Source organism: Stegodyphus dumicola, chromosome 2 (assembly GCF_044657685.1).
Source record: "Stegodyphus dumicola isolate Sdum_Otavi_A_Nest chromosome 2, ASM4465768v1".
NCBI classification, from domain to species: domain Eukaryota; kingdom Metazoa; phylum Arthropoda; class Arachnida; order Araneae; family Eresidae; genus Stegodyphus; species Stegodyphus dumicola.
In genome coordinates this window covers 177,832,733-177,976,911 of record NC_140769.1, presented here as the reverse complement: position 1 = coordinate 177,976,911, position 144,179 = coordinate 177,832,733, and the positions used below count along the sequence as shown (strand labels likewise).

Genomic DNA, 144,179 nt, shown 5'->3' with positions numbered 1-144,179 from the left:
AAAGAGCCCAAGTGTGACTCTTCTGTGTGAACTGTTTTGCTTTCGTTCGTGATTTTTAAAATCCTTAAAGGTTGTGCAATGAGCTTGAATGCATCGTGTATACAAAGAGATTTCGGAAACTTTTTAAGCCAAATAAGAAATGTTGTCGCATCAGAACTTTTCAAGCGGACGTTAAATGGTAACAAAACGTCGCTCCTTCCCTGGTTTTCAATATGAGGCTAGTTTGGGGACTAAATATAATTCAAAAGGCTGTTAAATAGAAATTCCTATCAGTTTACTATTTCAGCGTGTATTTCCTTTAAGTTTTCAAATATTCATCCAAAATTCATTAAAAATATAACCAATTCGTCAAATTTAGCCAGTGATGTTTCTTTTTTCCAAAATAAAATATCTTACACTCGTGCTCAAAGAACGCTAAAAGAAAAGGTACGAATGTAAAAAGGTGAATTAAAACACATAATTTACATATGAGATAGAGGTTTCATCCCCGAAAGCAAATAGGCAACCAAAATTAGCTTAAAACGTAATCCAGCACACACCACAACACCTTATAAAGGGGCATGCCGGACCTATGCGTCAGTTCGCAAGCAGCAATAGTTCGTGTAATCTGAGGTAGCCAAAGCGGAAAGCATGAGCCGAAAACACCATTCGGACTATTAAATAATTTGGAGGACTGTCAGGATGTTGCAAGCTGGTGCAGGGCAATCAGCTGTAGCGAGATAGCTGAATGTGCATTGCAGTGTCATCAGTAGGCTGTGAAATCGTCATAAAAGAGATCAAAACTCCTGCAGAAGTCGTTCGTCTGGACGCGATAGCTTGAGTCGCATCTCTCTGCTACTGCAGAACGACCCACATTCCGCCAACTGTGTCGCGTTGACTACATGAAGATGGACTGTAAACCTGATGACCTGTGGTTTGTGTTCCTTTGTCCACACTGCACCTCAGAGCGAGGTTGAATTGGGCCCGTGAACAACGCAATTGGACACCAAACCATTGAAGTCATGTAGAACCTCGATTCGATATCAGAATGATTCCCGAATAGCAATGATATGGCGAGAACCAGGGCTCTGAGGGCGCCAAACATCGTCGAAAGAGACCAATACAGAGAAGGGTGCTTATTTGTATGGGCTGGGATAACAACTAACTGCTACACCTATCCTCTAAGTAAATCCTGTTGGTTCCGTCACAGGCGTCCGATATCGCGCGAAATTCTGCACCCTCTCATACGTCTTTTTATCACTGCAATGGGTATCGACGCGATATTTGTGGACAGTAACGTTCGCCTGCATAGAGTTCGTGTGGTGGGGACTTATCTGGAGAGTGAAACACCCGCCTGCTAGATCATCAGACCTAAATTCCATATAGCATATGTGAGACATCTTGGGACGACGTATAGCAGGTCGCAATGTGGAGGAAGGCACCCTCTGCGAGCTGCGATATACATTACTACAGGAATGGGCGCTACTGCAACGAAAAGCAAACAATGACACTATTACCAACTTCCCTCGCCGTTGTCAAGCATACATTTCAGCTGGAGGGTATCGTACCCGTTATTATGGGGATGTTTTCATTGCACATTCTTTCGACCCGTTTGGTCTTTCGCAATATTATGGTCGTAATGCATGCATTTTTGTATGGTTTTACATTATTGTTTGCTATAGGGTTTAGCAATGCCACACCGACATTTTGGATCAGTCCCACGCATATCCAATAAATATTTTTTGTTTTATTTCGTGTTTTGCCTTTGTTTCTTATTTTTTTAACAAAAGCGCACATTCCGGTTTGATTTCGTTGGATGGTTGAAATTGAAGCTGCAATTCGATTTTAAATGTAAAAGTTTAAATTTGATTCCAGTGATAGTAGAAGACTTTATTTTTTGAAAATTATATGTTAATAGATGACAGTATACGAAGGCACCAGTTTTTACCATTGATTAACATGTGCTGTGGGTTAGCACATACCATAGGTGTTAACCTATGGTATGTGTTCGACTGCACATACCATAGCACTGTACATACCATAGCAGTCGACTGCACATACGACTATGGTATGTGTTCGATGCGTTCGACTGCAATTTTCTGTGAGTAAAAGGATTTTCCAAGGTGTAATACTTCTCCATCATTAATGCTAGATTATATTTGTAAGATAAAATTTACAGCCATTGTATTTTTAACAGTACAGTGCTTTATGGGTACTGTTGTACACTGACTACCAATAAGTATTTGGACACCTATGCAAATGACGATATCTGCGGTCCTAAGGTACGTCACGAACTCCGCCGGTATATATCGTGTAGGAAACAGCATCGGCTTTAGTCGCATGCAAGATACCTCCCAGTTCGGAGCTCTCTGATTTCGAGCAAGGTATAATTATCGGGTATCACAAATGTGGCCGATCCTTAAGGGACATATCTAGCGATCTGAAGTACCCAAAATCGACAGTGGCCTATGTGATTAAGAAGTGGAAGGTGGGCGGTGATTATCGGAATGTGCCCCGAGTCGGCAGACCAACTGGGAGATAGAGACCGACGAGTGCTGTCCACAGAAATTCGGAAGAACCGCACCCAACCGATGGCCCTCATCCGCGAGGAGTTTCAACAGGCATCCGAGAGTATTGTTTCAATGAATACCATCCGTAAGAAAGCACATCTGCTTGGTTTTCATGGTCGTGCTGCTGCTCATAAGCTTTTGATCACAAAGTCCAACCGCGCTGTTCAGTTAATGTGGTGCAAAGCACATCGAAATTGGACCGTAGATCAGTGGAAACGGGTTTTTTGGAGTGACGAATCAAGGTTCACCCTTTACCATTCGGATGGCAGGGTCTGGGTCTGGCGTCTACCTGGAGAACGTCTTCTGCCAGAATGCATTGTGCCAACAGTCAAGTTCGGCAGAGGTGGAATTATGGTCTGGGGGTGTTTCTCCTGGTATGGGCTGGGACCCTTGGTCCCCATTCATGGTAAGCTCAACTCCGATGCCTACTGCACTATATTGGACGACAATTTGCTTCCTACGTTTTGGCAGTTTTACGGGTTGGACCCCTATTACTTTCAGGACGACAATGCCAGTTGTCATGTTTCGACGTTAACCAAGGCTTGGTATGGTGCCAATGGAGTTCATCGAATGGACTGGCCTGCCCAGAGTCCAGACCTGAACCCTATCGAGAACCTCTGGGACGAGTTGCATCGCCGAATTCAGGGGTGCACTACCCGTGCAAAATCGGTGAAGGAAATTCTATGTCTTCTCCAAGCCGAGTGGAAGAAAATACCACTAGCTGTCATACAAAGACTTGTGGAAAGTACGCCCCGGAGTGTCCACGCTGTAATTACCTCTCGTGGAGGCTTTACCAACTATTGATTTTGAATAAAGTTAGTTTTTCTTTTCTATCACAGGTGTCCAAATACTTATTGGTAGTAAGTGTATTTTTGTATTGCACATGTTCGTATTTTCGTATTTTTAACAGTATAAATTACTTTGATGGTTGTTGAATATAGATATACATGTCAGATTTTCTCGAAACGCATCGACAGTTTGTTAAAAATTACCTTCCATATACCGTTCAAATTTACACAATTTTAGAAGCGGAGAGCTACTTTTTTATTCCTTTCCTTTAGATTTATTTCAGAACAGGTAAATTCAAAGGAACTGAAATTAAGAATGAAAATTGTTTGAAATTTTATAAGTATCTTGCGTTAATTGGCATAATAATTTTGCGGCGAGTATAATTCATATAACGGAGCCCATTGAACTTCTATTTAGTGCATCAACTCAGTGATATTTTATTTCAGTCGCGTAACTCACTTAGTTCAAGCTTAGTTCCTCCGTCGTGATCGGTACTATGGCAAGCGTTGCTGAAGGCTGTCTCATTGGACCCAAGGTTCGAATCCAGTGTATGTCCCTTGGATGTTTTAAATCTATACTATCTTTGCAGCATGGAAGCATTTAAAATACACAGTGAAACGAAAGCCCTTTCGAATGGATGGTGGTAAATGAAGACTGGTGGAAGACTCTTAGGTAGGGGGGGGAGCTGATAGATTCTCCAAAACTGGGACGCAACAGAACAGGAAGTCGTACTTTCACCTATAAGGTGCCAAGGCCCAGACCAAAGACAGACGAAATCTTGCGCTCCTTGCCAGGTTAAAATCCGTGGACTTGGTCTATTGTTACTGTTTGTTAGTGAAGTTTGCTTTCACAAGAATTGTGTTAATGTTCGCAGTTATACACCAGCATTAAGTGAATCCACATAAAGTGTTTCAAAGAGCATTAGTAATTACTTTTAGATAATGAAACATATTATTTTCTAATCATAAGAAAAATGAACTGAAAGCACGTTTAGCGCCTTATAGATAAGGATGCACTAAGAATTAAAAATTATTTTAAAAGCATTTCTTCACAGTAAAATGTTTGAAAAAGACTCCTTCAAGAGGATTTTGGATTTACAGTTGCTTAACGGGTAAACGTAAGCGCTTGTTTCCCTTCAGGTTTCATCTATTGTAGAAATCATAAGCATGCATAAATCCTTTGAAAATGTCATGTCGTGTTCAGAAATGGATTCGTTAATTTTGGATAGCAGCCTTATGAGTAGTATCGAATAATCATTTATTTCACTGTGCAAGCTCACAATCCTCGGGCAGTTGTTCGGTGTGGGAACTGTAGTAACTCAGCCTAAGTTGCAATTTCGCGCCTGTCACACTGTACCCGGAATGGATTTAAACCTCTTAAAGTTCGCTTTCGGAGAGCGGCTACCTCTTGAAACTCGCCCTCACAGGGTTCGGAAGGGCTCTTATCTTCACAGAGCACGTGACTAATACCTTTACCACCCACCCCACGTGACCTGTCATCATCGTCACTCTCAACCCCCTACCCCATTTCCCATTTGGCGATGTGACGATCCATATTTCCCACCATTGCAACCCGTGAATAATCTGTCGCCCCCAGCGGCAGTTTGAGAAACTTCAGGGGGATGGAGGATGAATTACCCAACACATCTAAGCAGATGAACGGCAAGGGGGGAAAGGAGAGAGAGAAAAACGAAGGTAAAAAAAGGCGGCCAATTGTGCAATATTATGTCTGCGTAAAAAAAAAAAGTGGAAAAAATGCTGAAAAAGGGAATTTGTTCCTTTATCATATTTCTGAATTCTTTTGTTCCAGAACGTGAAGACGATTAGGGATTCGTAGTATACGGCAAATCTCGAGGAGAACCCCTTTTATTACATTTGAAGAGGGGATTTGTCTAAGTGCATTACTGTATGGAGTGCTGAAGAGAAAGGTCCTTGGAATGTGAAGTGCTTGAAAAAATAAATCGTAAAAGCGGAATACTGTGTAGTAGAATTTCATTTCTTTTATTAAACACAGCTCCAAATTGCCATTTAACTGTCATATGCATTAATAAAATAGCTTCTCTTCGCCTAGTGTTCGATTTCGAAGAGAGCAGTTTGAGTACATAAACATTTGCATAGTTTTAGCTATATGTCAGATTCAATTTAAAAAGTCTTTGGTGGAAATATTCCTCTTAAGGCACATCACGCTCATCTCTGCTGTATATTTAATTCGTAATCAACGTATTTATATCATGCAATTTGCAAACCGCAATAAAATGAATCCAGTTTGAGCCACCTTTCCACAATAAAATGATTTTCAAAATTTCTTATTTTCTGACTTAAATTTTTACAGACTAAATTTCCATCACTTCTACTCAACTATTTTAAATCACGATGTATTGGTAACCAAAATATGCATGACCTATATACATATGTAAAAGAGGTAATATATTCGGTCGAAAAATTCGATAGTGAGTTTTCAGCGAGTAAGCGCGAATTAGAGTCCCCACAACACGCTTTAAATATTTTTACAGTAAGTAGTGTCTCTCTGAGTGTATGTATGTGACGATTGTTTCGTCCACGAAACCGACCACCAGCGGCAGAGCGGTAAAGTCGCTGAACACTGGTCCGAGGTTCGAATCCCGCGAACGGGCTGGCTGCATGGGCGTTTTCGTGGTTTTCCCCATGTGCAACGTGTATACGAGCCAGTTTCCCTTAGAAAGTCCTCCACGAAGGCATGCCTCCCCTTAGGCAGATAGCTCTCGAGGCTTTGCCATAATCACACACACACACCGTCCACGAAACTTCTTATGGGAAACTTCCAAAAATTTCTGCTTTACGTATTAAGCTTTTTACATTTTTGTAAAGAGCTGATTAGATTTTGGATAAAACTGGACAGTATCGGGAATAGTTCGTTACAGGAAACCCGTAACAGTCTTAAAAAGACCTCCGGAAGTAATACTTTAATTGAGGTCTATAACAGTTTTTAATGAAAACTATATTAAAATAAAACCCGAAACTTTTTCATTTTAGTATTTAAGACTTATATCATTGAGAATAGCATATTAAATTTCGTCTAAAACTGGTAAATCAGAAGTGATACTTTTCTTGAAGATCTGAACAGTCGTAAAAAAAATATATTAGAATACAAACTTCAAATTTGATATTTAGAATAAGTATGTGGTTGATAATAACATATTGCATTAATAAGCATTAAAGGTATTATTGGAATTATGCTAAATGGAACGAGAATAAGGTCGTTATGAAAACGAGATCTCGTTATCAAGCAATTAAATATATTAGCCTCAATCCTCAATTCTGTGCTCGTTTAACTTTTGTGTCGAGACTTTTCGAATAAGAGATGCTGGCACCAAATGTTATCGGCATGTACTATTTTTAGAGAAATTTTATAGCAAATGTAAATACTATAGATAACATTAAAAAATGTATGGCAACACTAAACGCACTATCGAAAATTCTAAAAATATGCTGCTTTTAAAATTTTATGATTATTAACTCTTTTTTAAATTCAAAACACTATATGATGTACTAGTATATATAACTATAGGATATATTATAAATCAGTATGATGTTTTAAATGAAAACATGATAATCGATGTGTACGTCAATACGTGTAGTTGCGTTGTCCATTGTATGTGAGAATAGAATTTTAAAAAATGAGTAGTGTTTATATGTTATTACTCGTAATTAACTTTGGCCTATAATGTTCCTAAACGATTTGAATTTTATTCACATAAATCAAAAGGAAATATTAATTTACTCGTTGGTTTTCTGCCATTTCCATGTCTTTATATGGTAAAATATCTGGGCCTTACGTTCGACCACAAGATGACCTGGATACCACACATCCAGGACATCAAAATTAGAACGGTGACAATAGCGAAGCAAATGCGATTATTTCATGGCCACAAATGGGGCCTCAATCCTCATATTCAGAAGGTCCTCTTCACCACAGTGGTGGAAAAGATAGTCACTTATGCAGCAGCAGTATGGGCTCACCCAATGCAAAGCAGGAAAATTAAACACCTTTCTACCATTCAAAGACCTTTTGCATTGGGTATCACTAGAGCCTACAGCACGACGTCTTCAGACGCAATCGACGTGCTGGCTGGCCTTCTTCCCCTACACATCCGTGTCGAAGAGGAGGCAGCAAGACAAATCGTCCTGCAGCTTAAAAGACCTGTCACCTTTGAGGAAGAATATTTTAATCCAGAGGACTATGAAGCTAAATGCTGCCCTCTGAAAATCCATCCAGCAGCCAAAGGCACCGGAATAAGCATAATTACCAATCCAACTACGGCCCACCGTCCAGCACAGATTACTATCTTCACTGACGGGTCGAAGATAGACGAAATCGTGGGAAGTGCCTATGTGGTCATGCTGCAAGATACAGTCATAGATCAATGGAAGTCAACTAAGGCAATTTAATAGCGTTTTTCAGGGAGAAGCAGTGGCAATTGCGCAAGCAATCCGCTACCTGCAATCCCACCACTCCCGCAACGCTACAATAAAGACAGACAGTCTTTCTTCGCTACACGCAATAGGAAACCCTGACCACCCCTCCGATATTATTCAGGGAATACAGGAAGATCTGCGAAAAAATTCCCAACTCCATACAAGACTTGAATGGATCAAAGCGCATGCCGGCCACCACGGCAATGAGTTGGCTGACCATCTAGCCAAAGAAGCTGCCACAGGAGCAACATCTCAACAAATCAACATCCCATGGCCAGTGTCTTACCTGAAAAGAACATTGCGCTTAAAGGCAATCGGGAAATGGCAGCAGACATGGGATAACAGCGATACCGGCCGACGGACTTATTACCATGTCAGCTACGTGGACACTACCAAAAATTTTGCAAACATGCAATTGGTAAGATACATTACGGGTCACGGACCATTTCCCGAGTACTTTAACAAACGCGGGATAAGTAACACTAGCCAGTGCGCCTGTGGACAGACTGGCTCTTCGGAGCATTATCTAACCTCCTGTCCCCTTACAGAAGGGCTACACATCAACCTTCCGTCGACCAATCGACAAGCTTTCTGTAAGTTTTTGATAAAAGAGAGGCACTTGGTTAGAAAAATAGGGCTTTTAATGGATAAACTGGCCGATCTTAACACAGACCTGTGCCATACTTAGCCATATAGACGAATAGTAATTCAGTGTCTAGCACCAACTACCAACACCACAAAATAACTGTGAATTATCGTAAGGAGTGTCCAACACTCCTAGTAATATAGCAAGAATAAACTATTTAATCAATTTGCATTATGCCAACCAAACGAATTATGTCTATTATCTGTACCGCAATATATAAATAAGGACCATCTGTACCTGTTTATAAATGTATCTTAAGTACCATCACCATGTAGTTATGTATGTATATGTATAATGCATGTAATTATGTATGTATATGTAATGTAATGTATGTATATGTATAATGCACTCAATGCTTCTATACTCAATGTAATTATGCTCCTTGTACTTGTATATATATGTTCTAGTATAAATGTTACTGTATTGATCATTTACTGTATTAATCATTGCAGCATTATTGTATTAATATTATTTAGCATCATCAAATTAATAGCACCATTTGAACCTTATTACGTACTTTCAAGTCTACGAGACTAAGGTACTATGTGCATTAAGATTGTGAGCCCAATGATTACTATGTGCCTAATAATATGTATATATATCCTCGTATATATGATAATGTAACCATGCATCCGAATATAACATCACGCAACATGACACTTTACCGCATAGTGTTAATCTAAAGTCTTAATTCTGAAAACCCCATTGCATTAACTAACTTCTATAGCATTATTATTATATATATATTTGTTTATATATTATGTATCGTCTGTATATGTACCATGTATATAATGCTTATAAATCCACTGATTACTGCGTGCCTAATAATTGTGTATACGTGTTTTAGTATGTATATAACTGCATCCATGGCTCCGCGCATATCATCCTGTAGTATGGCACTGTACCACATAGCGTTAAACTAGGATCTTACACTAAAACTAACAGCACCAATGAATTGTTCCAGCATTGTACTAATTGTATGTATTATGTACGTATATGCATAGTGCATCTAATAATTATGTATCCTATGTTAAGTACGCACCTAAAAATATTTGTATATTTATATATATATAGTATTAACAAGTAGAAATATTACTGTATTCATGCGTCAGCATTTAACACTGTGTAACATGAAGCCGTTTCGCATAGTGTTAAACTAGCATTTTACTATAAAATTAACTGCATTTATTACTTTCCATAGCACTGTATTATGAACCATCTGTTTATATATGTATATGTATACCATGTACCTAATGTCTGAGAATCTAGTGATTATTATGTGCCTGAAAGTTGTGTATATGTATATTAGTATATATATTAGTTTATCCATCCAATCGCCTACAGCATCATGTAACATGTAAAAATAACAGCACCAATTACTTGCCCTAGCATTGTATTAAGAAACTAATATATGAATATGTATATGTATTATGCGCCTATTGTATATGTACCCAATGACAATTATGCACCCTATAATTGCGTATAAATGCATTATTTTTAAAATACTATAAAATTAATTGCATCAATTATCCTCAACGGCATTCTACAATGTACCATCTGCTCATGTATATAAATGTGCCATGTACCTATTGATTATGAAATCGAATGATATAAGCATTGTAAATAGGTATAGCATTGTAAATAGGTATAGCATTGTAAATAGGAAAACAGTATAGCATTGTAAATAGGAAGCTGTACCCATGCACCCGCATACATTTCTACGTAACGTGACACAGTAAGGCAAAATATCAACGTAGTGTCCTATTATGAAATTAAATAAGCACCTATTACTAGTTATAACATTATTTTATGGATCTAGAGTTTCAGTATATGAAGTAAGTACGAAATGTTTATGTCACCAATGACTATTGTGTACCAAAATATAAGCGTATATACGCTTTTGTCTATATGTAATTGTGTATGTCCTTGTTTATATGTAATTGTACCCATGTATCTACTAGTGTTATCACATATCTTGACACTGTATAGTTAATATACATCTATTACGCACTGAATAATCATGTACCTAATGTGTCTGTATATATGTATATGAATTTATGTTCTGTATATATGATAATGTAACTATGCATCTGCACATTTTATCCTGTAACATGGCACCGTATCGCAAAGAACTAACTAGAGTCCCACTCTAAAATTAATTGCACCAAAGACACTGTACTACACAGTACCAATCTAGGGTCTAACTTTTAATTCACTGTACTAATTACTTATTCCAGCATAACATTGCGCACCTAATATTTCAGTATGTACATGTCTTCTGTAATCTAATGATAATGCTTCAAAGGGTCATAGTGTACTCAACATATGAGTACACACGTTATGTATATATGCTACCGTATCCATGCTTTTGCATACACGTTGTAACATGGCAATGTATTATCCAGTGTCTAACATTAATTAGCTTTAACGCCACTGTATGAAGTACCAAATTTGTATGTATGTTTATATATTAGTATATTAGCACAATGAACACGTATGGTTATCTAGATAAAGGTGGACGTGGCGCTATACCGATTAACCGTATTGGTAGAGGGGTGGTTCCCACATCCTCCGTCGCATGTCGCATGTCTTTATATGGAATTTGTTGGGAAAGCCCGAAAACTCTACACAGCCAGCCTAGTCAATCTCATTAGACCAAATTCAGAACGAAATATCAATTTTCCTTAATTTCATTTAATCAAATAATATTAGCCTTCTTAAACCATTCAATATATGCATTTGTGATAGATTAGTGATTTGCGGTAAATAATAATAATCATGTAATTTTAATGCATCTATATTTCTGAAAACCATAATCAGTTTCAGATTACGAAATTATTAATGAAGCCAGATCATTAGTTTATAATATTAAATATTAATAATGTCATCTTCAGTTTCAAAGAACGGCGAGGGAAATAATATACATAAAATGTAAGTGCTACTTTAAAGTTGAATATTATTATATGGCTTTATTTAGGTTACATTATTAGGTAGCCATGGTTACGCTGCTTCGTTTCACCTCAAGGTCTTGAAGTCAAATTTTGACCGTCTTCTATAAAGCCAATTTCCAAATTTGCGTTCTTGCGTATTTGAGATGACAACGTAATTCTTCAATTACTATCTATGCAATATTTCCCAAATTCGTTATAATATTTTTTATTTCATGTTCAAGTGACTTTGCTTTTTGATTTTTCACGTAGACCTTTGCTTAACGACCAAACTAATCAACACAGTAATTATCACTCTGCCTCATCGGATAGAGCAGAAAATAACCTTTCAGATAAAGCTTGTTCAAAATGTCCAATGTACGGTTGTTTCTTGTGTGTCTGGCATGCTAATATTTTAGCAATTTTTTCAGTCTTTTAATAGGTTGTTGTCAATCTAGACTGCTAAAATTTTTGGGAGCCTCTTAAGAATGAAGGATTTTTAAATTTAAATGCCAAATCATTATATTGTTAATCGCTATTATGCATTTATGTAATGATTTTGTTTCACTACTGCGTTTTGGTTAAGCACACATGTTTTTCTTTTATCATTAAAATAGTTATAAATAAAAAGCATAGAGCTCTTCTAATTCAGAAATAGTCCTCCACGCTCATTCGGCTACAATCTGATACCCCAAGATACCCATATTGCTTGCCGGTTTCCCCATGTAAATCTTTCCGCAATAAAGAGAGTCTGAAAAGGCATTAAGAAAAGAGAGGTCGATGGGGGAGTGCTCGTGAATAGATAAAAGCGGACGATTATGGGGTGAGGGGGGGTTCCGAAATTGGAAATGAAGGCGGCAAAAGGAAATCTCTGGTGCAATTGATTTGGTGCAAAATCGATGACATCTCCTGTATTTGTGCAAGGGATTTGAATGCGCACCGTTTTCAGTAATTTCGCTCTTTTTTACCTCTCTTTCTCCTCATTGGGAGACGAATCCCAGCAGAACGATCAAACGGGAATCACTCCAGGAAGATGGTAAATAAAGAACAAATTAAAAAGTAGACTGCCGGAGTCTGTCACCACTCACTTGACAAATCACACGGAGGAATTCTTAAAAAAGAAAAGATCGGATCAGCTTGAGAGAAAGAGAGAGAGATGACTCCCGTTTTGTGTACAGTTCTAGAACTTACTCCTGAACAGCTATGTTTAGAATTTAGATGCGTTTCGGCATTTTTAGCTTCATCAAAGTAGTATAGGACCGAATTATGCAGGTGAAAGAATATTCTGTTCCATTCCGCTGAATATGTATGTTTAGTCTAGAAATTTTGATACATCTTTAATTGAATTTTATTTGATTTTAATGTACTAAGGAATCAAATAAAATTCAATCTCATTAAACCAAATTCTCAACACTTTGTTCTCAACACTTCCTCTGACGTTCTATATTCTGTTTAATCTAAGTCGCTGGATTCATCTACGCTTAAAGAACATCAAAGCGATGAAATTCAATGAAGATGCGATTCATACATTAAATTCACCCAGCAGTGTCAATAAAGTGACTTTGGTGTGATCATTATACCACTTAACACGAGACGTATTGCTCAAATGCTGCTGCGGAGATTGGATGAGTGGACACAATATAGTGAACTGCATTGGTAAATTAAAGGTAAACAAGTTACTCTGCTCATTAAAGCACTACTACAGAGTACTCCAAAGAAGTAAATATCTGAGGCTGATTTTAAAGATTATTAAATAGTACCTCATGGCCTTCCTTTGCTTTTTAAAATATTACATTTTGTTGGCCTATAACAAAAGTACGTTCTGTATTCAGAGAGGAAAATTATTTATTTGAAATAATTTTATAAAGGTGAGGGTATAATAGTGTTACGAATTATGTACTTAGGCAATTTTAGTAGAATTATAAGTAAAATTGTTGTATTTCTTTTGTAATATGAAAACTGTGGAGAAGCTATGCCGTAAAAGTAAGAATACAAGGGCAAGTGCATTTAACATTGAATAAATTATTGGCGAGATATCGTTAAGCTGACAACGGTTTTGGCGAATTATTTTCTCACCAAATTTGTCGACCATTTGGAGACGTTTTGGTCCTGATCCCTGTATCGCCTTAATATGTATTGAAATTGAATAAATGTAATGGACCACTATGTTAGCTGTAACCGTAATTTAACCCTTGTATTGCTTTCCGTTAATTTCGAGAAGCAGAAAGTACTAGAATTACCTCGGCGGCCGGTTGAAAACTATTTAAGAGAGATCATCTGCTCTCAGTTGTTTAGCTTGTCAGGACTTCTGTTTCTTCTAATAGCCTTTGGAAACATCACTGGAGTTCTGAGTAGGAACAAGGAGTTTACTTAAAACTATGTTCGTGTGAGGGGGGGTAGAAAATACGACAAAAATGGAAAGGGTTAAATTACCCTTTATTTCTCACAGCGTACAGTCGATCTCGCCCTTCGAGGTACAAAGGCCAGCACTTATGGTCTGAAACTTAAAAAATAAGCAGAAACTAACTTTACTAAATAAGAACTAAACTCAGATACTTTACAAAGACTAATAACGCAAAGACTGGCCTTTTAAACTCTATGTATGTAGTGAGCAAAATGCAGGAAACTACAGTACGTCTTCAAGTAACAAAGAGAACTAAGTTATGCCCTTAAAGGCAGACAGGAACTGACTGAAAAGTGCACGCGTGTGATAAGGCAGCAAAACGTCTCTCTCTAGCTCTGTCTTTTGGCTAAAAGCCATGTCTTAAATACTTAACAGTTTGCAATCTCAATTTGCATAACCAAACCTGTTCGCGTTTATTCTGGCCGGAAATTGAAAATAAGAGAGGACAAAAAAGTTTTAAAACAAAATAAACGTTATTAAAACTTAAAATTCTTACAAGTTATCTGCTGTTCTTATTGTTGCGGGTTCAGAGTGAGATCGGATTAGCTTTCTCTTTAGATGCGCTTTGCATTGCTTTGTGTTTAATGTTCTTAGTAGTTTGAAGTGCAACTACTGATTGTACTGGGTGATACTGTGAACACTTGTGCAAATATTTCTATGGAAAGTTCCAGAGTTCTGAAGCATTTCTTTTGATAAAAATAAATTTTATCAACCTATTATCGGACTTGTATATTTAATCTATTACGGACCAGTACGCATGCAATAATATTTTCATCTGTGTATGTGTTAAAGATGTAAGTCAATAATGCAAAATTTTTTACATGTATCTGGGTAATAAGAATTCAAACAATAAAAAAATATAAGTTTCTGTTGCGTAACCATGAAAGGAGATGAATCGAAGCTGTTACAGAAACCCAAAGACTTATATAAATCACAAAGCATGCAGAAAATAAAAAATTACTGAGCGAACTGTTATTCATATCGTTCCTACAATCTAGGATAAATGCACGTAAGTATAACTTTTCACCTATACCAGTGCTAATCTTATCACATCTTTGCTATCATAAAATGTTTTTTAATATAATATTATAAAGAACTTTTTAAATAGTTTTTAAACAAAAATATTAAAATTTAAAATTCTAGCTTTCACTTCTTTTTAAAATTTAAAGTTCTAGCTTTCTATAATTTTAAAAGTACTAATCTTAATTTCGTGAAGATATTTCCAATCGATTTTCATTTTATCATTTCTGTTAAGAAAAGTCTATCAGACCTGTTCATTTGAGAAAACTGGCGGTGCATACATTCTTTCTTAATTAAAAATAGAATAAACGAAGCTTTCCTATTGAAATTTATTAAATTTTATTAAAACTCTGGGTTAATAAGTTGCTTTCATTATACTTTTGATTGTATTGAGTTATTTAACTAAGCAATTAGCATCAAGGCTACCTGCTCGATTTCTTCTCAGTTTTTTGGCTGATAACCTAAAGTAAAAGGAAATTCAAGAATGTTGTACTTGCTTTCTTAGAAATATTATGCAACTAAAGATGATTCCCACTAATTAAACTGTCTTGAAAAGATAAAAGTCGAATTTACTTTTAATCGTAGATTCCAATTACAGACACAAAATGGCAAATACAATAAACCTTATTATATTGCAACTTTATTTTTATATTAAAATAATATACTAAACCAAGCAGACTGAAAATTTGATTCCTTTTTACACCCAATATATGATTTTACTTTTTTTCTATTTAATACAATGCAAGTTCTGCGTAGATTTCCGAGCAAACTCGTACTTACCGGGGGGCAAGCGGCTAAGAACGCTGAATGCTGGTAATTCGACACGCATTTCAATCCTGGGGACCGAGTTGGTTGCATGGGATTTTTAGTGATTTCCTCATGTGTAACAAAAATATTAGCCAATTTCCCTTTTAATGTGCTTAATGAAAACATATATACCCTTAGGCACCTAGCTCTTGGTGCTTTGGAAATACACTCATGTCCATAAATTAAGGATAATTCGGAGTCACGCGGAAATCGAACTCTAAAATAAATATATCACCTGTAAAATCACTACACACATCTTCAAGAATCATATGCAAATTTCAGGAAGTAACCAGATGACACCGATGGTACGTCACAATGACCAGAGTGTAAGAGAGTGAATATATAAGGAATACAGGCAAAGAAGTAAAATTGTTCGCAGGCGCTTTATAAGCATTTCAGTGCAATAACCGAATACTTATGACACAAAGGACGCATTTGGATGATTTTTTACGTGGTAGAATTATCGGCCGTCTGGAATGTAGGCGAACCCAACTGGAAGTATCAGACGAACTTGGAATTGCCCAGAGTGTCATCTCCAGGCTTTGGCAACTATTCCAAGATGATTGATAATGTGAGTAGACGTTACAGCACTGGTCGCCCCAGAGTTGCAACGCCGAATGAGGACCGGTATTTGGCAGTTAGCGCCACAAGAAACAGGCAGAGCACAGCCTTAGACCTGTCTCGTCAGCTCTCTTCAGCCACTGGTACGACAATTTCAAGGCAGACCGTGTACAGACGCTTAGGGCAGATTGTTCTATATGCTCGTAGACCTGTCAGATGCGTTCCACTTATTGCAACTCACTGTCGCCTGCGGTTAGTCTGGAGTAGAGAGCATGCATTGTGGACACCGCAACAGTGGGCTTGTGTGATGTTTTCCGACGAGTCCAGGTTTAGCTTGCAGTCTGATTCTCGCTGGACTTTCATATGGAGAGCTCCAGGTACCAGTTACCACCAAGAAAACATCATTGAACGATACCGTTACGGTGTGCAGGAGTGCTCGTTTGGGGTGGAATTATTCTGTGTTCCAGAACTGACCTGCATGTTCAAATTGGAACCATAACAAGCCAAATCTATAGAGACGTCATTCTGGAACAACATGTATACGTTTGTTTCGGGGCACCATGGACGCACAATTTATGTTTATGGATGACAACGCCCGTCCTCACCGTGCAAACATTGTAAGCGAATGCTTTCAATCGGAAGATATCACCCGTATGGACTGGTCAGCATTCTCACCGGACTTGAATCCAGTAGAGCATGTGTGGGACATGCTTGGCCGAAGAGTTGCAGCCTGTCAATCTCCACCTACATGTCTACCGGAACTTCGGAGAGCATTGCTTTTTGAGTGGTGTAATATCCCCCAAGATCAGATCGATAATTTGATTCTCAGCATGCCTAGGCGATGCGTATTGCATCGTCTGGGAGACATACAATGTATTAACAATTATACCAACCATGTAATATTGGTTTTTTGTAAATAGTTTTTTTTTTTTTTTTTTTTTTTTTGTAATTTGCTCCAGGGAGAAAAAATCACTAATTTTTTTAATAATATCAAACATATAGCATCTTTTTTTGCTCTTTACCTTTTGTTTAATAAATAAGCTTTACAAATAAGTCAAATTTGTTTTGCTTCTAACTCTTCCTTTGCCTGATTTTGCATTATCCTTAATTTATGGACATGAGTGTATGTTGCTCGATATTCGATGCATGTTTATCTGTTTTGAAAATTTTTCAGTACAAATCAGTGGAGTGTTTCACCATAATCAGTTTTGAGTTTGAAAAGGCTCTCTTATGAACTGGCTGGCCCTTTGTATCTCGCCGCGAACCAGAATCGTTCACTTTACACAGAAAGCAACAAAAAAGGATTATATTAAGTAACTAGAGATTTTGGTACTGAGACAGAAAACTCATTCGCAGTTTTTCTAATTTTAGAAATTCTATAATTTTATAATATTAAAGTCTGTCTACATATAATGCAACTGGTGATTTCTTCCAAGCTGGCTCCTTCAATTTTCTAAGAGGAGGGATAGTAAGATGACTTGAGATCACACTTTTATACAACTTTCCTGTAGTGTTGTTACGTCCAGTAAAGCTGATTTAACTAATTTTATGATCGATTATGATGACGAAAGACATGATACCAGTTGCTTATTAGGGGCAATGTGTATTCAGAAACTTTCCACACTCGGAAAAAGAGAAGGCACAAAACTTTTTTTTCATGGGAAATCCAGCACAAAAATTATTCTAAGCAGCTTATATTTTGTGAGTAATAATATTTTAAGTAACTAGTGAGTGAGGGGAGGTAAATGAAATCGAATTTATTGCCTTGTAAATTCTAAAAGATGGACCAGTGTTTGACTGCCGTCAGACACAGCAAATCATTTTTAGAAGGGAAAACTTTTTGTTATTTGCTTTTAAAGGATCGTGTCTCGTGTTTAATCGCCTTGAATATCGATAGAATTTTATTCAAAATCTACTCCAAACTAAGGTTTCTTTTTTACCTAATTTTGAAAGAACTGCTGTTCAGATACCTGAATTACTAATTTAATCGTACTGTAACCATTGATTGCGTATTATGTGCGCATGTGAACAAATTATATGAACTGTTATCTATGTATTATGTGTTCAAAATCGCAAAATATCCAATGATCTGTAAGCAGGGGCGTAGATAGAGGCTAGCAAAGGGAAACATTTGTGCCCACAGCATGTAAGGGGCGCAGATCAACTGATGATATAGCCAGCAGGGGCAGAGCTTGCGACGTTGGTTGCGCCAGAAAACAATGGCACCTCGGCACCAGAATGGCACCGGGGGCCTCAGGAAGGCACTTGTTAATTTGGATAGCTAGTGCGAAGGGCATTAGCTGATTTACTCCCCGGGTTAATAATAGGTGATCCCTGCTCTTATACCTAACCTAGCCTACCAGTATTTCTACGCAATCATTTAATTATCTTTTATTTAAAAAAATTTCTTGCCTGCCTGTGTATGTGGGTAAAAATATTAGTTTCATAAGATATATGCCAATGGCATATAATTAATCAAGACGTTTCTAGCATTACTTTATAAGGTATTTCTCCCACATTTTTAGTGTGCCTTCGTGGTGTAGTGGTTCTGCACGCTGGTCCGGTATTCCAGAGGTCCGTGGTTCGATTTACAGCGAAGGCGGTTGCTAATTTTTCATCTCTCCGGCTTTTCCAATTAATCATAATGTCCCTACAGTGGCGTCCGAACTAAAAGGGTGGTGGATGATGATTTCTCCCCACCCAGATTCGGCGATTGGGTCCCCTAAAACCCCAGTCGCCCTTTAAAAGGGTAGTATATAAGGTATTTCTCCCATCTTCTTAGTATGCCTTCGTAATGTAGTGGTTCTGTCCGCTGGGCCGGTAATTCAGAGGTCAGTGGTTCGATTCCCGGCGCAGGCGATTTTAATTTTTCATCTCTCCGGCTTTTCCAATTAATTCTAATGTCTCTACAACTTATTATATATCTTAAGTAGAGAATTTCTATCTAATATTTGTATATCATCGTTTGTGCTGGTAGTTTAGGTTTCTCCATTTATGAAATCAAAGCGCTTCTGTAATGTCTTTTGGAAATAAAGAAGCTAATAATGTTAGTTATTAGTTAGTTTAGAAGTAATAATGTTAATTTATGTTGAAAATATTTTCGCCATATTTTGAGTCTCTTAAAACCTGCCATATCGTACTCAATAACTGTCAAACCTGAACCATCTATAAAAGAAATATGATATGATAAATCCATATAAAGAAATTCATATAGATGAAGTTGAAGGTTTCTCCCTTCGAATTTGAAAAAGCTCGAGAACAACGGAAAGACTGGTGGTGGGAAAGAACGAGGTGCGTAAGCAGATTAATCAGAGATTTGGTTTTTTGAGGGGTGAAGCTTTTAGTATACAAAAAAAGTATAAAGATCTTTTATTAATATCTAATCTTAGTTTAAATTTGTCAAGCAGCTGAAATCTGCATTTTTCCCTCTTCCGTGGTGTAGGTGCCTTCTTTATAAGAAAAGACTATCTGGGACTTTTCCTAAAGGGTAAATTATATAAAGTTCGCAAAGCGAAACTGTAAATACCTAAAAGCCTATACATGTACACTTATTTAGAAATAAAAAAGAAATATTTGTGTGATTTCTCCTTCTGGACAGAAATACAGGGAAAAAATTGTTTCACAGAGTTCGAAATCTTTTTTATACCTATTTCGTTTACGTATTCGTATGTGTGTAAAAAATGTTATGTGCGTTAAGGTAAGTAAGCAAGTATTTCTGGTTACCCCCCCAAAAAAATTCATATCCCCTTTCTTAATTTTCTTAAAACCTGTCCATTTGTTTGGTTTAGATCAAGAAATGTTGAAGATACCTTTTTTTTTTTTTTTTTTTTTTCTTCTTCAAATTTTTCATACATAGAGGTGTTTACAAAAAAGCTGCCCATCTCCGGAGATAATATGGCAAAAGGTACATCATCTTTCTGATACGATGAGCATATAAAAGGTAAATAAAAAAGCAAAGTAAAGTTCTAACACTACTTTATTTGTTGTTGTTCTGTTGTGGCTGATTTCACTTGTCTGACAGTAACGTCAGAGGAAGCCCATGAAATTCATCGTAGCAAGGAGTGCAAGATCGCGCCTGTCGTTAGCAAGAACCATGAGCACCATACGAGTGACAGTAACGACTTCGCTCAGGTCTGCCCCCACATTTGATGGAAAGTACCCCGGTGGGAAAAAGACCGAAAGTCCCCTCTTCCACTATCCTAACCTCTGGAGAGGACTTTCGGCTCGCCAAATATTTAAAGTGTTCCCATGCCGCACTGACTCTGTACATTTACAAACATCCATGCCGGGTTTCGAACCCGGGTCCTTCGGTACCTCCTAAACACTAAACCATTATCTGAGTGGTACTACATTATTTGGCGACACCAGCTCGCCAGACAGACGGACAGTTAGCAGACAGAAAACAAGAAACAATGGTCTTTGCGATTGAAGAGCAATATTCCACACTTTCATTTTTCAAAATTCAGTATCCATTATTCTTATTTTTAAAATTTTGTTAGATATCTCTGTTTAACAATCAAATTAAGCACTACAGAATTTTGAACTTTACACCATCAGATATATAAAAAATAATACTTCAGACAAAAAGTGTTTTAAGTTTTCTAAAAGTAAATAATGTTTAAAATAAATAAATAAATAAAACAGTAATAAATATAGTAATTTTCTAAATTATATTTCTCTCTTACTCGACCCTTAAAAAAAAAACACTGCCTTTTTCTTTCCCTTAGCAGTCGATGGCTAACAATCTCGGATTTCTAAATCAAAACATTTAATTTTCTTCCCTTTTAGAAGCCCTATAATTTTAAGTAATGATGAGATCAGACTTTTGAACTTAAAAAAATTCAAATGAATTGAATGTAAGTTTACGCCATCGAATAGATCGGAAGATATTGGCGAAAAATGTCAACATACTCGGATGCTGCTATAATAAGAAGGAACAATTTCCTGTGCTCGGTGATTGGCGTTTACTTCCTTTATTACTTTTCCACATTCTACAACCTAAAACGTGTAATATGCGTGTATCTTATGTATGTACTTGTAAATAATATCTCATTTAAACAAAATAATAATATTTTAAATGACATTCATTTTAATTTTTAGAAAAGTGGTGACGGGGAGTAACCTTGCAAGTTTTGCGCTGCCATAACACCACTCAACTTAGACTCGGGTTCATCTCCTTGTGTGATCATTATAGTTAATGCCACTCAAAAATTAAACATATTTAATAATTTAACCTGAATTGAAAGGTCCTTTAGCTGTCGCTTTCATATCTGCATATTTCTGAACTAATCTGAACCCATTATGACCAGTTTCAAGTATTAAGTTAATACATATAGTAGATTTCCTCTCCGGGTCCCAGTGAGAGAAAATCGGGTTTGCATTATCTGAATAAAACTATCATTCAAATTATAAATATAATATTAATGGAAAGTGTATTTAGGGATAAAATCTCTGAATCAACGATGCTACAGAATTCTCCAAATGAAAGTTTGATCATGTTGATAAAAACATTTCAGTAGCATTCTTTTATGACATAACTGTTATGAAGACAGTTCAATACATAATTGGAATCTATATTAATTTTTATCGCGATAAAGAAATAATTAATTAAATTTAACGCTATAACATTCGAGTAACATACATTGCATTTTCATCGCTTTAACTTCTAAATAACACAGCATCGTTTTAATTTCCAAATAGGCTTGAATTACCAATTATTGCCGATAGATGGCATCACTAGCATTTAAAACTAGTCAATTTCAACTGGAATGCCAATTTGTGGCCACCATCGGAGAGTACATTTGTTTTATTCCCCCGATATAACCTACAACCAAAAAAATGCTTTTGTTTCACGGTGAGATGATAAGACATCTGCAGTAGCAAAAATCTCAAAATTATGTGACGAAAATCCTTGGAAATTAAATTGAGATTAGAAGCATTTAAACGAAAGCGATTCTTTTAATCTAAGTAAAAAGTAGATGTTTTAACAAACTTAGCCCCATCCACGATCCTGACCAATGAAATTAACTACTTTGATTGATAGAAACGACAATCTTTAAAAAAAAACAAGTTAGTAATAGGCAAGAATTGTGATTAAAATTTGCTACTGCTGGAAGAAGCTATTATCATATACTCAGAATTATTTATGTTCTTTAGCTAGGCTTAAGAAACTAATTCCTAGAATAACTATTAAATTATATATCATCCTTATGGAGAGCCTTCAAAGTCCATTCATAAACTGGATCTCTTCCAACAAGCACTGAATGCCTATATATATCCCACTTTGACATATCTGAACGATAATAATTAGTATTCCAATATGTAAATTTCAAAATACAAGTGTTAGCATTAAGGGGATATACGCAAATGCCTAAAGTGCCAATTTTCAAGTGGCGCCATCTAAGTTTTTCTCGTAAGTGACAATTAAAAAAAAAGTTTTAATTATTAATATGCGTAATATATACGGAGCATCGAGTGATCGCCTAGGGCACTAAAAATGCTAGAGCCGGACATATCTGAAAGATATTAATTAGTATTCCAATATGTAAATTTCAAAATACAAATGTTAGCACTAAGCAGCCGCCTAAAGTGTCGATTTTCGAGAGGAGCCATCTAAGTTTTTCTCGCAAGTGAGAATTAAATAAAAGTTTAAATTTGAATTATTAATATGCGTAATATATACACAGCGTCGTATGATCGCCTAGGGCACTGGAAAGGTAGAGCCAGACATGCTAACACGCCAAAAGCAATAAAAGCAAAATAACGGATTCGTAGATTCGTTAGTCAGAGATATCGAGTATTATTTGCTTTTCTGGAGTAAAAGTTGTCTTTGTTAAATACCTCATGTGATGGCTTTATTGTTAAATCTAAACTAAATAAATGAATGAAATAACGATTTACATCAACGTCACTCAATCTTTTGAATGAAAATTAATAATTACGGATAATTTGTAGATAATAATATTTACTTTTGAAATGTGTAAAGTGAACTATACAATAAAGGGTTAAAACATTGAATTTTTTATTAGTAATTTCATATTTATTCTTATTAAATCGCGCAGAGCTGTTGAGAAATTTTAAATTACCTACTTTATTTTTAATCTGTTAAGGGAAGTATTGAAATATAACGCATGATTATTTATAAGTATTTTTAGGAAAGGAAAGTATACTTCACGGCTGGGTGCTCTGCGCGTTGAGTTGATAAACGTACAGGAAAATTATGACCATTTTTTTATAATAAGTATTCCTATTGGTTTTCATATAAAATGAAAAATATTTTCAGTCATTCTTTATATACTGCATGTTACGCTTCACCACACATGTATATATCTCTCTCTTCTCCTCGCCCCATGTAACGCTTCGCTGCACTATCATTCAAATCCCAACAACAGCTACCAACTATTGTATGAGGTATTCCAAGCACAAACTGGTATACGAATTATTACATATATTTTTAAAGCTGGAGAATAGTTCTGCATCAAAAGTTTAAAAATCAGAGAAGAGAAACCGAAAAGCAAACATCGATATGTAATTTAATTTAGATTCCGACATTTTTAGAATTGTCAGCATCAGTTTTTACTTCAGTCTCACACAATTTTCAATTCCAGTATCTTCTGAACTATGTTTTTGTACATCGATTTCGATTTAAATTCTTGATTTTTATTGATTATTTATATTATTTTATTCTCTTGCAATCAACATCTAAACTTCTATTCCTCAGACATCATTACTACGATTAATCGTCGATGTTAAAAATTCTGTTATTATTTATTTGTTATTTATTTTATTTCGTCAATTTAATTGCTGTATTTCCGTTAAAGAATGCAGAATAATTTTGTGCCTTGAATAAAAGGCTTCCGTATGAAGTTCAATCGAAATTCAAATTTTTTCTAAAAGTAATATCAGTCTAGATTTAATTTTTGCAAGAGATATACACTGCTCAAAAAAAAAAAAAAAAAAAAAAATTGGGACAGTTCTATAACTCCCGTTCTACTGGGCCGATTGACAAAATTCAAATTGCGTTCTTCATTTCTTGAAAGCGCGACTTAGGATATATATTAGATTTATATATAACACTATTCTAACATAGGTATTTTGACACAAAATTGGACTTTTTCCGAAATAACATACAAATTTTTTAAATATTTCGATTCTACAACTCAAATTACGCCTAAATATGAAATTTTGTAAAATTTGGAGCGAAATTTACGGAGAAATTCACAAATTTATGTCGGCAATTTTTTTCAGTTTACGCCAAGAATAGTTCACTTGGCGAACTTCTTAATATATGGCAACCTAGTTTCCTTTCCCGTGAGAGGAAAAAAAGTCACTATCGTTCCTTTTTTTCCAAATAATATTCTTTATATTATATTTACTTCCTTGTACGAAGTAAAAAGGAAGTACTGTAATCGCGAAAAGTTTCAGGCAGCATATTTCAACGAAAATATCCATTTTGACCGCTTTCGAATGCAATTTAACGATGTTTTTGCGTGATATATGTACGTAAGGACAGAATAAAATACTCTTTTCCTTCAAAAAAATTATAAAACTGCTTTAAAATTAATTCTGAAGAGAATTTTTCGTGGCATCTCTACGAACGTATGTACGTACGTACGTATCTCGCATAACTCAAAAACGAGTAGCCTCAGAACGTTGAAATTTTGTATATAGGACTGCTATAACATGTAGATGTGAACCTCGTATTTTGGTTGCAATCGGCCGCACCAAACGTATATAAATATATTTATATATATATCCACACTGTTACCCGGCTCAGTGATCTCAGTTTCTTTACTCTTATATGTTTGTAAATTGTACATTTTTTGCTTTAAAAATGATTGAATTATGTCGTTTTTATCTTCCGGTTAAGGATTTTATGCCTTTAGTAAATCTGTGTGCAATATTTTTAGAATTATCAGCAATTTTAAAATTGTTTAATTGCCGCTAAGCCTGTTTTTAATGGCGGCCATTGATGTTTACATTTGAAACAGGAGACTAGCGGATTTGTTGCCAATCTAGAGAAACTTAGCTTCGCAACAACAAAGATAACGCATTCATTTATTATTGCCAATAAAATCATGCTTAATTCTTTCTGGAATTTTTTCGAGGAAATAAGAGTTTGAGATTTACTTCGCAATTTTTAATATAGATATTTTGAGTTTTTAATCTATTTTTGCCTTCTCGCGAAGTGAGAACTGAATTAATTAAATGAGAAAAACTCAATCGTCTGTGAAAAACTGTTTCTTTTTTGTTTTGTTTGCTTAATTTCTTTTATACATCCTTCTAGCTTTATCATAGTATTTGAATAGAGCATGTGGCAACGATTAGATAATTCTATTCTTTAAATGATATAAATTTTGTGCATTATGAGTTATAATATGAACGAAATATATACGTTAACTGTTATATAATTATTGGATTATATAACAGTTAACTTAGTTTCCGTTATATAATTATTATATAAGTTAACTGTTATATAATTATTGCTACTGTTAAGTGAATCTAGCGCCAGAGTGTCGCTATGGTAAACAAATACTAGAGTGAATTTTAAAGAATGCATTTATTCTATTGTGGTTTATGCGCTGTCGGCGAAGTAGATTTAATTCAATCCAATAAGTTTAAATGAAATGCAAGAAAAAATGCGTATAATTTAATATTCCAATACAAGGAAGTCTTGTGGTGTACACATTAGATTTTTTTAATTATAACTTATTATTTTAAGTAATTTTTCTTTTTCGAATTTCATTTTAATTGTTTAAGTTGCATGTTTTTTTCGAATAACTGTTTTGAAACTTTTTATTTACCTATTCGAACTGCGTAAATAAAGGTGCAGCGTTTATTTATTTATTTATTTATTTATTTCAAATAGTTTTTTTTATATATTTTTTTCAGTTGTTATATTAGGTAATTTTTAAATTTTTATACTTTTAATTTAATTGTTTGTGTTGCATTATCTCTTCATATAGTTGTTTTAAAATTTTCTATTTATTCCTTCTAAATGAGCATTTTAAATATATTTATTAATATAAATTTTCCAGAATTTGATTTTATTTATTTGAATTGCGTTTCTTTCGGAAGAATACTTTGTAACCCAGACTACGATGCGTTTGAAAACTGGATATATTAAAAGAAAAAATACAGTAAAGCACAGTTAACACGCCTTTCAATGTTCCATTCAGAAAAGATATATATAAATAAGAGAGTTGTATAACCGACATTTTAACTTAGGATGACTTCCATACACTGCTTTAAACAGTTTTATCATTGTGCCCATTGCTTTACACAATTTTATCCTACATTTGGTTTCTTAAAATGTTATTCATATTTTAGTCAAATATTTTATTTTTGAAATCCCAAGAATCAAATATCATAAGATTAAAAGGTTTTAAATTAAAAAAAAAAAATACAAATACTAAATTTTACGCAAAAATTTATTTTTTCCTCTCTTTTTCTTCAGGCATTCTCCTTTATTCTTGCTCTTTTTCTTTAGGCATTCTGCAAGTATATTAAAAAGCATCCAACTTTTCGAAATACCTTGATATTTCTGACAATCATTTTAAATAAAGTTATCGCCTTCCATTTCATAAAGGCCCACAAACGGCCGAGCGGTAAAGTCGCTGAACACTGGTAGTTCACTCCGGGGTTCGAATCCCGGTAAACGGGCTGGTTGTATGCGCGTTTTCGTGGATTTTCTCATGTGTACGGTGTATGCCAGCTGGTTTCCCTTAGAAAGTTCTTCACGAAGTATTTGGTCTTTATCAGTCTTTAGAGGCTAAACATTTTGAAGGTATGAGATGAAAGGAAAGACTGGTTTCATCAAGAGGTTTTGGTTTATTTAATTATGACAAAGCACACTAGGGCTATCTGCCTAAAGGGAGGGATGCCTTCGTGGAGGATCTTCTAAGGGAAACTGGCTAGCATACATGTTACACATGGGGAAAACCACGAAAACGGCCATGCAGCCAGCCCGTTCGCGGGATTGGAACCTCGGACCGAACTACCAGTGTTCAGTCACTTTACCGCTCGGCCGCTGTTTCATCAGGAGGGAAAAAAAAAAAAAAAAAAAAAAAAAAAAAAAAAACATCTTTATGTGACATCCACATACATCACTGGATAAACTCCTGAATCTTCAAATAATTCGACTGAGAAAATCATGGGATTCTCCATTTATGATACGATATGATGTTCTATAACGTAATTTAAATTTATACAACCATATAGTCTACAACCAGTCGCTCTTCACTTTAATCTGTAATGATATCGTTTTTGTCTTTTCTGTTAACACAAGCTCAATTGATGGTATTTGGTGGTAGTGGTGTACACGTCCAAGTGTTTTCTCTTTGAACACCTAAATTCTTTGAAGTATCCTGAAGGTATATTCAAAAGCGTTCAACTTTTTGAAACATATTGGTATGTCTGACAGCCAAATTTCCCTGCAAATTTTTGCTTACTTTTCTAATTTTCATCTTTCCTTCTACAGTTATTTTCAGTGCTCACACAAGAAAATTAAGATTTTTCGATTGCTAGACTTCCATAAATTTTGCATTCTTGTCAATTTTTTAAAATATCGAGTACATTATAAGGTATTTCTCCGAGTTCCCTAGCGTGCCTTCGTGGTGTAAATTTTGCATTCTTGTCAATTTTTTAAAATATCGAGTACATTATAAGGTATTTCTCCCAGTTCCCTAGCGTGCCTTCGTGGTGTAATGGTAGCACTCTGGGCCGGTATTCCAGAGGTCCGTGGTTCGATTCCCGGCGAAGGTGGTTGCATATTTTTCATCTTGTGTGCTTCCAATTAACCTAATGACTCTACAACATGAATTGCGTTTCAGCTGAAGACAGCTTTTCATTTTCTAGTCATTTTAACTATAAATAAAGTTTTAAGCGAAGTCCAAAGGATAAATATTTTAATCAAAAGACTTTTGCTAAATGACAAAGAAATAAAACAGTCCAGCAGGGTTTATTCTGTACCACCGAGTAACCCGATTCTTATATCGGCTGAAACAATCTAAATCATATTAAAGATCATGTTTTTTTATACAATCTACTACGCGAGAGAAAATTTAGTTTCTTAAAACATTCTTTCTAAGAGGATTAATATAAAAGATTATATTTATATATTTTTTTTTAAAGCTGGGACTTGAAGTTCGAATTTGAAATGGTCATAAAAGGAAAACTACCGGACCAAATGTTATCAAACTTGGGAATCGTGTAAAGGAGGTTATGGGAATTTATTTTCCGCGGGAAAAAAAAAGAGTTCAAAAACTCACCACCAGGGGGAAAATGGCGCTGTATACAATATTGTTAAATGAAATAAGACATGAAGTCATCTGTTTAAAATGTGTTTAATAGTTTCTGAAACGTGTTACAAAGCATGTTCAATGTAGCGTCCAGCATTTTCCGAAAGCAAATTAAATCCTGTTACTGCATTCTCAACAGCAGCTCTTAGCATATCAGGAGGAATGTTACAGACATGTCAGTGTATCACATTTTTCATTTCTGCCAAACTGCTTAGATTATCACCATAAACAGTGCTTTTGATATAACCCCATAGCCAAAAGTAACAGAGGTTGAGGTGTGGTGGGAAGTGGGGAAGTGTTGGCCTATAAGAAGTTCATTCATGAAATGTTTCCTAAGTAACTGTGCGAAACACGTGAGGTGGGGCCCAGCCCTGCATAAAAATCGTAGTATCTAAAATGCCACGTTACTGCAGTTCATGTCTCACGAAACATTTTAACATTGACTCTAAGTGAGCTGCAATCACCAGTGGTCCAGCTGTCGACTGCTCTTAAGAGAAAAATGGTTCAGTTATAAAACTAGCTGTCATTCAACACTAAACGGTGTGTAATGACTGCTAAGCAATCGAATGCAGTAGGATAATGCAATGGAACTAGATAGATAACAAGAGGGATTTCTTTGGCCCAAATCGATTGAAAGCATTTTGAATCAGTATCTTCATGTTTTAGGGCCGAATTCAGGCTTCAAAAATTACAAATTAGCGATCTGTAAGAAAACGATTTCCAGATTGTACGCACTTGTGCGAGTGATTTGCGATCTCACATTTTCTAATCGCTAATGGCTTTAAATGGTAATTTGCCTACTTCAAAGTTTCTTAAGGGTATACAACAGATTAAACCCGTGTAACAAAAGGTTAAGTTAGATTTCGACCCATATTTCGTTTAACAATTTTGCATACAGCGCCATTTCCCCCCTAGTGGTGAGGTTTCGAACTTCTTTTTTTTTTTTTTTTTTTTCGGAAAATAAATTCCCATGACCTCTTTTACACGATTACCAAATTTGATAACATTTGATACAGTAGTTTTTCTTTTATGACCGTTTCAATATGGAACTTTAATTATAACCACTTTGCATATTATTAAATTTTAATTTGAAGCTATGCGTTATATGTATACCATGCGTAAATTTTTCGCTTTTATGGAAAAGAAAAGAATCGAAGCAAACGTACTTAGGATAATGGACCAAAACTGAATAAATTTCTCCTCCCTCCGAAAATAAAATATTGAAATTTCGACCTTGAATTTATTGGGTTATCGAAATATTTAATTTGACTTATCTTCTAAGTCCTAGTTCCGACAACAATTCCGTCAAAAATTCCGAATTACTTAAGCTGAAGTAAAAGATTTAGTATATATTCACTGTATGGTTATAAAGTAATCAGAGTGTAATAAAATAGATTATAGAATTTACGCTGATGCAACTTTTTGTCTGACTGCACAACATGTAATGAAAGAGAAGGCTTGTAGAGATCTGTTTTTGACATGCCTCTAAAAGTAGATGTCATACTCCTTTTGTCTCTTCAATGTCAAAAACATTTCCTTTGAGAGGCAACTTTAGTTTTTGAGAAAGAAAAAAAATCACAAGAAGACAAATTTGAAGAATATGCAGGACTATTGAGTACACATACTTATTTTCGGAACACAAGCGGTTCTCCGACTGGTTATTGAATAATGAAAACATGCATTGTCATGCAATACAAAACATTTGGAATACGTTTCCTGACTGAAAACGTAAGATTAAAAGTCATCTGCTTAATTCACAGCCATTTACAAGTCAACTGCTCGGGCAATCAATTGCAGAATCGTTTTGATCCTGAGCTTGTAAGACAAACCTAATATCACTGGATTTAAACACTTCCTTCATCTTCCGAGAACGTTCTTTCTTTAGCTCATATTCCAAGAATATTAAGTGAATACAATTATTGCAAAAGAAATTGAATATTCATTTGCACTACGGCTTGATAGTTTACTAACGAGTTAAAAAACTTAAATTCTGCTTTTTGTGTCTAAGAATACAACAATATTTTAAATATTTACAAATAAAGTATTTAATTGGAGATTTAATTGGAGCCTCACCAGTTGCCTAGCATTTGAAGATTGTTAAATTCTAATTGTTTGTTGCGAAGTCTAACACAGGCTGCATGGTTGGTTTTCGTAGTTTTCTAAGTTCTCTTTAGAAAGGTTCTCTATGAAAGCATCTTAATCAAAAAACTCCAATGTTCTTTCTATGTTTTCAAATAACCAACTAACCTAGTTTAAGCGCGATTTCCAAGTGAAGTTACTAGCAAAACCCGAATACTCATTAAAAATCACGTAGCTTGCCAATCGGGAATAACATGAAAGATGCGGCGCCAATAATTGAATTGCTGTTACGGTACGCTGTTTCTAAACTTAGATGGTCATTAAATAGCCCACCAGCGGCCGAGCGGTAAAGACACTGAACACTGGTAGTTCGGTCCGAGGTTCGAATCCCGCGAACCCTACGGTCGATTTCTGCGGCCGCATGGGCGTTTTCGTGGTTGTTCCCATGTGTAACGTGTATAAGAGCAAGTTTCCCTTAGAAAGTCCTCCACGAAGGCATCCCTCCCTTTAGGCAGATAGCCCTCGTGTGCTTTACCATAATTAAATAATCCAATCCTTAATTAAATATCATTGATTTGTAACTTCTGCTAGAGCTGACGGTAAGAATTGAAGTGCAAATAAATAATATCGTGTGCAATCTTGATTAATATAAAATTAGAAATATTTGCATCCAGACAGAAAGTCTTTTGAAATATTTGCAATTACTTTATAAGAAGGATTTATTAATAACCGTAATAATTACTTATTATATTACTGATGAATTCAGTTCTTGACAATTACATTCTAAGTTTGAATTTTAAGGATGTAATGAAAATACGCTACGCATAAAACTACATTTTGGGATAAAAATGAGTTGATTTCTTATGTTTAAAAACTTCTTAAATTCATTTAATAAACATCGTACCCTCGTTGTTAAGTAAATCTAGAATGTTACGTTGTCTTTTATATAATTATTCTTACTTGTCCACAGAACCTGTTGACTTATCCAGACATTAAATAGCTGCAGATCATTTCTACATAACCATTGAACTTCCATTAATTCGGTCTCTAGAGGGTTGTATGTTTATATCATAATTTGACTTTTATAAAAATGATTATTCTAAATCTTATGTTTCTATAAAAATATACTGTGCTTTAAAAATATGGATGATAGTATCAGCCGGTCTTTCAGCCACTTCAAAAGCAACAGTTTGTTTAGAAATAAATTGTGCAGTTAATGTCATAAAATACAAATAAACATCAAACGAAAATTGTCAGTTTTAGACAATTCGATTTAAACGAAGTCAACTAGCAGACGATAAAACGCCAAAGGTAAAAATTTACTCTTATTTTTTTTTTTTTTTTTTTTTTTTTTTTTTTTTAAGGAAGATAGAGAGAAATTTTAAAAAATAGTTAAAAATTTGAATAATAACATCTATAATTAAAAAAATAGCTTTTCATTGCTTGGTCTTTCTGTCTGCTCTGCCTCTTCGTTCAGCTGATATGCTAATTTTCTTCGTTATTTACTTCGTCCTTAATTTTTGCACACCAGTGTACTTCGAGTTTCTAATCATGATAATTTAGTAAATTTAAAACATTATTAGTCACATTTTCAAGTGTTTTTCTCATTTTTAATCAGGTATTAAATATTGTAAATTTCTATGGATCATAATGAATAGTTAATAAGCTTAATATCACAGACTTTATAAAGAGACGAATACAGTTTATATAGTGTCTTTTTTCATTTTGTTTATAATAGTTTAAACGATGGCCTTTTTATATGGTTTACATATATGCAATTGATTAAAAATTAAGTGCTTATCAAAGAAATTATCAAGAGTAGGCATTTTTTTCCAAAACACGCATATTTTCAAATATTTAAAACGTGAATGCATGTCTCAAGTTTAAAAACATGATTTTAAAGATTAGAATATTTTTCAGTTTTTCGATTTACTTGATATTTTATACGGGGGGAAAAAGCTGTTTATTTCACATGCTTATAAATTCAAGCATTAGAACACACATCATTATAGCAAATTATACTAATTCGGTTATATAAAAATTTATTTAGTTTTAAACAGTAACTATGAAAAATTTCATACCTTAGGGCAGTTATTTCGCCTTAGATAATCCTATGTTTCATTTATTTTTGCTTTTTGTATTTTATAAAGTAATTTAACTATGACTTATAAGATATTTTCTCCCTTCATTTCATATGTGCCTTCGCGGTTAACTGAAAGCATGCTCGACGCGTATTCGGCAGGATGTATAAAATATTTCCTCCCTCCTTTCGGCGTGCCTTCATGGTGTAACTGGAATCACGGTCGACGAGTATTCGGAAGGTCCAAAGTTTGAATCACGCGACGGCACTACACGTTTCCAGCATCAAAAAAATCAAACGACTCTACAAACTTAATTCGTAATAAATGAAATAGAAAGTACGAGTAGATTTGGGCTAAATCAAAACAAGGTACTTACATCTGGATGCCATAAAATTTATTTTTAAAACGCTTTCCTTTTCCCGCAAGAACTTGCGTTTAGACGTACGTTACGTTACGTTTGCGTTTACGCTATTTTCCTTTTTCTTTCAATATTAATGTAGAATAAGTAATTTACATGCTTCAGCTTGAAGAAGTCAAACAACAAAAATCAGCGTAATATTTGTAAATTTTGCAGGACTAGTTTCGATAGTTTAACTACACAACCATCTACCTCAGCTGCCTAAGTGCAAATGAACGCGATAAAATATGGTGATAAGATAAGATAAAAATGTCTGGAAAGAAGTTAAGCTACTGGTGTCATCTATTGATGAAACAAGAAATCTAAAACATAATTTGCTTAAAAGCTGAAGGTTAAGGTGGATTGAAACTAGGATCATTAACTAGGACAGAAAAAAATTTTAGAATGTGAAACGCCTCCAGGAAATCTGATTCACCAATGGAAGATATTTTTTGAATAATTTTAGCTGCAGAGAAACAGAAAATGTGATTTTCTGACCAACAGTGCTGGGTAACAGATGATTTCTGTGTTTCCTTTTTCCTAACATATGCCTCATGTTCTTTAACGCGAAATTTTAAGGCCCTCTTAGTTTGACCAATGTAAATTAAACCACATTGTCAAGGAATCCCGTAAATACCCCAGGATTACATATACGTGCAAATCTGTAAAATGTACATACAATTTTATAACGTGCAATGCTTCAGTTTATTAGAAGTCTTGTAAATGCATCGTTAGCATACTTCATTAACTATTGCACAGTATTTGTTTGAAGAAGTTTATACTAAATATTAATTGACTATTTATTCATATATTTGTATAATCAGTATCTAAACATAAAGATAATTCTCATTAATTTCTCACCTGTATTAAAAGGTAATTTTCACTTTACAGAATTTGTAGGGGAGAAAATGTAACGAAATTGTAAAATCACATAGCACCATTGCACCTGGCAGCTACTATTTAATTACGCTTATCATTTTTCATTATTTATTAACTATAGTAGTGCAATTTGAAAACGCATCTTTAATCAGTTAAAATTCCATTCATAATGTTACTGCCGCTTTGTTTTAGACTCTTTTTTATTTTAATTTTAATTTTTTTGGGGGGGGGACATCGCTTAGTTGTTGCCAGGTCCCCCAAGGATAAAGCTTTCTGCGCAATATGTGATCTGTACAATCTATGTAGATAATAAAATAAATTTTAATAGCATGTAACAAAACAAAAAATACATTTGAAAGTGTAAATCTGAAAATGTGAATTTACATCTAAAATACTAATAATATTTCCATACACTAAATTACTTGTTTGGGAACTTAAGAGCAGAAATATTTATTTCCACTCAAACTCATACAGGTACAATATGCAGTGTCACAGTTTTTCTATTAAACCCTGACAGTACATGCTGTATGCACTGTATATATGATACATCATGCAAGATATGGGCAAATTTTATTCCTTTAGGCTTTTGTAAATATTTGTAAATATTTGAGGCCGTTTTCATAGTTGTTATAATGTTGTTGCATTATTTAAATTTTTTTTTATTTGTTACATTTTACTTTAAAGTGTACTTTTTGTAACTTATATTTTTGCCAAGTATTCTGTACATGAATGCTTTTTCTTATATACATACATAATATAGAGGGAGTTTATATATTTTTAGAGTAGTTTTGATAAAGAATTTTTAAAAAAAGATAATGTTTAGAAACAAAAATTTCTGGCAACAGCTTATATGAAATGAGAAATATAGTAGGCTATTTTTAAATTTATTCTTCTTACAAAATATTGCATGCAAACAAATTCTGGATTGAATGATATGTTTCTGCGCTTATATTCCTATTCCATAATTCAAAAGCGTTGTGAAATGCATCGTATTAAAATTTCTAAGTACAAAACAAGCAGGAAAGGGGAAAACCGTTAGTTATTACTCTTTTACATGTAAAGAAGACTCCAAATCAGTACCCGAAAAAGGTACGTACAGTTTCTAATGTTCTTTCTAATGTACAGTTTCTAATGCAGCAACAGTAAATAAAATGATAAACCAAGTTTTATAACTTTAAAAACCTAAGACTGTTCACCAGCTTTTGCCGAGGCAAGTGGCTCAACGCAGCATTATTTGTAGAACCCTGCATGAAAACTATTTAGCAGGAGATAAATGGAAATAAATTACTATCCGTAACGAAGCATAGCTTTATCTAAATGGCTGCAACAATAGAAGATCTATTTATAATCGCAAACGAAGAAAACAAATTTACAAACCTGGTTCCACCAATGCAAAGAAGGTTTCGCTTAAAGTTTTTTATTACTGTCACAGAATTCTCTTACAAATGGGAAATTAAAAATAGGAAAAATGAAAATATGTAAATCCTACTCAGCGTATTATCAAGAGAAAGTTTTATGTCCTATTTTTGCAGAAGTAAATACATTTCTTTATGATAATAACTTCAAAAAAATTAAACATCATCAAAGCAAAGCAACAAGTCATACTTCGGAATGTACCACTACACTCCTCGAAAAAATTAAGACTGATACAGGTATTGCATAGATACCTTTTCAATGTATTTCTGCGAAGCCCTCTCACGTTTCACCTAAGGACTATTGAGGCTCTGGTCTCTTGAAAAGAGTTTTTTATGAGCACAAGTCCACCATAATCGACGGATTCTGCAAAGTAGTGGAGGAGGAATGGAAATCCCCTGGAAATTTTATCAAAAGCCCTTTTATCGTGGAAATCACGAGACATATTTATGCTCCAGAATAAAGGCTATCAGATCAAACTTTCAAAAAGATACACTTTATATTTTAAGCATTAATTAAACGCTCCCGAAAACATTCTGAAAATGTGTAAGCACCCTTGGTGCGTACTTGGAAGTGATTTTACATTTCTAGATCTATCTGAAAAGTTGGCAAAAATTTGACCCAAGTATGTAAATTTCTAAATACGAATTTACTATTTAAGTAAACAGTGATATTATTGAATTTTTATTTATAATCAAATTAGATGTATTTCAATTCACGCATGCTGAAGCAACAGATGAAAGGCATTGAGCAAGAAAATCCATTTTACTTTAGAAATCAAATTAATGTAGGCTTCTTTTTTTTTACCCTATCTTCGCTCGATTTTAGCTTTCATGGCGATTCATCAAGCAGGGTACCAAGACAACGAGGCGTGGCTAAGTATGCTGAGTCGACCCTGTCTGGAAACGCTAATGAGTCGAATCAATCCTGACTTTATGTCCAGTAACGCCCCTACTGAGGTCAACACTGGCTTAGTCTCTAAAGCTGGATAGATGAGTCTTTTCAATTAAAGTTACATGTCAGAGGAATTTAAAAAAACAGTATGAAAAATATGAAAACAAGACATCTATCCCTCCTCTCTGTATGACGTCCTGCCTGTTCGACAATCTGGGATTTTGTTCTGTCCCTTTTCTCTGATCTAATTAGTGAACTTCCCTTACATAGGCCTCCTATTTAGATTCATCATCAATCCTAAGGGAGAAACTGGAAAGAGGAGGAGGGAATAACATGTCAAATTCTCAGTTTAAATTCTGTTTTCATTTTCAAGAGACAACATTTAGATGTTTTTCAAAAGTGCTACATTTCTCGCACTTTAATTCTAATTGCCCTACAGAAATTTACAGATGTATTCAAATTTGATCTTCAGGAAGGAAATTTATTCGATTCAGGGTTATGATCTCATTATGATTTACACGAAAAAAACTTCCAGACTTAATATTTGTGATATACCTAATAATTTAAAATTTAACTAGAAATTCAAGATGCACAACCTCAAACCATGCATTTAAAACGTATTTAAGAACATTCTGAATTACACGGTTTTGTCGGATTTACGGAAAAGTGAAAATTATCTTTTCTCTTAAGCATGACAAGTTTGGTCATACATATCAATAAAATCGTGGGCGTAAATTAAAAAATAATGGCGTATATTAAATCAAAATAGTCAAGCTGACATTTAATTGACTTAACTGATCAGAAATTTGACTATTACTCTTGTATATTTCATTTCTATACTTCTACTGTTTCTTAATTTTTTAAGTATCCTAATATTATTTATATAAGAATGCCTCATGATTTATTTTTAGTCTAATATGATACTATGATAACTAAAAAAATTATTTCTAAGATATTTAACTAAAATTTAGTAAATTTTTGCCTATGTAGCTTATTTTTTGTTTTTTATTCATACAATTCAAAAAGAAAAAAAAAATCCCTACCTCTAAACACTGGAAAGTTATTCCTTTTGATCAGCGTAGTAGTGGAAGTACAGTGGTGGCCAAAATTTTGGAAAATTTATGTTTTTGAACTTTGTATGCTTATAGAAAATGTTACGTTTCACAAAATGCAAACTTGTATATATCATTTTAAAGAGAATTTATTACTGAATTCAATACAAAACACAAAATTCAATTATTTGCAATACAAGAAAAGTTATATGTACTTTAATATAAATAAAAAACACAGTTATGAAGTGGTTTGTAATGTCTAGCTTTCCTGGCCAATCACTGTTCTTGTTTTGAGAACCAATCAAATGTTAGTAACTGTCAGTAGAAGCTGACATCATGTTTATACTTGAAACAATTCATTATTTTGCTTTGTCCTGTAGAAGGAGGACCTGTTTCTTATATACTGCAATTGCAAGTAGGAAATTTTGTAAAAATTTTTAATATTCAGTCAAGAAGCAATGACATCAAATAAAAGAGTAGATTGGACACCTAGAAAGAGATGTCATATTATTCTGTTACGAGAAAGTGGTCTTTCCTATGCTGATATTGCAAGCCAGGTGGGTGGTTCAGTGACTACATCTGGAGTCCGAAAGTTTTGTTTACGATATCAGGAGATAAATTCAATAAAAAACAAAGAAGGAAAAGGCCGAAAAAGGTGACCACATCTATTGATGACAGAAGAATAAAAAGACTATGTCTCCAAGATAGAAAAATGTCATCAGCGACCATCAGAAGTGATCTGAATGATGCTGGTGTTTCTGTCAGTTCAAGAACAATCAGAAGAAAATTAACAGATGTTGGACTGAGAGGTAGAATTCCACAAAAAAAGCCTTATCTTAATTTTCAGCAACGGAAAAAAAAAGACTATAGTGGGCAAAGGAACACATTAATTGGACAGATGATCAGTGGTCACAGTTATATGGAGTGATGAAACTAAGATATCGTTATTCGGTAGTGATGGGCGAAAATATGTAAGACGTGGAATAGAAGAAGAGCTACAACTTGACTGCATTCAAGCAACTGTGAAGAACCCAGTTAGTGTTATGATTTGGTTATGCATGTCAGCAGATGGTATTGGTCGCCTTCATGTCATCGATGGGACACTGAATGCCAGAAAATACATTGACACTATTCTAGAACCAAAACTTCTACCTTCCATCAGAGATCTCTTTCCCAACAATGCTTCGTTTATTTTTCAACAGGATTCTGCTCCTTGCCGCACGGCCAAGATATCGATAAAGTGGTTTCGTACAAAGAGCATTAAATTGTTGTCATGGCCAGGAAACAGTCCTGATCTCAATCCTATCGAAAATTTGTGGCACCGTTTGAAAACTCTTGTCCGAATGAGGCGCCCGTCAAATAAAAGGGAACTAATTGAGGCTATAATTGTTTCCTGGCATCATGTAATAACGAAAGAAGAGCTTAAAACTCTTGTCAGCTCAATGAAACGTCGATGTGAAGCTGTAATCAAAAATAAAGGGTACCCTACTAAGTACTGATAACTCACTGCAATCATCACTATCTAATGTATATCGATAACTTGTAGGGTTTATATTTATTTTAACTAACATTTATTTTAAGTTTAAACTATCTTTCCTGTCAAGCCTTACTTTCCCCTGGAACTGCCAATGCCAGAGTATGTAAATTTTAGCAGAATGCGCAAGGATTCAAATTATCAGCGGAAGTTGAGTTAAATAGAACGGAAACGAGTGCGAAAGTGTGCTTTCTTGCTTCACGAGTGTGGAGGTGGCTAGTTAGAAATTGAAGAACTGTGTGCTTGCCTCGGCAAATTGTTAATCTTTCAACGTAATATTCAGAGTTTGCTGAATTATCAGTGGTATTTTAGAACGCGGTGAGGTTAGTCACGTTTAGAGAGCCTCGTAGTTAGTCACTTGTTATTATCTCTTTTCAGTTTCTTATTTTTATTTTACCGCCGGGTCGGCGTAGTTTGTGAGCGTCAAGAGCACGCATTTGTAATTTCTAAAGTTGAATAAAAAGGGATTTAAACCCTTCTCAAGACTTTGGTCTATTTCCAGTTCTCAGCAGTCACCACTTTGTTGCGTGCAGGTTGGAAGCGCGCAACTTTACATTGGCGCCCGAACACTTCTCGAACTGAAATGGCCGAAAATCGGATGGAAGCCGCGGGACAACACCAAGAAATGGCAAGCCAATTGGAAGGATTTGGATACCTGGTCCAGACTTTGAGAGCGTAAATCAAGCCAAACGTCAATTTCGACGGAAAAAATTCGGTGGCGATATTTCTAGAAGGCCTAGAAAATTACTTTCAGCTCTACCCTGTGCCTGAAAGACAAAAAGTTGCCATCGCCACATCCGCACTAAGAGGACAGGCCGCGCTATGGTGGAAGAATATAGGCAAATTTTTATTAGGAGAATTTGGAAGCCAGACATATACATTTGAAAATTTCAAAAAATCGTTAGTAAAGGCCTTCCCCATAGTGAAAGATCGAGCAAGGCTAGAAGCTGAACTATATAGTTTCTATCAACGGGATATAGAAGAGTTGACGGACTTTATTCTACGAAAAATTAAGCTGACGAATATGCTGTATGGGAAGAAACCCGACGCGGAGATTTCTGAAATAATCTTACCAAGATTGTTACCTGCTGTTCAAGACTACTTCGAAATTAGAAACCCAAGCACATTGCAGGAGCTCTTAGAATTGGCGGTCAAGTTTCAAAATCGCAGAATAGCGGAAAAAGCTAGAGGGGCATCGTATTCTCAAAGTACCCGAAGGAAATCTTCAAATGAGCAAACCAGAAATGCAAACCGCTCTTATGGGGGAAAGAGCTATCAAGCTAACTCATCGAACCTCGGAGGTCAAGGCCCAAAAAGGAAATTTGAAAACAAACGTCCGCGTACCCAGAAGGCAGAAGTTGAAAGGAAAGCTTCAAACGAGTAGAGGGGCCTGTGAAAGCGAGGGTCCAGACCCCGAAACTTTTGAAAAATCCCTTAAAAAGATATTTAAATACGGTCATCGTAAAGAACTCCCATCTACCAATTATACAAGTCCTGGTTGGCGATGTACCAATAGAAGCCCTCATCGATACAGGAGCAGAAGGTAATTTTATGAGTGATACATTTTTCAAGAAGAATTTTAATAGGTTACGATTATTTAAAAATAAAAACACAGAAATTATAGCGGCGCAAGGAAAAACCTGTCAATGCATCGGGAAATTATCATTAAACATACAGGTAAAAGAGGAAAGCCTCAAAGTATTAATTTTTGTAGTAAAAAATTTGCAAAATCCACTTATTTTAGGTATGGAGTTTTTAACGGCCGCGAGGGCCAAACTGAATTTTCAGGACAGTTCTATTGTGCTGGAGATGGACCGGAGATTGGTGGAACCAGTGGAACAACCGCAAGTTGACCTTAGCCATTTGAATTCATGTTTGAATGACCATGAAAGTCAAGCCATCCAGCAAGTGGTGAGTACTTTTTCAAACTTGTTTTCAGAACGGCCTGGTAGCTGTCAAATAGTTACGCATCAGATACAGTTAACTGCCGACAAACCCTGTAGGACTAAACCTTATCGCTATGATAAACAGAAAGACCTAATCATCGAAGAACATATTCAGGAAACGTTAAAGAACAAAATAATAACGCCCATAAATGAGTGAGTACGCGAGTCCAGTCGTACTATGCAGGAAAAAGAACGAGTTTCCTCCTTCGGATAAAAGGGCTTGGAGGTTTGCTATCGATAACAAAAAACTGAATAGTATTACTAAATTCCCAGTTTACCCTTTGCCAGTTATATAGAAAATTATTAGAAAGATTAAATCTACTAGATACGTGACTACTTTGGACTTAACGTCTGGCTACTATCAAATAGCTATGAGACCCGAAGACATACATAAAACCGTGTTTATAACAAAATCGGGCACTTATGCATTTATCCGCATGCCCTTTGGGTTGTGTGGGGCCCCATCAACATTCCAGAGAGCTATGGGCATTGTTCTAAAGCCTGTCCTAGGAAAATCGACTTTAATCTATCTAGATGATATAATTATAACGAGTAGTACGTTGGAACAACATATTAAATATCTAGAAGTTTTTAAATTATTAAAAGAGGCCGGTCTTACAATTAACGCCTCAAAATGCAAGTTCGCAACTAAAGAACTTAAATATCTGGGTTATAAAATTTCGCAAAAGGGTATAGAAACTCAAGATTCAAAAATAAAAGCAATCAAGAATTTCCCACCTCCCAACACCGCCAAGAAACTTTCTTCTTTCCTTGGGTTATGTTCTTACTATCGGTCATTCATAAAAGATTTCGCTAATATTGTTGAACACTTGTTAGTAATTAAAAGAAAGAAAAGTACACGTGGACAGCGGAACCAAATACCGCATTTGAAAGATTAAAAGAAGCGCTCATCAATGCCCCTGTTTTGAAATTCCCCGAGGGGAACGAAAACCTGGAAATTGCAGAAGATGCGTCGGACTATGCTGTGGGTGCGGTTCTTATGCAAAATAGCCATCCTTTGGCATTTTTTAGTAAAACGTTGAATCATACACAAAGGAATTATACAGCTACAGAGAGAGAAACATTAGCCGTATTAATGGCTGTACACAAATTTCGAGTTTATTTCGGCAAAGCACCAGTAACAGTCTTTTCCGATCATGCGGCTGTTGGTAGACTTTACTCGGGGAAAAACCTAACGCCCAGGTTAATAAGATGGGCTTTAAAACACCAAGAATATAATCTAATTATCAAATATAAACCGGGTAGGGAAAACAATGTAGCTGACGCACTTTCTCGTATAAAACTGGACGATGAAGGCAACGAACTTAAATGCGCTGTGTTGACTTCAAAAATTTTAGATTCTAGAGAAACAATTATCGCTGAACTGAAAGCTGATCCTGAATTTGGAAGTATCTATGCATATTTGAAAGACCCCGAAAGCTTTGAGCACACAGATATCGATGCAATAAGAAATAGAGCAGAAAACTATGAAATAATAGATAATTTATTATTTTATACGAAAACAACAAACGAAAATTTCGAATATAAACCCGTCATCCCAGCCTCGCTTCATTTAAGCATTTTGAAGGAATTACACGACGCGAAAACAGCGGGTCATTTAGGGGTCAGAAAGACTTTAAAAAGGGTACGCGAGGCGGTATATTTCCCACAATTATACAAAATAGTAACTGCGTATGTCAGGTCCTGCAATTAATGTCAGTTAATAAATGATATTAATTACAGCTCGGCCGGGTACTTAAATAGCATTCGCGCTACATTTCCGAATGAAATTCCAGGCATAGATCTTCTTGGTCCTTTCCCCCAGATTGAGTTAAATAAAAATCGTTTTCTTTTAGTAAGTGTAGATCATTTTTCAAAATGGACAGAAATTGTTCCACTTAAACGCGCGTCAGCGAAAACAGTCGCAGATGCATTCTTACACAGATACATTTTAAAATACGGTGCACCGATAAAAGTCATTAACGATAACGGTAAACAATTCATTAGTCAAATATTTGAAAACATATGCACTGGACTTGACCATATCAAAATGGTTCCGTATAGACCACAGGCAAACATAGCAGAAAGAGTTAATAAAAACATTGTAAAAATAATTCGAAGTTACATTAGCACACATCACAAGCGCTGGGATGGCTACATAAATGAGTTAGCTTATGCTTTAAGAACGGCAAGTCACGATACTACGGGAAAAACCCCAGCAGAATTATTTTTAGGACGAAAGTTAATTACGCCATTAGATAAATTATTCTTTGTGCAACAAAGAGAGCAAAAATTTAAACAAAAGACGTGCAAACACTTATTGACCAGGCGGTTAAAAGCTCGGATACGGCAAGAAATAGGCAAAAAGTATATTATGATAGAAAACGCCGTGAAGCAGATTTTAAAGTTGGAGATAAAGTGTTGAAGCGGAAATTTTCTTTATCAAGTGCCCCAGACAATTTTACTGCAAAGTTAGCTCCAAAATTTGAAGGCCCCTATGTAATTCAGGAAATCAAAGGAGTCGTATTGTACCTTAAGAACGAGAGAGGGGAAATCTGTAAAGCGAGTCTCGACCAGGTGAAAAAATATTATAATCAAAATCATTTTGAAATCCTTAAAAGTTTCTTGCAGGACTCAAGCGTAAAAGAAGTAGAAGGTCCAGAAGTAACTTCACCCGTTTCACCACCCAAGAAGCAGAGAACTGAAGAGAAACCTAGCACTTCTACAAGTCATGCGACGGTACCGAAAAGAAGAAACGAAAACTTTCAGACACCAGCATTTAAGAAAAACAAGAAAGCAAAGCCGCCGCGTAAAGAAACCTTCGTAAAGAGGAAAACACCACTTACAACGTATCGCAGTAGAAATTATACATCGAGGAGAACGCTTCTAGGGCCAGAGAGTCAGGTGCAAACAAGGCCGCCTTTCCCGAAAATAAAAAGACAGCGGGAGGAACGAAAAGACAACCACCAACAGAAGAAATTCAAGCATGATTCAAGACCGGAGGACGCCAAGACCAGCCGTCCAGGGGGAAAAACGGAAAACACAGCAACCCGACGACTACCACTCCAAGAGGCCAGCATGCAGAGGGCGAAAAAGAAAAGGCAACGTGGACGACACTCGGAGGACATTAAGGAGAAGACTGACGTCCATGAAACGTATAACGTGGGAGCAGTTCTGCCAGAAGAAGATGGCGGAGTTCCAATCATCGAAAACTCAAAGATAAGTTAAAATCTTCTATATTTTTTTTTCTTTTGTTCCGAAATGTTATGTGTAAATACGAAGTTCTATGTTTTGACGGAAGTCAATGTGTCTCGGTTGAGAATTAGTTTTGTTTTACTTTATTTAGCTAAGGCAAAAGTATTATTTTCTTTAAGTATAAAATCTAAGAACAAGCAGTTTCTGTTGGTCGAAAGACTAATTCTGTTATGTTAAAGCCAAAAGTTGGCCGCAGATAAAAATAACTTCGTATTCTTGTATTAACAAGAACTTTAGTTTCAGTGCCGCCAGCTTGGCGAAGAATGAGTAAAGTAAAAATTTATTTTTCTCTTATTCATTTTATGGTAAATTGTAAAAATCATAAGTATTAGAATTTTGTAAATATACGTAAATACTTGAAAGTTATGTAAAAGTAGAATTTAGTCTAGAAGCATAAAATTTTAGATGCTAAAAGTAAATGCTCAAAAGCAATGAATTCAAATTTAAGTATTAAACTGTAGATAAAATCATGCTTTAAAGCGAAAGCCTGCATGTCTAAAGATGAATGAGGGGGAAGTTAGAATGAATGTGTTTTGTAGGGTTCTCCACCTACACTTGAATTTTTAAGAATGTTAAAGTAGCTCATTGAGTTGTAGAATGTCGAGTAAGGTGTGTCTATTTGGTCGTTGAATTCTAACAAATCATGGTGGTTAGGGGAAGTGTTGCAATACTAAAACACGAATATTCCCGTTTGACACCAAACATGGTGGAGAGCCAGGGTAAAGTTAAATTCATGTTTGAAGACTTGAATGAATGTGAATTAAGCAGTAACTAAGGAAAATAAATCGTTCAAAAACAAAAACTTATTCAGTGTCAAGAAAGTGTAAATTATAATGTATTTAGAAAGATACTGATACTTATTCCTTCCAGATGCTGGAAGGAAGAGAACAGATTGATTGCTGAAGTCCAGGGAAAGTTGCTGTAAGAAGAGAGAATTAAATAAGTATACACAGAAATTTATTGTACCTTTTGTGAGATAACAGATTTTTTTTTTTATGTAAACGAGGCTCTTAAAATTTAGTTCAGAATTGTAGAAACTTTTCAACAGGTCGTTTGTAGGACCTGCTTCCAAGTTTTCCAAATTCTGGCAGCGGCAAATGTAGGGTTTATATTTATTTTAACTAACATTTATTTTAAGTTTAAACTATCTTTCCTGTCAAGCCTTACTTTCCCCTGGAACTGCCAATGCCAGAGTATGTAAATTTTAGTAGAACGCGCAAGGATTCAAATTATCAGCGGAAGTTGAGTTAAATAGAAAGGAAACGAGTTCGAAAGTGTGCTTTCTTGCTTCACGAGTGTGGAGGTGGCTAGTTAGAAATTGAAGAACTGTGTGCTTGCCTCGGCAAATTGTTAATCTTTCAACGTAATATTCAGAGTTTGCTGAATTATCAGTGGTATTTTAGAACGCGGTGAGGTTAGTCACGTTTAGAGAGCCTCGTAGTTAGTCACTTGTTATTATCTCTTTTCAGTTTCTTATTTTTATTTTACCGCCGGGTCGGCGTAGTTTGTGAGCGTCAAGACCACGCATTTGTAATTTCTAAAGTTGAATAAAAAGGGATTTAAACCCTTCTCAAGACTGGTCTATTTCCAGTTCTCAGCAGTCACCACTTTGTTGCGTGCAGGTTGATAGCGCGCAACTTTACAAACTATTATCGTTTAACTTTTTTTGTATTGCAAATAATTGAATTTTGTGTTTTGTATTGAATTCAGTAATAAATTCTCCTTAAAATGATATATACAAGTTTGCATTTTGTAAAACGTAACGTTTTCTATAAGCATACAAAGTTCAAAAACATAAAAATTTTCAAAAGTGTCCCCAATTTTGGCCACCATTGTATATGAAGTATATGCATTACATCATCTCTTTATTGATATGGTTATTTTTGAAGGTTTTTCTGGTTTATCAGATGGCGTAAATTTACATATTTCAGTTTCTGTTAGGTCTCGAAATTCAGTCTCATTATTTCTTAAAATCATGCAGCTACTAACAGTAAAGGCTTAAATCTTTTGAGTTAAAATCCAGTAATATTAACAACGATAACAGTAGACTAGAAGAGAAATACGCTAATGTGACAATCAAAATCGTAAAAACAACTTTGTATTTAGCGTAAGTATATTGAAACACTCAATCGATTTCGAGGGCAGGTCCCTCCTGATCAGGAGAAAGAAATACCTAGAAAGAAAGAAGAAAAATAAAGGGGAAGGAGTCTCAGAAACACGTGGTCCTTATCAGCACTGCACGTGGTTATAACCGGATTTTTAATCAGAGTTACACTGGCCGCCTACGTTTACTGAGCCAGGCTATCTGATCAAACATGTAACGCAAAGGACAAGAAAAATTAGCTAAGTTAACAATAGGGAGCGAGGGGCAACTGCATCTTCACGCTCAAAATCTGAACTTCGAATAATGGAAAGCTCCAACTCCAACTTGTTTTATTTGCCGCGATTAACCTGCGAAATCGCAGGTTGTGTTCCGGCTATCGAACTTTGGTGCTTCTAGGAGCGCTGCAGGTAAGGAAATGCCGAACGTAGTTCTCGTGGAGACAGGATAGCAGATGCAGGGGATGTGACCAATGTCACATGATGAGCGATAAGACATCTGGTTGGCGATGAGGTATCCAGGCATCGTAGCGCTGTAAATCTGAAGTTTTACAATAGTTATACATAAAATAGTATTAAATCAGTTCATAAAAGGTGTGTGTTGCAGTCATAAATGCAGAAAATAAAATACGATTCCAAAAAGTAAAATAGTATATACAGGAAAAATATAAGTAATATCTTGCGGGCGTGGCTGTGTGTGTCACATGATCATCCGGCTAAGATTTCTAAACATCATTATTTACAAGTCAAATAAGTTTTTCAGAGTACTACATACTTAAAAACACAAATTATGTTGGAAAATCCTGGTAGTAGAAAAGCGGCATATGGACGGAGGTGCCTGTCCTCGTGTAAAATTTCATAGTGAAATAGGTTGAAAATGTCCATATGTTGGCACTCCTTAGCGGCGTCATAAAATGCCGTGTTAGTTCTTAAATATTCCACTATTGTATCCATTTTTAAATCTTCATGGAGACGTTTGTTCTTCACATACGGGTGTGCATTTGTGATAATTCTTAAAAATTGGTTTTGCACAACTTGTAATTTTTGGATTTCACCCTTCGTAGCAGTAGTCCATGCTGGCGAAGCGTACGTCATGATGGGTCGGATTGTGGCTAGATAAATAAGTCGTTTCTTGTCCAACGAAAGTTTTGAATATTTCCCTATCATAGGATATAAACATTTCATGACTTTAATCGCTTTATCCCTGATTTGTTGGATGTGATGCTGTCATGTGAGCTTGTCGTTGATGGTGATGCCCAGATATTTGGCTTGTTTCACGATAGGCACAGCCTCGTTAAAAAGATAAACACTTTGCCTGATCGGAACATTTTTCTTCCTTTTCCTTATGAGTAGGAGCTGCGATTTTTGAGCGTTAATTCGTATCTTCCAATATCCACACCATTGTTCTATGGAGGGAATAGTGTCTTGGAGTTTCCGAATAGCATGATTGATGTTAGCAGACTTCACTGCCAGGGCAGTGTCGTCTGCATAACAGGCTAGCATAGAATTATGATTTAAATACAATCTCGGAAAGTCTGAAACGTAGAATAGATAGAGTATAGGGCCAGTCACAGAACCCTGTGGAACACCGCTAGTCATGATTTTAGTGCTGGATAATTCATTTTTTACCGAGACTCTGAATGTCCGATCCCTGATAAAAGAATGGATTAGCAGAATGAGTTCTCTGTCCAGTTGAAGGTCAATTAATTTAGCAATTAAGCCCTCATGCCAGACGCGGTCGAATGCTTTCGCCACGTCTAGCATGAGTATAGCAACATTAAGTTTGCAGTGCAGAGCTGCACCAGCGATTTCGGTTATTCGGACAAGTTGCTTCGTTGTTGAGAGGTGAGTACGGAACCCAAATTGTTCCGGCGGAAGATGCTGAAAATATGGTTTCAGTCTATTCAGGATAATTCTCTCAAAAATTTTGCCTAAGCCCGGCAGTAGACTAATAGGACGATATCCGTCTGGTCGGGTGTGATCTTTAGCCGGTTTAGGTAGTAAAATAATTTTAGCAATTTTCCAAGGTGTTGGAAAGTAAGAAAGAGCAAGACAAGCATTAAAAATACTTGTCAGGCTGCAGATGATGTTAGGCGGCAAATTTTTAATTGCTGTATTGCTGATTTCATCAATTCCTGGAGATTTCTTTTTGTCTCAGGTGTTTGATAATATTAGTGGTTTCAGTACGAGTGGCATATTTAATCGGAAGTCTGACTGAAGGGGCGTTGAGCCAATCCCTCACTCGTAGGAGGGTCTTTAATTCGAAATCAGCGTCATTTGGCCAATCATTCGGCGAGAACTGTTCTTGGAGGTGTGCTGCGAAGATTTCTGCCTTTTCCTGGAGATGGCAATATTACCTCTGTCATAGAAGGGTCGATTACTTGTGAAGGAAGTTTTAAAATTTTTGATTAAAGACCAGAATGTACCTTCTCTAGAATCCAGATTAAACATTTTATCATCCCATAGTTCTTCTTTGAAGGTTTTAATGGCCTTCTGAATTTGCTTATTTTTACGATTTATTTCACGTTTAAGTGCCGGGTCCCAAGTTAAATGATAACATTTCCTGAGTCTATTTCGCTCTCTCATAAGCTGTCGTATATTAAGGGGCAGTCTGAAAGCCTTATCACGATTAGTAATTTCAGTACTGGCTTCCTTAATTGCACCTTGAATGCTTTCACTTAAGGCATTAATTACGGTGTTTATGCCTTGTTTGGTATTGAGATTTTGCAGTCGAGGAGGTGAATTTTTCATGATATTGCTGAAGAGATTCCAATTCGTAATTCGCTTAGTAGAGAACTCAGAAGTTTTTGTCACTCCTAATGTTGCGATTACGGGGAGGTGGTCAGAGGACAATTCATGAAATACTTCCATTGCAACGGGGATAGTCGTTGTAGTGACTGCAATGTCTAGTATATCAGAAAATTCAATTCTATTATGAAGCCGCGTGTATTCTGGTGGGGCATGTAGCGCCACCGGATGCTGTAAAATATATTCATGGAGAATTTTACCATTTAGGTTTGTTCGACGACAGTTCCAGTCTATATGCTTAGCATTAAAGTCCCCGGCAGCAAGGGTAGGTATGTCATCCGGTAGAATGCTATTTAGAAAATTATCACATAGTCTATTCGTTGGAGGGTTATACACAGCACAAAAATTGATGTTATTAAACACAGGAAGAGTGACACACACAGTAGTTTGCTCACAATTAAAATTTCTTGAATCAGATATAAGACAAGATGCATAATTACGTTTCACATATATTGCCACACCACCACCTCTGTGTGAAAGTCTATCACAGCGGTATGATAATGGAAAGCAACCACTGAACGAATTTTTATACCGTCTGGTAGTACCAAACGCGAGGAGGTAACGCCATCTATCGGCAAAAATTGTAACTGAATTAAGATAGTAGAATTTTAAAGGCATTAGGAAGGACTGGATTGGACTTAAAATCATTAACTAAACATGCTAAATCTTTGTGAATATGAAAAGCCTCAAGAAAATCTAATTCACCTATGGAAGAAGCATTTTAGATAATTTTTGCAGACCCAAAGTTAAAATTATGGTTAAATGTCCAACTATGATACGCTATTGAAGACTCGTTAATTTCGCCTTTTCTGACATAAGATTCATGTTCCTTGATACGAAACTTTAACGCTCTTTTTGTTTGGCCAATATATCTTAAACCACACTGACACGATATACTATAAATTCCCCAAGAATTCAAGACAGAAACGCAATCTTTTAGGATCGAAGGGAGAATTTTATTAATAGGGCAGAAACCGACTTTAAAATTGAAATTCTGGAGAATCCGTGCAATTTTATAGCTAACAGAAGGATAAAATGGAAGCACGATAAGGTCATTAATATTATTTCTAACAGTGGAATGTCTTCTTTGATGGGAATCTGAAAATTGTTTAACGGCTTTATCAATAATCACTTGAGAAAATCCACGGTCAATCGCAACTGCTCTCAAATAATTAATTTCATTGGTAAGCAAAGACTCAGAGGAACAAACTTTAAGCGCGCGGAATACATAATAGTAAAAAGAAGCCATTTTTTGCTTAACAGGGTGGCATGACTTGGCATGGGGTGGTAAACAAACTGCAAAGGGTTTACGGTACACAGTAGTGCTAAGATCAGTTTCATTGCGGATTATAAGAATATCAAGGAAGGGGAGGGAATTGTTGGATTCAATTTCAAGAGTGAATTGGATGGCTGGATCAATTGAATTCATAGTAGATAGAATCTCGGAGAAATCCTCTTTATTTAAAGAGGATTATTATTTTTATTTTTATTTATTTTTATTCATATGTTTCCGCTATGCGGGAGTGGACATCGAAAGAGATATTTCTAAGAGCCAGCAAATTTCCTCGAAACCCATGTAGTTAGGTTACCGTTTTCACTTACTACAAAGACTTGAACGCGAAACAGTAATCGATTATCGCTTAGATTGGGATCGCGTGATCCTTCAGAAGCAGAACTTTAGTGTGAATGGTTGATCTCTACACGGGACAGAGCATTTTCGGCAATGTTTCAAAATATCCCGCGTAGCCGGGACATCGTTTCCATAGCTAAACGGGACTTGCCTTCCGGCGGAGCTTTTTCTTCTAGGAATTCTCCCGTTTAAATCAATGCTACTAGAATCCGTTTTTTAGAAAACACCCGTCTAGTAGGGACCGTCGATAGATGTGATAACCCCTTAACGGGACAAGTGACACAACCAACCCATCTCAAAAACCAATTTTCCCCCATAGAGCAGCGAGTTGAAAAACCTGAACTGCACGCATAGCGGAGCTAGTCGACACGTGGAACTCACTCCGTTAACTCATATAATACCCAGTCTGAACGGCCCTTTATTTGCCTTAAGGCATGTTCACACTGGGATTTATCTCGGCTAACGGAAACATCTGGCATAGCCGATAAAAAAAACCAGTTCTTCGAAAAATCTGAGCTTCACGTATAGCTAGTCAACGCATGGCACTGATTCTTTTAGCTCAGATAAACCCCAGTGGGAATGGCCATTTAGAGGCTAAAGAATTTCGAATTATTCGTACAGTTCCCATCATCGGTTTGATACATACAAAGGTGGCCATTTAACGCAGTGTAGGAGAGCAGTCAGTAGTATCATACGTATTTACAAAGTAAGGATTGCAAGAAATATCATATATATTTTACAAAGTAAGGATTGCAAGAAATATCATATATATTTTACAAAGTAAGGTTAATGTAAGAAAAATGTGAAATGATTAAAATTCCAGGTACTTTTAAAGTAAAAAATGTACAAGAAAAAATAACTCGAGCATACACTTCTAATAGCAACAGCAGCTATCACACGGCTGGGCTTGGATTTGAACAGATGCTGTCAGATTTCTGTGGATTAAAGATGATACGAACATGGAACCAGAAGTGCTGAGATTGACGCGGGTTAGTTTTGGATTACGGTCAAGTTCATTCTTCCTAAATGCAACATTGAACACCACGCAAGTAAGTATGGAAGAGACTACACAATTGCGTTCCAAATCCTAAGTAACAAATTATATGTTGATGATCTTATCCATAGTTTGCAAGATAAAGAAACTGCCTTTGAAGTACATCAGCAGGTGAAGTTCGTTTTAGGAGAAGCTGGATTTAACATGAGGAAATGGCGAACAAATATACCTCTTTTTCAAGATAGATTCAATAAGAAAATTTCTTCTGATACTTCAGCCTGTAAGGTACTCGGTTATTGCTGGAATTCTTAGAAAAATTGTACAAGCACTAACAACGGAAACCTGATGAATACGAATAATGTATATGAACTCAAATCATGGAAAAGAGGTGTAATAAGAACTGTTGGAAAGGTGTTTGATCCAATTTGACTTATTTCTCCGCTCACAATTAGGGTGAAAATGATACTTCAAGAAATATGGAAGAGAAGACTGTAATGGGATGAACCCTTACCACGAGATTTGGCGAAAACATATCAAGATTGAAGAACTTCATTACTTGAACGAAGTGACGTCACCACGGCATTTATTTTAACTAAAAGAAAATGACGAATTTACTAATTGGTAACTTCATTGTTCTGTAGTTGCAAGTAAAACAACCAATGGAGCTGTAATTTATTTACGTTACAGCGGTTTAGTTGGAAACTCTAGTTAGGTTTTAATAGCTTCAAAATCAAGAATTGCGCCAGTACATGAAATTATCTAGGCTGGAACATCTTGCAGCGCTTTCAGGAGCTAGATTGTTTCAGTACATTCGAAACAACTTGGAATTTCCAAAGGATACTAAATTTTATTTCTGGTCCGATTCAATGATTTTTCTTCACTGGATCAAGAGAAATTCCTGTCATGATTTTGAAATGATTTGAAAATTGAAAGTGTTTGTAAAAAACAGAGTTGAAGAAATAAGGACTATTTCTAATTCAGATTGGTGGAATCACGTTTCGGAAAGGAAAACCTAGCGGATTTGCTGTCTAGAGGAGATAACCCACTTGCTCTTGAGAACAAGGAAATGAGGTGGAATTGACCACCTTGGATAAGGAAAGACGAAGATCACTGGCCGCAATCGAGTGATGAAATTTCTGATTCGTTTGAAATTGAATCTGAAATAGAAAATTCTATTACCTTTTTCGTAGGAACTGAATCAGAAACACTTTTTGACATAGGGAAATTCAGCAAACTTAGCAACGTCTTACGAATCGCAGCTTGGATTCAGAGATTTATATATACAATGTGAAGAATTCACACAATAATAAAAATGGGGGTTTAACAACAAAAGAACTTCAATTGGCTGAACAGTATTGGATCAAAAGAATACAGATGGAATACTTTCCGCAAGTATATTTGGCTTTAGCTAAAGGAAGATTATTGCAGGAAATTCAATCATTAGGCAATTTAACCCTTTTCTAGATGAAAGAGGAATAATAGTAATCGGAGATCGTTTTCAATATGCTAATATTTCGCAACAAGATGCACGTCCAGTTTTGTTGCCAGGCATTTGTTACTTGTCTGATCTCATCATTAAGGACTGCCGTGAAAGAGTAAGGCACAAAGGTGTAGCAAAAACACTAACTCTTTAAGGGCCAGACAACGAATTAAGAGTGTTATACATAAATGCTCTTTATGTCAGAAATTTCGAATGAAGCCAGTGACTCAGATTACTGCACCAATGCCAGCTGACAGAATATCAGACGCATATCCTTTTCAAACGACTGTATTGGATTACTTAGGACCATTATATATTAGAGATCGAGATACCATGAAGAAGACCTATGTACTGCTCTATACTTGCACAGTAACTAGAGCGATACATTTGGAATTGACTCTTGACTTAACCACTCAGTCATTTCTACAAGCTTTTCGAAAATTTGTTGGAAGAAGAGACATTTGCAGTGGGATCTATAGTGATAATGCAAAGACATTCCACAAGGCAAACCGAGAACTGAATTTGCTTCGGAAAGTCATGAGAGGGGGTAATTCCTTCCTCCGAATCTCATCTTTTGAAAATGAGAAGATACCAAGAAAATTTACATAATCAAATTTGGAAAAGATGGAAGGCATCATATCTTCTTGAGCTTAGGTCAGCTCACCAATCACAATCAGTAAAACGGCTCTCATAACTTCGAGAGAACACTGTGGTTTTGAAAAAAGATGACAATGCACCTAGACTTGTATGGCGAATGGGTATCGTAACAGAATTACATTCTGGACGTGATGGTCGTGTCCGTGCATGCACCGTGAGACTTTCGAATGGAACTCTGATTAGGAGACCTGTGCAACTGTTATGTCCTCTGGAACTCTCAGTCAACACTTAATGAACATTTGCGTCTCCTGACGAACTGTTGGCTCCGGAGGATGTTACAAACTCAGCCGATAGGGGGAGATAGTGAGCCCTTGAATTTAAAAGTGATTTATTTACTTTTATCGTTAGAATGTAGTTAAAGGTGTAAGATTTGTCAAGTAAATTGTCTCTCGTTATACTGTGTCAATGAAGTATTAAAAGCTAAGTAATTTTCAATTACTCTATTTAGAAGGTCAGAAGATCAAGAACCAGGTAAGAGCTATTATTTATATCCGATTTGTTTTACTATGGGCTTCCTTCAAGACACATCAATTTTAATGGTTGACACTTAAATAAGTTTATGCTATTTTCAAAAATGCATATAAAGCTGTCCTGTTTATTCCTCGGTACAATTTCAGTCATAAAATGTAAGAGAAGTTATTTTAGTTATTAGCATATTATTGTTTTAAGTTATTTAAAAGCTGCTTCAACACTTCATTTTTCATTATTATCCTTTGTAGAATGTAATACAGTATAATGAAAACGTATTAATTGTGAATAATTGTATCGAGTATTAAATTCAAATTGTTAGACTTTTTATATCGAAACACTATCGTAAGTATCAAATTGTATTTTTAAATAAATAAAATTTTAAAAGAGGAGTAAAGAACTCTTTACAAGAACTCTAAACATTTCTTTTATATCTTGCCTAATGTTAAACTGTGAACATTTTTTTTAAATCCTTAAAATAACAAAAATGTTTCAATTAAAGTATAAAGTGTAGAGTCTCTCATAGATGAATTATAAAACGCAAAAGTTGATGGAAACTGTAATTTCGCTGAGCAAAAAACAAACGCCAAGTATTTAACACAAATAACAGCGATCTTATTTTTACGATATCTTTTCAAAATCTGATTTCTAGTCATAATTTGAGGCTTATGGCTGAACTGCACAGCATGTCGCTTCAGAAAAATCCGATTTTGTGTCAAAATGCTGCATGCTAGGGCAGAGCTATACACAAATCTGATATCGATGTCTTTCGAGACACTAAAAATGCAGTTTAAAAGGATTTTTTAGATGTAGTAACCAGCTCAAATTTTAGTGACCAAAACGTGAGTACGAAAAATCCATATAATTCATATCGAGCCCTAGGGCAAGCAATCTGATGGCGTCACCTCATGTAATATATATGTTCTTGCATATAAGACTGAGATGTGCTTAAACATTCTATGCAAAATGTGTAGTCACTCCTTTGTGCATGGATAACATCTGTTACTTTGTTAGCATATTTTCGATATGCAAAATGTGTAGTCACTCCTTTGTGCATGGATAACATCTGTTACTTTGTTAGCATATTTTCGATATGACCGGTAATTCGTGCTTTAAGAAGCCTAGATAGCAGCCATATATGCATATACTTGCTATGAAATGGAAATCAGTTATTAATAATATTTTGGACTTTGTTTAATTTGATTTACGGTATATATGTAAATGGACAATGATTCCACAAGATGTTTAGGTAAATCTGCTTACAGAAAATTCTAAGCATTTAAGAGATTGCTTTTAAATCATTCAGGTTAGTTGGAGGTGGAGTATTGTTTAACTTACACTGTCACAATTTAATTGAAAACAAATCATTTCATTTGGATCATTTGGATTAAATCCTAATATGCGAAAATTCATTCTTCTGTTCTACGCTTCGATACATGAGATACAAAATGAAAATATTCCCCCCCCCCAAGATCTTCCACAGCGATTTGTGAGGAAATTTCTTTCTGATGTTTCAGCTATCATTCGAAGAAACAGGTGACTGTTTTACAGCAAAAAATGTTTAATCTTCTTATTTATTAGAGACTAGAAAGGGAGACCATTGCTCTATTAATTACCAGCATCATTGTTTACATCATAAGACCATAGGTTTCATTCATCCGCTGCTGTTTCTCCTACTTTGTATCAAAACTACTATGGCTATGCTTTGCTCATCTTCCGAATTCATGGCAGCAGATGTTCCGTGGATCGAAGCAAGGATTAGCTGCGTAAAACATCCTCCTCGTAATCTACAGACTTTCAAAAAAGGCAAATTAAAACTTCAGAGTAATAAATAGTGCCAATAATTGTTCGATAGCTTGCTAGAATTCTTTAAAAAATTAGTCCAAAAATTTTACAAACGCACTGTGTCAGTATCTCCTACATGTATGTAGGAGGTACTGACTGTGTACATCATGCGTTCTCTGTGTGTCTCAAATTCTATCTCTTAGGCAATAAAAGAAATTGGTCTTATGCTCCTGCCCATACAGCACACTTACTTGCTATGACGCTGCAGTGACCTCTCAATGTTGCATTTTCTTCACATTACATTTGTGAACACGGTACAACGTCGCAGAAATGTCGCATTGTGATGTGGATGTGAATGTTGTACGGATGTCACATACACGTCGCAACAAACGTTTAATGTGACGGCCAAAAATTCGCAGTCTTCTCCACTCTGACCTTTCTTGACCTTGCTGAACATAATTGTTCTTTAATGGGAGGTATTCTTGCGCGCTGACCTCCTTCCCCTCGATTCATTGCTATGTGTTTCAGTAAACCTTTCTAAATAAATGATTCTTTTATGCGAATAGCTTGGAATTTTAGTTATTTCGTTTTTATTAAAAATATTAACAGTTTTTAGCGTGTTTTTATTGATGTGGTACTTCGAAATCATTGAACTATTTTCTGTGGTGAATGGATTCACATTCTACCGTGTCTAGAGACTGACGAAAGAGTTTGTTGTCTGCATAGAATTTGTTTGTCTTAAGGATTTTTGCGATCATTTTTTTAGTTCTATTCATTGAACACATCATCTCTGCTACATTTTCAGGTAAGCACTGTTTATTGTACATTGAAGTGAATAATATTAGTAATAATTAAGGTATCCGACCTCGTACAAAAGACGATTTTTGGTCAAAATTTCGATTTTTACTTTATTACATTATCTTAATACATCTTTGGCTATCAAATACAAGTTTCTGCTTGTTGATAGGTTAATTAGAACTGAAGTTATAAGCATTTTTCTGTAACAGAATAAACCGGAAGTTCCAATATTCTGGGCCGGAATGCTTATGCGCTTTTTGAATGACTTATTACAATACGAAAGCTGAAGTATACGGAGCGTTTAAATAGATATACCTATTAAGGAACCTTATTTATTATCAAGATTTTGTAAATTATAAACCTTCGTACTAAGTTTAGAGATTTTGTAATACATTTTAAGAATCTGGCGATAGTTTTTTCCCTTAATTTCGTATTTAGTTTGGCGCGGAGGGTATTGGACGTTGAATGGATGTGTTGCTGCTTATCGATTAGCATTGACAAAGTGCTTGATTTGAAAGCTATGTCAAATTTTTGCATCATTTGCAACAAAATAAATAGAATGGAATGCAATCTTCAGCACGACATATGTAAAGCGTAACATAATTGTTCTGCAAATTATAAAGAAGCAGTCTCGGGTATGGAAGCAGTTGGTGCTTATGCGCTTTTTGAATGACTTATTACAATACGAAAGCTGAAGTATACGGAGTGTTATGAGGATGGGGATTCTAAGGGGTTTTTAACTGTGAAAGATATATATGGGAAAGATTCGGTCAAGAAACTGGAATGCATTGGACATGTATAGAAAAGGGTTAGTAGTAGACTACGAAAAGTAAAAAACTCCGCTCCTGAATTTAAAGGAAAAGCTAAACTGGCTGATTCTTTTATTGATAAACTGCAGAATTAGGAATTGCAATTAGAAGTAATGTGGAAACTTAATTGAGGTGCAGCAGGTTGTACTAGCTGCTTGTTCCATTGCAGTTCTTCTTTGAAGCCAATGCTCTCCTCAATCAATGAGTTGGAATGTTCGATTGCAGAAATCAGGAAAAAATCAGGGAAAAAAATCAGGCAAAAACTTCTGGTATATCAACATATATTTTGATTAAACCTACATATATGGAGTTGATTACATAAACAAGAGTTATTAAAAAGTGCATACATGGCAAAACTCAAAATATCAGGGAACTTTTTAATGGCATTTTATTGCAAATTGTTCCGAAAGAAACATTCATAAACTTGCGAACATTAAACCTACATATATGGAGTTGATTACATAAACAAGAGTTATTAAAAAGTGCATACATGGCAAAACTCAAAATATCAGGGAACTTTTTAATGGCATTTTATTGCAAATTGTTCCGAAAGAAACATTCATAAACTTGCGAACATTAGTGTTTGGAACAAATGTAAGTGTTGTGTTTTTTAATGATGGATTTATAAGTTTGCTTGAAGCATTTTCAAGGTTAGGTATATATCCTGAATTTTACACTGAGCAGAGAATTCGAAAACTTGATAAAGTGCAAAATCATGACTCTTGGAGGCATTCCACAAGTTTTACAAAAGCCCAAAGAAAAATTTACGCTTTGTTCGAAAGAAAAAGTGCAAAGTGTGTAAAGAAAAAATAAGGTGTCAGTTACAAAGCAGGCGAATTTTAATTATCAGAGATGCTTCTTTCACTAAGAAATCGTTTTATGAAAACTTTAAACTTGTTTCCTGAAAAATGATTTTTCTGTAAATATTGCCAATATTAACAGCCATAACTCAAAATTTTATCAATAAAATTAAATGATGCTTTCTGTACATGTTTGATATAATTTGATGCATGCTCTCAAGCGGAAGATTTTAGAAATATTAATTAGAAGATGAATTGTTACTTTTTATTTTTAGATTTTGGATGCAATAATAGGAAAATATACAGTAAATATTATACATTTTGACATATCTCAAGAATATATGAATATATTTTAATTATTTTGCTTCATTGCATACAAAACAAGTGTAAATATAAATACAAATTAAAAAAACTGCATATTTATATATAAATTTTCCACCGTGGTTGTTGCCGTAAAGGCAAAATTTAAGGAAAAATTATCCTTTTTTTCATTATTTTTCAAAATTAAAACTACTCAGCCTTACGTTTTAAGCTGTTTTCATTAATTAATATGCTTATCTTCAAATTAATATGTTTATAGTTAAAATAAAAACCATTTTAAAAAAAAATGGTACCCGAACGGTGTCTGATACCTTAATATGTAATAATAAAAGCGTAATTTAAATGCTATGTACAAAAAAAAGTTCTGGCAGTAGATTAACTTTTATTTGTATTACAAAGAGTGTGGAAGCAAGAGCCATTATTAAAAGTCATCTTATTTTTGTCTCACTGCTTAGAAAATTTAATTTAGGGAGTCAGGTTTATTTGGTAGATATAAGTCACTTTTTTTTGTTTTTAATGTTAAAAGATAATGTGAAAAAAGAATTGATTATATGCATTTTTTTTTGCAGTACTTTCATCGTGATTAGCTATTTTTCGGAATTATTCACAAAATAATTACTTACTTCCATGCGTGGTACTTAGCGCCACATTATAAATGAGGAAATACTTCCATAACCACATTTTAGTTATATAGAACACGTTTTTTAATTATTATAACTTTACAAATGGTGTATTACTTCAAAACACTGAACTTTTCTACATGTTTCCTATATGTAAATTTCTGAGATTAGTTTTAAAATTTATTACATCAGATCTTTTCTTTTTTGCACAAATTATGTCAAACCTTTACGTGTAATATATTTGTGTTGTTAAAGTAACCGAATTTGCTTATTAAGATATTTAGTCAGAGAAAAATATTTCCTAGTTTAGGTCAAATTATTTGAATACGGCAAAACATACGAAGGCTGCCTACTTAAGACAAGGAAGGCCTTTGGGAAAGACTTTCTAAGGAAACTAACTTTTCGCTTTATATATTAAAAAAAACATGAAAATCTGTGCAAAAGTATTTGTTACTTGAGAGATTAAGAGAATATATTTATGGTATTAATTTTTTAAATAGCTACATAAATTATTTAATGATAACAATAAAAAAATAAGGAAATTACATTTCATCGTACTTATATATGAAGGAAGCTAAAATTTCACTTGTGACAAAAGAGTATAAATTAATAGTAATTTGTCTCTAAAAATACAAGTTACTTCATGTTATAAAGAAACTGAATTTCAAATTGTATTTTAAGAAAATTTAAACTATTGCAGACAATTTTATAAATGTAATGACAATTACTATAAATCGAAATGTATATTTAAGCTTCACAGATAAACTTTATTCGAAATAATAATTGTATTTTAAATTAATATATTTCACTTCTGAAAACAAGATATTTTATTTTGTTATTATAAACTTAAAAATTACATCTAGCCCTCTAATTACGTCTAATTTAATTATCTAAGCTTATCACATTTAGTTTTGCTTTAATGTATCATTTGCAGAAATAGGCATTGGAAAGATACTAATTTCTGCAATCGTGTTTAAAAAGCTTAGTTGAGAAAGAAATCTTTTTCAAAGGAATTTAAAAATTTCATTGTGAAAACTTGGAAATTCGCATATTATAAAACGCTGATGAATTACAGTAAAGTCTTTGCCAAATAGGGGAAGAAAAACTGATTTTAATGTAAAATGTAACTTCATGGAATTCTTTTTATTGGGACAGACTTCAGTTCTTTGCCGCATTTAAATAAGAAAATAAATTTGTTTGGAAATTTTATAACAGAAAGCCAATTCCTGAAGAGTCAATCGAAGGTTCTGAAAACTCCCTATAATTGCGCTGCATTATATTGTGGGGCAAACAAATATTTCTTTTAATGTAAGAGGAGGAGTTTTATATTTTCGTTATTTTTTAATTTTAACAAAAATTGTAAAGTTACTCCTACAAAGTTAAGGAGTGGAATTACTTTTATTTTCATAAATGCAGCCAATTTCAATTTGAACTGAAGTAAATAACTGAAATTCAGTTTTTATTGCGTAGTTTCTAAAATGAAAGGCATAAACATGTTTTCATATTTCATTTCCCAATGTGTTTTCATTTTTTTTATATTAAAGAAATCAAATAATCTATTTCTCTTCAGTTAAAAGTATACTAAGGAAACTGTTTTTTTAATTCCCGTCTTGTAAAAAAAATTATAACATCATTGCTAAAACATGTACTGATGCCTTTCTGACATTTTAACAGTTTGAAATTATTTCTGATTTCAATAGAGAAATCAAATTAAAACTTTAAAGAAAGTCCAGTTTAACGAAAAATGAAGTACTTTAAAGATAGTAAAGCATCAGAGCCTTATCATCAGATTTTAATATCTGAAACTAATCTCATAACTGCTTCTCCTAAACATACGAGTATTTATTACGTTTCAAATTCTTATGCATACAGTATATGTGCCCCATTATTTTCAAATGCCTGATTCAACCCAAAACGGTACGGCTCTGTTGTACAGATTCATTTAGATTAAATTAATAACTTTTTGAAAGTAAAATATATCTTCATATTATTTAAATTAAATAAAAAAACTGAATCGTGTTTATATTAAAGGAGAAGGATAGCAAGAATGCCTGTATCTCATGTTACCTCATATTTACATCAAAACACATTTCCGAATCCTCATCTTTGCACTGAAAAATCGTATTAAAATAATTGCAAATGCCCTGATTTCATTGTCTGTTTGTAGACATTTGTGGATAGCAAAAAAATCTTCATTGATTTTTCTCGCGCTTCTATAAAGTTCATGCATCTCTGATATTTTTCTCGTCGATAATCGCTTCATCCTTAATAATAATTTTAAAATGTATTTTAACTTATTATATATTAATTATTACTGCTATCATTCGAGTCAGTATACAATAAGTGTTTACTCCCCATATGTGTTGATTAAACAAAGAAGCTTGTGTACTTTAACGCATAAACAGTTTCACTCAGTTTACCGTATGAGCTACAAATAGTATTTAAGCATCGCTGTAAAAGTCATAGTATAGTGTAAATTCTCAGAAGTGAGTAATACAGATTTTCCGTAAGTCAGCTTATTGCATTATTGTATACTGACTCGAATGATAGCAGTAATAATTAATATATAATAAGTTAAAATACATTTTAAAATTATTATTAAGGATGAAGCGATTATCGACGAGAAAAATATCAGAGATGCATGAACTTTATAGAAGCGCGAGAAAAATCAATGAAGATTTTTTTGCTATCCACAAATGTCTACAAACAGACAATGAAATCAGGGCATTTGCAATTATTTTAATACGATTTTTCAGTGCAAAGATGAGGATTCGGAAATGTGTTTTGATGTAAATATGAGGTAACATGAGATACAGGCATTCTTGCTATCCTTCTCCTTTAATATAAACACGATTCAGTTTTTTTATTTAATTTAAATAATATGAAGATATATTTTACTTTCAAAAAGTTATTAATTTAATCTAAATGAATCTGTACAACAGAGAATTTTGGGTTGAATCAGGCATTTGAAAATAATGGGGCACATATACTGTATGCATAAGAATTTGAAACGTAATAAATACTCGTATGTTTAGGAGAAGCAGTTATGAGATTAGTTTCAGATATTAAAATCTGATGATAATAATAATTGTTTTATGAACTGGAATAGTTAATTCATGCAAATTTGTTATGCTTTTGCATAATATTCTCTTTGTTAAAAGAACAGAAAAATGCATTTAGGAAATGCTGAAATATTTAAAACAAATGATTCACATTAATCATCAAATGAAACAAATTATGCGATATTTTTACCGTAATACAAATATTTAAATATATTGAAGCTGTGCATTGTAAGACAGTTATTTTAAATTCATAGCTTAAAAATTTCATAAAATTGTAATTTGTCAATGGAGTAATAATGGTGAAAGAGAATGCCCGTTTTGTATAACTAATATAACTAAGTATAAATATTTATTTTCTGTAATTTAGTTTCCATAACCACGTTTCCCAGCTACTAACTTTTGTACCCATAACTATTTGTTTAGTATTATAGATTAAGCAACAAATCGCTAATTTGGAAACGAAGATTGTAGTTAACTAATTTGGAGTCTATGATTGTGTTGATTTATAAAAGCTTTTAATTCAAAACGAAACATTTCGTTATACAACAAGATAATAAAATAAGTGAATGTCCTATAAAATGTAGTACTAAAACGGTTTTTCTTTCAGCCAGTTATAAAAATAATTTAGCTCCTTTTTCTGGAAGGAAAGCGATTAAGGAAAAAAGAAATGGAGAACAGAAAACAGTATTAAAAGCTAAACTGTTAAAAAAAATATTTCAAGCCAAATAGAATTTTTTTACAGTATTTCTGTTTAGAATGAGGGGGAAAAGGTATTAAGAAATATAGTTATTTTAAACATTGCAAGTTAAAGAATATTTTTTGAAATATTTCTATTTTGAAAGAAGGGGAAGAAGGTATTAAATTAAGAAATAAAATTAAATTTTTAATAAGTTATAATAAGAACTCAGATTTTTAATATAATTTAGAAATTTTGGGAACATATGAACTGTCTTTAAATATTAAATTCTAAAGAATGAAAGCAAAATTATGTAGCTTCTGGACAGCTTATACTCATTATTAGCAATTTAATACGGTTAGAAAATGACCATTGATTACTTTTGCATCATGTATGTTGTAATACGTTCTGCATTTTCTGCACACTCTAGTTTATACAGATATGTAATAAACATAAATGGATTGCAGTTATCTAACCTTAATAGGGTGAGATACAACCTCAGTAAGATGAAGAAATTTCAAATGATTATATTGGATATTTTCAATTATTTAAAAATTTCGAATATTGCGGAAGTATTTTAATACTTTGAAAAGTATAATACCTTACTGGATCATTAAAACATTGTAGTTACCTGTTCTCTAAAATAGGAGTTCATCACTCTAATCATTTAGAAAGTAATCCAGTGTTGCCTGACATCCATTTACATCTTTAGTGGCATTATATTCATGGCACTTTATTACGCTGTATTCATGTCACTCTGTGGTTTTATATTAAATCAAAATGAGTTGTTACATGAATGTCACAGTGTGACTTCACAACAATATTACAGTGTAACTTCACAACAAAGTCGCAGCTTGACTTCACAGCAATGCCACAATGTGACTTCACATCAGAGTCCCAATCTGACTTCACATCAACGTCGCAATGTGACGTCGCAAAAAGCGGACATTAAGCCATTCCTACAACGGTACTGCGACATTGAGGTCGTCACAATGCGACACGTTTGCAATGTTGCAGCGACGTGCCGTGCTGTTGGGGTGGAATCGCCTGAATAATTTTTGAGTAAAAGGAAAGATTAGTCTCGTCAACGAAGTATCCATCTTTAGGGTAAAATTATAGCGTAGCAGAAGGGATTTGAGGCACTGTAATGTTCAGGTAACCATTCAGGTTCAAACAGCCATCTAACAACATTAATGAACCTATTCCATATCATCAAAATATCTCTAGAAAATAAAACTTTCCCAGGACATTTGAACGTCTACCAGATGCAAACTGGTTTAACTGCTTCTCATTACTTGACTGCCGTCGATATGAAACAGAATGTAACATGACTCTTGCGACAAGACTCGTTTTCAATTGTCTGTAGTGCAAGGCAGTTATTCCTTGCACCAATGAAGCTGATTTTCCAGGTCTTCTCGAAAATAATCGGCTTATGATTTGATTGCTACTTAAATATTTAAATGAATATATTGTATCTCGCTTAACATAAAGTAATTAAATTATAAGGTATTTCTCTCGTCTTCTTAGCATGCCTTCGTTGTGTAGTAGTCAGCACGCTCGACGCGAATTCGAGAAGTCCGTGGTTCGAGTCCCGACAAGGATATTATTAATTTTTCACAACTCATTCTTTCAAAAAAAAATTCCTAATGTCTCTATAAAGTAGGTTTCAGAAATCGAACACTGAATGAATATTTCGGTTGTTATGCTACTAAAGTTTTCTTTTATTTTTTCCATCCTTACAAAACTTCTTAAAATCTGTCATTATACATCGTTTTGATCGACGGCAAATTTTCTACTATAGAATCATCTAACGGAATATGTTATTGATTTCCTTTCTAGATTAATAGTCAACAAAGGGTATTCTGCTGAGCTCTGTTAGCTATGTAATTTTATTCTCAGTCTTCCCCGTTCCTTTTCTGTTTCATTTTGATGCATGATAAGATTCCCTAATTTCTCTTCAACTTGCTGGTTTTAAGGCTATTGCTCGGTAACTTTTCCTAATAAAACAGAGTTTATCTAAATCGCAGAGGCACTGCTAAACAAACGGCAAACGTCATTGCTATTTATGTCTTCCGATATTCATCTTAACAATCCAATACTTAGGATACATAAATATATGGGAAATTTAACATTCATATTAAATAATGGGAATTTAAGCCCATTTGATATAAATAGATTTCTTTCTTTAACTCGTACGCTGTGTCGTGTTAACTGACACCATTTATCAATGGCTTTTCCTCGTCTATTTAAATTTGCTCCATCCGAAGACTTCCTGAGTGATACTATTTTCAAGTATCACAAACTGTCAAGATTGGAGAATAGGCGTGGTTTATCAAGGACAAGGTAGTTTCACTGAGTTGGCATGGCGACAAACGCGGGTTGTTGGTATTGGCAAAAAGCATTAAGTTTTAATTAGTTGTTATTTTGTTTTGATTTTGGCATTTGTGCCAGCGATATTTTGTTTTATGATTGAATACTTGTGTGAAGTTTGCTTAAAATTTTCAAAATGATAATTCTTTGTATCAGGATGTTTTTTATTAAGCCTACCGTAATTTCCAATATTGTAAGTATTGTATTACAATTATGAGTGAATTTCGTTTTTATATGAATTTAAATGCGTAATTGTAACAGAATATTTATTTCTGATATTGCCTATCGTCATACTTGCATACCTTCAGTTGTTTGTCATTTGTAAATTCTCTCGTAAAAGATAATTAGTTTGAACTTCCACTTGTTTTATAAGCGAATTGTTCTTGTAATATGAAGTTATGTGTTTTGAAAGATGACGTTATAAACATTTTAAGTTATCATAAAGTATAAAAATAACAAGTGATGAAAATATATGATGACTGTATAGGCTTTTTGTTACTTTACAGCAAAATGCTTCACAAATTGTTTATTCTAAAATGTGGAAAATGTTTAAAGTGAGTTACTTCTTTAAACTCTAAAGCAGTAGTTAACTAGCTTTTCTAGAAAAATCAAAATTTCATGTAATAATTACTGGCATATGCGACATAGCGTCATAATTTTGATAATCTTTATTACTGAACAATATAAATGAGTTAAAGCATTAAAGGTATTTTCATTTTCGTTTCCCGTGGTTACACTTTGATTTCCTTTTTTGTTTATCTCTTTTATTACTTTTTTTTTTGCCTAGATTCTTAAAAATTTCATGTTTTAAGTAATACAACTAAGTTTAAAGAATGTTTGTCACTAATAGATAATGACTATCCTAAATGTTTATCATATTTTACATGTTAACAAATTAATTCTTTAAAAAACTATTATAAATAAATAAGAAATATATTTTGTAACAATGTTATAAGAAAAAAGGATTATGCAATTAAGATATATGAATTAATATATATTATAAAGTAGAAAAGGTTTATGCATATTAAAAGTAATCTTTTAGTAATTACAATTGCATATGTAATCAGTTGAATTTTTCTTAGTTAATACCTGGCAGATGACGCAGAAGTTTCCATATTTATGCGATTTCAGAAAACAATGTTATTCCTTGAAAAATTATTTTCAAATGACTGTAGCAGATAAACATGTGAAAAAAGATTTGCAGTTTTATAATGAACTCAAAGCAGTAGTAAGATAGTCATAGATACAGAGGTTGTTTAATTTTAGATCACATTATACTTTGAGTAATTTGAGAACTTCCCTGTATATAACAATATGCTTATGGAATTTGGAAGAGCGATTCACTTTTATTAAAGGCAGTTTTAAGAGTTTCCTGAGTCAAATGCTTTTTTTTTAATAGTTCACGAGGCATCATTGTAAAAATATAAACTGAATCTCATTTTTTTGCAACATAAATTTTAAATTTGCACAAAATAGCTTATGGTAAAATGATTACCATATTTGTCATATTGTCATATTACATTGTTATTAGTGGCTCCCAAGACTAAATTACTGACCAACAGAGATATCTTGCCATATATTCTTATGCCTCGTTACATGTTACATCTCAGTTTGTTTTAATTTGGGGGCCTTCTAAAATAAGGAAGTGTCAACAATTGACTACGTATACAAATTGTTTTGTTTTCAAATGAAAATTGTAAATATTTGTGAAGTTGACATAGGATCAACTTAGAAACAATGCAGATCCTGTTAAGTTAAGCACATTAATTGACTTCAGATTTTATATTCCATTTAAATTTATAATAGTATTTATTGTAGCTACTTCAATTATTAGTAATTAGTTATTTATTTCTGCCATTTATATAGCAATGCAATAGGTAGTTAAAAAACTTTATTTATTATTCATGTTGCTCATGAAATTGAATTAGGAAAAGGAATGCATATATAGATTAAATTTTATTGTAATAATGCTGAAATTCATCATATTGATTCGGTTATTGTTATTGCCTTCAGAATTTATGAACTCATACCAAAGTGTAAAAGTTCTGAAATATGTAGATTATTAATTTCTTCTCTGCAGCTCTTATTTTTGATGTTATGCAAATACCATGATGGGCTACACTCGCATGAAGTTTGCACTGTTTAGCATTAATTAATTTAACATGAAGTATTAAAATAAACCTCTAAAGTTAATAACTTGAAAATAAAAAAATACCAGTACAAATTATTTCATTTGGTGAATTTGTATTCTTATGAATTTATTGCCTTCCAGTTCTGGATAGCATCATATTACCATAATTCTGTTTATTTCTTTTTTAGTCTTCTTGTTTTGCAATTTCAAGAATGAAATGACAGCTGCACAGGATCTATCAGCAAGCAAACCTGTTGAGAGTGAGAAGGTTGTGCATCCTGTTGAAATGAGAAGAACGCCTATCATTCATCCCTCTTCTGATGCACCATTGTGCAAAAGTTGTCACCAGTTAGATCTTCCCTTTTTTGACCCAAGTTGTCCTGGTTGTATGGAAATATTGCAGAGTTCAGAGACTACAGTTCCTCAGATCTTTGCAATCATAAGACAATGGATGCCGCAGACTCAACAGAATATTGAAATACTAGTAAATGAAGTAAGCATGGTTAATAATTTAGTGTTGTAAAGAAACAACTGTATTTATAGTGCGACTGATTTTTAAAGAATTGTGATACTTTCTGATTTTCTGCACCACCACTGAAAAGTTGCAAAAAATGCATCACCAATGGAGTATGTTGCCAAAATGGTTATGTGACAACCCATAATGTTGCCAAAAAGAATTTATTTAGCAACCAAATAACAACATAAATGCACATAGTACACATTTGCACTTTTGAAATTCAGTCTTCATTTTTTCTGATTAATATTCCTTTTTGCATTATGTATATTTGTTTTTCTTGCATCAAATAGCTATGGAACTGTGGAGTTTACCAGTTACTGAAAAAGAAAGTTTTGCTTTTTGCAGAAATTTGGCATTTTGCCCAATAATAAAAAATGAAAAAATTCACATTGAATAAAGTTGCACTTCGTATTGACTGAATTTTATGAAAATGCAATGTGAGAAATTGTAAGCTAGATGTTAGAATGTGGTCTGAAGATGGGTATATCTTATTTAACAACTGCTATCTGCTTTTATACTGTTGGCTGAGGCATATCTCATTTAACAATAGCTGTTTGTTTTTATATTGTTGGCCCATGCACAATGCCAATTTTTTTTTTTTAGGGACTAAAGATTGTTGTGTACATGGGGAAAAGAATGCCACAAAAAATTGCTGAAGAATTTCTTGAAATAGGTAAGAGTTTTATAGGCTGATCTTTGGAATATGGTAACTGGTAGTTTGGCAACATTTTGGAGGCGATAAAGGTTACTACCTAGGACTTTGGTAATAATGTGTCAAGTACTCAGTTTGATTACGCATTATTTTGTGTGAGGGAAATGAGAGATCATGAGATATGTCATGTGACATTAATGGACAAATTACAGTTCTTTAATCGGAAAAGGAGGAAAATCTGGAAAATTTGTATTTAGCTTTATTCTGTGTTGTGTGAAACAGCATTGGTTAATTTTTGGATACCATGGCCCTAACTAAAGTGAATTCGAAATGGGTATTTAGTGGGATTGAAAGGGGTAGTAATAAGTGTTTTTTTTTTTTAAGGTTGTGTGAGATAGAAATAAAGATGTTTTATTAAGTTATTTATTTTACCTGGTACCTTGCTGTGAACTATAAGTATGATTTTAAAGATCCTGAAACAGGCACACATATGCTTGCTTTTTATTTGGCAGAGGAAATAAGAAAAGTTTATCGGCCACGTAATCAAGATTCTGAAGAAGATTAGGTAAGTTAGTATTTTTAATTATTTGAGGATATTATTTTTATGCATTGTTGTAAATATAAGGAGTAAATAAAGGAATATGGTATTATTGGAAAATTGTTATTAGCAATGATTTAGTTTAAAGTAATTAGGATTGTAAACTAATTTTTATTAATTTAATGTATGTGCTTATTTATAGTTTAAGTAGTGTTTTTGGATTTAATTATATTTTAATTAAATGATAGTTATTTTGCGAATTATATGTTTGTAGAAATTTGGTATACGTTTCAGTGGAAGTAAACATGCATGGAAATAATTTAAATATTTGACACTAAGTATTTGTAACCATTTATAATGTTTGAGGTATGAATTCGTTGGTGACGTTTATAATATAATAGATAATTTAGAGGTAAAAGTTTTTGGATATTTTATTTATTTTATACGTGGAAATGTTCATCTTTCGAAAGGGTATATACTTTTTCGCGATCAGGTAATTTCATATATGTTCTTTTGGAACTACTCTGATATGCACCCCTAAGGTGCCAAATTTCTCGTCAAATATTTTTGGCGAGAAACTCCACGCTGCCATATTGCTATCTAAATTTTTTGTCTACATTTCGAACTTTAAGCCTAAAATGTCTCCAAAAACACGGTTTTCGCGAATGCAAAAACCACGTTTTGAACACACAATTTAAGCTAAAAATCCAAAACAAGAACAAAATATTTAGATAGCAAAACCGTGAAGTTTCTAACCAAAATTATTTGACAAGAGTCCATGTACACAGCGATATGTTTTAACTTAAAAAAACATCTACGAATGGCACTATCTAGGCAACGAACGAATTTACGAACTATGCACACCTCGCTTTAATAAATTAACATAACAACAATAAACTTCAAAGAATACCTTCTACACAGCATTCTGTTTCAACTTTAAAAAACATCTACGAATTGCACAATTTAGACGGTACGCACTAATCAACAAAATAACTAAAATTTCAAACAATTCAAAAAAAACAATAACGACAGAAATTCATACTAAAAAAACAATGAAAATAACATTCTACAAAATAAGAACAAGAATAAAATAAAATGCACTTACTATTAATGCTTTTTCAAACAACAGAAATACCAATTTCATACCGCCTTTAACATACTGCCACGTAATCACTATCGTATTTATATGACAGCCAGTCACACTATCCAGAAAATTCATACTATAGTTCACAAATAAATAAAATAACAAATAATCACAAATCCCTACATCTATCACACACAGCCACTAAAAATAATCTCCCATACCTTCTTTCTACACCTCCAAATACCCATTGCCCCTCAACAGGATGACCACAACGATATTTCCTTATGCCGAACTTCAATTCAACAACTTTCACCATTAAATCTTTCCCCCCTAGCTTCTCAGACACAAAGCGTGACGGGAACCAACGAACTCCAGCGAAAGATTTTTCAACGTCAACAGTGTTGCCATACAACACGCAATCGCGCCAAAAACCAGCACAGAACACATATTGCCACATTTGGTGAAATTAGGGCGTATATCAGAGTTGTACCATTCTTTTTACCGGATTTAAAGATTCACAAAATTTTCATGCATTTTTGTGAAATTTTTCTACTTTATGAGAAAAAAGCAGTGTACATGGATATAGTGAAAAGTGTGCGCAATGCCATTTTTGTGCAATTCTGGGATTTTTTTTAAGTAAAAATAAGTCGACGTGTACATGATTTAGTGATATTTTAATTAAATGATAGTTATTTTGTGAATTTTATGTTTGTAGGAATTTGGTATACGTTTCAGTTGAAGTAAACGTGCATGGAAATAATTTAAATATTTGACACTAAGTATTTGTAACCATTTGTAATGTTTGCGGTATGAATTCGTTGGTGATATTTATAATATAATAGATAATTTAGAGGTAAAAGTTTTTGGATATTTTATTTATTTTATACGTGGAAATGTTCATCCTTGGAAAGGGTATATACTTTTTCGCGATCAGGTAATTTCATATATGTGCTTTTTACCGAGTTTAAAGATTCACAGAATTTTTTTGCATTTTCGTGCAAATTTTTGTAATTTATGAGAAAATAGCAGTGTAGATGGATAAAGATAAGAGTGTGTGCAATGCCATTTTTGTGTAATTCTGGGATGTCTTTTTAAGTAAAAATAAGTCGACGTGTAAATGGTTTTTGTGTATGTCCTATTCTGAAAAACGCGCAAGGAGTTTGCAATTGTGCACTTTTTCCGAATTTTGCAGTTAATATTTGTCATGATTAAGCAGTTTTGTTACGTAAAATTTCTAGCATAAGTGTAATTCGGCTAGTAGATTGTTGGAAAAAGTGTTCAGTAAATAAAAAGAAAAGAAGGTACAACTCTAATATACGCCCTAATTTCACCAAATGTTGCTATGTGTGTTCGGTTGATTTTTACAATATGGTAACTGGTAGTTTGGCGACATTTTGGAGGCGATAAAGGTTACTACCTGGGACTTTGGTAATAAGGTGAGTAGTACTCAGTTCCGATTACGCATTATTTTGCGTGAGGGAAATGAGAGATCATGGGATATGTCATGTGATATTAATGGACGAATTACGGTTCTTTAATCGGAAAAGGGGGGAAATCAGGAAAAAATGTGGAAATTTTGTATTTAGCTTTATACTGTGTTGTGTGAAACAGTGTTGTTTAATTTTTGGATCCCATGGCCCTAACTAAAGTTAATTCGAAATGGGTATTTAGGCATTGTGATAAAGAGAAGTTTGCTTTTTATTTAGCGGAGGAAGTATGGAGGAAAAATTCGCAGAAAAAATCTTTCAATAATTTTATTGAATGAATTAGAAAAGTGTATCCGCCACGTAATCAAGATTCTGAAGAAGATTAGGTAAGTTAGTATTTTTAATTATTTGAGGATATTATTTTTATGCATTGTTCTAAATGTAAGGTGGAAAGGAATTTGGTATTATTGGGAAAATTGTTATTAGCAATGATTTAGTTTAAAGTAATTAGGATTGTAAGGTAATTTTTATTAATTTAATGTATGTGCTCATTTATATTTTAAGTAGTGGTTTTGAATTTAATTATATTTTAATGAAATGATAGTTATTTTGTGAATTTTATGTTTGTAGGAATTTGGTACCTTGTTTAAGTTGAAATAAACGTGCATGGAAATAATTTAAATATTTGATACTAAGTATTTGTAATGCTTGCGGTATGAATTCGTTGGTGACGTGTATAATGTAATAGATGATTTAGAGGTAAAAGTTTTTGGATATTTTATTTATTTTATATGTGGAAATGTTCATATTTGTAAAGGGTAAATACTTTTTCGCGATCAGGTAATTTCATATACGTTCTTTTTACCGGGTTTAAAGATTGAGAAAATTGTCATGTATTTTCGTGAAATTTTTCTAATTTATGAGAAAAAAGCAGTGTACATGGATATAGTGAAGAGTGTGCGCAATGCCATTTTTGTGCAATTCTGGGATGTTTTTTTAAGTAAAAATAAGTCGGCGTGTACATGGTTTATGTGTATGTGTTATTTTGAAAAACGCGTAAGGAGTATGGTATTGTGCACTTTTTCCCAATTTTGCAGTGAATATTTGTCATGATTAAGCAGTTTTGTTTGATAAAATTTCTAGCATAAGTGTAATTCGGCTAGTAGATTGTTGGAAGAAGTGTTCAGTAGATAAGAAGAAAAGAAATGTGTCTTTACTTCGTGAAGACAAAATGGTGGCGGGGAAAAAAAAATAGAGGGTTGCTGTAGGAGAGTTGGTTGCCAAATTTTCGCCAAAAAATCGCCAAGTTACCATAATGTAAAGATCAACCGTGTGTTCTGCGCTGGTTTTTGGCGCGATTGCGTGTTCTATGGCAACCCTGTTGACGTTGAAAAATCTTTCGCTGGAGCTCGTTGGTTCGCCTCTGTGTCTGAGAAGTTGAGAGGGAAAGGTAAAATGGTAGTTGTTGAATTGAAGTTCAAAAGGAAATATGATTGTGGCTATCTTGTTGAGGGGTAGTGGGTATTTAGAAGTGTGGAAAGAGGGTCTGGGAGATTATTTTTAATGGCAGTGCATGATAGAAGTAGGGATTTGTGATTTTATTTATTTGTGAACCATAGTATAAATTTTCTGGATAGTGTGTCTGGCTGTCATGTAAATACGATAGTGATTACGTGGCGGTATGAAATTTATATTTCTGCTATTCAAAAACGCATTAATTCATGGTAAGTGAATTTTATTTTATCCTTGTTCTTATTTTGTAGAATGCTATGTTCATTGGTTCTTTAGTATGAATTTCTGTCGTTATTGTTGTTTTTTTAAAGTGTTGAAATTTATTTTAGTTTATTTTGTTGTTTAATGTCTAGACTGTACAATTCGTAGATGTTTTTTAAAGCTGAAACAGAACGCTGTGTACATGGTATTATTTGAAATTTATTGTTGTTATGTTATTTTATTAAAGGGAGGAGTGCGTAGATCGTAGATTCCTTCCTTGCCTAAATTGTGCAATTCATAGAATTTTTTTTAAGTTTAAACAGGATGCTGTGTACATGGTATTCTTTGAAATTTGTTGTTGTTATGTTAATTTATTAAAGCGAGGTGTGTGTAGTTTGTAGATTCGTTCGTTGCCTACATTGTGCAATTCGTAGATTTTTTTTTTAAGTTAAAACATGTCGCTGTGTACATGGATTCTTGTCAAATATTTTTGGTTAGAAAGTTTACGTTTTTGCTATCTAAATTTTTTGTTTTTGTTTTGGATTTTTAGCTAAATTGTGTGTTCAAAATGTAGTTTTTGCATGTGCGAAAACCGCGTTTTTGGAGACATTTTAGGCTAAAAGTTCAAAATGTAAACAAAAAATTTAGATAGTAATATGGCAGCGTGAAGTTTCTCGCCAAAAGTATTTGGCGACTTGAGGGCGCATATCAGAGTAGTTCCGAAAAGAAACATGTCTTTATTTCGTGAAGACAAAATGGCCGCGAAAAAAAAATAGAGGGTTGCTGTAGCAGAGTGTCGCCAAAAAATCGCCAAGTTACTATAATCCAAAGATCAACCTTGCTTTTTTTTATTTTATTTTATAGACCGATTGCTGTTTTATGGAATCCTTAATGTGCTGACATTCTGAAAATGGTTATCTTTGGCCCATTTGCTTCGTGAAAAATTAGGCGACAGTAAGTTCGCGACTTTACAGTGTGCATGCAGATAATCAGAAAATACTAGAATTATTTTAGGGAATAAAATTCAGTTTTCATACTTTGGATATTCGATTTTATGCAGTATGATGGAGGGCTAAATTCAGAATTTCATCCAAATATCAGTTATAAGGCTATGATATATAATTAATTTTTTAATCCTTTAATTTATTTCTGGCTTTTTTATATATGTATAATACTTATTCTGAAAATAAAATGTTGTGTACGTGCATTATAATGATAATCTATGATAAATATTCATTTTCTGTAAAAACATCCATTATATTAATGTAGGTAGTAACATTTAATGTACTTTCTTGTTAGCAGCGCCCTCTGAAAAAGTTAGTAAAATATTGTGTGAAATGATTTATCTGGTGACTACTAGTTTTGCTAAAGGATAAGTACTTATTTTTGTCATAATTGACACACTGTGTCAGTGTATTACATTTTTATCACAATGTATGAGGAATTTATTAATATTGTTGCATGCATACGGGTTCGTTACGAAATGATTGCACAAGTCCGATGAAAAATGAACAAAATTTATTATTATCACAACAAATATGCTTAAATTTCCTCAAATTATCGTGCAGTATTACAATATCTCACAGTAGTTATCTTTTAACTACTCAACAGTTCAATAGAACTTAATTCAAAACAGCTAAAGAAAGCTAATCCGCGAATTCGCTACAATCAACAAGAGCAGTTTTCTAAACAAACTCTTAAAATAACAACACTAAGTAACTAACTAAATTGAGAGGTTTTACTCCTTTTTATAAGATTTTTAAATTGTGCGTGAAAACTTTCTGGAACTTTCTCGAAATCAAAAAGAGATATTTATTAAATGTTAAATGCACGCGCTCTTGTATTTTCAATTTTCCGGCTTTGCTTTCTTTTAATATTCGTCACGCGCTACACTGTGTGGGAAATAAAACCATTTAATTTACAATTCAACTAACATTAGCTATTTAAATACCAAATCTGTAACAATATAATTTTAGCAATTTTTATATTCGGACATACAACATATTTACTCATATATCCCCCCAGATTTTTTTAGCTCAAGGTTTTGAAAATTTTGCATCATTTTTTGTATATAGAGCAGCGGTTCTCAACCTTTTGACTAGTGTGTACCAGAGGTGTTTGTGCTCCGGGGAAACCCCAGAATTCCGGGGATTTGAACTTTGATACCCGGAAATTCCGGGGATCGTCGTTCAATTTCCGGGTATCGTCGTTCAAAAGGAAGTAGGAATAATAATGAATTATATATTTTGATCTGGGTAATTTTGTTTGCTTTGAAACCAAAAAATGCAAGGTCAGTGTGTGTGGTGAAAACTTTTCCTTTCTTTCTCCAAAGGCAGTGATAATGCGTGAAAAGGGGGAAAAAACTTCTTTTTTGTTCTTTCCTTATTGCGAGTTATGACTCATTCCCCCGGTTCTCGGACATTCTCTTCTAGATTCTTTTCGGCAAGTAGGCGCGGCAGGGAGAGACTTCGTTCGACCAGATGTGCGATCACGTGACTCTGGGTTCAAAGGTCTTATCTCTCCTGGCGTAGCGCCAATAAGTAGAGAAGGGGGATTTTTTGCCTTATTATCTATTTGTCATTGATCGCTTCTCAACTTTTTTTCTCCGCTGTGTAAAATTTTCGTTTCATTTATTGATGCACGTGTAAATTTTTCGTTTCGTTTATTGAAATATTTTTTTATTTATGTACGCAAGAGAATTTCACTGTGAAATTTCTCGATATAAATAGTGATATTATACAATTAGAAGAAGGTGTCCGGAATGCCTTTAGGTGGAATTGGATTGAACGGAGAGATGGTAATGGGGATACCATCGGCACATGGTGCAAGAAAATAAATGTTGCTGGACAAGCATATTGTGTTTTTTGTAACTCGCTGCTGAAGTATGGTGGGGAAGGATTCAAGGCTTTCACAAATCATTCTAAAACTGTGACGCACATAAAATATTCAAAGTGCATTAGACATTCAATGACTTTAAGTAATTATGCTAATTCAAAAAATACTGATGACTTACTGTAGACTGATGCTCAGCCATTGGATATAGTGACAAGAAAAGCACGCCAGGAGGTATTAATAAATTCATTTATCGCCGAGAATTCTCTTTCTTTCAATGTAGCTCCCAATTTAATTGAACTCTGCGATCAGACGGCACTAAACTCGTTGGAAATGTCCAGGACTACTGCATGTTATAAGATGAAATATGGGCTCGCAAAAACTATTAAGGAAAATATCATTAAAACTTTAAAGGAGACACCATTTTCTCTAAATTTGGATGAAAGTACTAGCAATGCTCAAGAAAGTATACTGGCAATATTGGTGCAGTTTTATGACAACAATCAAAATGAAGTTGTAGTTCATCATTTTGCATCTCTAAAGATGGAATCTTGCAATTCAGAAGCTGTTTTTAAAGCAGTTGTTAATACTATTGAAGATAATAATATTCCATGGGCAAACTGAATTAGTGTATTAATGGACTCATGTAACACCATGCGTGGAAAACAAAGGGTTTTGAAACCAGACTACGATCAAACAAAGCACCCCACTTATTAGATATTGATGGTGACACATGTCACACAGCTAATAACTGTGCAAAAAAATTTGCTTCATGTTTTGATAGATACTTAGAAGATTTGTTTGATGACATCTATTTTGATATGAAAAGCTGCAGTAAAAGAGAAAATTTTTTCAAAATCTGGGAATCCCTTGCCATTAAAAAACTTAAGCCCTTGAAGAGACCAGACCATAGGTGGGTGTACATTTTATGTGTTTTAGAAAGAATCAAAGATCTGTGGCATGCTCTTATTGCATTTTATTTTCACTACTTGGATAAAACTGATAAAGGGGATTATTTTTCTTATGTTGAAACTGTATACAATAAAAGAAATATTTCTGCAGCTCAGAAAAAAATTGTTGAAGGGGTGTATTCTTGCTTGCATTCCCAACAACTCACAAAGGATGCTTTAGCTCGTAAAAAAAGAATACTAAATGGGTTATTTGTTATGCAAAACAAAACTTTTATTGCATATGGCATTATATTCAGCAGTATTACCAGAGTTCAACGCATATATTAAATTATTTGAAACAAAAAAAACCAATGCTTCATTTAATACATTCCAGTATTTATAAATTGATGGCAAAATTTTTCTCTTTTTTTATGAAGCCAGAAAATATAGAGTGCGCATCTTATAATGATTTATTAAAGGTTGATGTCAATCCAGAATTCCATCTACCTAGCAAAGTAATATTTACTGGTGTAGAAGCTTCCACTCTCCTGAAGAAATTATCAAAAAATCATCCAATAGCAAAAGAATTCCAAATTTCTCTGATGAAAGCTTGTACTAATACAGCACAGCATATGAAACAGAAATTACCCCTTAAAAATTCATATCTAATTAGTTTTACAGCATTAGATCCAGAGCTAAGAGGTAAAACCAGTACAATATTAGCTTTTGAAAAATTATCATCTTTTATGTCCCATATTTTTAGTGATAATGAAAAGTCAAAAGTAGAAGCTGAAATAACGTTATACCAGAGTGATATTGATATCACCAAAGAAATGCTCTACACATCTGATGAAAGTGGAAATCAAGTCAAGTGTACAATTGATAAATATTGGTCTAAAGTTTTTAATTTAAAAGATGATTTCACAAATGATTATAAGTATCCTACATTGGCTAAATTGGTCAAAGCCTGCCTTAGCTGCTTCCATGGCCTATTAGTGGAAAGTGCATTCAACTTAATGGATACACTTGTCACTGACTATAGAACCTCTCTTAAGATTGATTCCTTAGATGCAGTGCAGACTATTAAATAGGATTTAATGGCTTCTAAAGAAACCTCATGTGAAAAATATGGCTCAAAAAATCCAATGACTGATCCAATTCACAAAGATCTCTTACTGAATATGAACAGAAGTTGGAAAACATATCAAGAGGACTTAAAAACATGTATTTCAGATGAGTCACCTATAAAAGTCTCTGAAAAACCTTCTACATTAGCAGAAAAGCAAACTGCTTCTACCTCTGCATGTGCAGTTCTCGAGGAAATTTCTTCAACTGTAAATGAGGAAAATAAAAGTCAACCTTCCTGCAATTATGAAGTTCACCACAAAAGAAAAACAAGCCCACAAACATCAGAAAATAAAAAAAAAAAAGCAGCAGAAATTAGATAATTTTTGTTTAAAGAATTAATTCAGGTGATTTAAAATATTTACATAAAATGTTGTAGTTTATATGTTTGAAAATTTATGGTTATTAATTTTGCAAGAAAAGTAATTTTATAATTAGGTCATTTAATACTTCATAATTGTAATTTTTCATTTCTCCCCCCCCCCTTCTCGAAACTCCAAAATGTCGGTAGTAAGTCCGTAAAAGTTTCAGGGGATTTTTGGGGGTCCCACAAACACCCCTGGTGTACTATCTAAACAAAAATTGAAAAATTTTCGTACCACCACTACATTTTACAATAATTTTTTTTTTTTTCAATTTCACAATAGAAATATTTAAAAAATATATTTTGCCATTTGCACAACCTATTGGCTATTTGTATTAAATATGCACACATTAAAAATATTAGATTGTTTACCATTTTAATTATTAAAATTTAAGTTATAATACTTTAAAATTAGTGCAAAATTTAGGCCTGTTTAAGAGAGATCAATTTCGTTATGTCTGATCTTATTTCACTTAGCTTTAACCTTTTAATTTTGTTCTGTATTTATTTTCCAATATGACATGGGCGAAAAATCCTTGTTCACACAAATAGGTTGTAGAAAAAGGCAATAAAAATTTAATACTTTATTTGAAAAGCCTTTATATAATATTTTCTTTTTCTTTTTGCTTCAGCAGAAAGTTAAAAAGTTTTTTTTTTTTTTTTTTTTTTTTTAATCTTCAGTTAGAGTTTGATCACAGGAAATTTCTATCAATTGTTCTTTTTCTTTAGGAGATTTTTTAATTTATTTGTTAAAAATACTTTGTTTCCTTATGTACCACCAGTTTTAAAACTTTAAAAGAATTTATAATCGAGCATGAAATAGAAGACTGGGTAAAACTAAGACAGTTCCTATAAAACTCACACAGGAAATTAAGAAGTAAAATGTTTAAAATAAATACAAACTTGTGTAGTGTGACTTTTTTTTAACCTAAAAAAGCTTTATTGCATAAAGTTTTTTGAAATTTTTATATCATTATGCTTTGTGTATAAAATAGTTTTCATTTGTTTACTTTACCTGAGATTTTTATAATGATATGAGTGCTTAATTTTCATATTCATTGCATATAGTTGTATCCCCATATCCGCGGTTCAGAGTAGCAATAAGGGAAAAAAAGAAGTTGCTATTAACTTTCATAATTTGCTAGTTTGGAAATTCAGGCTTGGTTGCTGTAAAAATCAGGAAAATGCACTTGTCGCCCAGAATGAGTTTGACAAATATTTGGTGTGGTGTATTTGCAGATCTGTATTGTACAGTATCAGGAGAGCAAGTATCCATATCTGTATTAAACATAAGTATTGGTTTCGCATGGTAAGTTGAGACAATTTTTTTTTTTTTCACGAATGGATAATTTAAAAATTTTAGCAGCATATTTGAGCACTTTAAAAGAGTTGTCATAAGGTGGTTGTAGTGTCCTTCAGACGGCATCACATTGCACAAACACATGTGAATATTTTTTTTAGATGTTTGTGAATAAACATTGCTTTTCTTGCACGTGATCTAGTTGGTTTTGATTCAAGCTATTGTGTGCAGCTTCAGAGTTGTTTGACATATTCAGCAGGATCATTTCAGCATCTGATGTGTCAAAAAATCAACCAGAACTTAATTGTAGTTCCATACACAAGCTGAATGGGAGTGGAACTGATGCTTTCTTTGAGAGCTGTTCTGAGCTCAGGTAGCACATTTGATAAAATATCTGTCCATTTTTTAATTTTGATACATTAATGCAGATTTTAAAGGGCGGTGAAATTCTTCAATTAAGCCATTGCTTTGAGAATGATAGGCAGTTGTGCATATTTGTTGTACACCTAGGATTTTTGTTAGAATCTTAAAATAAACAAGCCTTGAATTAATCGCCTTGATCGGTCAATAGTAGCTGGAACAACAAAGTGAGAGATCTAGTTTGTGTAGAAAGCCTTCGCTACTGCTGTAGCTGGGATATCGATGATGTGGATAGCTTCTGTCCATCTAAAAAAGTGAACAAACTGATAAGTGTTAAACAATATGTAAATCCATTTGAAGGTGGAATTGGGCTGATGAGATTGCATAGAATGAATCACTTGAATATGTTGAAATTGCAAAAAAATTTCATGGGTAAATGTATATTTTAGTGTACCCCTTGGTGAAACTTGGTAATTTTTGGCAATACATGGATACCGAGTTGTGCAATGCTTTGACTTGTTATTTTGGCCTGCGTAGCGGCGATTTTTGGCAAAAAATTTGCTGTTACACAAGCCGAAATAACAAGTCAAAGAATTGCACAATCGATATCCATGTACACATCGACCTATTTTCACTTAAAAAAAAATCCTCAAATTTCACAAAAATGGCATTGTGCACTCCTTGACTTTATTGACGTACACATCAACCTATTTTCACTTAAAAAAAATCCCCGAATTCTGCAAACTATGCTTTACGCACTCCCTTGAGTTTGTCCATGTACACATCGATATATTTTCACTTAAAAAGTCAAAAGAGCACCCAATTCTACAGTAGAGGCAAAGAAAAACTACATAATCACAATAAACTACATTTTAAACCAAACGATAAAATAATACAAAAAAGGAAAAACCTGTTATGTATTTTAGCACTACACAAAGCGAAAATCCCCTTACCTTATTTAGAAATTTATTCGTCTTCAGTCTGTGGCATACAAAATTCCTTAACAGCATCCAAAAACTTCCTAAAATTATCTGAACTACAATCCGTATATCAGTGTCACCACAGAAATTCACAAAAATAAGAGTCAAAAATATACTATGTAGTTTCAGAATATGGATACTGAGTAAATCTTCATTTACACAATTAATTCACTCAATTAATGCACTTTTTCCCTTTCGTTCCAAATCATACAGAAACTTCAAATTAACCCTACTACATTCAGCCATTGTACCGTCTAAACAATGAAACAAGCAATGTACTTCCTAAGCAACACACACCACAAAAGCCTTTGCAAAACATCCCATGATTCAAAATTTCCCAGAATAATGCAAACGATTATGTCATAATAGGGTTTCCATAACATTCAACTACTCAGGTTACCGTAAATGATACAACAACTTGGTGATAAACGAAACAACAACTTGGCGATAAATGAAACAATAAATTCGCGATAAAAAATCAACTCTAACCGTTTCATGAAATGATTGGGAAACTGCTCAAGTATGTTTGTTTATTTTAGTTTTTTGACATGAAATACTCTGTTTTGCTTAGTTAACAACTCTTTGTTGATATTTGACCACAAATACTGCATGTGAACTAATTTTGGTATCATTCAAATAGCAGGATGAGCTAAATTATATATGCAATTAAAATACAGTTTTCTGAATGCCTTGGAAATATAAGATCTTGCAATGCCAATAGATATGTTGCAGTATAATTCTGTTTCCGACTTTGTAAGTTTAACTTTTTTATTTATAAAGAATTATTAGTATTTAATATTTCTTTCATCTCATCATCTGTTGCTTGTGCTTTAGTAATTTCTTTATAATCAATAAGACCAATAATTTTAATTTCGTGAATGTGAAGTAATGTGTCAGCAACAATATTATCAGTTCTTTTTAGTATTGGATATCAGTTGAGAATTGCGAAATAAAGTCTGGTTGACAATTTTGACATGGGAGCATTTTTCAGGTTTTTCTTTGAAAGTAAATATTAGAGGTTTGTGATTGGTAAATACTGTAAGTTTGTGCCCCTCTAACATCTATCTAAATTTATTTGTGATTAGTAAATACTGTAAATTTGTGTCCCTCTAGTATCTGTCTAAATTTATAAACAGATGCAGAGATTGCCCATAATTTTCTGTCATATGGCTTAATGACATACTTTTAATTTCAGTATTATTTGCTGTAGATAGCTCTTCAGCAGTAGCACTGACATGTTTTCCTCTTGCTACAGGAACACAGGAAATATCACTACCTGTATCAACAAGAAATTTCGAGTTTGTATGTTTGTTGTGTACGTGTAATCTGTTGGAAGTGTTTGCTGTTATTCCAGCAATCATAACTTGTTTTGCAAGAGCAGCCAAATTTAGTTTTCTGACTGTAAAGATCATGTAGAAATATATTTATGAGCATCAGCTTTGAACTTTTGATGGTAAAAGGAATATCCAACGTGACAGATAACTCTTTATTTTGCCAATAGTTCGTTGTTTGTTATTTGTGACTTCCCAAAACTTTATCTGCTATTTTGTTTAGACGATTAAATCTGCATAAGAAGCTGATAAAATTGCTTACATATTGAAAGGAAATCTTTGTATCTGCAAGTAATCCTATATATATTTCTTTTTTGGCGGTAATTATTTTATTTGTTTCAAGAAGAAACTTCTTTTTATTTTTTTTATTATTTATTTTTATTTTTATTTTTATTTTTTTTTTTTTATTATTTTTTTTTATTTTATTTATTTTTTTTTGTTTGTTTGTAATTGTAAATTCGATAACAGTTTGCGGATTTGCTGTGCTTTGGAATCTTGAAACTCAACTCTTTAGATCAAGTTAGATATTTGTCATTTTCAGGGAGTGTTAAAATATGTTTAAGACCTGTTGAAGTTGATGTATATAAATTTGTTACAGTATTAGAAAATTTCCTATTATTTCTGTTAATGCCAACTAGATGAAATTCGATTTCACATTGTCTGAGCCATAAAGCAATATTTGATTTTCAAATGGGAAATATTTTCAGAGGTACTCTGTGAATCTGATCTGTCACAATTTCATACTGCTGTTGATTCCATTATTTTCCAAAGCAGGGTTGCTTCGGGAAGAAAATGGGAAGAAATTCACAAGTGTGTTTCCTTTCATCCTTGAGGAAATAGTGTCTATCATTATAATCAGGACAAAATCTGGTGAAGCAAGGCAGTAAATATACCTCCTTGTTTTCTTTTTCATCTAGTGGCCGCTTGCAGCAAATTTTTTAAGATGCACAATTAAATATGGAGCACACAAATTGCTGAATACACACTACTGTATGTGTAATCGCACTGTTGTTACAAAATCATAACACTGCCAGAAGTAAGATTTCATTCTTCGGTATTGGATAACACCTTTAGAAGAGATGGATGTCTTTTTTTTTTTTTTTGGATTATCTAGCGAAGACTGAAAGGCTGTTCATCCGGCATAATGGATTTTCAGTAGTCTGTCTGGGAGTTGGTTGCAGAAGACTGATTTGAGACTTCCTCTGGATTTTCTTTATTATCCTCTGAAATATAAGAGGCTTTATAAAATGTGTTTCTAAGTAGCAAGTGGTATCACTATGCAGGTAAGTCGAAAGAGTTATTGAAGCTCTGTGGAAGGAATTATAGTTTAGCTATCAGAATAGTTGCTGATAGTTTAATTCATTAATGCATTTGTCAGGGCTCTGTGTTGTCAGACCACTGGGATGATGTCAGTATGCCACAATTCTATGTGCTAACTGTTGTTGATTGCATTTGATAAGGTTGCATATTATTGTTGGAATGATATAAGAGGAACGACAAAATCACTGGTCCGTTAGCCTCCTTGAAATCAAAAGGCTTTGGTTGACAGACACAATGCACATCACTAAAATCTCTTAAAAGTGATCGTGAAGTTAGGATTCTTGTCAAGTGGAGCCATAACTGAATGAACTATTGCTTTTGCAAAGTCGGAGCCTGTCATCTCGTAGCTTGTAACAGATAGAACACTGTGACCTGTTGGAGGATCATACATGTGAATTTCTCATCTTTGTGTGGTCCACTGCATAGCAAATATGTGGATTTTTTTAACCAAATTTTCATTAAAATTTTCTAATGGTATCCCCTGTAAAAATTGTTTGTTATTATGTCATTTAATAGATTCTCTATCATCAATGGGTGTCTCTCCTGTAAAGGAGGGAGGATTGTTCTTTTATCTTGAATGTGCGTGGGAACAACATTGACATTTTGTTGGCAGCTGCTGTTTTTCTGACAATTTGTGATTCCATTTCCAGTTTATAATTTCATTCATAATTTCATGTGAATCAAATTCTCTGTTTTTATGAATTTTGTTCCTGAAGTCAGAGTTTTAAGTGAAAAAGATTTTATTACCTGTTATAGTGTCTGCTTAAATAATTAAACAAATACATTTTGTACCCTACATGGAAATACGATATTCTCTGTAGTATATTGTCTGTGTTGCTAGTATATTAACTATAAAAAATAAATTTTTTACATTATTACAAATATGTTTTATCTTCATATATGATTACTTAGATATATCCAAAATAAATCAGAAAAGCTTTAAGATAACGCCTAAATAAGTATGTATTACTCAACAATGCATGGTGAAAATTGAACAGTCAGGGCAAAAAGGCTAGATTGATAAGATGGGCTAAGAAGTTTCTTTTAGGGTTAATCATGAGAGCTTCTCAAAAGAGATCAACCAAAATAGGCTCTCATAATGTTGATTTAAAGATTGATCTATGTTCTATAACATACCAGACATTTTGCACATAGCTGCAACAGTCAATGAGATTCTGGTGATAAGTTTCTTGTCAAATTGTAGGAAAAATTGCATATGTATGATTTAAGATATTTTCCTAAGAAAGAGAAGCAAATTTGGTAAATTATGCAGTCATGGGAACTAAGTGATGGAACAGCTTCAGCCAGTTGGCTACCAAATGTGTTTTCCAAAGAATATTTTCACTTTTCAGAATTAAAATTTATTGCTGAGGCATCGTATTGGGATCACATGTGATACTTATGTACTTTCCCGCAAATAATGTGATTAAGCACCAATAATGGATTAGTGCGAGGTTGTAGCACACAACTAGTGTGCATGTTCAAAACGTTGAAAGACTATGGGATTGGAAAAATGGTAAAATAAAAAACACATGGAACTTCTCATTACTGTTAGATTCATATTTAAACAAATTTATGTGGCACTGACTTCGCAAAGATGATTATCATTTTGTTACTGTTTTAACTGTTATATGTTCAGTGGGATCTCTGCCAGCATACATGATTGACAGGAAAGTATAGATAAATACCACACATGTAAAATAATTAGATGAATTAGATTAGATCAACCAGATAAAACTTTTTATGAGAGTGAGAGAAAGTGAAAGGAACAGCCTCTTAAAGTGTAAGGCTAAAATTAAAATTAATGTAGGCAAATGAAAGTTGTTATTGAATTCATGAAAATTAACCTAAATGAGTAAATTCTTGCTAATGAGATAAAAGATAGCAGCCTTATTTTACGATTTCTATAACTTTTGCTAAAACACCAACCCTCCCCCCCCCCGAAAAAAAAGCCACTGCTGATTAAAATGTGGCTGCATTGCCCATGCAAGGAGGCATCAGATTTTATGTGATTAATTATTTAAGTAAACTTATCTTTTTTTTTTTTTTTTTAAATCTAGGTTTTGAAGAGAGGTGCCAATGTTAATGACAGAGATGGTTTGACTGATATGACTTTGCTTCATTATGCTTGCAAGGCCGGAGCAAATGGTGTTGGAAATGTTACAGCTGCAACCAGAACTGTTGGCTTTTTGTTGGACAAAGGTGCTGATATCCACCTTAGGTGTCGCTGGACTGACATGGCTGCTATACATTATGCTGCTTATTTTGATGTAGCACCTGTTGTTGAACTGCTTTTAAAAGCTAGTAAAGGCTTAGGTATAACAATTGCAATATATCTGTGTTACCATAAGCATATATCTGAACGGCTATTATTTATCATATTACAGAGATTATTTGACTTTTTTTATAATATTATGGCATTTTAGGACATTTTTATTTTTCTTAGTGCTATTGAATTGTTCATAATTTTCCTGACATCTTACCTCTTTATTATTAATTCATAATTTGCTTGTGTATGTGTATTTCTCTTGGTTAATGAACAAATATGCATATATGTTTTATAAGTTTCAGTTTCTTTATCTCTACCTGTCTCTGTGTATACATGTATATCTATATATATGTGTTTGAAACCAGATGTAGTAAATGAATAAAGTTAATCTTTTATACTTTTCCACATAATGAACATGAAATTGAAGATATATAAAGCTTTCTAGCAAAAATAAATCTATGTTAGCATGCATCAGTTTAAACAAAATAAAACAAAAGCATTATTGAGAATACAAATCAACAGAATATTTAATCAAAAATATATTTGATTAAATATTGTGATGTCTGAAAAACTGAAAGAATAAGTTATTATAGTAGACAAAATTAAACTTTAAAAAAAGTTCCAAAAATGGCACAGTCTACTGCAAAGGGACATTGGCAACTTAATAGATTCCATGGCCAATCAAGTATCAGCTTGTATAGCTGCCAGGAGTGGCATTACCACATTTATTCACTGAACACAGTATTACTGCCGAGTTTCGTTGTTGTGGCTTAAATTTTTCTGGATGCATGTATGTTTTTGCAACAGAGTGTGTGTGTGTATATGCGCAAACACACACTGTTGCAAAAACAATATATATATATATATTGTTACAGACTTTAAAGCAGGAGGTAGAGCACATGAAAAGAATTAATTCCATGACTGTAAACGTCATTCATATGCCATTAGGTAGTGCTTTTTATGAGGATGCTGGAGAGGAAATATCTGATTTTTCATCATTTGAGCATTAGTCACCTTAGGAAGAGCATACGAACTGAAAATTGGTAGACATGCATTTAGTGCATAGATTGGTTGATGGAAATGCATGAGCAGCTCAATCAGTAGCTGTATCAAGAATGGTTCCAAAAGAGAGATGTATCAGATCACCATTTATTTTTTAATGTGCATCATAATTTGTAAATCCTTATTCCCATGTCATCTATAAAGGGCACAATGACTACACCTCACAGATATATTTTTCACAGTACATTTACTATGTACACGCACATAAATGTTTTGCACTGTGGTATCTCTGCCAATGTGCCCATGATGCTCTTTCTCCATGCTATGTTTTGCTTGCTGCTGAGATGTATTTAAATGTGAAATTAAACTAACACAGTGTTTATTTGTGGGCTAATGCAAAGTCCCATAGAATAAGGCTGTGTGATGTCCAACATCGCATCTCATTGAATTTTTGGTCTAGTTTGGTCAGCGACTGCTTAGTTGGACCTTACCTGTTATCCAAAAGGATGAGAAATTTGATGTCATCATCAAATTATTTCATCCTTTTAAAATAACTTCTACCAGGCTTACTTCACCCTTTGTCGAAAACTGTGAGACACAACATGTGGTTTCAACATTATGGGGTACCTCCCCATTATGGAAGATGTGTTCGAATACATTTTAATATGCCATATGGTCAATGATGGATCGAGTGTGGTAGACCAGTTGCCTTGGCTTCATGCTCTGTGGATTTAGCAACCTGGATTTCTTTCTTTGGGGAACACTTAAAGCTATTATGTATGAAAAATCTGTCAAGCCTGAAATGATCTGGTAGTAAGAATTATCTGCACTGTTGCAGATATCCAAGCTAATCTGAGTGTTTTGGACCATGTCCACTACTCCTTGGTCCATCAGTGTAATGCATGCATCGCTTGTAATGGGGGAAACATCTTTTGTAAATGGTATCATCTATTGCAATGTATATTTATGAGCAAGTAATACTTCTGGTAATCTCTGTCTTATGTCCCTTCATTGCTTGTACCTCTAGTACCACTATCTCATGGCGTTTCCGGTAATAGGTTGCCATGCAATTCTTAAGGCCATATATATTACGGCCTAAAATAATTTTTGTGATGTGTGTAAGAATGTATATATATGTGCATATTGAAATATGTCAAAGAAACTGAGTCAATATATTAAAATACACAAATCCAGGTATAAAATCCCAGGAGAATTTTAACATTAAAATCAGTAAAATAATTTTTTCTTATAATATTTTTAGAAAATTGTACTTTCTCAGTGAAAAAAACCTGGCTGGTCAGAGGGTTAAAGTCTGTGCCAGTATTTATGGAATCCCTTGTGCGTATGTGTATGTATATATACATATAGTAAGTCCTGAATACAATGAACCTTTGGCTGTGATTCTGGTTATTCATCCCAGCCCCCACACATAAATCGTGTAGATTAAAGTTTTCTTTTAGGACCTTTTTTTCTGTTTTGTTTTCAGTCATAGTGAATCAGAAAACTAAAACTGTAAAGAATAAACATTTTAATATGAAATTATAATTCATTTCCAAACAAATCTTGTAAATGTAAGCTTGAAAGAATGTGTTGAGAACTATATTATAAGCTTAGCCTGTGCTGTAAATGTGAAAAATCTGAATGGCATCATATATGACTGCAAACTCTTACTAAATATAACTATAGAGAACAGGAGACCATATAAAATGTTAGATTCAATATTTAAAAATTTAAAAATGCCAGAATATGAATATTTACATCATCTAAAATATTTTTGTAATTGGAAGTCCGAAATCCAGACGTCCATTATCCGGTATGATCTAAAATCCAGACCTCAAAACCACTAACAACGTTTTTCTCTAGGCTTTACATATGCACATTCGATCCCCTATCTGCGCATAATACATCTGGAGAGTCCCGATTCATAATTTCATTTGGACACTAAATAAAATACCTTGTTAATTGAAGAAACAATTCTTTTAGCATAAATTTGTATGATCAGTAATTTAGCTCCGTTGCTGCATATCTGCCTAGGCACACATCTCAAACGAAACATTCCACATAGATATGTCGTTGATCTTACACCAACTTGGCAAATCATTATTTATTATACTTTCCTTTCATCACTGTATGTTTATAAAAACATGACAACTTAAGTAATGACTCATGTAGTGATGCCTAAACAATTTTTGTATGTTAGTAATTGAATAATAAAGGAGTATGGTAATCTTTTATGTTGACATTATGCTTGACGATGATTACAGATTTAAGTTAAATGCTCTAAAAAATGTTGACGAGGAAAAATTTACCAAAAATGTCTTTCCATATGCTAAAAATAGATTTTGTTGATGATACTAACAGATGCAAAGATTACATTTAGGGCTATTTGAATTAAGAATAACTGATTTGTTATTCACGTAGACCCAGAACCAGCACCAGGGCTCGTATGGCCGCACCGAGTCGCAGAATTTAGGATCCACAGAGCCTGCATTAGGTGATAAGATTTCTAGCGCCAGCCCTCAATAAGGCTTAAGTATATGTGGGAATTTATTTATTCAGAACTCTAATAAGCCTTAAGCATGTGCAAGAAATAGACATAAGGATAATAAATAACTAATACAATTCAGGCTTAATTGTCTCAATGTGCGATAGAAGCAAGATCAAATTTAACGGAACAACTTGTTGTTAGTTGCCAAGCTCATGATGCATAGCCAAATGTGTATAATGAAGGATAGCTAAATTTGATGATGATAGCCGCTAATTTTAAAGATTTTTGGATATCGCAAAACAAAGGTGAAATTTTCCAATTGACGGATTTTGTAAAGAAATGTGGAGAAGCGGTAATAAATGAAGATGATTTAAAGAAGTTTTTCATTGTGATGACAATGCTTCTCAATTAGCAATTAATTAATGAATGGCGAAATCTGTAATATGGTGCTAGATGCAGAAAATACCACTACCGATAGTGAAGAAAGCGACGGAGAAGTTACTGAAAACGAGAAAATTTTGATTGACAAGTTAGTCAGAATTCTCGAAACAGCAGTTACAGGACTTCTACAATGTAACTAAACAAGAGATTATGTCTGTCTACAGAATTAAAGAGAAAGTATTAGCACACACACAAAAAAAAAGCAGCAACTTAAACAACTTACATTGAAAGAAATGTTTAATAAAAGTAAACAAATAAATATAAAGTGTTTTTTTTTTTTTTTTTTTTTTTTTTTTTTGTAAATTTTGATACTCTTCAGATCATAAATACTTTACTATTTCTTAAATCACGATTTCATATTTTTAATTTTATCATTTCTACATGCCATCTTACTAAATTTAAACTGATGATCTAATATCCAGAAAAATGAGAAATCTGGAATCGTCGAAGTCCCGGCGAGTCCAGATTTTCGACTTTGTACTGTATATATTTGCAGCCAACAGTTACAAAAATAAAGGCCACATAAGAACTTTTATGGATGTGACGTATATGTATCTGTACAGAAAAAGCAAGGAATATTTATATTTATGTTCATAATTTTGCATTTTTATTTTGTTAACGTGAAAGAATTTTTGCTCAAGCTTGAATTTAAGAGAATTACTTTTTCCATTTCAATTATGAATTTTAAGATTAGATTTTAGTATTATATGTTTTGTGTTTTTTTCTATTGTAGTTCTATTGTATTTAATTGCTGCAAAGACTTTTATATATTATCAGGACTGTAAAGCGTATTCTGCATTTGTCTCATTTATTTTCTAGATATTAATAGCCAATGTCGAGAATTTGATGGAGGTTCTCCATTGCATATAGCTGCTACTAATTTATGTACAGAAGTAGCAAAATTGTTACTGGAGCATTGTGCTGATGTAACTATGAAAGATTTTGCTGGAAGGACACCTTTAGGTATAATAAGAAGTATTATTATTTTGTATTCTTAGATAATTTTACTTAGTCTTGTCAACATGAATTTATAACTTTTTTAGTATTATTTCCTGAGGAATTTCTTCACATTTTACTGGAAAATTTGTTTTAAATATCTACATTGATTGTGTTGTGTTTGCTTATCTTCTAAATTTTAAAAGGTAAATATCTGAATTTTAATGGGGGCCGAAATCCAGAATCTCACTGTCAGCAATCAAGTGCAGTCAAAAGTCATTAATTCGGACACCCATAATCCGGACCTCAAAGCTAAAATCTTTCTGCGCATGCGCCGCGTGGACGTATGCGCATAGGCGTTTTACGCGTGCGCGCAAGACATTTACGACTGCGCATATGCGTTTGCGCAAGCGCAGAATACGTTTTCGCGTGCGCGTTAAATGTATAACGGACGGTATAAGCTAAAATTATCTAATTATCTATTTGAGTTAATGTTGATGATTGCGTTGTTCCTTAATCTTCGAATTGGATCCGGCCTATTATTTTTTGCAGACTGTAAGAGCAATTTTATAAAAGTACGCTTAAACTTTCGATTATGTCAAATAGAATTTCCGATGCTGGAGCTCCCAAAGGATCTAGAAAACGAAAGTATGTTTCGATGTCCATCAAACAAAAAACGAACTGCTACATAAAAATGGATAAAGCCATATCCTTTGTTTATCTAACCGTTCCAAAATCTGTTTATCAATTTCACGCTGCTCTGCGCGGGGGGGGGGGGAGACTTCGCGGTGGCAATGAACTGGAAGTTGATCTGTCAGCACTATCGTTATCTTCAGGGCAGATGTTTTTATTTTATTCGGCTTATAATTCCTTACTAAATGTAGTATTTAATCTCGACTATATGTAGTATTTAATCTCGATGTACTCCGTCTTTGATATGATTTAAATCAAATTCCTCGTCATTATAAATATCACGAATACAAATCAAATAGTTTTCTGGTTGCAATTTTCTAATTTCGGCTATGCGTAAGGTATGCTTTACGCATGCGCGCGTTAAAAGAAATGTTTAATAAAGTAAATAAATAAATATTAAGCTTCTTTTTTTGTAAATTTTGATACCCTTTAGATCATAATTGCTCATTATTTTATAAATTACGGTTTCATATTTTTAATTTTATAATTTCTGCATGCCATCTTACCAGATTTAAACTGATGATCTATAATCCGGAATCGCCGAAGTCCCGACGAGTCCGGATTAAAGACTTTTGACTGTATATGGGTTATTTTTTATGCAAAGTGCGTTTACTTTAAAAGCAAAAGAAGTAAAATATTTCAAAAAAACCATCCATTTCCTATATTTACATTTATTTCTGCAGTTTTCTACATACTATCCTTATCTGTTTAAACATTTATTATAATTAAAAATAATTGGGGGATACCTTCCTCACAAAACTTTGCTGCCAGTGATATTACTATGTTTAATCGCAGTTGTTTCTCCATCAGTAGTTTTCATCTCACTGTGCTGTTTGCTCACATCTCCCACCTGCATGAATTTGAATCTCAACATCCTACACCTAATCATCATTGCTTACAGATGGGCAGCAAGCAATATTTATAATGGACATTTTTCTGAAATTTCTTCAACTATCTCGCCCATTTGGCCATTTTACTGTCACCCATTTCATTGTCATTATATAACTTCACACATCTAAGTAATAAATAGCAACTCCTTTCACATTTTTTGCTGTTAAGCAAATGAATGATTATATCGGGTTTTAATGTAAGTTACCCACCACCAAAACATCGTCTGTGCAAACAGTTCATGTTAGCTTGTTTAATGATACAGTCAAAAGTCGTTAATTCGGACACCCATAATTCGGAATGATCTATAATACGGACCTCAAAGCTAAAAACTTTCTGTGCATGCGCCGCGTTGACACATGCGCACAGGCATTTACGCGTGCGCATAAGACCTCTTACGACTGCGCATTTGCGTGTGCGCAAGCGCAGAATACATTTTCGCGTGCGCGTTTTATGTATAACGGATGGTGTAAGCTAAAATTATCTAATTATCTATTTCAGTTAATGTTGATGATTGCGTTGTTCCTTAATTTTCGAATTGGATCCGGCTTATTATTTTTTGCAGACTGTAAGAGCAATACTATAAAAGTAAACTTGAACTTTCGATTATGTCAAATAGAATTTTTGATTCTGAAGCTCCCAAAGGATCGTACAAAACGAAGGTATGTTTCGATGTCCATCAAACAAAAAGTGGAATTGATGCAAAAAATGGATAAAGACATGAAGAATGTGACAGAGAGGTTAGTGAAAACGAAAAAATTTCGATTGACAAGTTAGTCGGTATTCTCGGCACAGCAATTAACGGGACTTGAACAGCGGAACTTTGTAAGTGAACAAAAAATTATGTCTGTTTATAGTATTAAAGAGAAAGTATTATCACATAAAACGAAGCAAATTAAACAACTTACATTGAAAGAAATGTTTAATAAAGTAAACAAATAAATATTAAGCCTTTTTTTTTTTGTAAATTTTGATACCCTTTAGATCATAATTGTTCTTTATTTCATAAATTACGGTTTCATATTTTTAATTTTAGAATTTCTGCATGCCATCTTATGGGATTTAAACTGATGATCTATAATCCGGAAAAATCGATAATCCGGAATCGCCGAAGTTCCGACGAGTCCGGATTAACGACTTTTGACTGTATTTTGTCAAATGATTTTTGGCATTTGAAAGAAAGAGACTTGCTTTAGAACATTGTGAATTTGTAAAAAAATATTGTTATCATTAAGTACAAAGTGTCTGAAATGGAATTATCACACTACCAGATTAAAACCATCATTTGCTTCGAGTTTTGTTGGAAAAAGTCATCTGCATAATGTCATCAAATCATGTGTACAGCTTTATGTACTAATGTTGTACCATATGAGTGTGAGGGCTTGATACCGAAAGTTCAAAAACAAGCAGTAACACATTCAAGAAGCAGAATGCTCTGACCAGCCTACTGAAGTTGATGAGACCCACCTGCATGAACTTTTTAAGAAGATCAGTATGCTACCACTCAAGAGCTTGCTAAGGAGTTAGACATTAGTGCTATGTCCATTAATCGCAGAATGAAAGATAAAATCGCATAAAATTGACGTGGAAGCTCAATCGCTGGGTGCTGCTTGAGCTGACAAGGAATAGGCATGTTCGGGCTTGCACTAATCTGCTCAAATATCAATGCAAGGACAACATTCTGGACTGGATTGACACTAGTGATGAAAAATGAATTTACTTCAACAACACAGGCAGAAAAGGGGGTTGGTTTGCACACGGTGAGCCCATCGTCAGAGTGCACAGCACAATTTGAAAAAGGTTGTGCTTTGTATCTGGTGGGATTGCTATGGTGTTATCCACAAAAAGTATTTGGAAAAAGGTTAAACCTTTGACAGGAAGGTGTACAGCGGAATGCTAGTCCGTGTTGATGCTGCTATCAAGGAAAAAGTGTGGACTGAATTCAGGCATAAAAAGCTAATGTTCCATCAAGATAATGCAAGACCACATGTGTCTGCATTCACTGGCTGGACTCTGTACATACTCGAATGGGATCTTTTGCCACACCCACTATATAGCCTAGACAACATTCCTTCAGACTTCTACCTTTTTTCACAACCGCAGCTACATCTTGTTGGTGCTATCTTCCATTCTGCACAGGATATCCAAAATGAGGTTAATCTGTTTTTGGACTCAACGTCCACCAAGTTTGTAGGCCAAAGGCTTTGAAAAACTACCAAAATGTTGGCAGAAGATCATAGCTTTGGATGGTGATTACTAGCCACAGTAAAGGTTCTGCTTTTGTGTTTTTTATTTTTTCAACCTTTATTAAGAACGTTTTTTGGGTGGAAAATTTTCATTACAATTAATTTGATAGTTTGTGGAGTGGTCAGTTTTCTTAAACATATTAACATCTCACTATAAAGCATGCAGACTAGAAATGCAGGGAACTTATATGTGTACTCATTCTCACATGTGCATGGAATTTTAAATTGTTTTCTAATGGATCTTGCTTAAAAAATAACCTACATTCATTACTACTGCATCTCATTAGCCAGTAATCACTTTTCATATTTGATACTTTTAATAATAAAATCTCACTTGAATAATCATCTACTGAGTATATTGTCACAGTGAATCTTCTTTCTACATATCATTTGCATAGTGCAACATTATGTAGTATGGTTAACTTGTGTGTATTCCATGTAAGGTGGGAATGAATGGGGGGTTCAGATATGTACGAATAAGGGGATATTCTAAAATAAAATGGTTTTCCAAAATGTGTGTATTGCATTTAGGAATATGCATCTATATCCAAAAATAGGATGCTCCACCTAGCAGCAAAATTTACAACTGCATCAAAATTGATCACCAGGTATAGATTCTAGTTACGTTTGTGCATTCATAAACTGCAAAGGGATTCAGATAAGGAAACTTTTTGAATGAAGTCATTATAGTTGTATTTTTGAGAATATGCTTTTTATCCTATATTTTTTAATTGTAATATTTTGTTATTTACTATTCCTGCAATATTTGTGCAAAAAAATCATAGTATGAGAGCAATGGTAAGTTAAGTAGTATTCAGAATTGTTAATATTGAGGTTGGCATAAGGTTGTTGTAGATGAAACTAAAGCTGGAGTATCATACTCGTAATATTATATGCTTTCATTGAAGGAATTTCATATTTATAATAATAAATTTGTAACTTGTGATAACAGTATATCATTATATATAAAATTAAAGAGTGGTGCTGAAAGAGATCTAGTATTAATTACACTCTTGTGATTTTCCAATGATAACAACTGGTACTTCATTTTGATTGTTGTTTTCAGAATGCATTCCAGATTTTCCTTCAAACCAACATACTCCTGATCTCAGAGAGGTTATAAGTTCTTTACGCCAGTTGTTGGAATCTGCTACTCCCAATCATTTACTTCAGAATCAACCACAGTATGGAAGTATTGGAGGTAAAGCAGTTCTTAGATCTATTGGTATCCAGATTGGAGATAAAGTTGTTGTAGGGGGAGCCAAAGTAAGCATGCTAATGATACTGTAGATTTTTATTGAGTTAATTTCAATTCATTTTATTAAGTTTTTTTAAGAGTACACTAAAATTATTTGTTGAATGATTGGTAGTATTCATTGCAGAAAACATAACTAAAGTATAGAGTTTTTGAAAATGATTTTTTGTTTTCCCTAAAATTAATTTAATGAGAATTTCATTAATAGAGTAAGAAAAGACAGTGTCCACTCCATTTCTAGTGATGGCAGTGTTCTTGCAGTCATATGCACTGTTTGTTGTCAGAGCATAAAAATCAATAAAATCATATTATTTCTTAAATCAATAAAATCATGTTATTTCTTAAATCAATAAAATCATGTTATTAGATTTCTTTTTCTTTTTCAAATGTATTTCATTTTTATTACATATTCTTACATGTATTTATTGAAATAAAATAATAAGCTGAAAGCAAAGTTTAAGTTTTTTAAAATTATTTTTGGTGCTTTTTTAGATCTAGAATTATTTTTTCTTTTTTCACTCCTTAGATATGTCTTTTTTAACATAAATCTTTATTATACATTTTTTATCCTGATATTTATTCATTGGGAACATATCTATCATGTAAAAACAGAATTAGATGTGCACATAAAGAGGGGTTTGGAATGATTCATTTAGTTCAAATAATCTTGAAGCTTAATAAGAGTTTCATTAATAGACTAAGAAAAGATGATCATTTCTAGTGATGGCAGTCTTCTTCGTATGCACCATGTCAGAACGTAAAAATCAATAAAATCATGTTACATGTAAAACAGATTTTTTTCATTTCAAATGTATTACATTTTTGTTACATATTCTTACATGTACTTGTTGAAATAAAATAAGCTAAAAGCAAAGTTTCAGAATTTTTTAAAAATTATTTTTGGTGATTTTTTAAATCTGGAATTAGTTTTCTTCCCCCCCCCTTAGATATGTCTTTTTCAACATAAATACTTTTTATACATTTTTTATCCTGATGTTCTTTAGGAATATATTTATCATGTAAAAACAGAATTAGATGTGTATATATAGAAAGTTTTGGAATGATTCATCTAGTTTAAATTATCTTAAAGCTTCCAAAAGTGCAGTAATCAAACAAGAGAAACTGTCCATATTTAGTCTCTTGATTTTTTATGTGCTGTATGTGACTTCTCATTAAAAGACAGCTAATATTGTGATCTATTTGTTTTCATCCCATGTACCTCATTTCACACCACAAACAGCATAATTTCTGAATTAATTTGGAGTTTGGGATCAGCCTTCAGCTATGTATACCAGTATATACTGGTATACATAGCTGAAGGCTTAGCTGTACCTTAGCTGTGTTCAAAAATCATATTACTTTCTATAGGCTCAGCTACAAAGGAATTTATCATATGTTAGAATAAACGTATGATAAATTCAGATTATCTGTAGACGGTCAAATGAAGTTCACAGAGCACTTACAGAATCAGGGACCAAATTTGATTATTTTTTCTTTTGAGTGATGGATCATTAGTCACTGCATATTTATAAACTTTCAGCAGTATAGTTTTCTGAAAGTGGATGAAACATTTGAAGTTTTGTAATTTCAGTTATAACATTTTATAAAATAAGGGAGAATAAAAAGTTATTTTTCAAAAGTGCTAAGTGACATTTGTATTTTAAATCATGTTTAAAGACATTAAAAAAGTTGCCGTTTTTTAAAGTGTGTTGTATTTTTTCTATATGTAGTTCTATGTAAAATAAAATGCAATGCATTTTGATTATTGTAATTTTTTTGTCTTTATTTCTTTTATAATTTATTTAAAGTGTGTGTCATTTTAAATTAAGAGAAAAATTTATAATTGAATATGACTAATTTAATAAGATCAAAGTTGTTTATATATATATGTCATAATAAGAGCAAAACAAGGAAAAGCCGGAGCAGTGTCGATGCGTGATTAGATCCATATTGAAGAAGAATTTTGATTGCGTAGTATTTAAAGAACTTGGCAGTCGAGGCAGTTTTAATTCCATTTTTATTTCCAATTGATATTTGTGACCACAATCACTTGGCACTTTAGTCGTGCCTTTCCACAGAAGATTTACATTTTTGATATTGTTGGGATAGAAAGCAAGCCAGCGAAATTACATCTTAGCACAGTAGAGAGCAAAAGCTGAAGTGAGTCGTTATGAAAGATGGAAGCACGCGAAGAGAAAAGTTTTGGTTTACAACGACAGTTTCAGTTCTTAATTATTACGTCATCGGAGTTGCGCCGATCATAGAGTGATCTAGAAATGACGCAATGCAAAGAAGTTATTACGATTTTAGAATAGAGAGGAAAAATTAATGTTTATAGTTTAATCTATAATTTTGATTCATATATTTTTATCTTACATATTCCCCCCTTCAAAAAGAAAAAGGCGTAGCGACAGAGAAGCCTTTTTAAAGAAAAAGAGTTAAAGCACAAGCAAATTTAAAAAAATATAAATAAATAATAAAATTTTGATCCTGTAAAGTATTATTTATAAATATCATTTTTTTTGTTTTGTTTTAAATAGATTCTTAATTTTTAGAGTCCTATTGAATTTTTCAACATTTCAGTCCAAAAGTCTTTTTGTTTGAGAGTTCACATAATCATAATTCATCAGGGAAGGTTCTTGTTATTACAGAATATCACAAAAACTTTTACATAATCATTTCTTATAATTAAATGTAATGCACATAAATATTTATGATACTTAGTTCCATACTGATAAATTATAATTTAACATCACAAATAATAGGATTAAGATTTTCAGAATTTATGGTTTCACCGTTATCATCTTTCATTTACAATTCCTGATTTTACCAAACTGGAAGCCTCGCAATACTTCTAAACAAACATATCCATTAATAGGGCTGTCCTCTTGAGCTAACCAGTGTGTTCTCTGCACTGGTGGCCCAGGGTGCCTAGACAGTTACTTGAAAAGGCCTCCGTTCCTTGCATTAAGGTAACTGGCCTTTGAGAACTGCACTAATACATTCCATAATAAAAAAATATAATAATAATATAAAAAAATTACAAACACTCATAAAATGAGAGCCTCCAACATTATCTTACTTGAAGAGGGTGAAAGGAACAACTGTACAGAGGTAATTACAGGCCTCTGTTGAAGGAACCAGTACACCCTCATCATACTATACTTAACACACAATAACCCATAAATTTTAACATGCATTTACCATAACTTCATATTACATATCTGTAATAATTTCACTTATTTTTTTACACCCACTCCATTTTTAGAATAATTATAAAACTCATATTCAAAATTCTCAACAAAATTTCAAAAACATAAAATCTTATCTTAATATCCTTCCCTATGAATAATTTAAATAGCTTAAAATTCGTTACTTAATTTGCTCTCACATAATTATGAAAAATTAGAAAAATTAATGAACAAGAATTTCAGATTTTCTCAAAACAAATTGCAGAAATTTTAACCAAAGTTGAAATGAAAACTATAGAATCCGCAGCACATTGAATAATTTAGTTCCTGAGCTAGATTCACATGAATGTAATAATTTTTGAGCTGTTAAAAAAGCGGAAGTGCAAATAATTTTCTGTCGCACATACTTGCAAACACTAACTCGGATCGACCTTGAACCCGCTGTAATGCTGAATCCCTACACGGTAATTCACTGATGATTTCCTTTTCACTAGGCATTCGAACTTCTCAATTTATCGAGATATTACTTTCAATCTGTAAACACTACGCATGATTATTCTTTTGAAGCACTTGCAAAACACCACGGCAGAAGAATGATCTGTTATTTTTTAAACACTGAAAAAACAAATTTGATGATTCACTTCTTTCACATTATCTTGGATTTATCACAAAACGATGATTTGAAGAGCTGAATTAAATTTTCCATTGAGGTTTCAGGCTGCAGGAAACTATCCTACCAGCTTAATTGTCATAGTAAGAGCAAAACAAGGAAAAGCCGGAGCAGTGTTGATGCGTGATTAGATCCATATTGAAGAAGAATTTTGATTGCGTAGTATTTAAAGAACTTGGCAGTCAAGGCAGTTTTAATTCCATTTTTATTTCCAATTGATATTTGTGGCCACAATCACTTGGCACTCTAGTCGTGCCTTTCCACAGAAGATTTACATTTTTGATATTGTTGGGATAGAAAGCAAGCCAGCGAAATTACATCTTAGCACAGTAGAGAGCAAAAGCTGAAGTGTGTCGTTATGAAAGATGGTAGCACGCGAAGAGAAAAGTTTTGGTTTACAACGACAGTTTCAGTTCTTAATTATTACGTCATCGGAGTTGCACCGATCATAGAGTGATCTAGAAATGACGCAATGCAAAGAAGTTATTACGATTTTAGAATAGAGAGGAAGAATTAATGTTTATAGTTTAATCTATAATTTTGATTCATATATTTTTATTTTACATATATATATATATATATATATATATATATATATATATATATATATATATATATATATATATATATATATATATATATATATATATGTATTTTGAATATTTTTCCCTAAAAAAAAAGTAAGCAAGAAAAGTTTATTTTGCTTGAGGAAAAAAGGTTTTACAGTGTGTGATGGGAGAGAAAATTTTGCTTGATAATGCTGCAATTCTGTGCATACACTGTGCTTAAATTATGCATGTATAATACCTGTTATTATTGACTTGTCCGAAAGCTATTCATTGTACTTATGTACAGAACATTCATTGTATATGTTTAATAATGTCGCTGCCATGCTGAATAGACCAACATGCAAATTGTTTTTTTTTAGGGGGGGAACTGAAATTTGTGTTTTTGCTTATCCTGTATGAATACTAAATGCAAAATTACATCTTTTCAAAATCACAGTACCTTTTCATTCACATATTTATAAATAGGAGATTTTTTGGTTGACTATTATCAGTTAGCAAGTAATAGTTGCCAGCCTGTAGGCTATAATAAGGAAGTGTTGCAATTTTGTGTGCCATAATATTTAATTTCTTTGTTATATGTAAATTTGAATAAACATTTGGTACTGAAAAATTAAATTAAAATTTTTTATGTATATTTTACTTTACAAAAGTATCTTGTCTTGGCTTTCAAGTGTTAAGCTGGAATCTGAAATATTAGATTGTAAATTCTCTTCCTTCAACTTAAGCAATACAGAAACAAGTAATAGGAGGTATCATAGTAAAATATTCTCATACTGCATAACAATGAAAATGCAAAAAACAATAATATGAGCCATCAGACTTTAATACTTTTGTGAGGCCCAATAATAATATACTTGTTTATGTTACAGCTGTGAAATGGAAGTTTGACATCATTTAAATGAGAGATTTCTTGCCTGCAATCTCAATATCTCACCGTGTGAAATTTTCATCTTCAGCTGTCTGAAAAAATAGTGATTCCATGATATCATAAAGAAGACTCTATTTGCCCCCCAATTTAAATCTTTCGCATTGAAGACATCCCAAACGCCCGAGCATTCAGACATTGGCTGGATGCCTGAAACATCTGAATAATTTACTATTTAGTGCTTTCCTCCATCACTTAACTGCATTGCTCATTGCTTTCATGTGTTGTTAAAAAGCATATCAATCATTCTTTTGAAGCGACTAAAAGTAGTTCTGTTATTTTAATGCACCTTCTTTTTCCTTTGTTTACTGTCAATGTTTAGCTTTTGATGCCTGAAGTTGCAATCCCATCCAAAGGGGGAATTTCACACAGGGTGAAAGCGTCCTCTTGGAGTTCTTGGTCTCTTGGAGTCCCTAAGAAGTTCTGGCTTTACTTATGTAGGTTATTATTAGCACTGTAGTATTCAATTTGTCATGGGGAAAGGAAAAGCATTACAGGAGAAATTCGATGTTTGTGTTTCGATGGCGTTTTTTGATGTTATTGAAGTTTATTGAATTAATAAAAGTTATATGCAAATTTCATTTTCCCTTATGGGAGAATGTAATTTGCACACAAGTGATTTTTCAATATAATTTTCCCTATTAAATTTTATTTAATTCGAATTATCTTAATCTTTTATTGAGATTTGTAGGACTTTTTAATGAAGATTCAATCAATGTTTAATTGATAAATTTTTACTTTTAATTTTGCTTCACATCACCGTATGGTAAGTTATTTGGTTTATCCCCTAAAAAGCATGTATATTAATTTTATTTCTTAATTTATGGCTTTTGAAAAAACTTTGATAAATTAAAGTTTTTCTTTCCTGCTCAGGATTTTTCTTAGTATAGAAATGTAAGAAAATTGTAAAATTAAATTAGCCAAGGGATATAAAATTTAGAGCCTTAGTTTATATATTTAAAAAACAATGTATTTTGCACTAGAATCATATTGTAGATAGTTGATAGCTTGAATAAGCATTATAAAGTAAATTTGAATCAGTTTGGAGTTCTTTTGAAATAGTGTTGCTGTGCATCAAAAAAATTTTCCAGAAATTATTGGCAATTATGTCTTTAATAAATAAAACATAGGCATTAATTTTTTTTAAGATTATGACTTATTGAATATTTTTTATAAACAGGTTGGCATTCTCAGGTATTGTGGTGCAACCCAGTTTGCTCAGGGTATATGGGCTGGTGTTGAACTTGAGGAACCACTAGGCAAAAATGATGGTACTCTCAAAGGAGTGGCTTATTTCAAATGCCCTCAAAACCATGGTACATTTTTATAATGTATTATAAAAAATAATTTTATAACTATAAAATAATGTTTGCAAATTGAGTAGTTCTGTATGTTTGTTGCAGGAGAATTATACATGTGTTTCAATACATTGCATTTATTCTTTTTACTAGATCTAGAGTTATTTTCTTAAAGCAGATTTACTAGAAATTTGCTAAGTAAACAATTTATTTATCAAAGAATAATCTTGTAGTAAAACTGTATTTTTTTAAAATAGTTTGTATGTGTATTGGTACTTACAGTACTCCTGATTAACTGGCATGGTACTAGGGTCAGCATCCACAGTTAACCAAAAATCACTGTTAATCGTACAACAGTTTAAAAAAGTGAAAGAAATAACCCATTAACTAAAATGACCCAAAATAAGAGTAATAAAAGAATTAAAGAAAAAAATCTTGTTGTTTCTTATGCTTACTTATCTGACGTAGTCAGCCCAAGCCCACGGAATTTCTCATGGCAAGGAGCGCTAGATTACACCTGCCATTGGTAACAGCCTTGAGCACCATTCAGTTGACAGTGCGATTTAGCTCAGTTTTGTCCCCAATTTCGAGGGAGAGCTTCCTGGGGAAGGGGGGAACAGACCCAAGGGTCTCCCACTCCTCTCCCCTTCTACCAAACCACACGAGAGGACTTTTGGCTTGCCACATATTTAAGAGTGCCGCCATGCTGCATCAACACTGTACATTTTCAAACATCCATACCTTCTCCGGGATCCGAACCCGGGCCCTTTGACAGTCAACGACGCTAACCACTACACCAGTTGCGCGGCAAAGAAAGAAATAGCCCAACATAACTCATTTTATTATATCTGCATATTATAATTAGCAAAGAAAAAAAATACTGTTAACAGTTTATTTGTATTTTCAAGGAATTTAGTCTGTAAAGAAAACAGTTTAATAATTGTAAGGTAAATCAGCATTCAGAACAAAAAGAGCAAATTTCAAAATGGAAAGGATAATATATTTGTTAATATTACTCTTGCATTTTTCTAGGAGTTGATAGGAAATAGAACATTAATACTTGTACACTGGAATTATTTTTGCTCTTGAGTATGCAGTGTTTATGTATTCCAGGTTATGTACAAGGGAATTACATAGTGCTGTGGATAAAAACAAATCCTCTGCACTGCAGCATCATCTTATATCACTATTGTTATCCCCACAATTTTTTCCCCTTTTTATACTTACTGTAGACATTTTGCTTTATCCTGAGGGTTTGTGATATTAATTTTTACATTGTTTCACAATAAACAAATTTTTTTGCACATAACCCAACTAATTGGGAGTTGATTGTATATATTTTAAAAACATGTGTAAATGATTATTTAAGATTACATAAGTATGTATTGTTAAATATATGTTTTTATTTGCTGCTGTAGTGTTAAAAATTGAAGACAAGTTGAATTAATGTATCACCTCACAACAATTATTAAAAGATCTTGGCTGCTACAGTATGCTATAGAAAATAAAGATAAAATACTAATAAGCTTTCTTTGTGTTTTTCAAGGTATGTGCCTACCCTAAATTCGTCGTTTTGGTGAAAATTTTTGAAAATTTTTTATTTATTCATTTTATAGGGCAATACATTTAGGTTTCCAAAAATACTTTATTTTTGTTTTTACGATAACTAGAAGAAAAGTTATAGTATAAAAAATAAACCAGAAGTAAATTTTTGGATGCCGGAAGTTGGCATTTAAATGGTCGTAAAAGTGTAAACAATAATTCAGAAGTCAATTTCCATTTGCGGTTTTGCAGCTGAAGATGATGGTTCGGTAAAACCATCGAAACTAGTCCTGTGAAAATTTTGTGAATATAACGCTGATTTTTGTTGTTTGACTTCTGAATTAGTATTTATTCGGCGTGTTATTGTGTCTTAATTTGTAAACAATAAGTTTAAACAACTATTTTCTAATTATTAAACAATATAAAAGCTGTAAAAGCAATGCATCTTTCACTCTGTGACACTTTGCTGATAAAATGCCTAAATGGGAAGACTCAAAACAATAATGAGTGTTTTAATAACCTTTCGAGGACTATTTTACCTAAAGAAACCTTTGTCCAACTGAAAACATTGCTTTTAGGTGCACATATTGCTGTATTATTATTTAATTCAAGATATTCAGGACTTTTACCTATTTTCAGGTATATAGAAATAGAAATTAATCCCATTATGCTTGAAAGCTACATGGGAATAGACAAACAGCGAATTCAGTTATTGAAACGTCTATCTCTAGTGCTACAAGCAACAAAGTTATCCAGAAAAATGGTAAAAGAAAGTCAAAATTAGTTAAGAATGAAGTAAAAGAGGGCCTAACATACAAATACAGCGAGTTTTAAAGGTCTAAAGTGGCTACAAAATTTTTTGTGTTGTATTAAAGTCTTTAAATGCATTTTCTGAGAAATTGTGTTATTTGTTACTTTTGATTGCGATTACGTTAATTTCTCAAAATGTATTTAGACTATTGAAATGAAATTTTGCCAAAATGTTTTATTCATCTGTAGCTGTGTTCTGTAGCAAAATATGACCTCTTTGTATTTATTTATTGATTTTATTGACAGTATTTTGAAGAAAAGAGGATTTTTTTGTTTTAATTTTGAGTTTTTGTACTAAGTTTTGAATATTTCAAAAAGTAAGTACAGCAAATCTTTTGTTACAGAACACAGATAAGTATGTTATTTATGTACTGTGCAAAGATTATTGAAGTATATTCATTAGAATCTATTATAGGAGATCTGGCATAAATGAAAATTTTCACAAAAATTTTACTAAATATTGCCTATATTTAAAAAAAAATAAATAAATAAACGTTTTATAAAATCCCATTTAAATTCATAGTTTTATATCCCATTTTACTCAAAAACATGTGTGTTTAATTAAAATTTTATTTATTTAAAAAAAAGTGCTTCGTATGTAGACACATACTTAAACGAGTTAGTTCTGGATTCCTTTACTATCATGAAATTCTGTAGTAAGCAAATCTGAAAATTTGATCCTTTTGTTATATCTACATTATTGCCAGTGGAGCTGTCAGTAAAGTAATAATTCAGCACTTTTATTCTGACACCTATTCAAAAGCATATTATAATTTCAACTCAAATGTTTTGTGAAGCATTGGATTAATAAATATAAATTTGTCAGAGAATGAATGTAATACAAAGTATACCTTTGAAAATATTCTTGACTCTGATGAAACAAAGCTTGTATTTTATCACTTGGAGTACTGTGTAATAGTATCGAAAAGAACTGTGTGATTTAATTTTTTGTAGTTAATTGATACTCTTATCATTTAATTGCTAAATAGTTGCATTTTAAATTATGTATAATGAGTATAGTTTAGAATTGATTTAGTCCTTCCAAGAACTTCACAAATGACTAAAATTTGAGAATACTGATATTTCATCCTCAATCTGATTATTGGAAGTGAAACAGTCCTGTCACCTTTTGAAATTTCTATAGTTAAGCTATGTGTAATATGAATACAGACCACTTTTCCTCCCCTCTAGAAAGTTTTCCATGATGATATTATTTTCTGGAAAAATATTAGCAAATATAGGCATCTTGAATGCTTTGCTATAATTAACTTTTTAAATCATTTTTTTTTCTCAATGTGTAATTAGAAGCCTGAATGTTGTAACAGCCAAGGCTCAAACATTCAGAGCAAATATTGCAATCTTGATTTCTTCAACAATTATAATAAAGAGTTTGCAATATTATACATATATAAAATATTCAGCATCTGAGAGAAGATGAAAGCATTTCCTAAATAGCAGAACTTTTCCACACCCAAGGACATGTTTACAAATGATAGTCCTTGTGTGAGTTACCTAATCTAATCTTTAAATTAATTTAACTGAAAGACATGTCTTTTGTATTTCAATCAAATCAAAGTTGTATCAATTTCTCTTTTCAGAATTTCTTTTATCATCTTTATTTTTCTGTATTGTTTACTATATTTTTAGATATCAATGTATTGTTCTAATTATCTTCTCTTGTTGCTCAGATTTTTTAATCACCTTTTGAGTGTTTCCTTTAAGGCCTGCATTTGAATTATCTTTTCTTAGATTTCTCATCTATTCCTGTTTCAAGTTATTTTCTATGCATAGTTCAGTTAACCATGTTACAACTGAGTTTTTTCTGTATCAGTTCATGTCACTTCAAAGATATGTGAATCGGATTGTCTTCAGGTTATCTTATAAATTTAATTATGTCCATCAAAATCTTTCCAAGGATTAGCATTTTATGCTGCATGATAGTTGTCCCTCATTCTCCCAGTCTGCTTTATAAATTCATATATGTACATAAGCCTCAAGTATTTTTTGCAGCTGTTGTATATTTGGCCTAGATTTAGAGTATATTTGGCCTAGATTTAGAAAAGGTTTTTGACAATCGTTATCAAAAAATTAAATTCTTAATTGTTTATAGCATTCTGCATTCCAGAGAGTGCTGTATATAATTATTCACAAAAATAAGCCAAACTGTTTGAATAAATTTATAAAGTAATAGGCATGTTGAGTATATAAGTTATTCATTCTGAGATTATATTTTATTAGTAGCATATTTTATGCATTATTTTCTGATATTTTGTGTTGTATTCAAAGAAAAAACTGCCGTGAAAATCAATGTGCAAATTATTATGTAAAAATAACTTAATTTTTTTCAAAATCAAATTTCCTTCTGTGTTTTAAATGCTTTTTTCTTGAAGGAACATGAGAGGTTTCTGGTTGGTGTGTTTTCCAACAATGTATTTGCTCTTAAGTTTTTGAAAGTTTCCTTCTTTTTTGTAACAATAGTGCATTAAGAACCTGTCCCTCCCCCCCCCCAAAAAAAAACTTTTTTTTTTTTTTTTTTTTTTTTTTTTTTTTTTTTTTTTTTTTTTTCAAGTATTAGATAATAGAATTCAAGCTCAGAATTTTTTAGTACATAAAGTGTGAGGAAAAGAATTTGTTTCAGAATTATTTTATATTCTTTAACCTGATTTATAATGTATATAGAAATAAATGTTAAATAAGTAATAATACATATGTATGCTTTTATTTTCCAATTAGTTTTCTTTAGATCCTCACTGTTGTATATTAAGAATCTAATTTTTCTTTTCTTAGGTATTTTTGCTCCTATAAATAAAATATCAAAGTATGATCCTTCACATCATAGTCGAAATAAAATATCTTCAATGGCACGAAACTCCCCTCCTCGAAACATATCATTTTCCAAAGTCAATGTCTCCCATGTTACATCTAAAATAGAAACAGGTAAAGTATTTATGCATGTTTAAGTGTGTTTATAGTAATTCAGTGTATCCATGACTTCCTTTTGATACAGCTACGATGTACACAAACAACCTTGCACCAAAAAAAAAAAAAAAAAAAGTGGGGTAGATCTATATCTCCCCTTCTACTGGGCCAAGTGTTGAAATTTAAGTTGTGTTTTCCATGTCTCGAAAGTGCTTAAAGCACATTTGGCATTATTACCACTGAAGTGCATAACTGGAATGCAGAATGAGCTCATTGATGACCATTGAAAAGTGAATTTCTTTCGGTTGCAGTAATTTATATTTATGAAACTCCAAGTTGTGGAAAGTATTTAGTCATTCTAATTTATTTTCATTCCTTAAATTGTATCTGTATTTCATTACCTACATTCACTAGCTGATATGTTATTCTTTTTGACTTAAATGTTTCTTTATATGTTTATTGCTAATATTATTTTATATATATATTGCTAATATACTTTTATACGTTTATGCAAAGTAACTGTAGCATTATGATCTTAACCTTTTAGGTCTTTCAAGTATTAGGCATCGTCCAAATTCCCAAGATTCCCATGAATTTTCTATTGGTGATAGAGTACTCATTTCTGGTCATCGTAAAGGTACAATACGTTTTGCAGGTGAAACAGAATTTGCATCTGGTAAGTTTAAAAGTAGGTTTTTGTTCTTCTAATCTGTAAGTTTTCATATGTACGGTCTGTTATAACTTTATATAGTTCATCTGAATTTTAACCAAATGCTAACATGTATCTCATCAAAATTGATTTTTAGTGCTATAAAATCAAGAAATTTTAGAATAAAATATAAATTCATGAAGTATATTTACATTAAAAGGATTACTTAAGATTTTTAAGTGTTTACTTAATAATCTTTAGTAATCCTTTTAATGTTAATTCTGTTAAAACTTCATAATTAAAAGAAACACAGAAGTACATAAGAGCTTGTTTTTAAAGTATTCATTTATGTAAATTACTGGAGTGGAATATGATGAGAAATTCTTCTTATTTCAAACCCAGTATTAATGAAAAAGCACTAAGTTGAAGGAAATTTCATGCTATTAATGAAAAAGCACATTGCTTTAGGTTTTATAGTCTCTTCAGGCTAGCTGACTCATTTTAAGAAATATTATGGTACCCAAGCATATGTTTTGAAGATCGTTTGCCTTCCATTATTTACCGGCGGCAGCATCATTTCATTCTTGTATCACTTAGAAACCATATGCTGAATGACAGGTTATTTGAACCATTTACTTTCTTTCAGTGCAGTGAGAAAGCCTTTTTCATCTACTTTTGTAACCTTAAATCCAAATTCAGGGCATCTTTACTATAAGTGCTCACATGACTTTATTATTGTAATTGATTTTGTTTCTAAGCCTTGCTCTTAAATTACTTTTTTGGTGCACTTTTTTTTTTTTTTTTTTTTTGTGTGTGTGTGTGTGTGTGTGCATTGTGGCAGTCTTAAAGTTATTGGTCTTCATTTTTAATCATTTTCATATTCACTCCTTCAGTACTTACATGCTAAGTTTTTCACCTGGAATTTATTATTGGAGATTTTCAGGAGTATATTGATTTCTTCCCTCTCTCCTATAAAAGCATGTGTAAACTGAAGTGGAAAACTTCCGGTGAAGTTCAAGTTTACTTAGACCTTCTTGTTCTGTGCTATGGATATGGCTTTAGCCAAATGGTAAACCTAAGTTGTTACAATTGCAAGTCCGTAGTTGCACTACAATGAAAGTTGATCACCATGGTCGTGAAAATACTGAATGTTGACAGCTAGTGCAAGAATGAGACTGCTTCATTTGAGAAAGGTGCTAATCACCGAAGAGTAATTTTAAATTTGATGACATTCAAACACCTTATACAGTATATACTGCATTCTGTAGGACAAACATCTTATACAGTACATGCTGCACATTTTTGCCAGTTGTTACTGGATTGCTGTTGACACCTTAGTTTATTTCATCTGAGTCCGAGAACATTGTCATTTGAACATAAATGTGTTGACTTTATTAAAGTCATTTTCAGTTCTGTAGCAGATATAGTGTTTTTGTTTGGAGTTAACCATTTGAGGTTGTGGATCCATCCTCTAATCAAGTGCATAGGCTGATTATGGCTGTATTAAGACATGTAATGCCTTCTTTAAGAGTATGCAAAGAACCATTAGTGTGACTGGAGTTCAGCAATTTACGAAGGTCTAATTGGAGATTATAGTATTCCTTTATGAAAACTGTATTCATTGGTGATAATAAGATTATACCAGTAAAAAAATTAATCCCACATATGAGTGATATGGAACTGGCTTGGTGAATATTACTGACTTAAAGACATAAAAATCACTATTCAGTGATCTCTTCACAGATGTTAAAAAATTGTATAATTCCTACTATGCACTTTTGAAGTAGTAGTAGGTAGACCTTATCAAATAAATGCCTTGTAGCAACATCCAATGAACAAGTCAACATTATGGATTATGATCATGGCAGCTTTATATACTTTTCAAAATTCTTATGAAGCTTCATTAATTTAATGCTGTATTGAATAGGGTCTACCATGAAAAGTTTATTCATCAGCTAAGTGTACCTTATGTTCCTTATCTTATAACATTTCAGTTTGTGTATAAATCTGAATATGCTGAAAATATGTATAAATAAATATACTATAAAATAATTTTATAAAAGTAATAGTGGCAACATAACTGAAGAATAACTATAAATAAAATGTGCTCGCCTTTTTTTAAATTATGGGAATAATATTTTAGTAGAGAAATTTTTTTAGCTGTAATACTTTATTGTAGAAATTTAAAACTGCCTACAAATAAACATGGTTTAAGCAACATTTGAGTCTTCTAAGAAATGTAAATAATGAATATTAAATTTTGAAATGGTTTTAATAGACATATATCATCATTTTTAAGTAATTCAGATTGAAGTTAATAAATGGCAGTTTGAATATAATTTGAACATCAGATTAATTCAAATGTTTACTTGCATTTTGGTTATGATTAGAAGTTTTAATATTGACTAATAGGTGCAGGATGTTATGCCACTCCTGTTAATGTTAGCAATGGCAGAAAATTTTTGTGATGGTCAGAATAGAAATTATTTTTTATTTCTAGTATCACTGAACTTGATCTTGAAAATATGGAAAAGCAAAATATAAGTGCATGCGATTTCAAAATGGAAAAAAAGTGTGATAAATTTCATTTAGTAATTAATTGTATTAACATTAATATGAAACAATTTTACTGTTAGAAATTATACTTGGCAATAATATATATGATTTTGGATATGATCCCATATTATGGCATTGGTAGAAGGTTTACATTTTATACTGCTTTTCTTTGTTGTTAGAAGCAGTGTATGATATCTTTTCTTATTGATGGCAAATCCTAAAAGGAAATTTTTGCTTCAAAATAAACAAACAGTTGCAAAATGCAATGACTTTCACAGGAAATAAAGATTTATTGGCAGTCTGTTTCACATTCATTGGCATGAACATTTGCTGAGACTAATGTGTATTTTTTAACCTGATAAAATTTACATGAGGAAAAATTTTTACTTAATGTATGACAAAACTGAAAATTATTTAAAATGTGTATAATGCTGGTTTCATTTGCAAACTCTGTATATTATTTGTTAGCTGCATTTCTGATCTGCATTAAATTAAAGTTTCTAGGATGTCTGTTAAGTTTAAATTTGCATATTTTAAAAGGTTTCTGGTATGGTATTGAACTTGACAAGCCTCAGGGAAAAAATGATGGTTCAATAAATGGTGTACAGTACTTTTCTTGCACACCTGGCTATGGGTTATTTGCGCCACCTCACCGACTGTGCAGGTAAGATTTTGTTTTGTTTAAATATATAGGATGTATTGCAATACATATATATTATGGCTTTAAGTGATTATTACTTCAATAAATTTATGATTTTCAGGAGTATCTGAAGCATAAAAGTTATGATACTTATGTATTATCTTATAATGATTAGTGATGCTATGCTAGTGGGCTTACGTTCAAAAAGTGTGTAGTGTTTGTGCAGCGACAGGGCACTCAAAATTCACAGTGAGCCAAAAATCCTCTTGAGAGTTTGGTGATAGGAAAATAAGTAGTAGATCCTCTGACAACCTCTTGTGTGTTCTCTGTCAAAATTAGAGCGAAACTGTACTTGAATGACAGGTTGACAGGTGGTGCTATTCTGCATCCCACCCACTCCTACCTGTACCTGACTGCGAAATTGTCACCAAAATGGATGATTTAGCACCAGTTATAGGAAAACATGTCTTAACAACACCCTCTCAACATCAGCACTTTCGTTAGATGAAGGTGAATTCATCAAGGTGAATTGGTAGAGCTTGATTTATCTGAACAAAGAAAATGCTATTGAAGCAATGCGAGTTTATTGGCAAAATCATAAGATGAGGCCAATGTTCTGTAAAAACTGTACATGATTTGGTAAAAACTTTGAGGAAACTGGATACACATGTGGTAGATTGTGATCTGGATGGCCATGTGTCCCTGTTTAAGTTGTTGCAGAAGCACATAATACGATTACCGCAGGTCTATTGCATACTGCAAGAAGTGGTCCTGCAGTTTGGATATACTGAAAACCACAGTCCTCAAGCTTCTGTGCTTGAGGATGCAGATGTTTCCTTATCAATTTGTGCATATCTAGATGTTTGTTTATAAGCTGAAGATAACGAACAGCATGTTGGCTTTTTGAATTTTTTTGTCATCAGATATGATGAAAATAATAGGTGGCTGCAGCAAAAATTATGGATGGGTGAGATGCATTTCTTTCTTAACTGGGAATGTAAACTCCAAGAACTGCATTCACTGGGCTGAGAAAAATCATAACAATGTGGCACCAGTTCCTTACACGAAGCTAATGTGTAGTGCAGCATTGCAAGCACATTCATTCTCAATCTGTACTTCTTCAAAGAGCTCACTTCCACAGGTATGAAAACTTGCTTCATCATAAGTGCTCGATATGCAACAATGTTGCATAATTAATAATTCTAGAGCTGAAGTAGCAAATTATCTTTAATGAAATTCTATGGATGCAAGACAGTGCCTCCTCCACATATCGCCACATGTGTTTGGCAAGTGCTGCAACAATATTTTAGAGTAATCTATCTCTAAAATATTGTTGTAGTTTCAAGGGCACCATGATCCCCTAACCTCCATCAAATAGATTTCTGATTTTGGTGTTATCTGAAATCTAAGGTGTACTCATCAAATCCGTGAGATTTGTCAGAATTGAAAGATGCCATAAAACATAAAGTTGCACACATTCCTCCTGCAATATTACATTTGTCATTGTTGTCAACAATATTGTGCATGCAATACATTATCATCTGTGAAGGTGAGCATGTTGAAAACTTAATTCCAGTAATTTTTTTTTCCCCCATCTCCTAACTTGTTTTGCCATTGGTCCTTTACAATGCTCTTCTTTGCTAATGTTTTATGCTGACAATTTTCATCATGTATTAGTCCAGTGCTGTGGTTTTTCAATGCACTGATCAGTTTGCACAGGAAAAAGTGGCTGTTACCATTCAAAATTTCAAAATTTTTTCATTGTAACCATAACTGTGAGAGATCTGTTATTTTAAATTATCACAACCGCGAGCGCATACCTTCAAATAAGAATATCGGAAATTTCATTTCAATTGGTTGAGCAGATGGACCACTAGGGCTTCATATATTCGGAAAGTTTTTTATTGTATGTCAGAAAATTAAATACAAGATAGTTTTTTTTTTAATTATTTACTACTTCTCTTTGTTATTAGTTCTAAATTTTATTAATATAACTGTGATAATTAACTAATAAACCATACCATTAAAACTATTAGAGGACTTCACTTGGAAGAGATTTAGAATAAAGCTCTATCAGCTGCTTTTTTGCCTGATTTTAATTTTTATGTTGGCTTCTTTCTTTTTATATTATACAATATGTATAACATCTGCTTAAGTGTTTCTTTTTAACAGATTTCAGGATTCTTGATTGCATGTAACTTTTATGCAAATTCTTCTGTAAGATGATCACCTGCACAAGAGGCCAAAATGATCTGGAACAGTGGGTGGTCATCATAGAGAAGATTCTTGGTATTTTAATACATATGTGTTTATTTAATGCATTATATACAAATAGATACCCATATCTCTGTCTTATCAGTAGTTTATTATTATTACTATTATTATTATTGGACACAGATGGTTTAAACATTCTGAGGATGAATCATCTGATCAAGATTCTGCAGATTTAAGCATGAGCAAGAGTTCTACTGGTTAGTTCAAATATTTCTATTTTCTATTTTCATATATGATTTTGAATATCTGCATTTCTTTTAAACTTTTGTTATTATTATTTCAGAAGGTGAGAATGGAATTCTTAGCCCAAGTTCTCCTCGTTCAATGTTGACAAATCGATATTCTATGAGGTATGTTTGTAATTTTTAACTTACTGTGATGTATCTGAAATATGCATTAAATCATAAACATATGCTCTTGTTAAGGTGCTATTGAATTTGAAAAAGTGCATATGTGCACAACTATAAAGGTATAATTATTTATGATTATTTAATTAATTAATATATGCACAATTAATTAATTATTATTATTTTTTAACTCCATGAACAGAATTTTTTGCAGGATAATTTTGCACTTTGGATGAAGGTAGGGCATGCTAAAATCTATCCTTATTTCTTGTACTGTTAAATTAAAAGTTTTCTTTTAAGGCATATCAATATAATTGAAGTTTTAATTACTGTGCACATTTATGAACCATGGATTTGTAATTATTGGACCATTATATCTTAGATTTTTAAATCCATTTATTATCCAAGAGTGAAATTAACCCTTTGTACTCGAGGCCTTTTTTGCTCATGCAAACTAGCAACTTGAGACGATTTCGGTTATATTAGTGAATAACTAATATAGCTTTACCTTTAATTTCTCTAAAGCTTAAAATCTATATTTCTTTCTCCCCCCCCCCCAGAGAATGCTATTCTAAGACTAAGCTAAGATTTGGCACTAAGAACATAAGCCGAACCTGGTCCACGAAAGTACTTCAGATAAGAATATCTTATCGTAAATAAACAGATCTAGTTTCAAAATGCTGTAGCATAAGTACAGTGCACATCGAATACATGCATCAAACCTCTTGGGTGCTGTAGGGGCACCGTTCGAGTTGACGCTTCAAATCAGCCAGGTGCTGTTGTCAGCACCGCTCAAGTGGACGCTTTGAACCTGCAGGTGCCATAGGGGTGCCACTAGAGTGGACGCTTCAAATCAGTGGGGTGCTGCTCAAGTGCAAAGGATTAAAAAAGTGGATATACTAGAAGAAAGTATGCTGAAATGAAAATGTACTATAAGTGCATGTTGTAACATCAGAACACCCGTGTTGGGTGAAAGAAAAGATGGGTTGTCTTTTAAAATATTTATTTTTAAAACTTAATAAAAAATTCTTGAATAGTAATTAAAATAACAAATCATTTCAGCCATAAATTGTACAAAGGCTGCTGACGTGGCTAGGATGCGTCTGCTTTCACTCGTTTACAGTATCAAAAGCTTTTACACAAAGCCCTCTCTTCATTTTTGTTACAACATGGAAAAGAAACTTAATTAGTCCTTTATGTCCAGAAACCACACCAAGGGGGTTTCCGCTGCACCTTTCTTCCAAAGGTCTGCTGTCCATTCTGCCTCTGACAACAGATATCTCTGATTAAGCACCTGGAAGTTCAAGGGGTGCATATGTCTGAACGTCACAACTCCTACCCTCCCTGGAGGGTGGGGGGAGTTTCAGAACTCTAATTCATTGTACCTTACCACAGCAAGTCTTAATAATAAAACTAATAATTATTTGCAGTAATATTTTTTCACAGTGATGGGCTAAGTACCAAGGATAAAAATGACAGGAACTATATTGAAGGCAGTAAAAAACATATAAACAACATAATACTAAAAACTAAAGCTTAATTACACAGATCCCATAAAAGAACGTATAGTTTCTGAAATATGTAATATACAATATACATTCCAAGTTTGTGTTAGTTATATTTCTAGCCAGGCTGAAAAGGGAAACCTTGCAGATTTTTAATTTTCAGTTTGTGGAAAATCTCTCAATGGTAACCCAACTACTACATCTGACCTCAAGCTACATTTACAAGCTGCATGAGAACTACTACATTTGGCATCAAAATAAATATGTACGTTTGGCAAGTTGGATTTACATCATTCATGAAGTAGCTATATTTAATCCCTTTTGACCCTTCAGTATGAGGCACTAGTATAGATAAATGATGAACTGGGAATTCTTCCACTTTCCTTGGTAAATTTACACTACTTGGTGTCTTGGACAATTCTCCTATGGAATTTTTAGGCATTTGCAATCACCTGAAAGAAAAGTTTATCGTGTTGATCTACTGCTAGTGTTTTGGTGGTTCTGTTTCCTAACAGATAATGACTGGGATCCAATTCATTTCAAATGACTGCTGCCTTTGTTGTTACTTGGCCAAAAGTTCCTTCTATTGTAACGTTTGCTAAGAGTAAACAAATTGGGGCCTCTTCAAACGAGTGTTTTACCCAAACAGTCTCGCCCATCAGCATCAAAGGAGTGAGATATTTCTTGCATATTACGTTAGTGCATGACCCGGTATCTTTCAAAACTGGTAGATCAAAACCGTTCACTTTAGCTATCGCTAGATATGGGGCTAAACAATCTTCTTCAATCTCCTGGACTCTGTTTACAATAAACGGAGTTTTGAGATCCTTTTTAACTTCCAGACATTGAGGTCTTAAGTGTTCGGTTGAACCACAAGAATAACACTTAAGTAGTCTTCTCATATCAAATTGACACTCATTCTGATTCCGGAGATGTTCCTTTCTGTCAGAGGCATATCTATCTTCCCCTCCAGACTGGTGATACTTTTGCAGATCTCTTGAATTTAAATGATTTTTATTTCCCCCGTTGTGACTCAGAACTATGAACAAGAGATATCTTCTTCCAAGTTTCACGTATGTTTTCATACTCTTCTAGCATTTCTGCTAATTTATCTGGAGTCGTTATCTTCGACCATTCGTCAATAAAATGCTGCCACACTTCGAGATTTACACGGCGCTTCATTTGGTCTGTTATCATGAGATCCTTTAAAAGTTCAAAATCGGTAACTTAAAAACCTGCGATCTATTCTTCAAAATAATTCCTTAATTTAATCTCTCCGAGTGGTTTGAGTGTTTTTCTGGGATTCCCTAAATTTGCTGCGAAATTTTTCTGGACTAAGCTTAAACCTTTTAAGCAAGATCATCTTTACGTAATTGTAGTCATGAGCCTGCTGCTCTGGTTCTCGCATAATCAGCTGAACTATATCAGTTGGCAAAATTGTCAATAAAACCAAAACCCATTCTGATTGGTGAAGATCACACGCTTTGCACTCAAACATGACTAGATACAAACTAATGTCATTCTCTTTAGGATCAAATTTTGGAATCTTTTTTTTTTTTTTTTTTTTTTTTTTTTTTTTTTTTTTTTTTTTTTTAGATCGTAATGGCTTTTCTTAAGTCCATTTTCTTCCTTCCCGCCATTTACGGAGTCATTTTCGTTAGCGGCTAGTAATCTTAACTTTGATAATTCAAATTCCATTTCTTCTCTCCTAATTCTATCTTGCCTATCTGCAATTCTTTCCTGCCTTTCTTCTTCTCTCCTAATTCTATCTTGCCTATCTGCAATTCTTTCCTGCCTTTCTTCTTCTCTCCTAATTCTATCTTGCCTATCTGCAATTCTTTCCTGCCTTTCTTCTTCTCTCCTAATTCTATCTTGCCTATCTGCAATTCTTTCCTGCCTTTCTTCTTCTCTCCTAATTCTTTCCTGCTCCTTTTTTTCTTCTCTCCTAATTCTTTCTTGCTCCTCTTTTTCCTTCTCAAGCCTCGTTGAAGTGATATTTTCGAACAGGCCTTTCACTAGTTCCTCCTGATAGGATTCATTTCCCATAATCAACTATCTTAAATCCAATATCCTAAGTTCAGGGCTAACTTTTTTCCCTAAATTTTCAGCCAATGATTTAAGATCCTCTTTCATAACTTTTGCTTAGAATGCCATGATATGAACAAAATTATGCTAACAACTTAACAATTTTAGTTCCCTCACACTACATATATATAAAACAAATATCATTTTTACAAAGAGAGAGTAAAATTGAACCCTTAATTTTTTTCACAACATTTGTTTACAGATCTTAAACAAAAACAAGACAGTTTAAACTATAATATGCACATTATGCGTTCAAATAAAAATTTGTGTACTTGAGGGCTCATGATACTATAGATAATATTACCTCTTAAAAGTTTTAAATTCAGTTGCGTTAAACTCAATTGCTTATGATAGTACAATATACTTTCATCAAAATTTGAGGTATATTAAAATATGCATTCAAAGGTTAATTAAAAAAAATATATCTACATGCTCATAACTAAACGTTAATATGACAACCGTTACAATGAAAGATACTGGGGATTTCTAGCCTTCCCCTTTTACTCATTCAATAGAAAAAATTTTCAATTTTTATACAAATAATGTTTTACACACCTTAACTGAAAATTCTAATATTTATAATATTCAAGACATCTTAGAAATGAATGTCAGAATGCCACCTATCCTTAGAACCTTCAAAGTTACAGTAATTCTCCTTTATACATTCAATAATACAGTCAAAAGTCTTTAATCCGGACTCGTCGGGACTTCGGCGATTCCAGATTATCGGTTTTTCCAGATTATAGATCATCAGTTTAAATCTGGTAAGATGGCATGCAGAAATTATAAAATTAAAAATATGAAACCGTAATTTATGAAATAAAAAGCAATTATGATCTATAGGGTATCAAAATTTACAAAAAAAAAGCTTAATATTTATTTGTTAAAACATTTCTTTCAATGCACACATGTGTAAAGCATACATTACGCATAGTCGAAATTAGAAAATTGCAACCAGAAAACTATTTGATGTGTATTCGTGATATTTATAATGACAAGGAATTTGATTAAATCATATCAAAGATGGAGTACATCAAGATGAAATACTACATTTAGTAAGGAATTATAAGCCGAATAAAATAAAAACATCTGCCCTGAAGATAAGGATAGTGCTGACAGATCAACATCCAGTTCATTGCGCGCCGCGACGTCCCCCCCCCCTCCTGCAGAGCAGTGTGAAATTGATAAACAGATTTCGGAATAATTAAAGAAACAAAGGATATGCCTTTATCCATTTTTTGCAGCAATTCCACTTTTTGTTTGATGGACATCGAAACATGCTTTCTCTTTGTAGATCCTTTGACAGCTCCAGAATCGGAAATTGTTTTTGACACAATCGAAAATTCAAGCTTACCTTTATAAAATTGCTCTAACAGTCTGCAAAAAATAATAAGCCAGATCCAATTAGAAGATTAAGGAACAACGCAATCGGCAACATTAACTGAAATGGATAATTAGATAATTTTAGCCTAGCTTATACCGTCCGTTATACATTAAACGCGAATGCGTAAACATATTATGCGCATGCCTTAATGTATTACGCGCATGCGTAGACGCATTATGCGTTTAAGCATGCGCAGAAAGGCTGTAGCTTTGAGGTTCGGATTATGGACGTTCTTATTTAAGACTTTTGACTGTATAAGCTTAATTTGAGCACAACACATTAATTTTCCAGATATCAAAAAATCTATTAACACAGATTTAAATTCTAAAATTTATACTTTCTTATTGCAACATAAAACCCAAACAGCACATTTTTTTAAGCTTTACAGAAAACAAAGTTGACTTAAAACAGTTATATGAACTTATATACTATACTAAATTACAGAAATTAATTAAATTAATTTATTGCCTCAATATAAAAATCCAAGGTACTTACCCGCCTCACCAATATATAGATCCTGATGATTCCGACACTTTTCACTACCGTAATTTCCGGAAGAACAGCTGCATCATTGTAAGCGCCGCACTTGCAAAAAATAATGGCGGGAAAAGAATTAAAATCGCACAGAAATGCCACAATAGATTAAATTGCGTGTGACATCGTGCACTGTATAGATGCAAAATCTCAACCTATATCCTGATATATGACATATCTGTTAAGAAAAATGCATGAAATGAAACCATAACTCAAAAATAAATTAAAGGTAAGAAATGTTGAAAATATATTTACGTTCACGAATATACTTACATTTACCCACTAAAGAAGGCCATATTTGTAATACTCAGACTATATTAAAAAAAAAATGTTTCAATAACGAAATATTAAATTTGGATGACAAAAGGAAATTTTAAATTTTACTTACAAAAGGAATTGCAGCAAACTATACATCATATGAAGCCATCAAAATCTGATTCTTTGCTATCTGAATTAAAAAGATTTAGTAAATCCTGATCTAAGTCCCAATTCTTCCAGATCATCACATTCATCCTCTTGGTTTACAGTCTCTTTATCTAAGGATATAATTTCAGCTTCTTTGAACCCTGCTATTATTGACGATGTTTTTACCGATTTTCTCGCACTTCCTACCCACTTTGCAACTTCTCCATAAGATGCTTTATGCATTTTACCACTTTTGGTATACGTATGCAATCCTTCACTCATCCAACACTCGTCTTCGGACTTCAGCTTTGAAGGATTTATTACCTGACAAATCTAATAGTTGTAAGATTTCTGTCAAACCACCAGGAATTATTGCTACGGTCATAGACAATTTTTCATATCAGGTTTTCACTGACTCAAGTAAATGAACATGCATCAAATCCATTGTCAATAACCCTTTATGTTGGAAGAAAGATCCCTTACGACACTGTCAAACTTTTGTGTAGCCACTCATGCATGATTGTTTCGCACATCCAGCCATTCTCGTTTGCACAAATAATTACGTCATTAGGAAAATCTCCCTTTGGAGTAGTTTTTTGTTTAAAAATTATCATTGGCTTTAGCTTGTCACCGTTTATGGCACAAGCTAATGTAAATGACATTCTTTCATGCCCCGTCGTAAACACAGATACAGTTTTTGCACCAGTTTCACCAACAGTTCTGTTTGCAGGAGAGACGTTTCATCCATATTTATTGTCTGTGACCGAAGAAATTTTTTTTTTTTTTTCAATATCTGTCACATATTTTAGAAAAGATGCCTTTTTATCCTGCCAGTCCATTGGTAATTGTTGCCCCACTGTTGTTCTAGTAGGCCCAGAAATATTTTTTTCTTTTCATAAATCTGCTACACCAGCAAGGCCCTCCTTTGAAATCATTTATGTTTATTTGTTTTGCTATAAATTTTGCTTGTAAGTGAATTTTTACAGTTGAAATTGCCATTCCCTTTCGTTGCTCCTTTATCCAGTTTGCAAGGTCGTCCTCTAGATTTGGCCACCTTACAGTACCACTTCTTTTGGCTCGTTTTCTGTTGTGGCATATTTTTAAGTTCTTTTTCAGAGAAGGATGGGTCCTGGAAGATTCATCGAATGGCAGAGGAGAGAGAAATATTCAAAATGATGAGAATGCTGATTTGAAAGGGGGAAGAATATTATTGTTCTGAGATCCCATTTAGGGTGAATAAGGCATGTAGGTCCATTCAAGAGAAAGAATGTAAACAAAATAACGTTCGCAAAAAGCAACTGAGTGGTCTTTTTTGTGGGAACAGTACCAGTCTATGTACAATGATCATCATCATGAATTATTTTATTTTTAGTGCACCTAAACGCCGCACCCAATGAAAATTTATGTTTTAAACACGTAAACGCTGCAGCGTTTCTTCCAGAAATTATGATACTTTACACCTTCACAATAATCTGATGATCTTCGACAAGAACACACTGCACTGAACACCATACACTGCACTGCACTAATTTTCTCAGGCACAACGATGATCACACATGTATCACTTTGTCACTACACTACACATTCACAATGATCTGATGATCTTCGGACAATGATTGTCCCACAGCTTGAATTGAATCCAGGAGACTGATGTTCTCTTTTATCAGGACTGACGTCCGTAACTTCTTTGTGGATTTCCGACTCGCACCACTTAAATATGAGCTGTGTTCAGGAGACTGATGTTCCTCTTTCTCCGGACTAGCATCTGTAAACTTTTTCGTGGATTTCGGATTCACACAGCTTAATGATAAGCTGTATTCAGGAGACTGTCGTTCCTCTTTATCGTGACTGGCGTCTGTAAACTTTTCCGTGGATTTCCGATCCACACAGCTTAACGATGAGCCGTATTCTCTTTTCGAACTGATGTTCGTAACTTCGTGGAAATTCAGAACCTGATGATCTGTAATCTCTGCATGGAATACGCCTTATGTATATCTGGGAATTTATTCATTCAAAACTGAGATAAGCTTTAAGAATGTGGGGAAAATAGATGTAAGTATAATAAATAACTTGTAGAGACATTAGGATTTTTTTATGCAGGAGAATGTGAGAAATTGAGCAATGCCTTCGCCGGGACTCGAACCACGGGCCTCTTGAATTCGTGCCGAAGAATTAATTGAACCATTCAACAACAAAGGCATGCTAAGAAGGCGGCAGAAATACCTTATAAACTAAACTAACATAATTCACACTTAACTTCATGTGATAGAAGCTAGACAAAATTTAGCAGAACAACATATCTTTAATCGCCAATCTCAGGATGCATCACCAATAGTGTACGTAGCGGAAGCTATAAGCTTTGTGATGATAGCTGCAAATTTGAAGGTTTTTCAGATTCTTCAAACAAAAAGTGCATTCAGTTAATGGAATTTGTGAAGAGATGTGGTAATAAATGATGATTACCAGAAGTTGATTTACCAGCAATTGTCAATCAATTAATTGATGACAAAATCTGTAGTATGGTTCTAAATCCAGAAATTATCATTATCAATGGTGGCAAAACTGACAGGTTGTTGAGAATGAAAACTTTTGATTGACAGTTTAGTGAGAATTCTCAATGCAGCAGTTACAGGACTTGGAATAGTGGAATTTTGTAAGTGAACAAGAAACTGTGTATATCTGTATAATTAAAGAGGAAGTATTAGTTCAAAAAATGAAAGAAATTAAACAACATACATTGAAAGAAATGTTTAATGGAACAAAGCAAAAAAAATATTGAGCAGCCCTTTTTTTTTTTGTTTGTTTGTTTGTTTGTTTGTAAATTTTGATTATTTTAAGGTCATAAATACTTCATTACCTCATAATTCACTATTTCTTTCACTAATTCTATTATATTACTAGATTTAAACTGATGATCTAACACCTAAAAAAAATCCCAAATCCAGAATCACCAAAGCTCTAATGAGTCTGGATCTCGAACTTGTACTGCATTATATTTATTCTTCTAAATCATGAATGGTAAATTTATTATGTCAAAATGTTTTCTGTAAAAGGTATAATAAAAGTTTTGTATCCACTTCAAAGTATTAGCTCTGATTTTTTAAACAAATAATAATGATTTTTGTTCTACACTTGCTTTTCAGTTAATGTATATTGCTTATTTTTGTTATTACAGGAGAAGTGCTAGGTTCTCTAACCAAACCACAAGTCCAAGTTCCAAAACCAGCTGTTGGTTGACTGTTGGGATCAATGTTTTTGTAAACAACGAAATTGGTAATATTATCTTCTGTAATATATATTGATTACTTGCATGCTGCAGATAAGATATTTTACTTTACAGCATTTTAGTTAAGCATGTTTCACTAAATGCTTCTTAACATGTTGACTGCCATGGCACTTTTCGGATTCCAGTCCGAGAAGCCAGATCGAATTAATCATGTTATATTATTAAAAATACTGATTATGGTTCATAACAATCATTAAAAAGTTTACAGGAATTTTTTTTTTTTTTTTTTTTTTATTTTTTTTTTTTTAACAAAAAAAAAGGGTTCTACGAATCTTGTGGTCAGCTTTTGTTGACAAAGCTCTTTGCAGAAGCCCACTAAAAGTTGATTCGTACAGAAATGCTTCAACTTGTCGCCTCGGTACAGCTAAAGCAAGCGCTAAGGGAGTAAGTAACTTGTAGCGGCGCAAAAGTGGCAAGTCAAGAAATTAAGAGATAACTCATTTTGGGCATCCTAAAGAAGAGTACTAATACGAGTTATCTCATGTTGGGCAGTCAGCATGTTAATTTGAATAAATCTTATCATTCTGAACAACTTTTTGAAATGCATAATGAAAGACTAACATTTGTTTACCTTTTTAAATAACTTTTTATTTATTTATTGTTTTGTACTAAAAATAATTATCAATATTTCTTAACATATGTAAATTATATCTTCTAAATTTTACCCTAACTGAACATGCATAAATTCATATTATATGTAGTAAATTTAGATCCAAATGTGTTGATTATCTACCTATAAATTATGGATAGAAAATATATTCCTACGGATGATGTTAATGAACATTGAATGAAGATAATTCTACAGTCAAATATATGGCATTAGAAACGTATTTTGTTAATTAGGCTAGGTGAATGATATAAATATGTACAATATAAAAAAAAAAGTAACGAAGTTTAAAAAAATTAATTTTGCTAAAATTAATATACCTTAGTAATTTAGAATGCTTGTTTTATAGTTTAAATTACCCTTATCAACCCACTAGATTAATGCTTTTAATTTACTAGATATTACCTTAAATGAGCATGTTATATCACAAAAAATATATTTATTTTCATGACATTGAATTATTACGATTTTGAAAGTTAAAAAAAGTATGGATGCAAACACTTTGTCATACAAAATAATGTAAACAATTCAATAATGACAATTGTAAACATTGGCAGAACATTTGTCCGAGGGTAGAGATTATAGAACTGTAGCAGTCTACTACTTTAAAATAGGCAGTTCAGTCACTGTTCCCCATTTCCACATGCTTCTAAAAAGGACTATTGTGGAAGGTAAATGAGTTTTTTAATTTGCTAAATGAGTTCCTTAATTCTGTCTATGCAGTGATGATGACACACAGTAATGTTGTTGTTACTTGTGCTCACTTGTCTGACAGTAACAGCCCACACCCACGAAATTCCTCATGGCAAAGAGTGCACGATACACCTTACAGGTGACAGTGCAATATAGCTCAGTTCTGCCCCCAATTTTGATGGAGAGCACTTCGGGGGGGGAGTCCAAGGGTCTCCCACCCCTCTCCCCTTCCACCAAACCACACGAGAGGACTTTTGGCTTGCCGCATATTTAGAATGCCACCATGCTGCACCGACACTATACATTTACAAACATCCATGCCTTTTCGAGGGTTCAAACCTGGGCCCTTCGACACAGCAGTCAGCATCGCTAACCACTATAACGGTTGCGCTGCACATTACAGTAATGAATGAAGGGGCTAGCAGTGACCTTGAAATGCCTATTTTTAATTAACAAATTAAAGCACAGTTATCTACTGGTGGTAATGTTGTCTGTAATAGTTTTGGAGGTGTTCCATTGAAATTTTTTAGTGGAGTAGCATTTAAGCTAAATAAAAATTATGATATTGGTAGCATGATGATGGTATTTTTAATTTTTTTATTTTTATGCTAATCAAAATGTTTTATGATAGTAGTAAACATTAGTCGGGAGGTTTGAAACATTGGGTAATAATGGCCTTAAAACTGAGACCTAATTTTGTGTTCTATATAAATTAGAATCAGTGGCTTAAATTTATGAGGTATGACTTGATTTTACAAAGAAATCTAAACATTTTTTAATAGTCAAAGTACATATGAGTTTTCAATTATTAAATTTCATAAATTTGCTAAAAAAGCAATTAGTATATTCGCTAAATTTAATTGAAAAATGTGGACTGTTCTTATTCTTACAAGTCTTTTGCTTATGATCAAAAAGGTGAAAATATTTAATATTGAAAAATGTGTGTATATATGTATAAGTTACCAGTAAAAATTGGACTATAGGAATGAAATTTGAATTCAGATATAATTTCAAAAGTTCCTTGCATATGTGAAGTTATGCAAATGATTAGCATTTCAACATATATGAAGAAAGCATTTTGCAGCATTTAAGTGAACCATTATTCTTGCTCACAGGCAGTTTTTGCAATGTCTTTAAGATGTACTTTAAGATGTACTTGAAAATGCTACAAATAGTTGTCTATTTGAAAGAGAAGCTGCATCATAAACCTATTTGAAGCAGTTGGTCCAAGAGACATATTGGTTGCTATCTTGCTCCAAATTTTTTGTTAATTAGTCAATTTTAACTGCTGGGTAACAGAGAAGTACTTTAACCAGCTCAGAATGTCCCAGCTCAATCTTGATCACACCAATAGCATCACTACTGTTCATTTAATGCCATTTGCCATATTTAATGCATCTTGTAAATCATTCAGAAATTACTGATAAAAGCTAGATTCAGATTCTGACATCCTTTAAAAATGCTACATCTGACCACCTAACGTAGGTAAAGCTAACAAGATTGGTTTTCATGTCAGCTGTCCTTGACTTTGTGTAGGTATAGGCACATCGTCTTTAATGATAATTCTCACATCTTTCAGTATTATTAATTACTGTTGCATATGAACATGAGGATGAGTTTATCTACATTTATTGTCGGGTACAGATAGCCATCACACCTGGTATCACAATTTAGATAGCTACTTTCTCATGGTGCATCTGATCTCTAGTTGTGTTGCAAAACAGTCTGATAAGCTCACCTGTACATCAGTGATATTCTGGAAGCGGTGGCTTGGAAGCATGGGATATATATGCTGCCAAGCCACCCAAATATTACTTGCCAAGTAGATAGTGTTTTACCACATGCTACATGACACGTCAGTAATGTCTTTGATTTAGTAGCTTTTTGTAGCATTCCAGATCCTTGTATTTATTACTAATGGAATTCATCTGAGATGTACTGGGAAGGCAGTTCCAGCCTTCTCACCCCATGACTAAATTAGTTGAGCAGTTGTACAATTTTTTTTTTTTTTTTTTTTTTAATAGAGGCACTAAACAACTTACCTGACTGTGTTAGACCAAATAATAGCTTGCAAAGTAGCCATGGGAAGCTTTATCACTACTAAAGTATAATCCTGTTATTAGAGCATCTTTAAAAACACTTTTTTACACCAAAATTCTGGTCATATACATTTCTTCTCAAACAGTATATGCACTCCACATTTTGCAATTGTAGTTAAGTTTTTATGGATGCTTAAATCTTTTTAGAACATTGTTTTATTAACTTTGTGATGTGAAACAAAACTAGATTGTAGATAAAATTTAAAAAAATTAATAAATTGTATGCTTTAACTTTCAAAATTGTTTAGTTCGTATACTGTCAAAATATATATATGTAATCAAAACAAGTATTACATACTTCTTCCTTTAATATCCAACTCATCATCAGTGTCAAAGTATCAAATCTTGTAAACAAAGTGAAAAATGTTAGACATAAATGCAGTGAGCTTTTGTCTGTCTGTGCATCTAAATATATTTTTGGGAAAGTGTTTTACAATCAGAATAAATGCTCACAGTATGTAATTTGGAATTTTAGTAATAAGTTAGAAATTATATTTTTGCTAATAGCTTTGAATTAACAATAAATTTCCATTTTTCTATTCTCTTGAATTTATCATCCAGAAATTGAATAAATTAAGCATACATGTAATATGCAGAACTATATGTTATTTATTAATATACATATCATTGGAATATAATTTTAATTTGAAAATTTAACATAAAGTCTCTTGTAAAAGTCTTAAATGTTTAAGACAGAAAGAATATTTAATTTTTAAAGTTCAGAAAGAAATAAAATGTTATACTATGTTTGAATATTATTATACTGTTACCCACAAAATTGAAAATCTACATATATCTTTAAAATCTCGTACGTCTTTAAATCAACTATATTGATTTTCTTCAGGTGCCGTACGTTACATTGGACCAGTAGACTTTGCAGATGGCGTGTGGTTGGGTATTGAACTTAGGTCTCCGAAGGGCAAGAATGATGGTACTGTGCAAGGCAAAAGTTACTTTTCATGTCGTCCTGGGTATGGCTTACTTGTTCGACCAAACAGAGTGACTGTGCGGGGTATAAATGGTGCTAAACTTTTGAATGAATCATCGTCATGAATGGTTTTGTAAATGTAATGTTGTTTTGTATTTTTCCATTCTAGAATGATATTCATTAGGTTAATTCAATTATTATGTTTTAAATGTTATTAGAATTGTTTTATTCAAAACTTAAACTCTGAAGAGGAAAAATATAATTAAATTTTGTACATTAGTACTTTTTAAAAAATGTGGTCAATAAGTAAAATGCAGTAGAAAGTTCATAATTCATCATAAACCATTTATGCAGTTGCCAACTTTGCTGTTAAAACCAGAAGACGCCTGATTTTTCATCACATCTCCCATTAGATCACTAAATCTCTTGGTTTTAAAATTTTATCCTGTTATTTCGCCATAGCAACATGATGTTTGTGTTTTTACCTGTTTAATTTACAAAAAGAACCTGAACAGCTGATATGATCATGTGAATGCATTAGGCAAAGAAGAGTGCAAAAATAGCTTTCTTATATTGAATCTGTATACATGCTCAAATCGAAGTGAAGAGAAAGGGTCATTATTTAAGTGATACGAAGTGAAGATATTTTGTTTTTTGCTTCATTCGTCATTGTGTTTTAAATTTGCAGTTAGTTTTTAACTAATTATTCTTATTATTTGGCATCAGTTATTAATTTTATTTTCGTCATGTTTAAAAGTGCTTTAACTAAAAGCTTGTATTTCCATGTAAAAATTAACGAAGTTATAAATGAAGAAGCATTGTTTTTTAAATTTGCAGTTAGTTGTTAACTATTGTAATTAATCTTATTATTTGACATCAGTTATTAATTTTATTTTCATCATGATTAAAAGTATACTTTGATAACTAAAAGCTTGTATTTCCATGTAAAAATTAATGAAATTGTAAATGAATAGGCATTTTAAAGCAAACTTAAATTAGTTTGGCTTTCTTAAAATCATGTTGCTGCACAGTGTAAAAAAACCTCCCAGTTTTTCAGATTTCAAAGTTGACAGCTATGTATTTATATATATTTCCTAATTTATGAAGCTTGGGGAATCATAATTTGATGCCATTTTATTTTTCTGTAATTTAGGAAGTGTGTTTCATATTAATGGGCAATTTAGAGAAATAAAGAGTCCAAAAGCACAAGAGAGATTTAAAAAAAAAAAAATATTTAAAATTCAGTATTAGCTAATGCTCTAATTAGTTTTGGATTTTATTTAGCAGATTTTAAACGACCATACAACTTTGGGTATAATTAAATAACTGATTAGAATGAAATATATTAATTGATTATGAAACGTTTGTTGGTCTTTGGGAAATTTAAAAAAAAAAATTGGAAGTATAAATATGACTTTTGTATTGCATTGATTGTTGAGTGAAAAATTCCATTGAAAATAATTATTTAGACATTTATTTTTATGAAATATCTGAAATTCAATGCAAATTAATCTGTTAAATATGATCAGACAGTTGGTCCAATATTATCATTTTTATAAATGTAACTTGTTTAAAATATTTTTATTTTTTATGTAGATATTTTTATTAATAAACTTTAATTTATTAAATGTGAATGTTAAGAATAAAAGTAAGATTAAAAGACTAACATCATGGAAATCAGATTTCCATATAATTAATATAATTTTATCGAAATATAATTTTAAACTGTAATATCAGTTCCAAGTTATGAAAGGAAATTAATCTGAAGTTCATTTTATATCTGTTTTTAACAGAATATTAGTAAATCAGTATAAAATGATTAAATTTTATTCTGTCTTTTATGAACAGCATATGCGATTTTGTGATATATTTAAAATCTAAATTCTGCAAACCCTGTTCTTTTTCCTGTTGAATCTTATTGTTTTGTAATATTTTGTTATTCTTGATTTAATGAATTATGGGGGTTCTACTGCTTCACATCATTTTTACATTTCATACTTTTCATACAAGAAGCAATCTGAACATAAGGTTTTTCAGTTTTATCTAGTTTAGATTTCAGATAGAAAATTATTCCCTAAACAGTTTCTCAAACGTGTTAATGGAGATTGTATCAATCCTATAGCCTAATGCCTTTTGAAAGACAATGTTATGTATAAAAACCTATGCACTGTAAATCAGTTGTGCAAATTGATTTGTAAATATTTATTTATTTAACTCTTTAACAGTATGATATATGTAACTGATAGTTATCGAGCTTGATTGGCTGTTACATTCTGATTTGAGGATATGGTGCATATGTATTTTAAAATATACTGTGTTTTTAAAACAAAAATTTACAGAAAGAAAATGAAATTAAAGATTTTTCTAAGTTGCATTGCAGTTTTTTTCAAAAATCAAAAATGGCTTTAACTCTCGCATCGAAGTCGCCCCAAACGCCCAAACATTCAGACATCGGCTGGACGCCCGAAACGCCTGAATAATTTCCTACCCAGTGCTTTCCCCCATCACGTTACTGCATTACTCATTGCTTTCAGGTGTTGTTAAATCATATGTCAATCATTCCTTTGAAGCTACCAAAAGTAGCTTCCTTGTTTCCTTTGTTCCTTCCTTTCCCTTGTTTACTGTCAGTATTTAGCTTTTGATGCCCAAAGTTGCAATCCCGTCCCAAGGGGGAACTTCACACAGTGTCAAAGCGTCGAAGAAAGAAGTTCTCGCTTTACTTAAGTAAGGCTATTGTTAGCGCTGTAGTATTCAACTTGTCATGGGGGAAGGAAAAGCATTCCAGGAGAAATTCTTAGATACGGGCGTTTTCGATGTTGGGGAATTGAGATTTTGCCCTCTCTCGATGCAAAAGAGTTAAATATCATTTTAAAATTATGCATTTCATTTTGTAAATAAATAGCATCCATTGCCAACTTAGTATGGCAGCGTTTTGTTGAAATAAAGTACTTTAGTTAAGCACAAGTTTGTAGAACATGAAGGTGTAAAACGGTCAAATATGAATTTAAAATAAAATTATGATAAGCCTTTTTTTTAACTAATTTGGATATGCCTTAAAGTCTATATGTTTAAGGGCAAATATGAATACTCGATAGTTATTGCTATTGAGGAATGTTGTTGATCCTGTTACTTAAAGTGTCTGGTATCTGTTCAACTAGCAGTAATGAATAAATACATTTCATGTAAATAGTAGTTCTTATAACCTCTTAGTTGTACTTTTATTTATAGTTTCACTTAAATTTGCTATGTAATTTGGTGTTAATCATAGTTTCAAAACCAATATATGAGATATTTCTATTTTAATTATTGTTAATAGAAAATGTTTGTATAATCATCCTGTCTCATCCGTGAATCATGATGTGGTAATTAAGAATTGTAAATACAGAGTTGTTAGCTAATTATTATCAGTGTATTAAATGTCTTTTTATACTTCATTAAATAGAAAAATCTTGTAAAAGTTACGTGTCTTTAGCTAAGATACATTTTGGTAATGTTTTGTATTTATTTGAAATGGCTTTCTGGTTTTCAAAATATTTGTCATTCAACTAAGCACTTTTTACTGTAGCCATGTTATTTTATATGTAAATACCTAGCTTATTTTCTTATCCTCATAATGTGATATGTAGACTGCCTTTCTCCATATAAGAGAACTTAGATATTTTATGCATGATAGCTGCCTTAAATTTTGATAAATATCTCTGGATTCACACTTTTTTTCATCTGTTAAGGAAACATTCTCTGAATTATGAATGTTTCAATATTCTGTGTTATATTTTGTTAAAATTATTCTTAATTCTACTCTTTGAACCTTTAGGATCTGTTTCTAGCATTCTGTAAAAATAAATTATTAGCAGATACCATAAAATTTCTAAATAAATTTTTACATGTATCTATTTTTACTTGATAGTGATATTTTATTCTGTTGACTATCATCATTATATCAGTTTATTTCAACAGTTTGTTTGGTATCCCTAGATATATAGTTATAGGCTGCTGTTTTGCATCGTGCATTTAGTATTTTTTTAGCCATCAAACTAGAAAATTTTTATAAGATTTTTAAACTGTCTGTCATGTGTTTATAGGTGAGGCACATTAAAGGAAAACATAAAATTAGCCCTTCTCCAAGTAAATAAATAAATCAGTATAGATTTTACATAAAATTTACTACTCTTTTTTATTTGCTGTCATAATAAATTTTATTTGAGTCAGACTCACTTAGTTTTTCAAAATAATTACTGCTGTCAAAAAGAAAGATAACTATGGTTACCTCTTCCCTCCCCCAGTCCTGTACATACTGTTTGCGCTCACTATAGATTAAATTAATTTAAAAACTGACTTTCTCGTACTTCATTTGGCTTGTGAATGATGCTTTTGCATATGCATATCATGCAAATAATACTTTTGCATATACATGAATATTTGATTGATCTAGTAATTCGGTACTTTTGGAGGGATGCCATTCTTTTCTTAGCATTTTTTTAACCTGTAATATATTTTATTTTAACAATACTGATCAAAAGATTCGTTTTCTACTCGGTATCTCTCATTGTTGTGTTTGTTTTTCTCCTTCCTTATGCAAAACAAAAACTTGTAATTTCTTTTGAAATAAAAATGGCTTTTTTTTTTAAATATTTTCAGATTTGTTTTCCCTTCACAGTCTAACTTGAGATCTCATTTATTTTAAATCTATTGATAGAGACTTTTCTCTTGTGGTTGTTGATAAAGCTGTCAAAATTCTCTTATTGACGACATGAAAGATATTTCCGTATTTAAAACAGGCAAAAGGAATCTTATTGTCATCTAATTTTTTTCTGCTATTGTTTGCATAATTCCTCAGATTCTTCAGAAATTCAACTTTCATGTTGTATTCTTTAAGAATAAATCTCTTTCATGATCTTTAACGACCAGTGGGAAATTTATAACAATTTTATCAGTGTGGTTTAATATATATCAAACAAACTAAGATAGCATTAAAAATGTCATAGAGCTTGAATATATTTAAAAAAAAATTCAGTAAATATTCATTAGCTAGTCATAATTGGTCCTTTAACTGCCATTTTGATTCTACAAAATCTTTAGTAAGTGAATTAGATTTCATTACAGCCTTCTACATTGACAGAAATGTATTTATTTTATTACATCCAATTAAGTTTTCTTTTTAAACTTTCAAAATTTTTAATTTCCTAGCTGGGTTTTCTTTGCCCTTTGATTTATATTTTGAATGATAAATGGAGCTATGTTCATTTTGTTTTTGGCCTCACGTATTCATTCAACCTCTGCTGTTCTCTTTACCCATATCATGGAGCTTTTTTTTCTTCTTATTAGTCATTCTTGAAGTTATTAAAAATTTTATATAAATTTTATGACAGTTTAAGTTCTACCCCCACCTTTTTCTCTTTATACCTATTTAACATTCCTATATGGACGTGAAGCTTTCCTTTGGATTGTTCAATTAGATAGCTTAAAATTAAAGAATTAAAACTCAATTATAAATTTCTTACTTATGTAGGTTACTTTATTTAAATATGCAGCATATTTTAAATAATTTAAAGAAATTTATTAATAATAAATAAATAAAAGTAAATATTTAAATTAAATGCTGTACTTAAAAGTAATATAGAGGCCAATAGGCAAGTTTAGGACCCATCTTATCTGAATTTTAGGGTGCCCTTTATCTCAAGACTCAGGATGTGCTTAATTAATTAATGATTTGAAGAATGATCATTAAGAATGAATTAATGATCATATAGAATGTGAAACCCTTCACAGCTGCAGCTTGGGCCACTTCAAAAATTTGCCTGTTGTTGAGTAAAGCAAAAGTAATTAATAACTTTTTTGTTTGGTTCTCAATTTATTCTATAATTTCTACTCCTACATATTAATTTATTCATCTTAAATTATCTTAAATGTTAATTTTGAATTTTTTATTAATTAATTGCTATTAAACCAAAAAATTAATTAAATGCAAACCAAATTTGAATCGAATTTTTCTTGCTCTGTGGTGTTCTTTTTTGAAACTAATTCCATTTAAAATTTCTGTATGCCTGTTATTTATTTTAATATTAATTAAAATAATCATGCACCACTGATGATATAAATTATATCATCATCGTAAAATAAATTTCATGTATATTATGTTTAATTGAATTAGGATTCAAGGCCAAATGTTATGTACAATATTTGGTACCAGATTACTATACAAAGGAATTAAATATTATCTTTGTATAGGTGCATCTAAATTTATGCCTTTTGTTCAGTAATCAGGAAGTGATTACTGAACAAAAGTGATTATTGATTTTTCTTCTAAAATTAAAACAAAAATGATTACTGAAGTGATTACTGATTTTTCTTTTAAAATTAAAACAAAAGTGATTACTGAAGTGATTACTGATTTTACTTTTAAAAGTCATAAATGTTTTTTCTAGCATTCAAAAACTTGAACTTTCATTCTGGCTTTTGTATCAATTTAAAGTTCTTAGTAAAAGATTATGCGATACTGCCTGCATACTTATAATGTTATTTTAACATAAACTGAAATTTTAACTGTGGTGATTTTAAAGCATTCTTAATTGGCATGACATATTCTATCAATAACCGCCATTCTTCATAATTTGTTAGCAGGTACTTGAGATCAGTTTACATATGATTTTTTATTATTATTATTTGTTGTATTTCTTTGTATATCTATTTTTTTTGGGGGGGGGTTCAAATGGTCTGGCTGGATGGGAACAAGGAGAGGAAATGCTTGAACTATATAAATTTATTTTATTGAGCTCTTTATGCATAAAATATATTCCATTTTAAAAGTGATGTATATTATATATATATTTTAATGTGATTTTCCTTGTTGTTTGTTTTTCTTTTTGTTTATTAGTAAGTTAATATTGATTTATCGTGTGATATTTATTCATACTGTTGAAAATTGTGATGTTTTATGAATGCTGGTGTTATTCCTTGTGAGATAGTACAGAGTGTTTCATAAATTTTGCAATCTTTAAAAATGCAATAAATTAATCAGATCTCCATAAAATAATCAAAATTTTTATTTTTATTTCATTCTATATAAATTCCAGTCTTATAAAGAGCAGCATCTGGTATCTGTTCACCTCCAACTTTCTCAGCAAGCAGTTAGTTACCTTTCAGTGAAGTTCATAATGACACACACAGATGTCTGAATGTTGTTTTGAGCAATGACTTATTGAATTTCTTGCCAATCTTGCTAATCTTTCTTCTAAATTGTTCCAAACCTAGGATTTGTAAATGTTTGACTTGTCATAACTCCATAAAAGAAGTTATAAAAACACTTGACCTCAAATACCATACCTCATTGCCATCATGATGTGAGATTACACACACAAGAAATTTTTCATGAGAGACATGGCAGATGGTCCTATCCTATTGAAACTACACATTTGCAGTATCCTTTTCATTCAGATCAAAAGACATTTTGAGCAATTTGTTAGTATGAAAAGTTTGTAATCAAATCACAATAGCAATTACTACATTTTCTGTGGCATCATCCAAAAAAAGCTATCATGGCCTTCTGCCCCAAAACCATATCAAACAGTGGTTCCCATGGAATACATTGAGTGCACTCTTGGATTATCCTAAGGTTTTCTTGACTTTTATTCTATTTGAAAAACTATGATGTTGTCATATTAGCTAATATTAATATCTTCTTGTTTTGTCAAAATCTACTCACCAGATGTTCTCTGTTTCTGGTGATCTGCTGGTTTAAGTTATTGCATCAACTAAATCTTGTGGGATACATAAAAAGATTTTTCTTCTCTATTCATTGCAGCAAGCATGTCGGCATTGCTAGCTGTTTTGAACAATGATGAAATGACTTCATGGAACTCGCATTCACAATGTTCTGTACAACTCTAATTCCATTCAATTTGTACAATTCCTTGCTGATTATTTTATGGTTGCAACTTCACTAGGCTCTGCAACTGCATAACTTTCACTTCGATGGGACCAAAGTTTATGAACTGTTTTTGCAAAAGGTTTTCACAGTTATGACGCATTACCCTTTAGTGAAACATTCCATAGCATTTAAATGAAAAAACAACAAATGCTCAATTTATCGGAGTGATAGTCAATAGTGAAACTGATAAGAACACTACTGATAATCTTCAAACAGAAATACACTGTGCTATTTAAAACTTGCACAATTTATGAAACAGTTTCTTGTCTAAATAAATAGACAAGAAGCTTCATTAACTCTGAAGACTTTTTTATTATAATTTTTTAAAGTAAGAATTTGAACTTGCAATTATGTATTTGCTTAATAAATTATAATTGTCAGTGTAATTTGTTTAATTTACCTGACAGTTGTAAATTTTTGAATTATTAAATTCAGATTATTAGATGGAAAATTATATGTATATATGTGTACTTTTAAAGTTTTAAAGTACTGTTTAAATGGTCTTCATACTGCAATAAAAGTAAAATATTTTCCCAAAATCAAAAATATGTTATACTTTTTTTTTTTTTTTTTGTAAAGTTGTGATGTACTTTTAGATAACTATATTTTTCACATTGTTATATCGGGTGGCCCAGAAGTCACTTTACATTTTGAAAATTAAATAACTTTTTCTTAAATGACTGTATTTAATTAATTCTTTTTTATTACAAAGCTTAGAGTGTGTAAGTTAGTTCTGACTTAGTGACGAAAGATAATGTCTCTTAAATAGCCTCCATTCTCGTCTTCACAAAGTCGAGCTCTTTCTAAGCTATTCTCCATGACACTTCTTAACATCTGAGGTTGTAGGGAAAATGTTTGCCTTAAGTTCTTGAATAGTTCGGGGCTTATTTGCATACACTTTGTCTTTAAGATATCCCCAAAGCCAAAAGTCCGGAGCTGTCAAATCAGGAGAACGTGGAGGCCATTCAAAATCGGATTTAAGAGAGATTATCCGATCCTGAAACATTGCAGTTAACAACTGCATTGTGGCTCTAGCAGTATGTGCAGTTGCTCCATCTTGTTGCCACTAATACCCTGCCATGTTTACTAACTGAGGTTGAACAAAATTCGCTAACATGTCTTGATATTTCTCAGCAGTAAAATTCAATTATCTTCACTCGTTGTTCTGTTGTAAACTTATCCATGCCAAAAATTTCCAGGGATTATATTTTTTAATTCTGAAAAGAGAAAAAGAAATATATTAATAGAAAAAAAGTTATTTAATTTTCAAAATGTAAAGTGACTTCTGGGCCATCGTATATCTTACATTCCATTATCCTAAACTAGGTCCTTAATGGTTCTTATGCAAGTGTCATTTTGTAAAGGAAAAAGAAAAAGTGATGATTGCACTCCTTTTAGAATTTGAGCTTTTTTTATGTGTATGTATGTTACATAATGCTCTCTTAGTGATTTGCAAACTAAATAATTATTATTTATTTTATGAGCTTAAAAATTTCGGTTGAATCTTGTCATAAAATGATTTTGTTTTTTGCTTTTAGATTTGTGACTAAGTTTTAAATGTGTGCATCTGACATGTTTTTGGTGTGTGTGTGTGTGTGTGTGTGATTTAAATAATTTTTATTTTAAATATGTGTGATTTTTGTAATTTTATATTTTTCTGAAAATGATTGTTTGATCAGCCTAAAAACTAGTTGATGTTGAAAAAAATTTTATATCTATATTCTGTCTTTTCATCTTTTCAAATGAAGTGCTATTCTCTTTTATGAGCTTAGATAGTTTGGTGGCAAAAAAAAAAAAAAAAAAAAAAAAAAAAAAAACTAATAAAATAAATTATTACTTAAATTCACAGAAACAAAACATTTTGTTGAATAAGAATATATGCAAGCTGTTTACATATTTTTAGAATGATTTTAGGGATGAATAAAAAGCCTAAATATTTTAATGAATTATTTTTAACAGCTATTCATCATTTTGAATATAGGTTAGAATCTATAATCCTTTGCTTCAGAAATGCAAAATATAAATATTGATGTTTTGGATATTTATATATATTTTAATTTTCCAAAGAGAAATACTTAGTTTGTGATTTAATTTTATAGTGCTTCTTTTCTAACACATAAAATCATGGAATTCATATTTTCGAATGAAAACTGAATAATTTTATTCTTAATAAAGAAAAACAAATTGCTCAAAATGTCTTTAATGTGAGAGGGAGAAAAATAATATCAGAAGGTATATGCTTTTACAACTGTTTCAAATATAAAGTCTCTAATAATATTGTAATAACAGATTAAAGTCCACTGACTAAAGCAACAATCATAAGTAAGTACACCTTTAAGTACCCTTATTTCTATAAACAGATTTAAATCTTAAAAAAAAATTGTATTCATCATTTTTTACCTAGGCATGTGCTGAATGCAAACTCTGTTATAGAAAATCTTAGTCAGCTGGAAAGATGATGTGGCTTTTGATGAAGTATGTGTTTGTCTTAATTTTTGCCTTTCATGTGTAGGCAGAAATGTTTATGATATAAAGATATACCTAAGTACATATGTGTATGTAAATTTTATCTTATAATTGAATTTAATGGGGACTTTATCATTCCAAATGTTCTCTAATAATGTGAAACTGACTTGTAACTGTAATATGTCTAAACAAATATAATTTTTAATTATTATTTAATTGAATAAATTAATATGCTTTGATGTTTACTCTCTTTTAAGTATGTCGTTTGGGAATGTTTGTGTAGTTATATTTTATAATAATTTGAATTTTATATTGAAAAGTGCTTATTATGTAATGAAGTGCATTAAGTCAAAAAAAAATGAATAGAATTCACTGGTAAATTTCAATTCAAGACTTGAGACTTTTATATATGTTTCAGGTTTACTTCTCTTTAAACATTCATTATTATCTGTATAAAAACCTTTAACATTTTCACAGTTTAAAAAACTTTTTTTTGTTAGTAGTAACATTCATGAATTTTGAGTTACTTAAAGCTGTAATGAAATAAATGTATTATTTAAAAAATTGATTAGCAATATGAAATGAGATTTGATTTATTAACTTTTGTTTGCTGATAATATTATTATTAATATATGGATTGATTCATGTTTTTGGGATTAGAATCTTTGACAAAGAATAGAACCTGTTATGTGTGTTTATCTTTTGCAGAAATAATATAATTTAGAATATGTAAGAATTATATTTCTACTTGTATTGACAAGAAATTCCAAGATAAAAATGTGTTTTCTTTACTACTTGAAATAGCTAGCTGATACTGTTTTTGCTTTGTCTAAATGAGGCATTGATTTGTAGGAAACATTTTATTCTTAATAAATATTTTCTAGTATGCATGTGAGTTACTATTAAAACTGTGATGTTTTAGGGGACAAATCAATAAATATTTAATTTTAATAGCAGCGTTTACACTACTGTATGTAGTTATCTGCACATTCACTAAGAGTTTCTGTTATTAAATAAACTAGTTGTAACTTTGTTACTTATTAAATGTATATATCTATAATCTTGTATATTTTTATGACAGTATTATCAAATATGGGGTCTAGAATATAGTACTATATTTTGTACAAAATTTTGCAGTATTTAAATAAAACCTTTTTGTTGAATATTAATTGCATTTGTTTTTATTCATCTTTTCAATTACGCTAAAAACATATTATTTATAATATCCAATTTTGCAATTATGTTGTCCTCCATTTGCGTGAGGTGACCTGACAGTTTCACCTTGTGTCTTGGAATTTGCAACCTACCTACAAAGCTGCTTCAGTCACAGTCGAAGGTATGAGCTCATTTGTTGAATTAGACCTGTCGTGAATCTTATAGGGCATGGCTTTTTCTCTAAATAAAAGTATTGTGGAATGTAACATACACAGCAAATGGCTTAACATATGCAATTGATAGTAGTTTGTAACAGCTAAACCTGCCTAATTTTAAACAAATTCCTTACCAGCTAGAATGGTCAGTTGTCCAATTACCAGTTGTCCTAATGGAAGTGGTAAATTATTGACATTAATTTGCCTTAGTAGGAAGTCATATATCCATTTAACTCTTTGCTACAGCTTTGCATGTCATTTAAGTTGTGAAATGCCATTGGTTATTTCACATTATATTATGTATTTACTTAAGACCAAAGACTAGCCAAAAAAGATTTGCCATAATGTCCTGATTTGTAGTGATATGAATGAAAAAATCTATTACATATTTATAATTAAGTCAATTCATATGCATATTTATGAATTAGTCATTGCAGTCAGATTTTTCAAAGAATTTTGTGTTTTGTAATATAAATGCAAAACAAATCTGCAGTTTCCAAACTACAAGATATTGGTAGTTTTACATTGCATACAATAGTCAAACCAGTCTGTACCCCTTCAGGATAAATTGCCTAAATGTAAAGAAGAGTATATAGATTACAAAAACATGACAGCAAACAGATGGGAGGAAGGAAAGAATAATAGAATTGGTGTGGCTTTTCATTAAAAAGTTTCTTACGCTCCTACTGTGTAATAAAATAAAAAAATGTGCTACAATCCGAAATGTTCTTACCCTATACCATTCAAGCGCAAAACACTGTCTCTTCCCTACTCTTTTTCTTTCTTTTTTTTTAGCCCAGATTGTCGTTTGCCCATTAGTGTCTCCAAACAGTGTTTTGCATTGTATCACTTTTAAAATTGTTGCCACCAAACAGTATCGCCCTCTATTATATTATGTTTAAAGAAACTAAATAATGAAGAATTTACATGAATGTACATGTTTCTCTCACTGTGAAAAACTAACGGTAACTAGAGCCATAAAATTTTGAATAACGTAAAATAACACCCGAACATGGGCACCTGAAAGCCCGGATTTGAAAGTTAAATTTTTAATTATTGTCTATTTCGTATTTTGTAAAACGAATTTCTGATTTAAAATGCAATGGCAACAGTATAGGGAATAAAGCATTTTTATCAACAGCCAGGAGACTGTGTATCGGAAATTCTAAAGATATGTTCTTTTTTAAATATTTTTAGCCCAAATGCTCTCGAAACATCGAAACATGTATGTGGTCTGTAAATGAAACAAGTGCCTGTTTGGGCATAATATAAAATCTGAAATCTTTCAGGTCTCTTTTTTTTTTTTTTTTTTTTTTTTTTTCCAGCACAAAGGGGCATATAATCCCAAAATGGCATTTTGCATCGTTTCACTTTCTGCGTTGATTCACTTTTCAAACTGTTTGCACTAATATTATCGCCATGTATTATATTAAAATAAACTAAATAATAAAGAAGCTGCATGAACGTTTCTTGCTTTGTGAAAAAACATGGTACTTAAAGCCAGATTCCAGAGCCAGGGCACCTGGAAGTGCGAATTTCAATTTTTTTTTTTTTTTTTTTTTTTTTTTTTTTTATTGTTTGTTTCGTATTTTGCAAAATTTTAACATTTTAATTAAAAAACTCGATGACTTCAAAGCTAGCAATGGCAAAACTGCATGGGGAGAAAAAAAAAAAAAAAACATTTTCATCCCCACTTCGCACGAAACTGTCTACTGGAAACTTTATACACTGTTTTTGACTATTGTTTACCATTTGCTATTTTGCATTGGTTCACTATAAATGTCTGTTTCACTTTTCAAACTGTTGCACCAAATGTTAGAGTCCTGCATAATATTTTAAGAAATTAAATAATGAAAAATCTGCATAAATGTATGTATATTTCTCGTATTGTGATAAAACAACGGTACAAGGAGCCATCGAATTTTGAATGGCATAATCCTACTGCGAATATGGGCATGTGGAAGCCTAAATTTGAAATTTGGAATTTGTTTTATTATTGATTTCATATTTTGTAAAACATTAACGAATTTTTGATTAACAAGTTCAAGGATTTCAACGCGAGCCATGGCAATGTTGTACAGAAAAGAAAAAAAAAAAAAAAAAAAAAAACATTTTTATCTCCAGCGCACGAGACTCTGTATCGGAAATCGTAAAGATATGCTCAGTTTCAAACTATTTTGTGATTGCTCCTGAACTGAATTTTATGAAGTGCGAAGAACGTGATATTCAATAAATAAAGATAACAGACAAAATGTTAAAAAAATGCCCCTTTGGATGTATTTTAAAATGTAAAACCTTTCAGAATTTTTTTTTAATATATTTTGTGATATTGCTTTTGAATTGAATTTTATGTGGTTTAAATGCGAAGCACATGATATTTAATAAATAAAGATAACACGCAGTACGCTAAAAAAAAAAGTCCTTTTGGGCGTAATATAATTTTTTATAATTTATTTTTAATAAGCGAAAAGGACTATTAGCGCAGAAATTTTATTAGTCTCCAAAAGGCATTTTGCGTCTAATCACATAAATGCGATGTCTCGCTTTTCAAATTGTTGCCCCCAAATATTATCGCCATGTATTATATTTAAAGAAACTAAATAATGAAGAATCTGCATGAATGTACTTATGTTTCTGGCATTATGAAAAACAACGGTACCTAGAATCATCGAATTTTGAATAGCATATTCTTCCACTCGAACATGGCACCTGGAAAGCCGAATTTGTTTTATTGTAAAACTTTAACAAATTTTTGGTTAAAAACCTCAACAATTTCAAAGCGAACAGTGGCAACACTTGTAGGGACTGAAACATTTTTGTCTCCAGCACTCGAGACATTCTATCAGAAATTCTAAAGATATACTGTTTTTAAATACTTTTAGCCCAAATGCTCTCGAAACATGTATGTGGTCTGTCTGTAAATGACAGAAAAGCCCATTTGAGTGTAATATAAAATCCGAAAGCTTTCATATCTTTTTTTTTTTTTTTAGCCCAAAATGGGCTATTAGTCTCAAAATGGCATTCTATGGCATTTCACTATAAACGGCGAATCACTTTTTAAATTGTGGCCACCGAATATTATCGCTCTGTGTTACGTTTAAAGATGTTAAATAATGAAGTATCTGCATGGATTTTTTTTCGGGGGGGGAGCATTTTGAAAACTTGACCGTACCTAAAGACATAAAATTTTGAATAACGCAGTCGTCTACACCAACATGTACACATGAACGCAGAGGCGTAGCTAGGCTTTTCAGCGCCCGGGGACAGCTGAAGGTTTTTCGCCTCTTTCTCTGTGTCAAGAACGGAAAACATTTCATTGTAAAATTTCGTAACATCAGTTTAGCGCCCCCTGAATGCTGCGCCCGGGGACAGATGTCCCCATTGCCCCACCCTAGCTACGCCACTGCCTGAACGCCCAAATTTTGAATTTCGAATTTGTTTTATTATTTATTTCATAATTTTCAAAACTTCAGCGAATATCTGATTAACAAACTCAGCGACTTAAATCAAAGCGAGCAATGGTAGCACTGCACTGGAAAAAAAAAAAAAATTATCTCCAGCGCAAGGGATCGTCTATCGGAAATGCTAAAGGACATGCTGTTTTTAAATATCGAGTTTTAACGAAAGTTTCCGATACCGCAAACAGCTCGCGTTCGCTTGTTTGTGCGTATTTTGTCAAATGACTTTTGGCATTTGAGAAAAGAGACTTGCTTTAGATCACTGGGTTGTGAAATTTGTAAAAATTATCGTTATCATTAAGTACAAAGTATCTGAAATGTAACTATCACGCTACAAGATTAGGACCATCATTTACTTCCAATTCTGTTGAAAAAAGTTAGCTGCAGAATATCACAAAATCATGTGTACAATGCCATTGTTAAGGCTTGGAACCGAAAGTTCAAAAACAAGGACTATTACATTCAAGAAACACAGCCCTCCGGTCAGTACAGATGTTGAAGAGGCCCGCCGAGGAGAATTGTGGAATTAGAGCAGTATGTAATCCACTCGAGGGCTTGCTAAGGCGTTATACGTTAGTGCTATATCTATTAGTTGCGATATGTATCGCTTAAACTTGACTTACCAGTTCAATCGTTGGGTGCCACATGAGCTGACTCAAGCAGATAAGGACAGACCTGTTCGAGCCTGTGCTAATCTGGTCGAATATGAGCGCAAGGACAAACTTCTGGACCGGATCGTAACTTGCGATGAAAAATGGATTTACTTCAACAATACAGGCCGAAAAGTGGGTTCGTATGCGCTCGTTGGCAGGCAGCGTCGCACAGCGCAGTTTGACTAACAAAAAGATCATGCTTTGTATCTGGTGGGATTGCCCTGGTATTTTCTCCAAAGAGTA

The 144,179-nt window shown here is 32.8% G+C and overlaps 1 protein-coding gene across 1 annotated transcript; it reads left to right on the top strand.

Moving 5' to 3' along the window:
* Positions 1 to 65,342: 65,342 nt before the first annotated feature.
* LOC118183787 (CAP-Gly domain-containing linker protein 4-like) lies at positions 65,343 to 139,618 on the top strand. The gene is made up of 13 exons (XM_035353388.2): positions 65,343 to 65,557; positions 67,684 to 67,988; positions 85,989 to 86,244; positions 90,948 to 91,091; positions 95,958 to 96,157; positions 102,682 to 102,817; positions 107,939 to 108,088; positions 108,618 to 108,746; positions 111,816 to 111,939; positions 114,313 to 114,386; positions 114,473 to 114,539; positions 123,625 to 123,722; positions 127,979 to 139,618. The coding sequence occupies exons 2-13, from the start codon at positions 67,713 to 67,715 to the stop codon at positions 128,185 to 128,187; spliced, it is 1,863 nt and encodes a 620-aa protein (XP_035209279.1). The 5' UTR covers positions 65,343 to 65,557; positions 67,684 to 67,712; the 3' UTR covers positions 128,188 to 139,618.
* Positions 139,619 to 144,179: the final 4,561 nt, after the last annotated feature.

What these genes read in the sequence shown, in the direction of transcription:
- LOC118183787 (XM_035353388.2), top strand. Translation starts at nt 67,713, where the DNA reads ATGACAGCTGCACAGGATCTATCAGCAAGCAAACCTGTTGAGAGTGAG. An exon ending in TTGTTGTAGGGGGAGCCAAA is followed by an intron (nt 96,158 to 102,681) that starts GTAAGCATGCTA and finishes TTTTATAAACAG; the next exon opens with GTTGGCATTCTCAGGTATTG. An exon ending in CAAATGCCCTCAAAACCATG is followed by an intron (nt 102,818 to 107,938) that starts GTACATTTTTAT and finishes TTCTTTTCTTAG; the next exon opens with GTATTTTTGCTCCTATAAAT.